Source organism: Macrobrachium rosenbergii, chromosome 36 (genome assembly GCF_040412425.1).
Source record: "Macrobrachium rosenbergii isolate ZJJX-2024 chromosome 36, ASM4041242v1, whole genome shotgun sequence".
NCBI lineage: Eukaryota > Metazoa > Arthropoda > Malacostraca > Decapoda > Palaemonidae > Macrobrachium > Macrobrachium rosenbergii.
This window is the reverse complement of record NC_089776.1, coordinates 992,227-1,136,405: the sequence shown is the minus strand read 5'-3', so window position 1 is coordinate 1,136,405 and position 144,179 is coordinate 992,227. Positions and strand designations below refer to the sequence as shown.

General features: G+C 42.2%; 4 protein-coding genes across 4 annotated transcripts; 1 reads left to right on the top strand and 3 right to left on the bottom strand.

The window, feature by feature from the left end:
• The first annotated feature begins 3,148 nt into the window (after positions 1-3,148).
• On the top strand, positions 3,149-5,346 carry LOC136856547 (gastrula zinc finger protein XlCGF57.1-like). The gene is made up of 2 exons (XM_067134386.1): positions 3,149-5,053; positions 5,312-5,346. The coding sequence occupies exon 1, from the start codon at positions 3,588-3,590 to the stop codon at positions 4,932-4,934; it is 1,347 nt and encodes a 448-aa protein (XP_066990487.1). The 5' UTR covers positions 3,149-3,587; the 3' UTR covers positions 4,935-5,053; positions 5,312-5,346.
• Positions 5,347-42,361: 37,015 nt separating this feature from the next.
• Positions 42,362-46,404, bottom strand: LOC136856494 (uncharacterized). Its single transcript, XM_067134356.1, has 5 exons — positions 46,317-46,404; positions 45,535-46,086; positions 45,101-45,373; positions 44,206-44,978; positions 42,362-44,098 (listed from the first exon to the last, which is right to left on the bottom strand). Exons 1-5 carry the CDS (start codon positions 46,402-46,404, stop codon positions 42,362-42,364), a joined length of 3,423 nt encoding a protein of 1,140 aa, XP_066990457.1.
• Positions 46,405-50,039: 3,635 nt separating this feature from the next.
• LOC136856493 (general transcription factor II-I repeat domain-containing protein 2A-like) lies at positions 50,040-52,249 on the bottom strand. The gene is made up of 4 exons (XM_067134355.1): positions 51,832-52,249; positions 51,495-51,606; positions 50,955-51,327; positions 50,040-50,192 (listed from the first exon to the last, which is right to left on the bottom strand). The coding sequence occupies exons 1-4, from the start codon at positions 52,247-52,249 to the stop codon at positions 50,040-50,042; spliced, it is 1,056 nt and encodes a 351-aa protein (XP_066990456.1).
• A 12,803-nt stretch (positions 52,250-65,052) lies between these two features.
• LOC136856545 (uncharacterized) lies at positions 65,053-122,777 on the bottom strand. The gene is made up of 4 exons (XM_067134385.1): positions 122,178-122,777; positions 108,467-109,282; positions 80,471-80,720; positions 65,053-65,971 (listed from the first exon to the last, which is right to left on the bottom strand). The coding sequence occupies exons 1-4, from the start codon at positions 122,217-122,219 to the stop codon at positions 65,124-65,126; spliced, it is 1,956 nt and encodes a 651-aa protein (XP_066990486.1). The 5' UTR covers positions 122,220-122,777; the 3' UTR covers positions 65,053-65,123.
• Between the last annotated feature and the right edge of the window lie 21,402 nt (positions 122,778-144,179).

Genomic DNA, 144,179 nt, shown 5'->3' with positions numbered 1-144,179 from the left:
TATATATATATATATATATATATATATATATATATATATATATATATATATATATATATATATATATATATATATATATATATATATATTTGGGTCTTTTGGGTAAGCAAAAATCTAATATTCTGGTGATATTCAATCATTTACCTTCATTTTGCAACAAGCGGAAAGTCTCTTGCACAATATTTCGATTTATGGTGAATTTTTGAAAAAAACTTTTTCCTTCCATCCACGCGCGGGAAATCCACTGAAAATGTCAGCATTTCTTGAGTCACATTGTCGTAATTTTCGCGCCGTTTTATATTATTCGTTACATAAAGTATTATACATCAAAATGTGTGCAATTTCATTTAGAATACAACAAAAAATAAATCATTCTTTTAGCTTTTAACAGTTTTGAAATATTTTCATTTAAATCACGATAACTGACAAAATTTTAACCTTCAGTCAAATTTGACTCAACCGAAATGGTCGAAAAACGCAATTTTAAGCCAAAATTCTTACATTCTAGTAACAATCAATCATTTACCTTCATTTGGCAACAAACAGAAAGTCTCTAGCACAATATTTCGATTTATGGTGAATTTTTGAAAAAAACTTTTTCCTTCCATCCGCGCGCAGGAAATCCACTGAAAATGTCAGCATTTCTTGAGTCACCTTGTCGTAATTTTCGCGCCGTTTTATATTATTCGTTACATAAAGTATTATACATCAAAATGTGCGCAATTTCATTTAGAATACAACAAAAAATAAATCATTCTTTTAGCTTTTAACAGTTTTGAAATATTTTCATTTAAATCACGATAACTGACAAAATTTTAACCTTCGGTCAAATTTGACTCGACCGAAATGGTCGAAAAACGCAATTTTAAGCCAAAATTCTTACATTAGTAACAATCAATCAATTACCTTCATTTTGCAACAAACGGAAAGTCTCTAGCACAATATTTCATTTTATGGTGAATTTTTGAAAAAAAACTTTTTCCTTCCATCCGCGCGCGGGAAATCCACTGAAAATGTCAGCATTTCTTGAGTCACCTTGTTGTAATTTTCGCGCCGTTTTATATTATTCGTTACATAAAGTGTTATACATCAAAATGTGTGCAATTTCATGTAAAATACAACAAGAAATAAATCATTCTTTTAGCTTTTAACAGCTTTGAAATATTTTTATATAAATCATAACTGACAAAATTTTAACCTTCGGTCAAATTTGACTCGACCGAAATGGTCGAAAAACGCAATTTTAAGCCAAAATTCTTACATTCTAGTAACAATCAATCATTTAACTTCATTTTGCAACAAACGGAAAGTCTCTAGCACAATATTTCAATTTATGGTGAATTTTTGAAAAAAACTTTTTCCTTCCATCCGCGCGCGGGAAATCTACTGAAAATGTCAGCATTTCTTGAGTCACCTTGTTGTAATTTTCGCGCCGTTTTATATTATTCGTTACATAAAGTGTTATACATCAAAATGTGCGCAATTTCATGTAGAATACAAAAAAAATCATTCTTTTAGCTTTTAACAGTTTTGAAATATTTCATTTAAATCACGATAACTGACAAAATTTTAACATTCGGTCAACTTTGACCCGACCGAAATGCTCGAAAAACGCAATCGTAAGCCAAAATTCTTACATTCTAGCAACAATCAATCATTTACCTTTATTCTGCAACAAACGGAAAGTCTCTAGCACAATATTTCGATTTATGGTGAATTTTTGAAAAAAACTTTTTCCTTCGCTCCGCGCGCGCGAACTCCGCTGAAAATCCTAGCATTTCTTGAGTCACCTTGTCATAATTTTTTCGCCGTCTTATATTATTCGTTACATAAAGTGTTATACATCAAAATGTGCGCAATTTCATGTAGAATACAACAAGAAATAAGTCATTCTTTTAGCTTGTAACAGCTTTGAAATATTTTTATATAAATCATAACTGACAAAATTTTAACCTTCGGTCAAATTTGACTCGACTGAAATGGTTGAAAAACGCAATTTTAAGCCAAAATTCTTACATTCTAGTAACAATCAATCATTTACCTTCATTTTGCAACAAACGGAAAGTCTCTAGCACAATATTTCAATTTATGGTGAATTTTTGAAAAAACTTTTTCCTTCCATCCGCGCTCGCGAACTCCGCTGAAAATGTCAGCATTTCTTGAGTCACCTTGTCGTAATTTTTTCGCCGTTTTATGTTATTCGTTACATAAAGTGTTATACATCAAAATGTGCGCAATTTCATGTAGAATACAACAAAAAATAAGTCATGCTTTTAGCTTTTACCATTTTTGAAATATTTTCATATAAATAACGATAAATAGAAAAAAATCAACCTTCGGTCAACTTTAACTCGATCGAAATGGTAAAAAATGCAATTGAAGCTAAAAAAAACTTTTAGTCTAGTAATATTCAATCAATTTCCTTCATTTTGAAACAATTGGAAAGTCTCTAGCACAATATTTCGATTTATGGTGAATTTTTAAAAAAACTTTTTTTATGTCTTATGCTATTTAATTCATGCATCATTTTGTGATAATATTTTCTCTGTGTTGCTTTAATCGTTTTACAATCTGTTATATACCAAAATCATCGCAATTTAGTGTACAATACAACCAAAAAAAAGTAACTCATTAGCTTTAACTGTTTTGCTTACAGCGCGATTTGTATACAATTATATGAGTTTTTTTTCGCTGTCATATATTCCAATATTTATATATGATAATGATATTTTTTTCTTTTCTGATGGTTGCATACTAAACTTCAGGCAATGAGAAAAAAAGGAGCCAAAAATGAACTCTTAATCTTGAAAACTAAGCGTGCTGTGATTTTTTGAAAAAAACTTTTTTTTCTGCTTCGGCGCTAGCTCCCGAACGCCGCCGGCATACGGGAGACGTTTTTGTAAATAGAGGCTCGGCGTTTAAGGGTTAATATAATCACAATTTAAACTAACATAAGAGTGAAGTAACTTGGGTGTCGTAGCATAAGACTTAGGCTACGATTTGGGTCAGTACGTTTCAGATCGTTTAGGCCATACGGCAACACTAACGATTTGAAATGCTATACTTATTCTGAGTGAGTTGGAATAGCTTGTGAGACTCACAACAGAATGAGTGAAGTAGTTCTAATGAACTGTTCGTTTACAGACACTTACTGTATGTTTGGACAACTGTTCTTCATCTGGAAGACTTGGGAATCAGAATGTCTGTGGAAATAATGACTGCTATATGAGCTGAGTATGATTGATGGGTTTGTTGTGAACAATAAATTAAAAGCTTCATTTTTATGTAAAGTTTTCTAATAATCTTTTACCTTCTCATATTTCAGAGTTTCTGCCCTCGAACAAGAAGTTGTCGTGTCGGTTTGTGGCATCAAGGTTTTGGAAATGAAGTTCAGCAATGAATAAAGTGCAAATATCTGTGAGGTGTTGAATAAGTCCATAAAATAGGAAATATAACACTCTAGATATCAGATTTGTGCATCGGTGACAGGAGAAATTGGAGGAAATAAGATAATGAATAAATAAAAGTGATGGAAGCACAGAATAATAATAGAAGAAAGTGAAAAAAGTTGGCGTTTCCATAAATAAATGAACAAGGTCAAAGGACCAAAGGCTAAAATGAGCATCCTGGAATATCCTTTGAAAAGCAAGACTGAGGATCCAGTAGTGAAGTCTCTTGTCAAGCATGAAAATACAGGTTTAGCAGCCAGTGATGCCCCAGCCAGCTCTGCCTCTCTATCTTTGGATCCATTGATGGAAATGAAGATGGAGGTGGAGGTCTGTTATGAGTCTGATGACAGCGTGAAACATGGTTCTGAGGATTTGTTGTCAGCGATCAGAGATGAAGACGATTTGCCACCCGTCAGAAAGGAAGTCGTTAAGGAGAAGCCCTTCGTGTGCAAGGACTGTGGGAAGTCGTTCTCCAAGAAATCGAATCTCAAGGACCACGTGACGATCCACATAGGGGTGAGGCCATTCGTGTGCAATGACTGTGGGAAGTTGTTCTCTTGGAAATCGTTTCTCGAGCGCCACATGATAATCCACACAAGGGAGAAGCCCTTCATGTGCAAGGACTGTGGGAAGTCGTTTTCTCAGTCAGCGAATCTCAAGGTCCACATGGTGATCCACACGTGGGAGAGACCCTTTGTGTGCAGGGACTGTGGGAAGTCATTCTCCCAGAAATCAAGTCTCAAGACCCACGTGCCGATCCACACGGGAGAGAAGCCCTGTATGTGTGAGGACTGTGGGAGGTCATTCTGCCATAAATCAAATCTCAAGCATCACGTGGTGATCCACACTGGGGAGAGGCCCTTCCTGTGCAAGAACTGTGGGAAGTCATTCTCCCGGAAATCAAGTCTCAAGGACCACATGGCGATCCACACTGGGGAGAGGCCCTTCCTATGCAAGGACTGCGGGAATTCGTTCTCCCAGAAATCACATTTCAAGACTCGCATGGCGATCCACGCGGGAGAGAAGCCCATTATGTGTAAGGACTGCGGGAAGTCATTCTGGCGTAAATCAAGTCTGAAGGGTCACATGGCAATCCACACAGGGGAGAGGCCCTTCCTGTGCAGTGACTGTGGGAAGTCGTTCTCCCAGAAATCGCCTCTCATGAACCACATGGTGATCCACGCAGGGGAGAGGCCCTTCCTGTGCAAGAACTGTGGGAAGTCATTCTCCCGGAAATCAAGTCTCAAGGACCACATGGCGATCCACACTGGGGAGAGGCCCTTCCTGTGCAAGAACTGTGGGAAGTCATTCTCCCGGAAATCAAGTCTCAAGGACCACATGGCGATCCACACAGGGGAGAGGCCCTTCCTGTGCAGTGACTGTGGGAAGTCGTTCTCCCAGAAATCGCCTCTCATGAACCACATGGCGATCCACGCAGGGGAGAGGCCCTTCATGTGCAATGACTGGAAAGTCGTTCCGCCGTAAATCGAATCTCAAGACCCATGTGGGGATCCATCTTGGGGAGAAGTCATTTGCTTGCGATGAGTGTGGGAAAACATTTTCCCGGAGACACAGCCTGAAACTACATTTCTTAATTCACACTGGTGAGAAGCCCTTCAGCTGCACTGACTGTGGGAATTTGTTCTTACAGAAGTCACATCTGAAGGTCCACATTACTTACATTACTTACAATGCTGCTTACAGTTGGAACGAAAACATTCAGAGATTTGCTCAAAAAATGCTTCTTCAAAGTGACATAGCTTCTGATATTTAATTCTAGTTTGTTCCTCATTCTTCACATAGGATTTGTAATATTTAATTCTAATAATTCTAATATTTAATTAATTTTATTCATTTTCCAGCTGTGGAGCAGTGCCCTTACCAGGCAGCAAGGGAAGCCTTCAGGTGAAGAAGTCCTGTAGGAACTTCATGAGTCGGAGGGCCTACACTTACGAGGAATACATCGGCCTCATCATGGAGAAGAGACAGGTATTTTGCTTAGGCCTGTGGATTCATCGAGGGTTAAAATTGCAGGTTTGTTCTGACACGATATACAAACCATTGGTCCTTTACATTAGGAATTACTTTCAGCGAAGCTGGAAATGGCCGTTGAAGTTTCAAACAAGGTGGTTAGGCAGTTAACTACCATCCAGGAGGTGGGAGTCCCACCTGCCTGCATGTAAACATTCCAATTTGCTTTCGAATGTCGTGCAATGCAGACTTGTTTCTTGCTCTCTGCCCCGACTACTGTTGAGCTGTTTTCCCAGTGGGATCTTTTCTATATGCTTTGTTTTGATTGCTTTGTGTGTATGTCATTATGCAAGCTCATGAAGGAAATAAACCTCGTAAGCCTGCCACCCCCCAGCTCGTGTGCCTTGGGGTTGGCAGGAAGAAGTGTAGTAGCTTCAGGTCAAATATTGATATAGACCCGCACGCCCTTTGCTCCTCTTGCAGGGGGCATGTGTGTTCAGGAGTATCTACTTGTGCAGTGTGTTGCTTCTGGTCGGCTGAGCAGTGAAGTTTGAGGGGAGGAAACAGTACCGGAGGAAGCCTTCCAAGGCGTTGTCTGAGGGTTTTATGCCCCCGATGACTCCCTTGGTGGCTAACCCTTCGGGACTGTTTCTCACAGCAAACTTCCCCTTCTGGCTGCCTCTCCTTCGCCTTCTTCGCTCGCTTCATCGGGCGTGATACCGTGGGTGGTTGGGGGAAAAAGGACGACCTCTTCTCGGGGACCTCTCCTTCCCAAATTCCCCGGAGTGAGTGGAGACTCCCCCCATTGATCCGACTTTTTCGTCAGGTTTGGCGGTAGAGGCTTCTCTCGGGGGGAAGGCTATGGAACTGAATTCAATCTGGCTCCATCTGGGTCTTCCTGGCGTTCCATCACTGGAAGGTCTCCTCGCTCATCTGACTGGTGCTCTGATGGTAACTCACGCCGTGGCTACCGCTACCACCAGCACTGTGACCATGACAGCTTTCGCCAAGATGCCGGTGACTGGCTCGTCTCACCTGGGGACCCAGGTGACTGCCATGCCAGCATCTCAGCATGCAGTACCTCTGCCTCCTGGCTCCTCCATGGCCCTGCTGTTCCAGCCAGGGCCCTCCATGATGGTGACCTCTTCCATGCCTCATGTTATGGTTCCTGTTCCTGCTGTTCCTGGCTTTGCTGGCTCCCAGGCTATCCTGGCTGCTCCACCTGCCCCGGCTATCCCAGTCACCCTGGTCATGGCTCCTGGCTTCCTTGGCTGTTGGCCAGTCCTGGCTCCTCCGCCTGCCTAGGCTGTTCCAGTTGCCTCAGTTGCTGCTCCTGGCTTCCCTGGCTCCCATGCTGTACTGGCTGCCCCAGCTGCCCCAGTCACTGCTGTTGATGAATCTGCTGCCCGGGTCGCTCCTGCTACCCTGGCCACCTCGGCTGCTCCTGTGACATCTGCTGCTCCCTCCTGGATGGGGGACTTGACCTCCATCCTGAAGAAGATGATGAAGAAGTTAAAGAAGAGGTCTAGGAAGGTGTTGTCCTCTTCGTCTTCACTGTCTTCATCTTCGTTGTCGTCGTCTTACCTCCTCCCCTTCTTCTGGGGCTCATTAGTTGAAGAAGAAGAAAGCTGTCTCCCCCCCTTCTAAGAAATCCCGTTCTGGGACTTCTAAGGGACTGCCTCCCTCCACAGGGGAAGCAGTGGGATCCCTTGTCGGCTCTTCTTGTCCGTCAGGTCAGCAAACCGAATTGTTGACCCCTGGGTCTAGCGTTTCAGGAGCTGTTGGAGTGCAAACCTCGGTCTGCACACCTGTTCCTGTGCCTAAGAAGTCCACTTCTAAGGCTGGCACTGTGTCGGGTGCTCGTTGATGAGCCAATCCAAGTACCCAGGACTCTAAGGAGACTCGGGTATTCAGAACCAGTACTGGAGAGTCTGCTCACCGTACCAGTTTAGGCACAAGATGGGAGAATGAGCCAAGACATGCAGGTGTCTCGGCTCTGCCTGCTGGCACTGCCTCTAGTGCCAAGCCAGGTTCCCAGGTAGGTGCTTTGGTCTCTTGAGTCCGAGCATCTGGTGAGACAGAGAGGAGGTTCCCTGTACAGTCTTCTCGTGAGGTTCCGGCCTTGAAGAAGACTGGGGCCCGTCAAGAAGACAGCGCAAGTTCTCACCAGCCAGCTGCAGCCTGGCTCGGTCAAGTTGAGCACTGGGCTCGGCTCGCGTGAACCACTACGCTCTAATCAGGACAGCACTTCTCCAAGGCAATGGCGCTCTCCTGGACCCCGGATGCCATCATCACCGCGGGTTGATGACTGCTCTGGGCCCTCTCCTCCTGCTGGTTTCGCCAGCAGGACCAATGAGGGTGCCCGATCCTCCTTGGCTGTCCCCTCAACCTCCTGGGTTTTCCCTGGGAAGGGCGAGTCGGACAGGAGGAACTCTGGAGACTCCTCACTCCAGAATTCGACTACAAAGGAATACGTTCCTGGGTCGGTCCTTGGATTGACTAGGTCGTACACCCGCGTAGTGCAGGTAGAATCCAAGGGGTCTGTCAAGGTTCTCCCTCCTGCCAGGAGACTAGATCAGGAGGACCGCACCCTGGAAAGACTCGAGGGTTCTCTCCCCCAGGATGCTGAAACCCCTGAAAGACAGAGGGCTATTGCATAGGTCATAGCGCTGATCCATCAGCACAGAAGGGAACATGGCCTCATATGTGGATTGTCCCTCGTGCCTCAAATCCTTCTGGGGTCTGAAAAAGGAATCCAAGGTTTCGGTGGGGCTGCTATGGTCCACGCTTGCCAAGGGAGTTCTCGATCAGGTGAATAATCTTGTTTCTGGGCAAGATAATTCACTTCGTTCAAACCATTCGGATAAGCTGCTTTCTCCTCCTCTGCCTCGACAGATGCATTTCTATACGCCCTTGGAGAGGGCGTTGCTGACCAAGGAGGTTGACCTGGACTTGGTGCATCTAGGCCCGGGTCTCTCGCTGCAACAGCTTACTGCGGAAGGAATCCCCCTCTCACAGCAAGCAGCAGAAACCCTGGAAGCCACCGCTATGGCAGCTCTCCAGGCAGTCTCCTGGCTGGATCTGTGGTCATTCACAGTACCCAAAGTTGCTGCCTCCTCGGGCACTATTGTGGCCTGGGGAGGACTCTGCTTTCAGGAGGCTGTGCCAGTCTGGAGGTAGAGCCATCTCTTACCTCGCCCACCAGGCAGCAAACCTGTGGGCGAACTTGTTGTTAAAGAGAAGAGATGCTGTCCTTTCTCGTTTTGCCAGGTCTGTAGATCCCGAGTCGGCAATGACCTTCTGAAACAGACTGTTGCTGGGTTCTGCCTCTCTGTTCCCTAGAGAGCTGGTAGATGCTGCGGTGGACAAGTGTCAGGCTGAAGACAGCAACTTCCCTGTCCACCAGGCAGTGGCCAAGACCTCGAGGTCTTTGTGCTCCACTGCGGCTTGGCCTTCAGGCCAAGCAAGCACTTCCTTGGCTCCCAAGAAATCCCAGACTTTGAAGGGTTCCTGTGGGAACATCCGGCCTTCTTCTTCCACCGGAAAGGGTGGCAGTCGCACCCCTTTCAGCCCTCTTTACAGTCCAGTAAAGGGGGCACAGTGAAGAAGGGGGAAACGCTAGGAGTGGCGCTCCCCTCCAGCTGCTGCCAGTGGTTGGGGGTTGCCTATCAAGCCAGGGGGGCAACATGGAAGCGATACAGAGCCGAGACCTTGGTAGTGGGTGTCCTTCAGGAGGGATGTCTACTCCCCTTCGAGTCTCGGCCACCCCTCACCAACTCTGCGGTCTTTCTCTGTACCTACTTTCCTGGTTCAATGAAGGATCTCGCACTCACGTAAGAGGTGCAAGCCATGCTGAGCAAGGGTGCTGTAGAAGTCATGTTGGATCGGTCCCCAGGGTTTTACAGCCGTGTCTTTCTGGTGGAGAAAGCTTCGGGTGGCTGGAGACCAGTCATAGACCTCTCTCCCCTGAACTGATTCGTTCACCAGACTCGGTTCACAATGGAGACGGCTTGTTCCATGCTTGCCTCCATCAGGGAGAATGACTTCATGCTTATGGTGGACTTGAAGGATCCGTATTTCCAAATACCCATCCATCCTCCTGCAAGTACCTTCTCTTTATCCTCGGGGAGAGGGTGTTCCAATTCAGGGCACTCTGTTTTGGGCTCTCGACCGCTCCCCAGGTGTTCACGCGAGTGTTCACCCCAGTGTCAGCTTGGGCCCATTCGCAAAGGATACATCCGTTGAGGTATCTCGACGATTAGCTGGTCCTGGCGAGCTCCCGCTTGCAGTTACTTCAGGAAGGGATCAGCTCCTTGAGTTTTGCCGCTATCTAGGGATCGTAGAAAATTTCGAGAAGTCACATCTCACCCCCCCCAAGCGGAGGATAAAGTACCTGGGCATGCTGATAGATATGGTAGCAGCAAGAGTGTTCCCCTCTTACTCTTGTATCAGCAGATTGAGAAAGGCAGCACAGCTGTTCCTGTCTAGACAGGAGCAGCCAGCTTGGCAATGCCAAATCGTCATCGGTCACCTGTCGTCCTTGGAGAAGCTGGTCCTTCATGGGCGTGTACATCTTAGGTCCCTGCAGTGGCGACTAAAGATTACTGGTCCTAGTCTTAAGTCCCCCAGTCCTTTCTCATCCCTCTTTTGGAGGAGGTGAGAGAGGACCTAGACTGGTGGATGGACGATGGGAACCTCTTAATAGAGTATGCCTACATACTCCCCCTCCGGACATGCTCCCGTTCTCGGATGCATTGACCGAGGGATGGGGTGCACACCTGGAGGAGTTGCTGACTTCGGGAGTGTGGCACCGGGACAAGCACCTTCACATCAACATCCTGGAACTCACGGCATGCTTCTTGGCTCTCAGTTCAGGATTGAGTGATGGGACACTCCGTGTTGTTGATGAGCGACAACACATGTTAGTGGCATACGTCAGCAAGCAAGGGGCCTGATGTCCAGCATAGATCTGTTTACCACCCGGCACAACAGAAAACTTCAGATCTGCTCAAGTCGTGCTGGACCCATGGTCCACTGTAGAGGATGCATTCCAACACCCATGGGACAACCTTGATGTTTATTCCTTTCCTCCATTTTGTCTGATTCGCAGGGTGATCAGCCAAGTGATGATCACCCCAAATCTCAGGATGATTCTGGTGGCTCTCAAATGGCCTCAGGCTGTTTATTATTCCGACCTGGTAGCTCTTCTTTCCGAGACACTGAGAGAGATTCTCCCCTGGCCCAACTTGCTGTGTCAACCCCACATAGAGCGGTACCACCTAGCAGTGCAGTTCCTGTGTCTTCACGGCTGGCTGTTATCCAGGGTCTCCTGCGATCAAGAGGCTTTTTGCGCAGTATACCAGGGAAAGTTGGCCGTCTTCTGTGGTTGGTGTCATGGACTGGGTTTCTCTCAGTCGGAGCTGCTGTTCACCAGGTTGCAGACTTCCTTGTCTTTCTTCGCCAAGAGAAGCTTCTCTCCGTTTCAACCGTAAAAGGCTACAGAGCTGCACTCGGTCTGGTCTTCTGGCTGAAATGGCTAGATATCTCCTCTTCTTTCGAGATTTCTCTTTTGCTGAGAAGCTTCGAGAGATCTTACCCACCCATGGACCTGAGGCCCCCTGCATGGGATGTGACTCTCGTTCTATGGCACCTGACTCGTGCACCGTACAAAGCTTTGCGAGAGTCATCAGGGAGCTGACCCTCAAGACCGTCTTCCTGCTTGCCCTGGCATCAGTGAACACAGTAGGAAAACTTTGCAGACTTTCCTTTGATGTTAAACACTTGAGGGGATGGGGATCAGTTACGCTCGATTTCGTCCCGGACTTCTTAGCGAAGACTCGGAATCTATTGTCCCTGACACTAGGTTCGAGTCGTTCATGATCCCTTCCCTAGAGGACTTCGTAGGTAATGACCCAGACAAGATGCTACTGTGTCCTGTTAGAGTGCTGCCACACTATCTGAAGAGAACTCGCGATCTCCAGCCTCAGTGTTGATGACTCTATGTTAGCATTGGCTCAACCAAGAAAGAGGTGTCCATGAACACTATTTCTTTCTGGCTTTGTGAGACGATAAGAAGAGCGTATTCTGTTGCTGGAGAAGATGACACTGGTACCTTCCGTCCGAGAGCTCACAAAATCCAGAGCATTGGTCCGTTCCTCGCATTCTGGAAGAACCTGTCGGTTCCTCAGGTATTGAAAGCAGGGATGTGGTCTCAACAGACCACCTTCACTTCTTTCTACTGTCGGGATATTGCCCACAAGTCCTTGGATACCTCTTTCTTGGGACCTGTGTTGGCTGCTCAACAAGTTGTGTAGGTTACCCAGCTCCTCTAACAGGACAGGGTTGCATCTCGCCTAAGATGTGCGGTTGTGGGTGCAAGAACGAGTGTGAGAGTGACTGGCCTCTCCTTTTTCTCTTCATCCTGGCTCTCTTTTTGTGGGCAGAGAGCGGATGTGCTGTTACATTCTGGATCTGGCGGTCGATGCAGGTAAGCATACACTTCGAGCTTCCGTTCTATTTCCTTTCAGGATCATAGAAGCAAACCTGCTTCTTCCTCTAGCAAGGGGAGGAAGGAGATCATGACAAAAAGACTAACCCAATACTTGTATTTGCCTTACTGTCGCCAACTTCTCAAGGTTCAGCCTAGCCTGTTTTTGTGTGAAATGATGTCTCCCTCATTCATACGAAAAAGCCCAGAAGTCTGACAATTGATCTCGCGTTTCCTACAACCCAATCACTTTGTCAGAGGCAGGTTTTCCCTTCCTCGCTCTTTCGACCAGGCAGGGAACTCAAGGTGCAGCGAACTCCAGTCAGTTCATTCACAGTTTTTTAAAGTAAATTGTATTTTTGCTAACTATACAAACCTAAGGTTCTTTACATTACATTTTCAGACCCACCTCATGCCACCCCTCAATCTGACGCCTGGGCCGAAAGGCAAATTGGGATGTTTACATCCAGGCAGGCGGGACTCCCACCTTCCGGATGGTAGGTAACTGCCTAACCACCTTGTTTGAAAGTTCAACGGCCATTTCCAACTTCACTGAAAGTAATTCCTAATGTAAAGGACCTCAGGTTTGTATAATTAGGAAAAATACAATTTTCTTTAAAAAATTGAGTTTTCTTTATGCAGAAAAGGAAAATTGTTCCTACACAGTATACAAACCATCAGTCCTTTACATAAGGAATTACTTCCAGTGAAGCTGGAACGGGTGTTAAACTTTTGAACAAGGTGGTTAGGCAGTAACTACCATCTGGTAGGCGGGAGTCCTGCCTGCCCTGATGTAAACATTCCAGTTTACTTTTGGCTGTCATGCTGTGCAGACGTGTTTTCGGAACTCTCTGCCTGATTGCCATTAAGCTCTTCTTTCATGGTGGGATTTTTTGTGTTGTTTTGTGGATATATTGTGTGTTTTTGATATTTAATATACAAACCCACGATTTTGAAAGCCTTGCGGTAAGGCCGTCTTTACCCAGCGAGTGTTTCTTGGGGTCGGCGGCCAGGGTATAATAATTTCGCTCCCCCATCATTTGGACTTCACGCCCTCTGCTCCTTGTTCAGGGCGTGACTGTAACCTTTTCTGCCTTGTGCAAGTGTTACTCTTTGCACCTGTGCTGTGGTGGTTTTGCCGGGAGGAACCTTATCATTGGCGGGGTGGGTTGCCAGGTGTCATTGGAAGGTTATTCTCCTCCGACGGCACCCTTGGTGACTGCCCCTCCGTTCCTTCTGATAGCTTCCCTCCTGTCTGTGTCTCCTTCATCCTCTTCGCTCACTCATCGAGCAAAGATTGGCGGGGTGGGGGCAGTCAGGAGACCTCTTTTCAGGGGCCTCCTCTTGCTTCATAGGGCAATTCCCTTCGGAGCGAGAGGAGTCTTTCTCTACCAATCTTTTTTGCTTTTTTCTCCAGGTTGACAGACAGCGAGCATCGTAGGCTCATCAAAAGTTTCCCTGTGGCAGGAAGGCTGCCCTCATGCGGTTGATATTTTGGCGACAACCACTGTGACTCTAATGGCTAGATCCCCATGTCGGTGTCAACACTGTACCCTGACAAGGCGACCAACTGCTGATCATTCTCTGGCACTCCTGTATGCTGTGCCACTGCCTCCTGTCGTACCTGTGGTCCCATCTGCTCCTACTGCGCATCCCGTCTTTCCGCTCCTGTTGCTGTGGCAGCCGGCCACCAGGCTGCTCCTGCTGTGCCTCCTACCCCAGCTGCCTGGTTGCTCCTGTCGCTGCTGTTGACATTCTTGAAGCTTCTGTCGTGCCTCCTGCCTCGGCTGCCCAGGTTGCTCCTGTTGCTTCTCCTGGTGTTCCTGTCACCTGGGCTGCTCCTGTTGCACTTCCTGGCAGTTCCTGTGCTTCCTGACCATCATCCTGTAGAAGATGTCGGAGAAGAGATCGAGGAAGAAGTCTTGAGAGATGTAGTCATCATCGTCAACTTTATCTTCGACTTCGTATTCCTCTGCCTTCTCCCCTTCTTCTTCTGAGGCTCGTCGACCGAAGAAGAGGAAGGCTGCCTCTCCCTCCCCTAAGAAGTCCCACCATGGTGCTTCTAAGGGGCTGCCTCCCTTCACGGGGAGGCAATGGGATCTCTCATTGCCTCTTCCCAGCCTTTGGGCTCAGGAACCGAATCGCTTACCCCAGGGTTGTGTGTTTTGGGAGTGGCAGGCGCGCAGACTTTGGTTTGCACTCCTGTTGCCATCCATTCTAAGGATTCCACTTCTAGACTGGTACTGTGTTGGGTGTTCGACTTTGTTGAGTCACACCGAGTGCCCGAGAATCTTCAGTCTCTCGTACTGTCCCGGTTCAGGCACAGGGCGAGATAAAGAACCAAGACATGCAAGTGCCTCAGTTCTTCCTGCTATTTCTGAGTTTTGAGTGCTCGGTCAGTTCTGAAGCAGTGCTTGGGTTGGTTCCCAGGTTGGTGTCTCTGTCCCAAGGGTTCGAGCGCCTGGAGAGGCAAGGAGGAGGTTCCCTTCAGAGGTCCTGTAGGACTTCTGAGGGGCTACCTCACTTTGGAGAGGCAGTCCATTTTCTCCCAGTTCTTGCAAGTCCATGAACTCCAGTCAGTTCAGAGGCTCACTCAGATTCCTCCCTCCAACAAGTGAGTCTTTCTAATGTAAGGCTTTGACCGATGGTATGTATATCATGTAGGAACACATCACAATATTTTAAGTAAATCGTATTTGTGTCAACATGATATGCAAACTATTGGTCCTTTACATTAGGAATTACTTTCAGGCGTAGGCTGGAAATGGCCGTTAAACTCTTGAGCAAGGTGGTTAGGCAGTAACCACCACCAGGTAGGTGGGAATACCCTCCTGCCCGGATGTAAAAATTCCAGTTTGCTTTTGGCCGATATGCATTGCAGACGTGTTTTCGGTTCTCTCTGCCTGACTGTCATTAAGTAGAGGCGACCCTTCGCTTTACCGCCACGCCACTACAGGTTAAGTTGAGCGACAACCAGTTGCAGTTTTTTACTGCAGGCTCTCTTAACTGATAAGGAACGACAAGTATTATATTCAGTGCTAGCAACTTTTCTATTTCAAATTCATTACATGATTTGATGTTTTGGAGTAGTATACTATGTTCATGGATCCCACTTCCTGTAATGTGGGATTCAGCAATGTAATTACTTAGTAAGTTACTTATATAAAAATGAAATTTTTTTAGTAAAAGTTTTACACACACTTAGCAAGTGATTACAGAATCGGAGCCCACCCTCCTCCCCTCTAGTGGACATTAGCATGAAACAAATGAGAATTGTCTGCTGGGTCGTTCCAGTATTCCGTTAGTGGGACAGGCTGATCACCTAAACAAACTATATTGAAGTGCTACCAGCGGAATTTTAATCTTAAGCTGCCGTTCAAGTGGAAACAATAGCTATGTGATTACTTGGTAAGTATATATAAAACTTTATTTTGTTATAAAAATATTTTTGTCTTTGACATTTTTGAAATGCTGGGTGAACCTCCAATAAATTCCATGGTTTGGCACACCTAAGACCAAGCATATATTTTGATTTGTCGCCCTTAGTTTGTGCATCCGCCAACAATGCAGCACTGTTAGAAGCTCTAAACTACCAAAATCTGAAACTGCTTTGATGATAGAGTCTTGTTATTTTCATATATTTGGCTTTATTTTAGCCCTCCACAATGTCATCCAAACAACCTGCAGGTGCAGTAAGTGGTTCTAATGCTAAAAAGTGTAATCAAATGCTGAAAAGCATAAACATAATACATTATTTACTTGTGAATTGGTAGAGTTGCTGAAAATCCAGAGGAAAGAACTTGGGTGAGGCGTTAGTCTGAGTATTAAGGGGTCATCAGCAACAGCAGCAGATTTTCCAGTGTTTTGCGGAGAGTGGCAGAAATGTTTAGATTTAGAAAATGCCAGGAGTGCTGGCTTACCCATCAACATTACTATTTTTGCTATGGTTTTCATTGACAAACTTTCAGTGTTGCTTCTTATTTGCATATTTCTACCTAAAACAAAAAATTTTCAAGCAAGACATATAAGGGCAACTCCTCTTTTGAGTAGCATACTGATATCATCATAGGGGATCTCCTCTTAAGAGTCTCCTCTGTTGACGATGCACATACTAGGACATCTCTGTCGACAGTGCGAAGTCCGTTGAGAGTAGAGTACTTAGCACGTTTCTACACAGAACATCTTATCGTAGGACATCCCCTGGGTTATCCTATCATCTCTATATACATTGCTGATGAATGGGGTTGCAGTAGCATGCTCATCACAGACATCAGTCAGACACATTCCAGGATGAGGGATGTATGTCAGACAAGTTCCGTCACTGGAGTCTATACCCGCGCACGGGTACAGGAGCTCCACTTCTTTGGCAAAGTGAAGTGATTGAGCGTGCCTACTTTCCCTTATCCGTTTCTTCTACCAGATTGGTTTTAATACCAGTAAAGTAGTATATACAAGAACTTTTATGTCCATGGAATTTTGAACAGTTTTCACTTCCTGTATCAGGGAGTCCTGACATGTCAGTTCTGCAACAGTGGTGTTACTCGGACAGACAGAAGTACTTTTGGTACGATGACCAACAAGGAATGAAAAGCGAGATGGTACTTTTTCGATGAAATCAAGGGCTACGACGGTTGATCTTGACTTCCGGTTCTCCCTCAACCTCGAAAGGAGATTAATCATATTCGTTCTTTTGATTTCCTGTTGTTGGCTCTGTTCTGATCTGCTTATTCTACATATTCGAAGGTGATCAGTTAGATTGATCATTTTCTTTGGTGGTCCTGTGGCAACAAAAAGACAGTATGGCTTCTGTGTTACCCCCATAGTCTAGACCTCCCACTCATAGCTAGTGACTACAGTAGTTTGTTAGCTTCGAGCTGCCCGAGAAATGATGGCAAAGGAATCCTTTCTCTAGCTAGGGAACTGATCAACTGAGCTTACCATGAAACTTCCTATTGGTCATCAGTATGTTTAGGGTAAGATCTCTACAAGGCGTAGTCATCCACATGTCTGTCACATTCAGAAAGGACATGTAGTTCAGGTACTGGGATAGAATGTATTTGTGAAGTTCACGTGCATATCATCTTACCTTGGAGTGTTGACCATAGGCAAAGGGATCATTTCTCTGCCTAGGGGAATGACCTGAATGTATCCTGCAATTTTCTGATGGTCATCAGTACATTTGAGGCAACATCTCTAGGGACCACAGTCACCCAGATGATCTATGGCATTCAGGAAGAACCTGTCGATCTGGTACTAGTATTGAATGTAATTGTGCAGTTCACATTCTAATCCTTTTACCTTGGGTTATTGCCCTTGGGTCCTTGGACTCCTTTTCCTTGGATCCTTGGTGGGTGCTCAATAGGTCATGTAGTTTACCCAGCTCTTAGGACAGTTTGCGTCTCACCTAAGGTGTGTGGCTACAGCTTCGCCGAAAGTTGTCCGTATGTAAAGACCTCAGGTTTGTATGTTAGGAAAAATACAACTTAATTCAAAATTTGTCATTTTGTCATGTGTGTCCATTATCAAATGCTTAACGCATAGAAAAAAATTGAAGAAAAAATTGAAGTGCAGTATCATAGGCAAACACCAAATATACGTTTGGGATATGTTGACCAACTGCTGATGTCACAAAGTGCATCGATAGGGGACTGGCAATTCTCTTATATTATGGTTTCATATTATTGAGTGTGCTCTGAACAGTTGAAGGGTGAAAGTATCATTTGGCTACAGTCTTGGTAGGATGTCAAGTGGCAGATTTTTTTCTAATGAATATTTTGTATTGGTGAAATTTAATGAGTAGAATTGTTCTCCCATTAGACAAGGGAATATAGAGCTCCAGACTCTCTATGAAATCTAAATTTGCAAGTACTGTACTGTACAGTACTCTTGAGTAGCTTCATATTCATTGAAAAGAGCTTGCTACATATTTAATTGCAGTGCCAAGTACTGTTGTGTATCACATTGTTTTATAGTACTGTACATGGTGTTGCTGCTGTCTGAGATGATATTTTCATCTCTTAATCTGGCTCATGGCAGATATACATAGTTATGATTTGAATATTTTAAATTAATAAGACCACTTGAGTTGCTAGATTCTCATATGAGCTGCTAAAGAATTAGTGTTAGAGTATAAGTTGGAAATGGGAGCTTGGGCTGAAGGATATTGCAGTAAATGTAAGACAAAGCTCTCAGTTGTTTATCATTTTATGTTAAATCAGAGATTTTGCAAGTATTCACATTTCTAAAGTGCTACACACGCTTTAGTGACATCACTTGTCTGGTTAAACTACCTGATGTTATAAGCATCACTGGTAGTCCCATCTACAGTGTGCCATGGAAGGCTTACAGTTAATGGTAACTCCCCTACAAGCCCCTTTTACATGGGTCAAGTAGAGAGGCAAGTCAAGAGTGCAAGTAACTTGCTTCAAGTAACCTGACATGTGTAAACATTACACTTGATCAGTATTTTGTGCAAGTCAAGTAAGAAGCAAGTTGAGAGTCGAGCAGAAGAGCAAGTCAAGTGAATAGACACGAGGTCTATTTTGAGGCAAGTTGCTTCCCCTCCATTCACCACTGGCAAGCTACTGACTTGCTACCTACTTGACTCGTGTGAACATGCACTTGAATTTTAGATCAGTTGCAGGACAGACGTTGTGCCGAGTAGTACCGGAATTTTATTTTACGCATTGTTTTGTTTTATATATTCAGAAATGCCCTCAAAGTGGACTGAAGATGCAACATACAAGTTTGTACTCTTGTATATGGAGCATGAGTGTTTGTGGAACATGCATACCGAAACAAGTGCTCTCATGGACATATGCAAGAAAATGGAAATTGAAACCTATACAATTAATGATGTAAAACAGAAAATTAAAAGTTTAAGGACAACATTTAAGCAAGAACAAAGTAAAGTAGAACAGTCAGAAAGATCTGGTGCTGGTATTCAAGATGTGTATAAGCCTGCAATTAAATGGTTTCCACTATTGAAAGACATAATGAAACAAGGAACACTAAAATGAACATCACAAAGTAATTTGGTGAGTACATTTATTAATCAAAAAGTTAGGCTACATTAGGCTATATATGTGCTTTAATTTGTGGCTGAACACTGCACATCCCTAGGCCTAACCTAATAAGCCGTACTAATCTTTTCTAGACATATTTTGATATAAAAATTCAGTGACACTGTTTTTAGTCTTTAATGAATCATTCTGTCCTGCCATGATAATTTACCATCTGCCATTTCAAGCCTCAGTGAGTTTGGCAATGGTATAATGTAGATCTAGTGCTCTGGTTTTTTTTTTCTTTCTTTTTTTATTAAACTTCATTACTTTAGTAAATTGTGAAATAAGTAAATATTTTCACTTATTTTACAGGAATTACTATAATTATTTTTTTTCTTTTTAATGCTAAGGAGCAGATTTTTATTTTTTTAAGAACAAATTTTACAGCAAGTGTTTATACATATTTCAAATAAAGCCATTCTGATTCTTGGAAAGAGGAGAAACTTATTTTTGTAACAATTACTTTGTAACATGATTATTTATGTCCCAGAGTAGAAATGCATTTTGCAACAAGTTAATAACAATTTTATACTGAAGCATAAATGTTTATAGTACTATTTCTTTTTTATTTTTTCAAGTAAAAATCTATTTTGTTACAGAAAATATATTTTTCATTTTTGTACTAGAAAAGTAATTTATTTTTCAAAAATAAGATAGAGCAAATCTTGATACAAACAAGATGCAAAAAAAGGCTATCATAAAACTTAAATTGTCATTTTGTGTATCTTACCTTCATATATTCATGCAGCTTGTTGTACACAGTATTGTGTCACAAACTTCTGGGATAATCTTCGAAATTGAAGCAACTGAAACCCGAAAGTGGTACTGCAGATTCCTGAATGAGTATCCAGTTGCTAGATATGTGAGGGTTAACTCTAATTTGATTTTAGCTGGTAATGCATCTCTCATCAAGGTATCATTTTTCTGTATCTCTGGGCCAACTGCATTAAGTAGCTTATCAAAACTCTTGGGGACATCCTTAAGCAGGATCTATATTCACTGGGATCTTCACAATACAGCTCTCTTAAAAGAGTTGCTGAAGCCCCATGTTCATTTCTCCTTTTTATCCACTCCCTCCCTTACCCAAATTCGCTTTTCTTGAGTAACCTCCTCCTCCTCAATTATATCTAACATCTCACTATACATTAACTTGGACACATTTTTAATTACAGTCTTCGTAAGATCCATTGTAAAACAAAGAACGTATATGGATGCCCCAAATGCACAGCACAAACGGAGAGGCTAGTTGCCTGATTCACTTGCTTTGTGTATACAAGCACTTGCCCTATGCTACTTCCTTTCAAAAGAGAAGCAGTCCACTTTCTCACTTGACTTGCCTCTCTACTTGACCCGTGTAAAAGGGGCTATAGGGACAGCTGTATGACAGTAGAACTGTATTGCATTCTGCCTCGGGGAGAGAGATAGGTAAATTGACAATTACAGTTCTTCAGTAGGTGATGATCAAATATTCTCATTTGCCACAGCCAAAGGATAGATACTTCTTAGATATTTGTATACATGTTTCCAAAAAGCTTTTACATCCCAAAGAGAAGAGTACTGAGACTACACTTGAAGTGAAATTTGCCTCGCGTCACAAAGTACACTGTTTTTCATACTTGCAGATTCCTTAAATACTTCTAAGTATTTTTTTTAGGAACATTCTTGATATTACCTTTGTCCCATCATGGTTTTGAGTCAAGAGCTTGCATGACTTGTTTTGCATGGTTTCTTAATCTTTGGCAGTTTCCAGCTTTTGTGATGATAGGGTTCCAAGCCTGAAGTTGTCAGGTGAACAGTTGGTTTTATGGGGAAGAAAAGTAATGTTAGTCATGTCCAAAAGATGGTGTGGATTCATTTTAGCTTTAATTTGCCTGATAGTTGAATGTTCATTTCTGTCATATGTAGAGACTGGGAAATAAGTGCCACTAATGCTTATATTTCATTTTTAATGGTTTTTTCACTGAATATCTTTTACTCTCAAAGTATTGTCTGCTAAATAGTTATAAAGTATGCTCTAATATGTCTACTAAAAATCATGATTTGCTTGGAAAGGGAGTGGAAAGAGAACTTTCAAACAGACGTAATTGCTGATAGTGTTATAAACAGTGAAAATTTTATATGTATTTTTCATGGTGGAAAAAGTGTCAATGTAAATATCCAGATGTTTGTGATCTCAGTTTTTGAGCCAAAAAACTCACACTAGTTTTGAGTGATATGCTTAAGGTTTATAGGGAGAATTTTATTTTGGCAAAGCCTGTTGATGTTTCTTGTTGCTGGAATGTACTTTTTCATTGTGTAATGTAGTGCCAGGCACCATCAATAGTTATTTGAACCATTTCTATGCATATGCTTCCTGCTGGCTTGATGTCAGTTTCAACTTCTCTGAAAGCTGTAATCTCATTGTTAAAATTGATCTGCTTGAAACTTTACAGAACGGATGACTCTAATGATCCTGTTCACTTGGAGCATCTTTCAACATTGAATTTCTTTCAAGTAGAAGATTTAGGAGCATTCGTGCCGACAGGAGAGAGATCTCTTGATTACACTTTGGAGGACTGTCAGTCAGTGAGTGGTACTATTCGTGGTTGCCACACACCAGCCATCAGCAGCAAGACAAATTGACAACATATCAGGTAATTGATGGGCTAGTTAGACCTAATTCTTATAATAATCATCGTCATTGTTTTGTATAATGATTAATGTTACTTGTGGTAATGAATATTATTACTGTTTAAGTACAGCAAGACTAGAGTCAGATTACATGCCTCTAGGGCTGACCTCAATGGTTTGTTACTTGAGGAGGAGCAGAAATTGGAGCATGAAAAAAAAGCTGGAGTGGGAAGACCAAGGGAGTGAATGAAAAGGACAGAGAGAGATGCAAGAAAGGTGAAGAAGAAACACTGCAAAGAACTTTCAGTGGTGGCATTGGATTTTACTGCTGGAATTACTACTGAAACCATCAAAATCATATACAGTTTCAGATGTTGCACGTGTGCATTTTGTCAGGAGATTATTTGCTTTCAAGATTTTTTTTTATTTTAATTACAAAGATTATTATAGTTCTACTTAAACAGACCCCTATCTGGTTTTCCATAAAATACAGTCTCCGAGTGTGGATAATGTTGCAATGCACACCAATTTTTCTCTCTGAATTGCAAATGACTATAGTACAGTTCTGTGCAGAATTCTTCCTTGTGTCTTCTTGATTTCTTTTCCTATTTTTCTTGTGCTCGAGTATTTTTTGTGTGTTGTGTTTGAGCGAGTGTGGTATGGGAGTGGGGTTTGGAACTTTTCAAGTATCAACCAATTTTTGTTCTTTGCCTCTAGGCAGTTCTTTTATTCTTATTGAAATTTGAGAACTGGAGCTAGTTTTGTTGGTTATTGATCATTTTTATTTAATGTTGGTAATGCCAAGTCATTTGCATTGTTTTTTCAGAATCATGTTTATGTAAAACTGATTCAAAGTACTTCTGTTGAGTTATTGCTTCTGTGGAACTAACTTTAACTTCCTTTGACAGCAATTACACTCAGGAGCTAACAAAGAGAATGATAGCCTTTGGAAAGGATGTAACTGTAAAACGATTAGATAACAGCTGGATTGCTTTGGAAATTATTCCTAATGAGGAATTGGTGAGAGTTGTTTTGTTTAGTCATATGAATAGACTTAGATTCAAAGATTTAGACGTTTTGATTCTGTCATATGGAATGAGGAGGATCATTTAGAAAGTACAGTACAGTATTATAATATATCTGGATGTAACTGGAAGACCAGTAGAAGGCCATACACGAAGACCTCTCAAATGGAAAGCTGAGGTAAAATTATTATAGTATTTATAATGATCAGTGGTTACATTGTGAATGGCTAAAAATAGGTTAGGCTAGGATGAGCTGTTTATTTTGTTAAAAAGCAAAGAAAGCCATATTTTGCAGTCTTTCAGTACAATATTGCATGATCAGTTTGTTAGAACTTTATAAGAATTTAGGTTCAAACCAGGCTGTTTGAAAAAGAACTAGCCAATGCTTTATATCTTTGTATGTCCAGATGTTAGATTTTTGGACTGGGGTTTTCTCCATTTAGCAAGGAATGATTAGCTTCCACTGTGGATAGAAAGGTAAAGCAAAAATGAAGTGCTTATTGTAAGAAAAAATTGCTAACATTAAGAAAAACTGCTCTTAGAAGAACATGGCTTAATACTGAGTGGTTGTGTTCATTTGACCCCATAGGTGACAGCAGACTTTCATCCTTATGTCTATTTGAAATAAAAAAAAAAAAAAGCAAATGGTGAAGCAGTGGGAGGTGTAAGCTGTGACAGCTGCTGTGGATTTGTTGTATATTACATAAATGAGGTCCCTCTTATATCTTGTTTGTTTTTGTTAGTGGCTAGAAATATAAATTATTTGTATAGTAATGGGAATCCTCTGTATACAGTATAATGTGCTTCATTATATAAGAAAGGTAGTGTTCAGGTGTACTCTTCATTTGACAGTACTGTAACATTTAAAAATGGCAAGAGAGATTATCAGTGTTTTAGACTGGACAGAGGCAAGGATTCCCAGTTTTATGTTCGCTAATGCCGGTGAATTTTAGATGTTTTAAATGAGGCTGCATTGCTTTATAGTGTCCTTCATACACGTTTGTGTAATCTCTTTACTGCTCGTGCTTTGTAGGTTAGAATCTGTTATGCAGATAACACCAGTGAGATGTATGTTCTGTGGCCCTGATGCCCCTGAAGAAAATCCGGGACCTTTGAAATTCACACAACCATTTTTCGACTGGCAGATCCGACAAGTGGTCTGTTCCTGCCATCCCTCCTTTTGGTAAGATAGACTGGTCTGTGTTGTTTGAAAATGTCATTTTCATAATAAAATAAAATTTTACACATACTTACCTGATAGTCATAATAGCTGTCGTCTCTGACGTCTTCGGCAGAAATTCAAAAATTCGCGGCAGCGTCGATAGTTAGGTCACGTGATAACCCCCTTCCCCTGGCCCCCTACAGGGAGTGAGTGGAACTACCCACCAATACAGCCAGATGTTTTATGCCACCCTTGCCCATGATTGGGGAGGAGGGTGGGTTTTGTATGACTATCAGGTAAGTATGTGTAAAATTTTATTTTATTATGAAAATTACATTTTTACACATATGACTTACCTGATAGTCATAATAGCTGATTGGCACATTATAGGCGGTGAGTTCATGGCAGGCAACACACTAAACAATGTAAATATATGTCAAGATTCAAAAAGAATCCCGGTAGTTCCTTACCTTCTGAGGTAGCTGAAGTCATTGGTACTGCCTTTTTTCATTGCTATCCTCAGTCGCACCGACAAGGTATATAGACCTGATTTGCCGAGTGCATGAGAGCTTACATGTAGTCGAGGGCGAACCGTGGACTATCATGCATTATAGATACTAAAAGTGCCCCTGCTCTGGGCTTTAGCATCGTCAACAACCTTCACCATAAGGGTATCACCGCTAAATACATAAACCCAATTCACCCTAAATATAAGTGTAGGGCACTTCCAGACACACGTAGTGCCCCCAGACTTCCCAAAACCAACAAACCCATCTCAAGGCGAAAATTTTATAGGTTTCATTAGGAAGGAAAGACTTCCTATACCCCTTCCCTCAAAATCGTGCCAGTCACCATAAACGGGCCCAACGTTGAGCAATTTTCAAAAACTGTTTCAATTTCTCTTAAGTAATGCATGGCGAACACTGAGTTACACCTCCAAAAGGTAGCCTGCAAAATATTGTCTAATGACAAATTTTTCCGGTATGCCAAAGACGTAGCCACCGCTCTAACCTCATGGGCTTTCACTTTAAGCACTTTACAACGATCGGGATCCAATTCAGAGTGTGATTCCATAATAATTTTTCTGAGAAAGAAAGCTAATGCATTCTTAGACATGGGCCGATTCGGATCCTTTACCGAACACCACAAATTTTGCATTGGACCTCTAATGTCTTTCGTCCTCTCGAGATAAAACTTTAAAGCCCTCACTGGACATAAAGTTCTTTCTAATTCTTCAGAATCGAGTAACTCTGATAGGCTTTTTAATTCGAAAGAACGCGGCCACGGTCTTGCAGGGCGCTCATTCTTAGCCAAAAAACCAACCATAGAGGAGCAAACCGCTTTCCGTCTGGAAAAGCCGACTTTTATCCAGAGCATGAATCTCACTAATTCTTTTCGCAGATGCGAGTGCAACTAAAAAAAAAAAAATTATCTTCATTGTTAAATCTCTTAATGAAATATCTTACATAGGTTCGAATTTACTTGACATAAGCCAATGAAGAACTACGTCGAGATTCCAGGAAACTACTTTCTGTACATTTTGCTTAGTAGTATCTAACGACTTAATTAAATTTGTTAAGTCCTTATTAGAAGAAATGTCTACACCCCTATGTCTAAAGACGAAGATAACATGGCTCTGTAGCCTTTAATGGTCGAGGACGAGAACTTCTTAATCCTATTCAGGAATAACAAAAATTCTGCTATCTCCAAAACAGAGGTTTTTGTAGAAGAGATTCCATTCTGCTTGCACCAATCTCTAAAAATAGACCACTTGGACTGATACAATTTTTCTGAAGAGACTCTCCTTGGTCTTGCAATTGCCTCAGCAACCTTTCGCGAAAATCCTTTCTGTCTAAGGATTCGCTCGACAGTCTGAATCCTGTCAGATGTAGAACAGACAGATTCTTGTGGATCACCTTCGAATTTGGCTGTTTGAGTAGATCTATCCTCTCTGGCAATATTCTTGGAAAATCCATCAGTAGATCTAAAAGGTCCGGAAACCAATCCCTCACCGGCCAGAAGGGTGCTATTAGTGTCATTCTGCAATTTACTTGTTCCCTGAACTTTGTCAACACTTGCCCTAAAATCTTGAATGGGGGAAATGCGTAAACCTCCAGATGAGACCAGCTCATTAACATTGCATCTATTCCCCAGGCTCTTTCGTCCGGCACTGGAGAGCAGAATACGGGAAGACGGTGATTTTCGGCCGTCACAAACAGCTCTATCCATGGTTCTCCCCAAATCGCCCAAAGCCTCGGACAAATTTGGGCGTTCAGCGTCCACTCCGTAGGAAGTACTTGGTTCCTCCTGCTCAATCCATCCGCCCTGACATTCAGCTTCCCTTGAATGAAGCGAGTCAATATGTCTACCTTCCTTTCTTCCGTCCATAACCACAGATCCTTTGCTTTCTCGTAAAGGGAGAAAGAATGCGTTCCTCCTTGCTTTCTTATGTAAGACAGTGCAGTCGTATTGTCCGAATGAACAATCACTGTCTTGTCCCTTACTATTGACTCGAATGCTCGAAGCCCTGAAAATATTGCTTCCAATTCTTTCAGATTTATATGCCAACTCTTCTGAATGCTTGTCCACTGACCTGAAGCCTTTTTCTGTCCCAATGTTGCTCCCCAACCTAGGTCTGACGCGTCGGAGAACAACATCAGGCCTGGGCTCTTCTCGTGTAGAGACAGACCTTCTTTTAGTCTCTCTACTGAATTCCACCAACTCAGATCCTCCTTGATCTCTTTTGAAATTGGAAACACAAACGAGTCTGGGAAGAGTTTCCGATCCCAACTTCCTTTTAGGTAAAACTGAAGAGGCCTCATGTGAAGTCTTCCCAACTTCACAAACTTCTCCAACGAAGCCAACGTTCCGAGGAGGCTCATCCACTCGTTTGCCGAACATTTCTCTTTCAACAAAAACTCCTGAATTCTCATCAATGCCTTCTCTATTCTCTTCTCTGACGGAGAAGCCCGAAAAGTCGCTGAGTTCATTGTTACTCCCAAATAAGTAATGGACTGCGATGGTGTTAGCTGCGACTTCTGAAAGTTTACAATAATCCCCAGCTCTTTCGCCAGAGACAGAGTTCTCTCTAAATCCTCCACACACTTCTCTCTCGTCTCTGCTTTTAACAGCCAGTCGTCCAGATAAAAAACTATCCTTATCCCTTCCAAATGGAGCCATTTTGCGACTGGAGTTAGGATTCTCGTAAAGACTTGAGGAGCCGTTGAAAGGCCGAAACAAAGGGCTCTGAACTGAAAAACTTTGTTCCCAAACACAAACCTTAGGAACTTCCTTGAATCCCCGTGGATTGGAACATGGAAGTAAGCATCTTTCATATCTATCGAGGCCATCCAATCTCCCTCACTTGTTGTCTAGGAGTAACAGACCCCGCTTGTCTAGGCCTCCTGGTCGACTGGGTTAGAAGATCCTGCGTAGTCTTCTGTTGAAGAGAAGCCGCCACTTCGGAAATTAAATTCTGAGGGAATAGAAAACTTTTGTCCAGAGGCGCAAATAACAATGCAGATCTCTGTGCCCTAGACACTCCTTTAGCCAAAAAAGAGCAACACAACTCCCTCTTTTTTAACAACATAAACAGAAGGGAAGTGGAGAGTTCTGCTGCCCCATCCCTTACAGCTTTGTCAATACATGACATTACTCCAGAAAGGTCTTCAAATTGGTCTTGAACTAAATCCAGTTCATTCAGTTTTCTACCCAACGCACCAAAAGCCCAATCCAGGAAACTAATAACCTCAAAGCTCTTGAATACACCATTAAAGAGCCTGTCCAGTTCCGAAGAGGCGAAAAATACCTTAGCAGCATTAAGAGCAGACCTCCTCGCCGAGTCAACAATTCCAGAAAAATCTCCTTGTGAGGAAGCTGACACTCCCAAGGAAAAACACTCACCAGTATTGTACCAGTTCCTCCTTCCTGAAAGAAGCTTAGAAGGAGGGATACAAAACTGCATCTTTCCAAGTTGCCTCTTCTCCTCCAACCACTCTTCAATCCCCTTCAAAGTCTTTCTTGAGGAGATTGATAAAACCAACTTGGTTATTAGAGACGGACGACTACTCGTGTCCCTAGCATACTGGGATTCCGGCGAAACTGGTACTGCTCGAGAGAAGAAATCTGCAAAATTCTGCACAAAAAATCTCAAAAGTTGCTTATAAGCAGAAGGACTCTCCTTTTCTACTGCCTCCTCCTCCTCCTCTTCTTCCCTTATTGGCAAATCTTCCTTAGAAGAAACTGGAGAAACCGCCACAGACCTCACTGCAGGCTCAACTTCTAAAACTTCCACTTGATCCTGATTCTCTCCTACATTATCAGTTGAATGATTAAAATATTTAAGAATACTCTCCATCTTCTTTTCTAAAGAAGATAACACCTCCTGTTGTCTCTCAACTTTCTCAGTTAACAAGTCTTGATTCGAGGAAGACTCCGCAGGTGGCTGCAAGGCATGAACATGTACAGCAGCCGCATTAATTGCGCTATTAGATTCCGAAGCCGAAAGCGCATGACGGGCTGGCACCACAGGCAGGAGTACAGGACAGTTGGGCTCCATTGAACGCGGCTCATGGCGGTCTGGCGCCACTGGCAATGCCCGATGCAGCGCATGGCGATCTAGCGCCTCCTGATGCGGCGCCTGGCGGTTTGCTGCTCCAGAAAGCGGCGAAAAACGCTTATCAGGCGAAGAAAACAGCTCCTGGCGGTCTGGAGCCACAGAAAACGATGCCTGGTTGTCAGGAGCCACTGGATGCGGCGTATGGCGGTCTGGCGCCATCGAAAAAGACGAACGCTGATCTGGAATCCCCGAATGCTTCGCATGACGGTCTTGAAAGTGAGAAATCGACGTACGACGGTCTGGATCTAAAGAACGAGGCGCTTGCAAACTAGAAACCTGTTTCTCCTCTGCTTGAAAGTTTCTTTCAATCTTTCTACCTTTTTCCACTGATCTTTTCACTTTACTTTTATTAACTTCTGGGGAAGAGAAACTCTCCGGAGAGTCCCAATAACTACACCCGGGCTCTGGATCCTCTTGCAACACTCTCTTCTTCAGAACCTCCCCAGGAGACACCTCTAGACCTTTTCAGCGGTCTACTTCGATCTTTAAGGCGCCAATCTCTCTTACGAGACCTCTCTTCGCTAGACTCACTCGAAGAGAGACACTTCCTCTGAACACCTTTCCTATGGCATTCCATGACATCCTGGGAGCGTTCTACAGGACTGTCTGAGGGGGCGACTGCTCGGGAGCAAGACCCCCGCGCCTCCCTTGGACTTTCGACTTGTCTCCTCCCAGATACAGGGGAGTATGACAGAGGTCTCGGTCTAGGAGAGCGACGGGGCCGAACAGCCACCTCCTCCACTGCACAAACACTTTTCACTTTATCACTGGCAATTACTTCCAAAGCAGCACCCAACTTTCCAATTGCCGACATCACAGTAGAGAAACGATTCTCTAACTCTACCTTAAGACTGGCAACAGTTTCGGGTTCCGGGATAATAGGGTCTGGGTTAGGAACGGGTTCATTAGTCGGACATATGTTAGAAACAGACAAAGAAAATTCTGCATTACTACTTCTAGAAATGACAGACGAAGCCCTAATAGCGGCTTTGCGCTTCTTATCCTTGTCTAATTTCCTGAGATAGCTAGCTAAATCCTTCCACTGCTTCTCAGTCATACTATTACATTCTACACATGTTAGAGATGAAGTACAGACTTGCCCTCTACAAATAACACATACAGAATGCGGGTCCAGTCTAGCTGTTACTAGTCTAGTTTTACAGCCTTTGCTGCAATACCTAGCCTGACTCGAACCCGTGTCCGACATCCTAGACTGAATATCCCAAAAAATAGCTAAATTATCAAAAACTATTTATAATTAACAACTATCAAAAACAACTGCTCAACTGAGTACATCACCAAGATTCCAAAGCAAACCGATGACTTCCTCAGAAAACGAATTCCTACCGGAGCAAAATTCAACCGTGTTACCGGTTAAATCGGCAGAAAACATCTGGCTGTATTGGTGGGTAGTTCCACTCACTCCCTGTAGGGGGCCAGGGGAAGGGGGTATCACGTGACCTAACTATCGACGCTGCCACGAATTTTTGAATTTCTGCCGAAGACGTCAGACGACAGCTATTATGACTATCAGGTAAGTCATATGTGTAAAATTATTCTTTACCAGGTTTCTAAATCAAGAATTTTATATAAGCTTCTTACCAAGTATTTACATAGCTATTAGTTTCTATTAACCGGCAGCTAGAATTTTGAAATTCGTGGTAGCGCTACTTTTGTTTTGGCTAGGCGAGTGACCCTGCCCACTTTCAGGGTAAGAGAGGAACCAGGTTAGCAAACAAGCTCAATATGTTTCTGCCGGCTGATGGCTCTGGTTACAGTGATTGGCAGTAGTGGTTTTTTGGAATTTCTTTTCTTTTTTGATCTTGAATCATTGGTGAAGTATTCGCTTTATGGCAGCGTTTTCGGCACAATTAGTTAGTGCTAGGTTTTCACTGAAGACCAGTATTACATATTTGACAATTATTTGGATTTTTCTTTGACTCGACTTGTTAGCATGTCCGACTCGAGCTCTCAAAGTGCTAGGTATTGCAGTAAAGGCTGCAATATGAGACTGACTAAAGCCTGCTATGACCCTCATACTCTTTGTACTTCTTGCAGGGGTCAAATATGTTCCCCTGATTTGACCTGTAATGAATGTGTTTCTTGGGATCCTAAAATGTGGAAGACTTTGAATAGTCATGTGATGAAATTAGATAGGGATAAAAAGAGGAAAGCAGCAGCTAGAAGACTTTAGCTAGTCAGATGTCTGCAAAATCTTTGTCTGATAATTCTGATTCTTTATCCTTTGCTCCTCCTGATCCCACGTCTCAATCTGTACCAATTACTCCGCACCCTGGCTCCCTTACTCCCAATCCTGACCTCATTACCAGCCTTGAGTCGAGAATTAACCTTAAGTTTGGTTTACTTGTTGATATAGTGGAGAAAATTGGTGCTTCTGATAAAGTCCTAATGGACAAAGTGAATGTGAAAGGTGATAATGAAGTGTTAGTGGAGGAGGTGGCTGTCTGTCCCACTGATTCTCCTAGGCCAAGGTCCCTGTCAAACTCCCCTAAACCTGGGAGGAGCCAAACTGGCAGCCCAAAGGAGATCGGCGGGGTCTGCCCACAGGCAGTGTCCTACCTGTTTCTGATTCCCTGGTTACGACAGAGCACTGCTGGAAAGGAGTCTCTATAGAAGTGGATCATCTTTCATCTAGTATTTCCAGCAGTGGCTCCAGTCTTAGGTGCCAATGGCAAGGTGAAACTGGTCCCCTGAAGAGACGTGCCTCTGGTGCTTCCCAACCTTCTGCAGTTCCTATTAAGAAGGTTAAAGAAACTTCTCCAGAACGTCTTCCTTCCTGTAGCTTCTGGGACAGTCCTGAATGTTTCTCCCAGGATCATCCAGTGTTAGTAGGACAAGTTCAGCCTTCTAAGCGCGCTACTTCTCAGAAGTGCTCTTCTGCATCGAGAACTTCGTCTTTTCAGCGCCCATCTTTTGCTTCGGAGAACTTGCCTAGACAGATAGTGATGTCGGAATGCTCTCCAGTGCCCATGCACCCAACTCTTGTTCTTGTAGCGCCTGTACAATCTGCTTTACCTGAATCTTCGTTGGCGGAGAAGTTGTCTTTGGCGCCAATGTGCCCAGTGGCACCAGAACTTCCTTCTCCAGTGGATTGTGGTGCTCTTTCTGGTGTGGCTATCTCCGGGCGCCCTTCATCTTTTGTGCGGCCATCGTCTCCTGAGCACCTCTTTGCTGAGCACACCTTGGCTCCGGAGCAGCCACTGGCTCACATGGGCCCATCGGCTCCTGAGCTCTCATTGGCTCCATAGCGCCCATCTGCTCCCAAGCGCCCATTGGTGCCCGTTCCCCTCTTGCAGCAAGATGTTTTGTTGATGCCCAAGGCTAATTCCACTTCCGAGCGCCCGATTTTGTCCATTTCTTCGGCAGCGCCCATGTCGACTTCTATTCTACCTTCTCCTACTCCGGCAGTTGCACCCTGTGTTTTGGGTCCTTCTGCTCAGTCGATCCAGCGCAAATTGGATAATATCCTGGGCTTAATTCAGAAAGCCCCATCGGCCCCCCAGCCTATTGCGGATCTGTCGCCAATTTCTTTGGGAGAGGAGGAAGAAGCGAACCCTGTTACCCCTCCTTCGGCATGTGCCTCATTACTCAGATTTCTGCTGGTAACTTTTCCTGATTACTTCTCCCCTGCAGCTCTGGCTTCTCCAGCTTTGACGTACATGATGGATAATCAGAGAACTTCTTTAAGACTTCCTAAAATGGTGCTGTCCTCTTCAGCTAAGAAAGTGCCCCATGAGGCGGAAAACTGGTTCTCAAGCAAGAGGGAGCAGGAAGAGCCTCTTTATCTTGTCCTCCATCTAGGTTGTCGCAGAGAAGATACCTTTCGTATGCGACTGGAGAGGCTTCATCCATGGGAGCTCTTGCCTCCTCCCAGGGAGACTTCTCTGGTTTAGTCGACCCCTCCAGACGGTCGGCATTCAATTCAGCCAAGATTTTGTTCTCGTCCTCGGAATTGGACCATCTGATCAAGCACTTATTCAAAGTCTTGGAAGTTCTCAGCTTTCTCGATAGGGCAGTAGGAGCTCTTGCTTGTAAATTGAAGACTTTTCTTCAGATTTTTTGGGAGTCATCTCTTGCCTGGATAAGGGTATTAGAGACGGCTTGTGTGAATTATTCTCGCTTTTTGCGATGGGAATCCTCAAGAAAAGGGAGCTTTGGTGTTCATACACCACAAAGGGGTTACTCCTTCCCAGAAGTCTGCGCTCCTCTTCTTGCCTCTGGACAAGAAGCACCTTTTCCCTTAAATGGCTGTGCTGCAGATTGCGTCTGATCTGCAGCAGAAGTCTACGCAGGACCTCCTCACACAATCAACGAGACGTCCTAGAGAGTCTCCGGCCTTCCCTTGTAGGACAGTTTCTCCTGTTCAACCCCAGCCCTTTTGGAGTAGAGGCAGACAAAGAAGCTTCCCCTGACCTCATGGAAATGCCTGTTTCACCCCCAGAGCAATCAAGAAGTCCTCCAACAAACCACCTGCACGTAAGTGAGGATCAGATCCTCCACACACTTGTGGCAGCAAGACTCTTCCATTTTTGGGAGCGGTGGGAAGCAAGAAGAGCGGAGAGTTGGATTGTTCAAGTACTAAGAGAAGGCTATTCAATCTCATTTCTGAAGAAACCTCACTTGAACGACAAGCCTGTTTTATTGATGACCTACTCGTCAAGCTCCGAGAAGTTTTCAGCCGTCTCCCAAGAAGTGACAGCTCTCCTCGAAAAAGAAGCAGTCGAACTAGTCGAGGACACCTCCTCTCCAGGGTTCTACAATCAGCTGTTTGTAGTCCCCAAAGCCTCGGGGGCCTGGAGGCCAGTTCTGGATATAAGTGCCCTGAACTTGTATGTGCAGAAAACAAAATTCAAGATGGAGACGCCCCAGTCCGTCCTTGCATCCATTCGTCTGGAAGATTGGATGATCTCGGTAGACGTGAAAGACGCCTACTTCAATATCCCAATTCATTGGGACTCAAAGTTTTTAAGGTTTGTGTTTGAGCACAAAGTGTACCAGTTCAGAGCCCTTTGCTTCAGTGTGTCGACGGCCCTACAGGTATTCACGCGTGTTCTAGCCCCAATGGCAAAATGGTTACATCTGGTGGGGGTCAACATTTCGTTGTATCTCGACCATTGGCTTAGTCGCTCCCAGTCAAAGGGAAAATGTGGGGAGGACCTTCACAAGACCCTTCTTCTCACCCAGGATTTGGGCCTCTTGTTAAATTTCCAAAAATCTCAACTGACTCCTTCTCAGGAGATAGTTTATTTGGGAATGAGAATAAACTCTCAGAGTTTTCAGGTTTTTCCCTCCCCCCAAAGGATAAACTCCTGCCTTCAGAAGATAAACAAATTTCTCGCCCTTCAGTCCTGTTCTGCGAACATTTGGATGAACCTGTTGGGGACTCTCTCGTCCATGGAGCAGTTCGTGTCCACAGGAAGGCTTCACATGAGAAGCTTACAGTTCTTTCTGAAAGTCAACTGGAACAAGAAGAAACACCGGGATTCTTTCATTTTTCTAATAACAAAGGAAATAAAAGATCTGGCTTGGTGGAATTCAAGAGACAAGCTCTTTCAAGGGAAGTTGCTTCTCCCTCTGAACCCGAACCTAGTGTTTTATTCAGACATGTCAGACCTAGGTTGTGGAGCCTTCCTGGGAAACAAAGAAGTTTCAGGCCTGTGGACTTCAGAACAGATGAAGTGGCACATCAGCGTGAAGGAATTGACGGCAATTCATTGGGGATTGCAAGCGTTTGCATCGGAGGTGTCCAGGAAGACAGTGTCTGTCCATTTGTACAACACCATGGCTCTACCTTATATATGAAAACAAGGGGGAATTCATTCTTTCTCCCTTTGCCAAGCAGCAAGAGCCCTTCTCAATTGGGCGGATCAGAATTGAACCCAGATCCTAACCAGATTCATTCAAGGGAAATGCAGCATTTTAGCAGACGAACTCAGCCGTCGAAAACAAGTTCTCCCCACGGAGTGGACTCTAGACCCTCTAGTTTGCATAGAGTTGTGGAAGGTGTTGGGAATGCCGATTCTAGATCTGTTTGTGACTGCAAAAAATCATCGTCTCACCCTGTATTGTTCACCAGCACCAGATCCACAAGCTTGGGCGACAGATGTGATGCTTTTGGATTGGTCGAACATGGATCTTTATGCCTTTCCCCATTCAAGATGGTGAAAGAAGTATTAAACAAGATCCGAAATCATCGAAATGTAAAGATAACATTAGTAGCCCCATTCTGGCCAGCCCGAGAATGGTTCCCGGACTTGCTGGAGCTTCTTCTAGATTTTCCAAGACTATTACCTCAAAAACCCAGTCTACTCAGATAACCACATTTCAGAAGGTTCCATCAAGGACTGTCCACTCTGGCTCTGACCACATTCAGACTTTCTACAGGTTGGTGCGAGCGAAAGGATTTTCAAACACAGTTGCAGACGCTATTGTTCATTTTAGACAACTTTCCTCGAGCAAAGTTTACCAAACCAAGTGGACAGTCTTTCGTGACTGGTGCAGGAGAAACAACATCTCGTCTTCTAAGACGTCTATCGTGGAAATCGGTGATTTCCTTCTATGTTTGAATTCTACCAGGAACCTTTTCACCTCAACCATTAAAAGCTACAAAGCAATGTGCAATGTTGAGCTCTGTTTTTAGACATAGGGGTTTAGATCTCTCCTCTAATAAGGACCTTTCTGATCCTAAGTCGTTTGATACGACCAAGCAAAAAGAAGATAGATTAGTAGCCTGGAATTTGGACGTGGTACCGAAGTGGCTGTTGCAACCACGTTTTGAACCTTCTCTTTCTTTAACCTGTTAAGCGTCCCCCCCCCCCAGACGACCTTGCTGCTAACCTACCGTCACGCTTTTTTTGTAGTTAGCGGTCATTTCACTGATGATAGTTTTTCAAAGTTAATATTCATTTTTATGCTTTTAATTCATACTTGTAGTTAAATGTAAGAAGATTTATTAAATGATGGAATAACAAACAATTAATATTACTATTATTTTATTTCGAAAGACTACATAATACTGAATGAAAAATGTTATGCATGAATTATCACACTTATAAGCAATGCCCTGTAAAATAAGTAGACCTATAAAGACTCATTTCGCTTGCAGAAGTGTCAAACCATCTATGTACTTGTGATTGTGGTGACAAACATTCTACATTCTCATCTAGAAAGTGATTTGCAAATCTGTTTGTTTCTTTCGCGAGATAATCAATGATTTCATCATGAAAGTATTTCTCAAAATATTCTAATGGGTTCTCGTATCTTCTTCGTCTTCTTCTTCTTTTAACGTGCTTTTTTTCCCATTTTTGTATGGGGTAAGCACGATGCCTTCTTTTGAAGGACTTTTTGATTTGGCTTTGGGGTAGACCGTAGTCTCGATCGGCTGCCCTGCCTGACATCGCTTAGACCCCGGTAGCGTATGGTACATGTATCATACCAGACCCAATGCCCTTTCTCCCAGCAGCGAGAAGTTGTTGCGCGGGTAGGTCGAGAGTTCGAGACGTGAGATGTTTGTTATGTTTTTAGAAGATGTTGGAGTGGCTTTGTTTTGTGTGTGTATTTAGTCTGTAACACCCATTTGCTTTTTAAGCAAACCTATCCGTTGATTACATACATAACCCCGGGGTGTCTACATGGATAGCAGTGTCCGCCTCTCTGATCAGTCGGCTGTGGATTTGAAAATGGCTTCTCTTATCCTCAGCCGTAAATTTCACACCGGGATCAGCAACAAAAGCAAAGGGATCTCTCTCTCTCCCTCTCGTCGTCCAGACACTCGGCAATGAAAAGTCGTCTTCACTCCCGCTATCGGAAGAAAAGATTTTTCCTTTGGTATCCTCATCACTGGAGGATTCAGAACAAGAGCTCTCATCATCAAAAAGGTCATCAATATCAGACTCCTCATCTAGTATTTGCTTGATCTCACCTGAAGAAATACACCACCTCTTTAGGACATTCATTGTGAAAGAAGCAAAAAACCAACTTATCTCGATAAACTCCCACAGCGTGCTGAAAGAAAACCAGCTTTCTATCATCAAGCGACCACCAGAAAAACATTGCCAGACAGCAAATAAGTCCCATTTACAGCTTACATGTGCTGAGAGTGTTACCAAATGATGTTCCTACACTTTCTATACAAGTAAACGTATTTTGTTCTGACACGATATACAAACCCTCGGTCCTTTACATTAGGAATTACTTTCAGCGTAGGCTGGAAACGGCTGTTAAACTCTTGAGCAAGGTGGTTAGGCAGTGACTACCGCCAGGTAGGCGGGAATACCCGCCTGCCCGTATGTAAACATTCCAGTTTGCTTTTGGCCGTCATGCATTGCAGATGTGGTTTCGGATCTCCTTGCCTGACTGTCGTTAAGCTCTTATTATCCCGGTGGGATCTTAATATATTTTTGTGTATATATTACGTATGTTTGATATTTATTATTACAAACCCACAATTTGTGATAACCTTGCATAGCTGTCATCCCCCTGCACTATGTCTTGGGTTGACGGCCAAAGGCGTATTAAAGGAGCGTAACCAAGTGGTAATGCTTCTCTCTAGTAACCCTTTATTTAGATACTGAAGGTATTCCCCAGTACAATCAGAAATATTAGGTTGGGACGTAATATCTTCGCTCCCATACATTGATCGGGATGTAAGAGTTCGCTTCCCTTCTAAGGCTTCCGCCCTCCGTGTACAAGGGCATGACTACTTCCTTCCTACGTGTGCTGAGTGTTGTTTTCGCCACCTGCGCTTAGAGAGTTGCGGGGCAGGTGGGAGGTTGCGGTCGTCATCTGTAAGTTATGCTTCCACGGCTCCCTTGGTGGCCTCTCCTCCGTCCTTTTCTCTCCATGTAGGTTCTTCCTTTCTCTCCTCCGGTAGAGACCTCTCTCCTTAGCCCTCTTTGCTCGCTCTTTGGGCGAAGACCGCGAGGGGGTGGCGGGGGCGCCTGGCGACCTCTTCTTGGGTACCTCCTCTCGCTGCGTAGGGCAATTCCCCTCATAGCGAGAGTTTCCCTCTCTATTCATCTTTGTTTTTTCCTTCAGGTTGACATTGAGTATTGCAGACACAGCAGTAGTTGGCTGGATATCTCAGGGGATATCTCGCATGAAGGAGTCTCGACGTTCATTAGTGTTGCTTCGGGATCGACCACAATACCTGGCTGGATGACATAATACCATGTCGGGATCATTCCGACTCTGTTCCCGCCGATGTGGATCGATCGGTGTCATTGCTGGCCTTCATGTATGCTGTGGCAATGTCTCTGGCATATCTGTGGTTCATCTCCTCCTGCCGTTCCCTGTGTTACGCTCCTGTTAACTCGACGACAGTCTCTGGGCGGCTCTTCCTGGTCTCATGCCGCAGCCGTCCTGATCGTTCCTGTCTGCTGGTGACTTTAATGTGATGTTCTTGGCCGTTGCAGTAGCTCCTGCCTTCCAAACCACTTCCATAGCTCCTGCATCAGCTGTCCTGATCATGCCCACTGCTTCTCCTGGTGGTCGTGCCGTGGGCCGCTTCCGTTGTGTTCCTGCCAGCTGCCCTGGAGGTTACGATGTCCGCCATCCTGTAGAAGATGTCGGCGTAAAGGTGAAGGAAGTTGCCTTGTGGAAGTGACGTTCCTGGCCGTTGCAGTAGCTCCTTGCTTCTGAACCGCTGCCGTAGCTCCTGCATCGGCTGTCCTGATCATGCCTGCCACGTCTCATGGTGGTTGTGCCCGGGGCCGCTTCCGTTGTGTTCCTGCCAGCTGCCCCAGAGGTTACGATGTCCGGGATCCTGTAGAAGATGTCGGCGTGAAGATGAACGAAGTCGCCCTGTGGAAAGTGACGTTCCTGGCCATTGCAGTACCTCATGCCTTCTGAACCACTGCTGTAGCTCCTGCATCAGCTGTCCTGATCATGCCTGCTGCTTCTTCTGGTGGTGGTGTCCTGGGCCGCTTCTGTTGTGTTCCTGCCTGACTGCCCTGGAGGTTACGATGTTTCGTGTCCACCATCCTGTAGAAGATGTCGGAGTGGAGGTGAAGGAAGCCGCCCTGTGGAAGTAGCCGCTGTCTTCTTCATCTTATCTTCGATTTCGTCTTCTGCTGTGTCTTCCCTTCCTCTCCCAAGGTCCAAGGGGGTCCCGGGAATCGGACAGACCTCCGTCGGCTGAAGGAGAGGAAGGCTGCTTCTTCCCCTTGATGCCCTTGGACGTCTAGGGACTGCCTCCTTCCAGGGAGGCAGTGGGTCTCTTGTTGGCTCTTCCCAACCTTTGGGTTAGGAAACCGATTCGCATAGCCCTAGGTTTCGTGTTTCGGGAGCCGTGGGCGCGCAGACCTCAGTCTGTGATCCCGTTCCCAGTCCTAGAGGTTCCGCCTCTAAGATGGGGTCTGCTCTGGGCACTCGTTCACGAGCCGCTCTGAGTGCTCGAGATTCTATGGAATATCAAGTATCCTGATCTGGTCTGGAGAATAATTCCTCGGCCCAGTTCGGGAGCAGTGCGAGAAAAAGGGCCAAGGCACCCAGGTGTCTCAGCCCTTCCCACCAGCACCACAAGCACTCCGAGTGCTTGCCAGTGCTCGGTCGGGTTCCCAGCCTGGTGTCTCGATCCTGTCAGTTCGAACACCAAAAGAAGCAGGGAAGAGATTCCCTTCGGGAGCCCTGCGGGACTTCTAAGGGACTGACTCTCTTCTGTGAGACAGTTTCTCTAGTTGGCTCTTCCCGCCCTCGGGAGGGAACCAATTTGCATTCTCCTGTGGGGTCTGGCAGTTTGGGGGACGCGAGGCCGCGCCCTCGTTGCCAGCCTTGGAAGTCTGCGTCTAAGACTGGTTCTGTGCCTGGCTCTTTCAATCTCTTCATCTCTTAGGAAACTGAAAGCAGGCACTCCCAATTTTTGGGAGCCTTGTGGGTAGTTCGAATTCTATGAGTCACAAGCACTCTCCTGACGAGAGACACAGGACGAGAGAAAGTGCCGAGACACCCAGGTGTCTGGGTGCCGAGACGCCAGGTGTCTCGATACTGCCCACCAGCTGCTTCAGTTGCTCGGCTGGGTTTCATTCCTGTGTCTTGAACCTTAGGGTTTGAGCATGCAGGATAGCAGACACAGAATTCCCCTTTGAACCTTCTTCTCGAGGGGCCTCAGCCTTGGAGTTTTAGAGTTCAGGTAACTAGCAATAGTTCACGGCAGACGAGTGTCACAAGTACTATTCACTAATTAATATATATTAAACACAAGCTATGCAATAGCACTTGAAGGTTCTTTTAGTCTTTTAAGGGGAGCGTTTGATAAAATCGTTTTTCGCTAATAACTCCCGTGTTTTTTAATGAATCAGTTTCAAATTTTGTGCCTGGGTTTATTTTTGTATAGGGCAAAGGACTGTAACCATAATTTTCGTCTTCCTTCCCCCATTAGCTGGTAACCCCACCCCCCAAAAAATTTTTCAAAATGCATCTCCTCCATAACTTCTGCAAACTAAGAGCTCAAATTTACGTGGTAGACAGATATTATATATTAGAACAAAGTAAGAGAGCATTTTTTTTTTATTTTTTTTTTATTTTTTTTTAATGAATATTTTTCGTTTTTTGAAAAAACTTTGATTTTTTGGAAAAAAATTCCCCAAAAATTTTCGAGGGACAAAATGAAAAAAAACTCTCTCTTTGTTTGTAGACAATTTATTTAGCTTTCATTTGCTTTTTGTTTCATTGAGATCGGTGCATTCGTTATGGAGGAGATGCAGTTTGAATGTCGATAACTTTAGTTTTGAGATATTCAAAGTTTTATAACGATATGAGGAGCGTTTGATAAAATCGTTTTTCGCTAATAACTCCCGTGTTTTTTAATGAATCAGTTTCAAATTTTGTGCCTGGGTTTATTTTTGTATAGGGCAAAGGACTGTAACCATAATTTTCGTCTTCCGCCCCCCCATTAGCTGGTAACCCCACCCCAAAAATTTTTCAAAATGCATCTCCTCCATAACTTTTGCAAACTAAGAGCTCAAATTTACGTGGTAGACAGATATTATATATTAGAACAAAGTAAGGGAGCGTTTTTTTCAATTTTATTTTTTCTTTTTTTTTATGAATATTTTTCGTTTTTGAAAAAATCTTGATTGATTTTTTGGAAAAAATTCCCCAAAAATTTTCGAGGGACAAAATGAAAAAAACTCTCTATTTGTTTGTAGACAATTTATTTAGCTTTCGTTTGCTTTTTGTTTCATTGAGATCGGTGCATTCGTTATGGAGGAGATGCAGTTTGAATGTCGATAACTTTAGTTTTGAGATATTGATATTTTTGCTTCTCTGTGTATTTATTTGCTTGCTGTTACACAGTTTGATGTTTTATGACATATTTGAAACCCAAAATATATAACAATAGACTTGCAAAGTAGTATAACTCAAGATCGCTAAATGAAGCTAGATTGAGAAGATAAGATGTATAAAATATCTCAGAAAATTTTGATTTTTTGGTGATAAAAAACAAGTATATGGGTATGGGTTTTTTAAAGTTTTAATTATAACATTTAGCAAAAGATATCTAAAAAAGATATCTAATAATATGGAAATTGATAATAAAACAAACAAAATGATAATAAAAGTGAATAATATGGAACAGTCAGGTGAATATAATAAATGACAAACAAATATCAATAAGTAAAAACGGCCTTCATTTCATCAATAATGACTTTCACAACTTTCATAACACAAGTACCAATAAATTTACGAACGTAACGAAAATAGAAAAATGATTGCAATCTGATTTTACAATTATTATATATATATAAGCAATAGGTATCTTATTTAATATACAGGCGGTCCCCAGGTTTCTGATATATATCGTAATCAGAAAATCGAAAATCGTCAAAAATCATAAGAAAACCTTACTTTTAATGCTCTGGGTGCATTGAAAACGATATATGCATTATTATTGAGTTTTATATCAAAAAACCTTCAAATTATGATTATTCTGCCGTTTTGGGGCCATATTTCTTCCGTCGGATCGGCGACGACGCCGTCAGAACCCCGGAACATAGAAATAATTTCTGATGAATATATTTTTAATAATCGAAGCGGAATATATGAAACCGGGACTGCCTGTGTATAATAGCAATAGGTATCTTATTTAATAATAACCAAAATACAAGGAAAGATACCGAGTACACTCGCGGATACTGTCGTGCGGACGGTCACTTATCCCTTTTGCATAAGGCCACAACCTCAAACATGCTTTCGTGCCTTCGACCGGCCAATAAACACTTCCTCTCGATCATAGCGATCAGTGCACATCATCATTTAACTCAAAACACCAAACACCAATACTTCGGTGCCGATAAACAACCAACACCGACGAAGAGCACTTTCAAGTAGGGCTGATGTATAAAATCCAAGGTGGCAGGGATCTCGAGCTCTTCCGCAAAACAGCACCACGAATGAACTGCCGAGTTATTTCTGCTGATTCCTGTTTCACCTTGGAAGAGAGACAACCAGTATTTAAACAACTGTCTAAAACAAGTTAAAACAACCAATCTTCATTACTGTAACAAGAATTCGTTGGTAATTACAGTTGGGTCTTTAACTCGGAAATCGCTATATACATACAAACATTACTTATTATGATGTAAATATAGTAATAACATAAATACTAAACAAATATATAAACACACTGTGACAATACCACCCCTTAAAAAAAGAAAATAACAATTTTCTGTACTTAACTTATATATCAGTTTCACATCTGCTCAAATAATCAGCTCCAACATTCTCTGAACCCTTTATAACTCTTATATTGAAGTGATATGGTTGTAAACTCAATGACCATCTCATTAATCTTGGATTTAATTCTCGAGCAGTCTGAAGATAAGCCAAGGGCTTGTGATCAGTCTCCAGAACGAAGGATCTTCCATACAAATAGACTGCGAACTTCTGAATCCCCAGACTATGGGCAAGGCACTTCTCCACGGCAGCATACTTAGTTTCCCTCAGTAGCAATTTTCTACTTGCATAAGCAATTGGACGCTTCACTCCATCCACTTCTTGCAGAAGTATGGCACCCAATCCAGAGTTCTGAAGCATCTGTACGTAATACGAATTCAGCCTGCAAATCTGGAAGTAAAAGAATAGGTTCGGCAGCAATTTTGTTCTTAAGAGAAACAAAAGCCCGGTCATGCATTTCATTCCACAAAAGGTCATTAGGCTGATTTTTCTTGGTGAGATCTGTAAGACCGGATGCGATGGTAGAGTAATTTGGAATGAATTTATGATAATAACCGCACAATCCCAAGAATGAACGTAATTCCTTCTTGGTCCTCGGATGTTTTGCACCAACTATTTTCTCCACTTTATCTTTAGTAGGCCACATTTTATTCTCGCCTACAACGTGTCCCAAATATTCAATTGAATACATGCCAAAGAAACATTTAGTAGGTTTAGCTGTTAGTCCAGATTTTTTTAGTCTCCTCAAAACTTCTTCTACAAGATACAAATGCTCCTCCCAAGTTTTGGAATGAACTATCAGATCATCCAGAAAAAAACTCACACCCTCTAAACCTGCAAATAAACTTCTCATCATCTTATTGAAAGTGGCTGGGGCATTCACAAGTCCAAATGGGAGCACTTTAAACTGGTACAGTCCTAAATCTGTTTGAAATGCAGTATACTGTTTACTATCCTCATCCAGAGGAATTTGCCAATATCCACGGGATAAATCCATCTTAGAGAAATATATACTTCCACTTAAGCTGGCAAATATCTGCTCTGGGTCACACATAGGTTCACTATCAAAAATAGTTAAGGCGTTCAGTCTTCTAAAGTCTAGACAAATTCGCTTTGAGTTATCAGGTTTCGAAACCACTACCATAGGGGCTGAATATGGAGAACTTGAAGGCTCAATAATATCCAAAGCCTTCATAGATTCTATTTCTGAATTCACATCCTTGCGTAAAGCATAGGGAATTTTGTAGGGTTTTACTTTAACAATTTCTTCTCTTACCAACCTGATTTGGTGTTTGATCACGTGAGTACGCCCGGGAATGTCCGACATTACCTCTCTGTAGTGGCTAAGGAGAGCCTCCAGATTCTGCTTCTGGTTTTCCTGCAATTCCTTATTCAGATTGGTTTGTTCCCAAGTAGGTGAAGGTCCAGCATCAGGCACTAGTAGGGGTGAGAAATCCTCCTGTGGATCCTCCTCGATCACTGCAATTGTACCTCCACTTTCTAGAACTTCTACAGAACTTTTATTTCTAGGAATGTAAGCTTTAAGCATGTTAGCATGATAAAGTTTCCTTTTCCCATTTATTTGAATTTCATAATCCATCTTCCCCCTCACACCAACAACAGGAAAAGGACCCTTCCACTGAAGTAACAATTTATTATTAGCCTTTGGTAATAGTAAGAGAACTTCACTGCCAATTTTAAATGTTCTATTTTTAGCCTTTTTATCATAAAAGAATTTATATTTACCTTGCGACTTCTTCAATTCTTCTTGGGCCAACTTACAAGTTTCTTCTAATCTTTCTCGGAGGTTGAATACATAATCGTAAGTAGTTCTTACCTCTTCCTCATTTCTCTCCTTGTCCCACAAATCTCTCAGAATAGCTAAAGGGCCACGCACCGTTCTCCCATATAATAATTCAAAAGGGGAAAACCCCATGCTTGCTTGTGGAGACTCTCGGTATGCAAAGAGAACTGCCGGCAGGTATCTATCCCAAGTAGTAGGTTGTTCAGCGCACATCTTTTAATCATAGATTTCAAAGTTCCATTGAACTTTTCAACTAGACCATTCGCCATCGCATGATAAGGGGTCGTAGGAAGATGCTTGATTGACAAAAGACCTCTAACTTCGTCCATCATCTGCGATGTAAATTGACTGCCTCTATCAGTCACCATTTCCTCAGGAACCCCGACTCTGGAAAAGAAACTCAACAAGGCACCAGCTACACGCTCCGTTTCGATAGATGGTAAGGCTATGGCTTCAGGATATCTGGTTGCATAATCAACCATGGTCAGTATATATTTGTTACCAGAACTACTTCTTGGCAAAATAGGTCCTATCAAGTCAACAGCTACACGTTTAAAAGGAGTGTCAATGAGCGGTACCTCTCCCAAAGGTACCTTCCCAACTTTTCCTCTAGGATAAGTTTTCTGACAAATGTCACACGACAGACAGAATCTCTTTACTGCTGCCCCAATACCGGGCCAGTAAAATTCCTGCCTTATTCTACCTAAGGTCTTCTCAGCACCCAAATGACCTCCAAGTATTCCTTCATGTGCCATGCTCATCATGCCCTCTCGAAGCTTAAACGGCAATACTAGTTGCTTGTGTTCAATACCTCGGTCTGAATATATTCTGAACAACAATCCTCTCTCAAAAACTGCCTTACCTTTTCCATCTCTAGTAATAGCTTTACCAGTTCTTGCATCATCTCGCAGAGCTCTTAAGCTTGGATCCTCTTCTTGCTCTTTCTTGATTTCCTTTGAATCCATGTCCCAAGAAATCTTAGAGTCTGACGCTTTCAGCTTTTGGAATGTAGATTTGGATTTCTGTGCTCCAGCTCTCGTTAATACAGCGCCGGATATGGGTTCCTCCAACCTTGTTGTTCCAGGGATGTTGCCTATAATGAGATCATAAAGAGGGTCATCCATGCACACACAGTAAAAAATGGTGATTGAATGTAAATTTCAGCCAAAGGATAAGTTTCTACTATATTCTTATTCATAATCCTACAGCTCTTACCAGTAAAACATTCAACAGGCACCAAGTCTTTTCTGGCTACGACAGTTGTACAACCAGTGTCCCTCAAAACTTTTACTGGGTTTCCGTATAAAATACCCTCCTCAACAGGCATATCAGAAGCAACACTTACCAACTCAGTGTGATCATTTTTAAACACTTTATTATTTATATCCGCAACAGGATCTTTAAAATTTCCTTTATGGCCCTTTCTGGTCCAATAAACAACTTCTCCTGCTGCAGCATGACCATTCTTCTTGGATCCTTTTGCATGTACTAGACAATTAGAAGCCTTATGACCCACTTGTCCACATTTATAACACTTAATAGAGGGTGGATATCTAATGGGTTTAGCCGTCTGCTCAGGAACCGCTTCCCAGATAAGTCAACTCTGTCACTACGTACTGTAGAAAAATATTTAGAATTATGAAATAAACCTCCATGAGCTTGAACATAACTTTCTGCTAATTCAATCACTTTGTTAAGCGATAATGGTAATCGCTCTCTCAAATGTACCCGCAACTGCCTGCCACAACTCTGCAAAAATTGCTCCATAAGAAATAAATCAGTTAAGCCTTCGCATGTCATTTCACACTTTGACATTTCAATCCACCTCTTTAAGAGATGTCTCAATCTAGATACAAACTGTTCAACTAGCTCATTCTTCTGAGGTTTAACTGACCGAAACTTTACTCTGAAACCTTCCTCAGTACAATCAAATCTTTTCATAAGTGATTCAGAAACTTTATTATAATCCAAAGCATCCTCAGGTGGAAGTCTAACGTAAACTTCCAAAGCTGCACCCTTTAAATGTGAACTTAGAATTATAGCCCAATCCTCTTTAAGCCACTTGGCTGCACTAGCAAGAACTTCAAACCTCCTAAGATATGCGTCAATATCATCTTTGTTTTCATCAAAATCAGGAATAGAAGGACCTTTAACTTTTACTCTTACCTGGTTACCTTCAGTGTCGGAACCTCCGGTATTAACTGGCGAGTCATTGATTTCTTTTGCAGTTTCAATTTCTCAATCTCCTGTTTTTGCAAAGATTCTTGTATATTATACAAATGAAGCTCATGAGCTCTATATCTCTCTCACTTTTTCACGGTCATATTCACGCTCTTTTCTCTTTCCTCACGTTCCTTTCTCTTTCCTCACGAGCAGCTTCTAGTTTTTCACGTTCTAATACTCGTTCCTTATCTCTAATATCTTAAAGCACTTTGTTCATCACTTACAAATCTTCTAAGTTCTTCGCCTTCATAACCAAGCTCTTTGCCGAGAGCTGTTAATTCCGCGATGGAAGACATAATTACCGACTGATTTTCAGATTACTCAATTTTAACACAATTTATCTTTTTAAACCACTGTCTACATCCTGACAAGGTCGCCAGATGTCACAAGTACTATTCACTAATTAATATATATTAAACACAAGCTATGTAATAGCACTTGAAGGTTCTTTTAGTCTTTTAAAAGATGTAGACGAAGTGGTGGTAAACAAGTATATGGGTTTTTTTTAAGTTTTAATTATAACATTTAGCAAAAAGATATCTAACATATAATTGATAATAAAAGTGAATAATATGGAACAGTCAAGTGAATATAATAAATGACAAACAAATATCAATAAGTAAAAACGGCCTTCATTTCATCAATAATGACTTTCACAACTTTCATAACACAAGTACCAATAAATTTACATACGTAACGAAAATAGAAAAATGCTTGCAATCTGATTTTACAATTATTATATATATATAAGCAATAGGTATCTTATTTAATAATATATATAATAGCAATAGGTATCTTATTTAATAATAACCAAAGTACAAGGAAAGCGGATACTGTCGTGCGGACGGTCACTTATCCCTTTTGCATAAGGCCACAACCCTCAAACATGCTTTCGTGCCTTCGACCGGCCAATAAACACTTCCTCTCGATCATAGCGATCAGTGCACATCATTTAACTCAAAACACCAAACACCAATACTTCGGTGCCGATAAACAACCAACACCGACGAAGAGCACTTTCAAGTAGGGCTGATGTATAAAATCCAAGGTGGCAGGGATCTCGAGCTCTTCCGCAAAACAGCACCACAAATGAACTGCCGAGTTATTTCTGCTGATTCCTGTTTCACCTTGGAAGAGAGACAACCTAAAGGAAGGATATTCTATCCCTTCCTCAAAGGCCCCCGTATTTAAACAACTGTCTAAAACAAGTTAAAACAACCAATCTTCATTACTGTAACAAGAATTCGTTGGTAATTACAGTTGGGTCTTTAACTCGGAAATCGCTATATACATACAAACATTACTTATTATGATGTAAATATAGTAACAACATAAATACTAAACAAATATATAAACACACTGTGACAACGAGTTGCCCCTGTCCAGTTCCGATTGTGTTCACGAAGCGATCAACCTCCAGGCTCAACCCCTGGTCTTGTTACAAGACTGGCTCAGCTTGAGACCAGTCCCGCCCCAGCCCTTGGTCACACTTGCAAGACTGGCTCAGCTTGGCTTGGCTCGCCCCGCCTGCCTCCCATCCACCGCATACCTCCCATTCTGGACTGCATTTGCACGATCGGCTTGGCTCGGCCCCACTTGGTTTTTTCTGAATCAGGTTCTCGGCTCTGTTTGAGTGAACTTTTTTGCCCTTCCCAGGAAAGCGCTTTGCCACGGCACAAGCACTCTTCTTTCCTCGCATAGCAGTAATCTCCTTCGGTTGATTATCGCTCATGGTCTGCCTCTCCTGCTGGTTTTACTGTTAGGACAGGTTGGGGTACTCTTTCTCCTCACTTGTTCTCTTTTCCTCTCAGTTGTTCTGAGAGGCACGAGATGGACAGAGAGAGCTCTTCGGAGTTCGGCTTTCTGGTGGTGCGTTGGGTGTTTGTCCCCCGATTGTCTCGTAGTACAACCAGGTAGCCGAGGAGGGTTTCATGGGATCTGTCAAGGCTTCATCCAAGGGCAGAGGCACAGGAGTTTCACGCTTTGGAAGCAGCGAGGGTCTTTCAAGTTGCGATCACCCTCGTTTTTCGGAGAACTTTGTGCCAATTCGTCAGCGCAAGGATCCCCGGGACAGGACCGCGACTCCCCCAATGAATAATAATCTTTACTTGCAACCCTTGCAGTTCCCGAGGGGCCGAGAGTGTCAGGGGCTGCCCTGTCCTTGCTTCCGAGAGCGTTCTCGCTTGGATGAACTCTTCTTCGGAGAAGGAGTTCATCCAGGTCGAGACACCAAGCTTCTCCCCTGCCTTGACAGAATATGAATTCTTCTTTCCTCGAAGAGTCTGGCCAACTGCAGTTCTGTGGACAATTCTGGTGCTAAGAAGGACTTTGTCCCAATTTGGATCTCCGGTTTCATAAGTCCTGAGTTGGCTCAACCCTTAGGAACGAACATTACTTGGTTCTGCCCCTCTCTTGCAGAGATTTGCCAGATACCTCGGTAATCAAGGTTCGTACCAGGGCACTGCCTTGTCCTCTGGACAGTGGCCAAGACCTTCGGGTCTTAGTCATCTCGACTCGACCTTGAATTAAAGCCACCCCCCTCTCAACTCCTATGAAGTGGCTTCAATAGAAGATTGAGGAACATAGCCTCTCCAACACTTCAGGATGAGTTTGATAACCATCTCTTCCCACCCTCTTTCCATATTGGGAGGAAGAGAGATCTCTTGAAAGAAGTATCGACCAGGAAGAAGTTCTCCTGACACTGCAGATTCCTGGATGAAATAAACTTATCAAGTCTCTGGAGCTGGCAGCGACATTGCTGAGACTTGGGAATGGTTTTTCAGGAGAAGGCTCAATTTCCCTTAGGTCTAGCAATTCTTTTCATCCCACTTCCTCTCCCGTGTCGATTCAGGAAATGCCAAGCTAGAGCTAATTGTCTCAGTATCCTGTCATCTTCCAGAAGCTTCCCCATGGGGAGAATGGAAGTCTTCTTCCATTCCTCCATCCTTCTTTCCTCTTAAAGTATGAGGAAGGATGTTAGGCTAATGCTTGATTGAAGGAATCTTGAATATCTCTTACATATTCCCTCACATCTTGTGTCTACTTATGATTCACGACGGGAATAGGCACACACCTGTAAGACTTTGTCTTAAAGGTGTGGGAAGACAATGTAGTACCTTCTCATCACCATCCTTGGCTCAAGAGCAGCCTTTGGCCTTCTGGGATTTCAGGATGAGTTTTGTGATATTCTTTGGTTCATTGAACAACAAACCACAATAGTGGCATCCACAAACAAGATAAGATCTTTTTTCCTCCTGTTCCATCTGTCGACATATGCAGGCAACTTTAGTGTTCTAAACTGTTTTTCGACATCTCAATTAGCCAGATGCATCCCTGGTGGGGATGCTTTTTGAGATTGGCCGTGGGTTTGAGTTATTGGGACGGAATGTGTGGGACAGAATGTGCTGCTCACTCGAAGATTGACAAATTATTGCTTGACTGAGAAATCCCTAGGGTCTCTCTGATTGCCTACCTGCACAAGTCGGTCAGGAGTTTTTTCGCTCCTTCATCCAGACCCAGGGCCTTTTTATTAGAGGCATGCCGTCTTTCTGGGAAACTTGATAGAATGCTTTTCCCTCTGTATTTGTCTATTTCGCTAGAGGTTCTCAAGCATTGCTCACCCTGAGTTACAGCCAAATGCCGGAAGACTTCGCCTCCCACCCGACCTGATAGCTGAGGCATTGACTGGCCTTGGCACAGAAGATGGAAGAAGAAGAGTTCTGCTTGACCCAACCTCCTGTAGCAGCTAGTGTTTGAAGTGCAGTTCTTTGGGCTTTGTTACATCCCAGTGTGTTTGGGACTGGGAGACCTTCCAGCTTCCCTTGCAAGCATACTTTTTTTGGAGTGTGAGCAGTTTTAGCTGGATATCTCTTGAAGTCCTCTGCAGCACTCCCAGGGACTGGAGCCGTCCACAGATGGTGGGTTTTGATGGTTATGAACTTTTCTTTGGGTCAGAGTCACTCTTGTAATTCTGGACTTCCTCATCTTCTCTGCTGAGGGTTACTTCTTTTCCTTTCATTTGTGAAGAACTAGGTGACTTGCAACCCAGTCTTCTATCTGAAGTTGCCTTCTCATTCAAGATTTGCTACGGATGAGCAGGTTACTGAGTCTTAACTGTGGAACTGTTACCTGGGCAGGTGAGTGAACTAAGAAATTTTCTACATTCCATGCTTAATGTTTCCAACAAGTCTTTTAGCTGAGATTGCCCCCACCTCCTAAAGGGACAATCCCTCATCTTAACAGGCCTTGGCCTAGAAGATGGAATTTTATAGGTAAAGGGGGATCAACACCTCGACTCCTCGGATGTAGTTAGGTCAGGTGGCAAACTTTTCAGTGTAAAGGGCCACATTAAAAAATAATTTTACTGGGCATGTTAGTATATTTTCCAGTATAATTGATATCTAAAATAGCCAAAATATATGGTTTTCAAAGCGGTTAAAATGCAATAAATTTTCATTTTTAGCATTGTAAAGACTAAAGACTATATGTAACATGAAAGGTAATTTATTTAGAAAAAAATTATTTTAGAATAAAATGTAACTTTTTAAGAAATAGAAAAATATATTTTTATTAATCAATAATTTAGAGTAGAACTTCAAGATAAACATATAAATTAACTAAAAAAAAATATATTTTATATATTTAGGGAGAAACTTCACATGAAGCATATTTGTTTGAAAACAAAGTAACTCAATTTAAAGACAAGAAATATTTTTATTGATATTTTAAAGCAGTAACTTCACATGAAACATAAATATTTATTAGACAAACAAAGTAGCTCAGCAACTGAGCAACAGAAGGATCAAATGACTCAGTGAGAATGATGCAACTGACTGCAATCATTTACCAGTTTGTTGAAATTAGGTGTCAAGTTGCTTGTACTGATTCTTAACACTGACTGAAGATTCGAGTCTGTGAGAAGTGACCTGTTCTTTGACTTGTTAACTTTCAATATAGAAAAAGTCTGCTCACATATGTAAGTTGATGCAAATATCACAAACATCTTTCTTGCAAAATTTTTCAGATTTTTAAACTTTTCTGAGTGCAGAGATGCATAAAACTCGACCAGTGGTTTATTTTCAAAGAGCCTCTTTAAAGAGTTGTCGGCTTGCAAATCAATCAGTTCTACCTGCAGTTCTTCAGCAGCTGTTTCAACGTCACAGGCAAAAGGTGAGCTGAGCAAATCAAACTGCCCTTCAATTGCCTTGAAATCAGCAAATCTTCTGATAAATTCATCTCTTAGAGCCATCAACTGGGAACTGTATTTGTCTGATAGTGCTTGTGTAACAGTTCGTGTTTTCAACAGAGGAAAATGAAAAAGTTTTGCTCTTTAAGCTGCTTGGCAAAAAGTTGAAGTTTCGATTGAAACGCTTTCACTTCCACATACAATTCATGTGCAAATAAACCTTTGCCTTGTAGTTTTGTGTTTAACTCATTCAGCTTTTGCATAATGTCTACAGCAAATGCAAAATCACAAACCCATTCGTCACACTCGTTTCCTTGAAAAGTCACAAGAAATGTCTTTCATATTAAAAAACATGACAACCTCTTCTTTAACGTCCCACATCCTCTTCAGTACTTTCCCCATACTTAACCATCGGATATTTGTGTGGTACAGCACATCAGTAAAATCAGCCTCGATGTCTTCCAAGAAGCTTCGGAATTGCCTGTGATTCAGTCCCGTGCTCTTATTAAGTTCACTGCACGCACCACTGGATCCATACCGTGTTTGAGTTTAAAAGATGATCTACAGAGGCTTTCTTGATGTATGATGCAGTGAAAAGACAACACACTGTGCGATGGAAAATCTTCTTTGATTTTATCATTCATCAAGGTCACAAGGCCACAGTGTTTGCCTATGAGTGAAGGAGCACCATCAGTTGTAATACTTGCCAATTTATCCAGGCTTAATCTAGACCTGATTAGACTGTTAATGACACTATTGTATAAATCTTTTCCAGTAACAGTGTCTTTGAGAGACTCCATAGATAACAATTCCTCTGTAATTTGAAGTTTTTCGTCAATTCCTCTGATATAAATGAGTACCTGGGCAGTATCCTGAATGTCATTACTCTCATCTAAAGCAATAGAAAACCACTGAAAACTAACACTGGCTGTTAACACCTGTTCTTGAATATTCATTGCAATTGCATCTGTGCGACGAACAATAGTTCTTCGTGACAGAGATATGGCTTCCACTTTGATATGACTTCAGGACACACAACACTGACAGCATCAACCATGCAATCTTTAATAAATTTGCTTCTGCAAATGACTTATTTTGCTTTGCAAATTTATTTGCCAATACAAAACTTGCCTTTGTCGCATTCCTTTGTAAAGATGAAGTTTTTTCAAACACATTTTGTTGTTGCTTCAAACTTTTCATCAGATCAGTTGCCTTCTTTTGCAGTTCTTGCTTTGATAAATTGCTTCCAAAGTTGGTGTGCTTGGTTTGAAAGTGCCGTTTCAAATTGTATTCCTTGAAAACAGCAACTGTATCATGACCAATCAAACATACAGCTTTAACTCCGACATCAGTAAAGAAATACCTTTCAGTCCACTCTTTGTTAAATACTCTGCATTCGTCTTCAATTTTTTCGCTTTTAGATGGCTTCGAATCACTCATTTTGGGTAAAGTTTGAAAGATAATAAAAGCTGTGCTGAAATAAAATGTCCAGCGTCTTCTCTCTCTGGAATCTGCCAGGACACTGAAATGATTGAATATAAGGCAATAAAATCGTTGGCGCAGTAACAAAGTTACAACGTGACTAAAACGCGTTTTGTACCACGATTGAGATTTAATCCCACTGGCCACTGGTAGCAAACGTGTCCGATACACGCTCCACTCACGCATACGCCCATCCCAGATGCCGAGCTGCATCTTTATTCAACGATGGCCAAATTATAGATTAAAAAATGAATAAATAAATAAATAGAATAAGAAAATTAAAATCATGAAAAAATCTATTTCCGTCTGGTAAAAAAAAAATGAGTGAGAAAGGATGCAAATAAAATAGAGAAAAAATGCAAGATAGAGAGACAGAGAGATAAAGAAGCAGAGAGAAAGAGATAAAGAAGAGGTCAGGCAAGAGAATAGCCATTTTGTCCGTAAGAAAAGGGCAGGGAAAGAAATAGAGTGAGTGAGAACAATTTTCCGATTACTCACATTCCGATTTTAAAATACTGGTTATAAAATCCTTTTGGACATTCAATATTCAATATTTGGAGGGCCGCATGAATTCCATTGGAGGGCCGCATGCGGCCCACGGGCTGTAGTTTGCCCACCCCTGTCGTAGGTGGACTCCGAATCCTTCGGCATCTGTTGTCGGGTTCGAGTCCTTCTTGTTCGCCTCCTCCTTGGGCTTTGTATCGATGATCCAGATCATTTGTTGCTTTGTCCTTTTGGCAGTTATGGTACTTTCCGAAAAGGCTCAACACTCCTAACCTGGTTGTCATTGACATTTTTGCTAGTACTCTCTCTTCCAAGGAAGAAGTGCCTAAGGACACATCTTCCTCCTGTCTTCATGAAGTGATCGAAGGAGGTACTCGGCAGCTAACGACGACGATACCAGTACCCTTCACCTGAGAGCTCATGAAGCCGATGGCTTGGTCCATTCCTTGCATTGCGGAACTTTCTGTCAGGCTGGAAGCAAGAGGTGATCTCATAGACGACACTTGCCTTCCTATGGTCTTGCCCACAGGCCCTTGGCACCTTTTTTCCTTGGCCCTGTGGTGGCTGCTCAGCAAGTTGTGTTTTCTTACCCGGCTCCTTGAAGAGGACGAGTAGCATCTCGCCTAAGGTGTTGGTTCTGGAAGTGAGAAGGATACCGAGAGTGACTGGCCTCTCTTCCTCCTCCTTCCCCGTCCTTTTACTTCTCCTTCGGGATGAGAATAGGACTCGAACCAATAGCTGCTGGAACTGGCACTGATGCGGTAAGACTACACATCGAGCACCCATTTTATTTTTCTCCTAGAATCATAGAAGCAATTCCACTCCTTCCTCTAGCAAGGGGAGGAAGGAGATTCTGGCAATAAGAGAAACCCTATCTCAGCTTTTCCTTACTATCTTCGACTATAAGATTCTTCCAGCCTATTTCATGAGAGTCATGTTTTCTCACTCACGCAAAAAGGTCCAGTATCTGACATTTGATCTTGCAGTTCCTACACTCCGATCAGTATGTCAGAGGCTTGGGTACTCCTCCTCGTTCTTTTGACTAAGAGGAGTAGCCCAGGTGTGCAGAACTCCAGTCAGTTCAGGAGTCTCACCCAGATTCCTCCCTCCAACCAGTGAGTCTTCCTAATGTAAAGGACCGAGGGTTTGTATATCGTGTTGGAACAAATCACAATTTTTGAAAGTAAATTGTATTTTTCTAACTATACAAACCTGAGGTCCTTTACATTACATATGCCCACCTCATGCCACCCCTCAATCTGAACCTGGACCGAAAGGCAAACTGGAATGTTCACATGCGGGCAGGCGGGTATTCCTGTCTACCTGGCGGTAGTTACTGCCTAACCACCTTGCTCAAGAGTTTAACGGCTGTTTCCAGCCTACGCTGAAAATAATTCCTAAAGTAAAGGACCTCAGGTTTGTATAGTTAGGAAAAATACAATTTACTTTCAAAAATTGTGATATTACGGGACTGACGGCTTGACATGTGCATTTAAAATCCTGAACATAATATCCCATTGAAGGCAGTACTGAGTAGATCACAGTAAACATATTACTATGTGGGTGACGCTTAAGAGGCTAAGGGACCTTACTAGGAAAACTCTGTTCCTAGTAGCGTGAGCGACTGCCAAGAGAGTCAGTGAGCTTCAAGCTTTGCCTACAAAGGTTGGATTCTCTCAAGGTAATGCAATCTGCTCATTTACCTTAGGATTCTTAGCTAAAAATGAGTCCCCTGCCAACCCCAGGCCTCTCTCATTCGTTACTAAAAGTCTAATAGATATCTTAGGTCCGGACGAAGAAGAAAGAGCCCTTTGCCCAGTAAGGGCATTAAGATACTACTTACTGAGAACGGAAAAGATCTGTGGGCCATCAAGCAACCTTTGGAGTTCAGTTAAGGATCCTCCTCGCCTCTCTTGATAAATGCCTTGGTGTTTTTCATTAAGGATTTATTTCTAGAAGCACACTCACAAATTAATGAAGATACATTGCCCATAGTGAAAGTCAGAGCGCATGAAGTGAGGGCAGTTGCCACGTCCCTGGCTTAGAGGCATAATTTGTCTATTGCCCCTATCATACAAACAACATTTTGGAAATGCAAATTGGTGTTTGCAGCTCATTATTTGCATGACATTGAAACTGTCTATGAAAATTACAGTACCTTGGGTCTTTATTTCGATTACTGGTGCCCAGGGCAGGGGAGACTTGAATATTCTTTGTATGCAATCTGACACTCCTTTGCAACAAAGGAATCCTGCTATGTAGCAGGCGACTCCTGGCTACACTGCCACACTGCTATGCGTTGAGATGAGTGCCATCCAGTGGCAGTACTTTCCTGTAGCAGCTCCCTCGACAGGTAAGGATCCAGCAAGCATTTTAACTAATGCTAGCAATAATTCTATTTCTTTACATTACTAATTTTAATGTATTAGGATAGATAACCCGTGCATCCCACCTCCTATAATGTGGGATTCAGCTATGTAATTACTTGGTAAGTAGCTTATACAGGTAGTGCTCGAGTTACGATAATTCGCCTTACGATATTTCGAGTTTACGATGGGGTTAGCAGTTAATACCGACATAACAATATTTAGAAAATATTTAGGTTTCTCACGGGTGCAGGCAGCAGCGTACAATCAGGCAGCGAGAGAGACCAACTTACCATCTCTTTATTCCATTTTCTAGTTAAAAAAGTAAAAGAGAATGATAAAGGTATTGTTAGTAACATTATACTCCTTTGTAAATGTGTACAGCCATAAACAACTGAACTAGAAACTGTTGTTTTGCTAATAATCGAATCGGATAACAACTGTTTTGCTTGTATTTCAACCACTGTACGGTTAAACAATTACTGTAGTTATGTTACAAATGACATTAAGTACAATAGGACTGATATATTTTTTACACTATACCCTTATTCGCTTTGGAGAAAAGATCGGCAAGGAAATATACTGCTACAGTAACTTTTAGCTGCAAGTTGTAGCTGCAGCTGAGAAAACAATGTTCAAGCTGCTAATGACTAAATTATCTTGCATCAGCAACATGGATGAAACTCGACCGTAAATGAAGTTGGAGGATAAAAAGATAAATCACGTAAAGCTAGGATTATGATGAAATCAAGAGAAAATAGCGAACAGAATCTTGACTTTTTTTTACACAACAAACATGCCCCCAAAACGGGCAGCTGCGATTCCTACGAACATCATCCATTAACAAAAAAATAGAAAAATAATTTCACAACGAGACATATTTAAGTTATATTTCAATTTAAAAACACTTTGTATAATGAAAAATATCCTTGTTCCAAATAAATAAAGTATCTATATTCATTTATGCTAACTAGAAGCAAGAAAAGCGCTCTGAACTGAGTTAAATGCGGTGAAGTAAACACTGCGTCATCGATTCCCAAAACAAAACATTGATCGCATTTTATAATACAAAAGCAATATGAGAATATACACAATTGGATACAGAGTAGTAAAGCATAACCTTTTAAAAGATCCATGGAAAAGATGCACATTCGTTATGTTGATGTTTGTATAATACTGTGTTAATATGTGACTAGAGAGTTCAGTATAATGTAGGCTAGGCTACCATATATGTAGCGTATACGATATACCATAGTGTAGGCTAAGCCTTGTTTGTTATTGAATTTCTCTTTATACTGAATTATCATAAGTCAATCTGCATTGAACCTGCAGAATTAGCTGACACTAATAATTACTATACCTGGTTATGTACAGAGTATACTGTTTAGTGTAGGCTAGGCTACCATATATGTACAGATGATACTTATTACCCTAGTGTAGGCTAGGCCTAACATAAACAAGACATAAACATAAACAAAAACATTAAAAAGGCTGTATATACCCAAGTCTGCGACTGGCTGGAACCAGACCATGGTAACAGTCTTCAGTTTTGCCCTATATTGCTGACTAGGCTGGGCTAGGCTATCTCATTATATCCTAGGTAGTCACTCGGGCTACACACCCCAATTCATCCTCTTTCTACTAGGATAGGCTATTAACTTCACATCTGCAATTCCAATTCTGCTCTATACATACTCCATTGTAATCATACCTCACTTGGCATTCTTGTAGGGCCTGACGGGCTATCTGACCTAGCCTAGATGAGGTCCGGCCCTATGATAGACTTAAGTTACAAACTTGCCGGCCCCGGCAATTTGATGACGAGATGTATGCAGTATCGAAATGAATAGTGCAGGTGGCAACATAATTCTTGTAATGGTGGATTAAAGTAGACTACCCCGTTTACCCTTGGGAGGGATATTTAGGCTACCTTAACTGACTACCGTGGGATTTAGGGTACTCGATCTGCACCAATACCTACATTAGAATCGTTAGCTTCATTTAGCTTCTACTATTTTGAAATTATGTACAGGTCTGGTCATTTCTGTCCTTATCTCACAGCTTACAGCAATGTCATGACGGCCACAGAAGATACTGATGTTTTTGAAAACTATTCGGACAGTGCAATATCAATGTTGACTATACATTCACAACTGCAGACGAGAGCATTGTTTACCTGCGTAGTGGCGCAGAAAATAAAGTTGACGCTCGGAGAGCGTATTGATTGTTCGAAAAACATCTCTTTAAACACTGTAATTTTCGTAAATATGGCAAAAAAGAAAAAGTGCAAAAGAAGCTTAGTGCTTTTGATATTTCTTATTCTGTGTTAAGCAGAGTGGTAGCAGACACAAATACTCTACCAAAAAATTTAGTCGTTAAAAACATAAACTTTCTTTCTTTTAAATATACTATGTGTAATTCAAGAATGGTGTTGGCTTATGCCAACACGCAGTCCTGCATTTCACAGTAGCTCATATAATTGGATACAGTGACAATTTAGATGTTCCTTGTGAGATAGTCAGCTTATCACAAGGACATTCAATCAGTGCATAATTTGAATCTCGAAACATTTTTTCCTCTTCGCGTTTTCATTTTTCAGATATCAAATTAATTTTTGAAAGCCTTGTCCACCTTCTCCTGGTCCATCAGGCGGGCTGCTTTCTGTATGTCAATTATGGCTCATAGTTTTCTTGTTTCTTTACTTTCTAAGGCACGGATGCTTTAGAATGCTCTTTATTTTGGATTGGCAAAACCTGTTATTTGTTTGTTGTACTGTACTGCCTGTTTTTCTATATAAGCTTTTTTTTCAACTATTATTTTTTTCTTTTGCATTACAGAATTGCTACTTCACCATTATGCTATGTTTAGTATATAGCCATTAAAATATGACGATTTGTCATATCCTCAGTGAGCTATTGTTCTGGTACTACCTACAATAGTTCTTAAACCACACCTAGTAGAATTTCGACAAACATTATTTAAATCACTTGATCCACGAGGTTACGATTATTTTTAATAATATTAACTATAACCTGTATCTATTGCGTAATATAGAATCCGTGCAAAGGACGTGGGTATGACTTACCACACTTAGTAGACACCTTTGGGAAATGTCTCGTGCTGACACAAAGCCAGCATATATAGCAACCATCTAGCTAGGACATAGAATTTCAGACTTGGAGGTTTCGTAGGAATCGAATAAGTGAGTGAGGTTGGTGACACATTTGTGGATGACTTTTGGCTCCTATTGACACCTTGATAAAGATCTGAGATGGTATTTAGAGTCAGTAAAGTATGCATGTAAAACTTTCCTCCATTTGCATCTCATAATTTTATTTTAGATTCATGGTGTTTCTGTACCTTGCAATAATTAAATTCTTAGTCAAATTTAGATAATTGTGTTTTATTCACTCTACTACTTTTTTGTATATTTACATACACATTATATATATATATATATATATATATATATATATATATATATATATATATATCTATCTATCTATCTATCTATCTATCTATCTATCTGTCTATCTATCTATCTATCTATCTATCTATCTATCTATCTATCTATCTATCTATATATATATATATATATATATATATATATATATATATATATATATATATATATATATATATATATATATATATATATATATATATATATATATATATATATATATATATGAACATTAATTCCTTCTCGACAGTGCCAAACTCAAGTGGTCTGATAATGTATATTCTGTACAAACCATTTACTCCTGTCCGATATGAAAGTCATTTCCAAAGTAATCACTTTTTTGTGTATGAGAGAGAGAGAGAGAGAGTATTTAGTGAAGTGCAGAAGGGGCATGGCCTTATCCTGATGTATTTATTTGTTATTAATTTGGCTGCTTTATTTAATCAAGCCTTGCAACTTCTTCAGATAATATTTTGCCAGACCATCATGACCGTAACAGTAGTCTAGTGATTACATCTGTTGTAAGCATTTTTATTTATCCATGATTATTTACTTAAGAAGGGTCAGATTCTTAGGTAATTTCGTTTATCGTACTACGATTGGAATTTGATGTCATATTTAGATGTTCATCAAATATCAGTCATTTTTCCCCCACTTTGTTATCTATTTGTACTTTTGAGTTTTCCCGACTGTTTTAGAATAAAACTTTTTTGGGTTTCTTTGTGGTCCTATTAATATACACTGTTTCATATCCATTTAGTTTCGAACTGTTTCTGTTCACCTAACTCTATATCATTTTTCCCGTTCCCTTTAATGATCATAGCTCGTGGATGGTTATTGAATGGTGTGCATTGGTTCAGTTTCCATTGTCGTCGATGAAACGTTTGAACACCATTGTCCCTCCGTTATCTCAGCCTAGGCAAAGGCGCTTTTAAAACAACCTCACCGGCATGAGAAATCTCTTTCCGTGTTTCGTGATGCCACTGTCATGGGTGCTGTGCGCCTCAAGAGCTAGGTACAGAGCATTAAAATATTATAACTGATTATAATGACTTCCGTATTTAACTCATATCATTTAGAGATGATGACTACAACAATTGTTACTTGTTCATTTACATCATAAGCTGGTGTTTTCCTTTTTCTCCAGTTTTCAATTCTAGTTGATTTTACATATCACCATAGTCGACATGCTGTATATATAAATCTAGCAGTTTCCTGTTAGCAAGATTTTTTGTGTTTACTATCATGCATTAAGTACTTTTTTAAACATATTTAGTGGTCCCATAACCCAGTCTAATTAGGTTCCATGAAGACTGGGTTAATCCCTAGTCAAGATTAACACTTTTATAGGGTGCCATGTCTCTCTACCTTTGACTGCCAGAGGTAACCACGCAAATATATGTTGGTCCCTAAGGTCAATCCTTTAATTGCTTTGGGTTCTCGTGTATGAAGAAATGTCTGGTACCTGTCTCTTCATTTCTGCACAAATATTACCACTTATTCATATAGTCATGAACTCTTAATTACTGGCTTGTGCCACTTCATTCCGTTAATTAGTTTCTCAGTTGTCTTTTTCACCTTCCAAGGCGTTTTGTTTCTAAAGCCATTTTTCCTTTACCTCTATTTTCAGTGTTTTCGTGTGATAATTCCTCAATTATTTTTTTCATTATATTTATTGCATCAATACTTTATCTCCCCGAGATTGTCTTATGTGGTCTGCTTTTAAATCTCCCACAGCATGAATTCTAAATAAAAATTACCATCTTAAAAACCCTTATATGTTTAAACTTTGTTATTGTTGATCATGGCGGCTGCAATGTACCAGTAAATGTTCTTCCTGTAACCCCAATCTGCTATTCAAACATTTTCCTGACTCGCCTTTTTCAATAGATAGCCATGCAAGATAGACATGAGGGCGTAGGAATCAGAATAAAAAACAAACAAATACAGCCACACATATATATATATATATATATATATATATATATATATATATATATATATATATATATATATATATATATATATATATATATATATATATATATATATATATATATATATATATATATATATATATATATATATAGAGAGAGAGAGAGAGAGAGAGAGAGAGAGAGAGAGAGAGAGAGAGAGAGAGAGAGAGAGAACTAGGGCTAATATACCAACTAACATTACCTTTGGAGTAATAATTTCCCAGTTCAACTGAAATACTGTAGAATGTATGAAAGGATATAACTTTATATTTAACTGCCAGCTTTTTGTTATAAAACTGCCACATAATGGCTTCCCCTCTTTGCTTACAATGAAATTACTAAAATTTAGTTGTGCAAAAACTAAGCCTATTTACAATCATAATTTTGATAAAAACTTGTCATAAATTCTGGCAAGGATTTGCATGAAGGAATACTAATTTTGAAAATACTGATTTATTAATGATGTAACTTTCACCTTCAGATACTTTAATGGTTGTATGAAGGAACTATGATCTGTTAACTACCATGTGGTCATTTTTAATGCTCTCCTTTGATCATTTTTCCTTTATTAATTGTTCACTCTACTAATCTGTCTGACTTGTTAATTAGCTTAGATTTATATTTCAAACTTTTGCAACTGTTCACTGCAGTTTCTATTTTCTTTCCACTGAAGGGGAAAATGAAGTAAATCACAAATATTGGGCAAGCTATGTAATCTTTGTAAGGATTTTCATAAGATACTTAAAATGACAGACTACTAAGAAAAAGATTGGCATTAAAAAGGCAAAGGGTACCAGAGTGACACTGTGATCAAATGATGATTTTCTCCTTATAATACAAGATCTAAAATGAAAATAATGGCAGGCTCATCTGTATTCAAGACAAATAATTGCATCTTTCAAGGAAAACATTGGGCCCTATCTTGTTTATTATAATAAAAAATAAAAGAGGACAGTACAGTACAAAGGATGGTAGAAATCGAGCATAAAAGCTACAGTAAGCAGATGATCTAGTGTTACCAGCAAAACAAAAGTTTAAAAGGTGGAACAGTAGAATAGAGTAGAGAGGACTGAAAATTGATGAAGCACAACTAATCTTATGTGCTGTAGATGAAGTAAGGAAGAAAGTTCAGCTAAGAAAGTGGCTGTGTGGATGCTGTGAGGGGTATGGAGGTGAATGCAATATTATGCATCAAATGTAACTTATGGTGTCACAGGAACTACCCAGGTTTGCAAAACTGTTAAACGGAAATGATTTTTGATGTTTGAAATGTATTAGAAAAGTTGACATTTAAACAAGGAAAATATTACCATATTACAGTGTAAAGAAAGGACTTAGAGAAGCTAGAACAACACACTGCATTGTGAAGCCAGTAGTGAAATGACAATATATTAGTGAAGATACTGTACAAGGAATATTCTGGCCAAATTGGAAGGCAACTGTGGGACCATTGGTAAATAAGCCCATCCTATTAGCGATTAGAACAAAACTCTACATGTACAATGCTTGTACCTATATCCTAGTCAGACCCTGGAGACCCTGGTGGTATTTTGAAGGGGGGAACTATTGCTGAGATTATGAACAGAGTAGTCTGGATAAAACATATTACAAATGAAAAGTTGATGAAACGTGCAATGTCCATGGGCTGAAAAATGAACTGAAATCAAAGACTAAGGTGATTTGGGCATACAGTGAGAAAAGATGAGGAAAAGTCAGTATAAGATATAAAAGCAGGACAAAACCTAATAAGAGAGTCCTTAATATTAAGGTGAAAGACACACAAGACCTTGGCCAGATGGGAGTTCAGGTTGACAGGGCAAAAGGCATTGGTGGAGAGAAATCACTACACATCTAAACTTATAATGGAATAAGTTAACGATGGTGATGAAGATGTTGTTAAGTACTATACTGTATTGTTAAATCTCACTTCATCATCCCAAATAAAAGTTGTGAATATGCACTGATCAGGAGGCATATATTTGTTATGCAAAATCTCAGTTGCAAACATTTCTACCACCTATATTATTTGTTTAGTGGACTTCACAAATGGGGTTGAATTTATTGTTACTTCTACCTCTGGTCAAGTGATCCTTTCTTACATGCTTCAAGATTGTTTTCATTTATTTTCCTTGACATCATTTCCTTTATGTATTAGGTTTTCCAAACAGAAAGGTACTGAGAGCTAAACATGCATTTCAAATTATAACATCTTTTGATGTCTCTCTTGTTAAGCTGCTCTCTTAACATTTATTTCTTACTTGTTCAATGTTGCTATTATTGACTTTTTCCAGTTTTTTAACATAAGTTTCTTGGAAGGAGAACTTGAACCTAATACTGTAATTTCTAATTTAATTCCTTCAAGGTCATGCCTGTTCTTTTGTCATCAATATTGTATTGCAAGTATAAATTAGACATTCTTTCAGTATAGTATGGTGGTTTGAATCATATTTGATATATTTTGTTGAGGCAGATCCATGCAACATAGCTTCACACTATTTCTACACTATTGGGACTTTGGTAAGGTTTCGATCTCTGCTACAATTTGTGAGGCTTCTTTTTATTCAAGGGTGTAATTTTTGTTGTTGTCAAACTTCTTGTCAAGGGAATCAATCATCATAATTCTACATCTGTTAATTGGATCTTCTACATCTTATCTTTGTATAACATTACTGTTGCCTGTACATTATGCATTTAATTTTGCTTCCAAACTCTCATATCTGTGTTATCAATTTTTCCACTGATAGCCAGTTTTCTTATTAGTTGATTGGCTTTGTATCCACACTTACATTTTACATCTTCGGAACATTTCCCTATATGACTACCTTGACAATATACTTCAACTTTAGTGATAATATTTTCTATGTAAATTTCAATTCAGTATTGATTTGCTCTGGATTTTAAGACATTCACTTAAATTTGATATTTAGTCTCATAATACTCTATTTGTTTATTTAAGGCTTAATTCAAGGAGAAACCTCATTGGAACAATCCAAATTCAAGCAAAACCCACACTGTGTGACGTAAACAGAACATTAATATAAACAGTTTCCCAGTCTGTCATACTGGGTAAACATTCTTACAGAAAAGATGAACAATTCCTTTTAAAGCTGTGTTAGGGATTGTACCTGTATCTAAATATACTCCAGTTGATGTTTCTGGCTGCTTACTGAATATGAAATTTCTTGTAAAAAATCTAAAAACTGGAAAATCACAGTATCAATATTCTGTAAAAAAAAAAATGGCCAAATATCAAGCACCATTTGTTTACTTGAGGGATCCTGACTATCATATCAACTGGAGTAAATCAAGGTCTTTAGTTCACTGAACAACACAGTTAAAAGGAATGTCACTGAAGTAAAAAATTTATAGTTTTTTATACCTAAGCCTTGGACTGTTTAAACTTAGGGCTTTTACAGTGAAAAAAAAATTGTTCATAAATATAAACAAGGAAATTAGTATTTAGTTTTATGTTTGAATGATTACTCTTCAGTTATTAAGTTTTGTTCTAGTTTGTGACCAGATTATCCAAGATTATCTCTTTCCTGACTAATCTTTGACAATATACCCTGTTCTAAAATGTCTTATTTGTGCCCTGATGATGTGTTAATAAATGTTGAAGTGCTTAGTATTGAACTTCTGCAGGTTATTTTCCAATGGCATCTGCTTTTGGTAAAATCTTGTGTATCATGATTTTTTTAACACGTATTCAATGTACTTAACACCTTATTGGCAGTGCATCTCTCAAGGCTGGACCCAGCACCATGAGCAGAGCTTGGTACCCTGTCCCAACCTTACTGTCCTACTTCTAAACAGAAGGCCATTAAAATGACGATAATATTCACAATTACCTGTCATCAAAAATCTATCACAACAATTAAAGAAAAAAAAGGTTAACTAGGAGATGCAAAAACAGTTCTTAATATATCAAAATTATAAATGGTATAGTAAAACACTGGGACTAGCCCCTGTTCTTATAAAAATATCAACATATATTTAAATACACATCTTTCTTCATATACAAAACAATGTGATTTTGTGTTTAAAAATCTCCGAATAATGAATCTTCATCAATATTCTCTAACAAATCATTAACCTCCTTTTCTTCCTGTTGACTACGAAATATATTGCTACTCATCTGAGAACTACTTACAACTTGTGAAGGCTGTGTCACAGGACCAGATACTTTAGAGCACCTTTGAAAAGAAAAGCCTGATGTAGATGGTTGCAAAGGAGTTGGAAATCTCTGCGGCCTTACAATACCAATGGCATTTAGAGCCCTAGGAGATTGATTAGCTATGCCATTTCTTGGAGCAAACCTTGCACGGCACTCTACTGAGATGGGTCTTGCCTCATTTCCTTGGTAACTGTGAGGTCTAGGATTATTATTCAGAGGAGAGTTGAAAACAAATTTCTGCTTTTGGTGAGGAGGTCCACTTACAGGAGTATTTAAATGTGGTCTTGGACCTCTGAAATTTATATTTTCATGACCAAGCTGTGAAGACGTATTACCGTAATTACTTACGTGTGAAAATAGCTGCTGTTTTTGGTCAGGAAGCTCTTCCATCATTTCTTCCTCCTCTTCTTCTACAATAGCTCGAGGGGCTGATGCTACTTTTAGGGCTGAAGCTTCCTGCAATAGTTCTTTTATATTAACACCGCTAACAGTTGTCGTAATAACATCACCTGACTCCTCAGATGAATAGATAGTGTGAATAGTGTTGAGGGTTATGTTCAAATAATGATGTCGTACAACCTCTCCCCCAACAGATGATTTAAGGCTTACTGGAGAAAGGAGTGTTACATTCCTCAACAACAATACACATCCAGGAGTAATGGCTCCGGCATATTCTTCCAAAACTGAGTTTGAAATAGTACCATTCATTTCACCTAAACACAAAAAATAGAATCATTATGTGAACATTTTTATTGATGAATATCAAAATTTCAAAGCAATACTATGTGGTAAAATATTATTTGTTCACTCAACAAGGGTCATATGTAAAAAAAATCCTTGTAGTAGTTACCAATTGCAATGAGCTTTGTGTTACCATTATAATCACGGCTTATACAAAAAATCCTTTTAGTAATTACCAATGACAATGAGCTTTGTGTTACCATTATAATCAAATACTTAAACCAGACAACTGGGTCAAAAATGAAGTTTTCATAATAAAACTAATATTGTAATACTTACCTGAACACCTGAATTAGCCCTGGTTACCTACCAGCCGAACTATATCCTCAACTCATTACCCACAAAGTGGGTAATTAACTGTCAGCGTTACCAACGCCACAGGAAAATCTTGTCAAATGAGTTACCTAGCGCACCGTTGGCAACGCTGCTGCAAGTCCCGGCTGTGTATGGCGAGATCCCCAATGCGTTATTCATTAATCAGATTGAAGTGGGGAGGAGGGTGGGAATCATTCAGGTGTTCAGGTAAGTATTACAATATTAGTTTTATTATGAAAACTTCATATTGCAATACACTCCTGAACACCTGAATTAGCCCAATTAACAAAATTTAGTGGAGGTGGGTTCAATTAAGTCAGACCGACCTACCAACAAGTAAAGCAGGTAACTCATTATCGTTTACTATGCATATAAAAAGCAAACCTCACCTGGTTGTCTACTCGGCAGGTGGGGATGCCTGAAAGGAGAGAGTACCCTTAACGTCAGTCTCGAGTCACGGTACTGTCTGGGTCGAGCTACTTCCCATGTGGTATTCAAAGAAAACCTCCCACGGAAGAAGGGAAACTAACTCCCATGTGGCTAATCAAAGCCTCGCATGTAGCGGAGCCTGGCGAACCTCCCATGTGGCTATTGGTAGCCTCTCATGTATGGAGGGGAACAACGAGCCTCCCATGTGGCTATTGTAGCCTCTCATGTACGGAGGATAAGTTGAGTGTGCAGTCGGAGCTTCCGAATCATTGCCGTCCGTTGCCGTCGATGCTGTGCCGAATGGGTGAATAAATCGAGCTGAGAACCACCTGGATATACCTAACCTCATTTATTTGTAAAATCTTGTGTTCCGTAAATGAATTCCGATTCACTGACAGTTCTACTCACCTTTCTTATGCTGTCTAACCTTGCCCCTACTCTCCCCACCCCCACCCTTAGTTTACCCTTTACTAAAGAATTGAATTGGCCGCCACAAAAGGACCCAGCGAGTAACCATTTTCCGACGAAAATTGAATGTCCTTAAGGTAGAAAGAAGTGAAAACTGATACTGATTTCCAAGTTGCTGCTTCTAATATTGCCGACACCGAGAAATTCTTGAGAAATGCCGACGATGTCGCCACCCCTCTAATACTATGAGCTCTTGGGCACTCAGAGGAGTTCGATGGTTCCGAAAGAGTTGAAGAATTTGCCGACGCTTGTTGTATCACCTCTCTTAAGAGAAAACTAATAGCATTCTTCGAGATCGAGCGCGAAGGACATCTGGGAGAAACGAATAGCATTCTTGGGCGAGGCAACATCTTTTCTGTGCGTAATAAATAAGCCTTCAGCGCCCTGACCGGACATAATAGCATTTCTGAAGCGTCACCTCCTACGAAATCTTCTAAAAGACATTACTCTAAACGCTCTGGGTAAAGGATTCAATTCCGATTCCGATTTAGCTACAAATTCCGGCAAATATGACAGAAAAATATCTTTTCCTGAGAAAGATACTGTTCTTGAAACAGCCCCAATCTCTCCTACTCTTCTAGCTGTGGCCAGTGCAACTAGAAATAATACCTTCTTCATTAACTGTCTTAATGACAGTGCTTCTAATGGCTCGTATTCTGACGACCTAAGGAGAGTTAATACCGCCACTAAATCCCACGATGGTGCCCGAAGAGGAAGAACTGGACGTTCTATCTTAAAAGACCTTAAGAGATCGTGAAGTATTCTACTGGTCGCCAATTCCGGAAGATGGAAACGGAATGTACTACTAAGCATTGATCTGTAACCGGTGATCGTAGAGTACGATAATTTCTTTTCTTTCCTAAGAAAAAGTAGAAAGTCCGCTACTTTCGCTACCGTTGGAAGTGAAATACGATGACCTTGGTTCCGGCACCAACTGCGGTAAACCGCCCACTTGGCCTGATATAGTTTTCTGGTTGATCTTCTCAGACAGAAAGACAGTTGGCGAGCCACTGCCTTAGAGAGTCCGGCATGACGTGCTGCTCGCTGGACAGTCTCCACGCAGCTAGCTTCAGCACGCGGAGGTTCCAGTGGAAGTGATGGAAGTGCGGCTGTCTGAGAAGATCTTTCCTCTCTGGAAGGAAAACCGGAACATCTGTCAGTAAATCGAGAAGGTCCGGGAACCAAGGTCTTTGAGGCCAGAAAGGGCAAATCAACGTCATTTCGGTGTTGTTGGAGTTCCTGAGTTTCATCAACACTTGTTGAATCATTCCGAATGGAGGGAATGCATATGTTTGCATGTCGTTCCAAGAGTGCAACATGGCGTCCGTCCCGAACGACATGGGATCTTCTACTGGGGAGAAGTATACTGGGAGGCGAAAGTTTAGTCTTGTAGCAAACAGGTCTATGGTTGCTGGCCATTTCTTCAATAGAAGTTGAACTTCCTCCTGCACTAGCGTCCATTCCCCCCCTAGAACCTCTTGCGATCGGCTTAGGGCGTCTGCCAAAACGTTGAGTTTTCCCGACACGAATTGAGGAACGAGAGTAGTCCTGTGGCACTCGCACCAGCGGAGAATTCTCTGGGCGACTTGATTCAAAATTTGCGATTTTGTCCCCTCCTCCTTCTTGAGGTATGACACTGCAGTTACGTTGTTGCAAAAGAGCGCTACCGTCCTGTTGCTTATCTGATCTGCGAAGCAACCTAGAGCCTCTTCTACTGCTCTTAGTTCCCTGTGGTTGATGGACTCCCTCCGATCCAGATTCGTCCAAAGGCCCCTGGCCTGACATTCCTCCAGGGTTGCTCCCCAACCCTGATCCGAGGCATCTGTGTACAGATGGAAATCTGGAATGGGGGAGTCCAATCTTACGCCGATGGTCAGATGATATTCTTCTGACCACCACCGAAGATCCTTCAGGCAAGAATCGTCCCAGACTATGAACGCGTTCTCTTCCCAAAAGTCCCAGCGATTCCTGAGACATGCCTGAAGAGAACGCATCCGGAGACGAGACCCTGGAATTAGGAGTGAGAGGGAGGCCATCCTGCCCAGCAAGCTCTTCCATAGGCTCACAGGTTGAGCTCTGTTCGATCTGAATGTTTCTAGTTGGCTCAGAATTGCCAAAACTCGTTCCTCCGTCGGGAAAGCCCTCAAAAGACGCGTCTGAATCGTTATTCCTAAATACGTTTTTGTCTGAGCTGGAATCAAAGAACTCTTTTCCAAGTTGATGCATATTCCCAACTTTTGACACAAGTTTAGTAAGAAGTCCCTCGCCTGCAAAACTTCCTCTACTGACGAAGCCTGAAATAACCAATCGTCGAGGTAGCGCCTCATCCTGAAACCCCGACGATGCATTATCTCTGAAATAGGAGACATCACCCTCGTAAAGACTTGAGGTGCTGTGGTCAGACCGAAGCAGAGGACTCTGAACTGAAATGTTCCAGTTGGACCCGAGAATCGAAGGAACTTCTGAGATTCCGGATGGACCGGAATCTGGAGATAAGCGTCCTTGAGGTCCACTGAAATCATCCAGTCGTCTCTCCGGACCGACCGCAGCACCGACTGAGAAGTTTCCATATGGAACTTCGGGGAGATGATGAACTGGTTGAGACTCGAGAGATCTATGATGGGTCTCCAAGATCCTCCCGACTTTGGAGCCACAAAAATCCGACTGTAAAAACCTGGGGAAGAAGGTTCGGGTTCTAATGCTTCCCTTTTCCCAGGAAGGGGACTTCTGCTGCAAACGCTATTCCCCTGATGGAGGAAGGGGAATAACTGGGAAGATGAACCAACAAGTGAGCTGGATAGCTCTGACTAAAGACTCACTCCAAAAGACATATTCCACAGACAGACAGGGAACGAAAAGGGACTCTGTTGGGAACCCTTCCTTAACACCTCCACTACCCAACTCTCCTTAACACCTCCATACCCCTTCCACTCCTTCCAGATTTCCCAGAATGGAGCTAGGCAACCTCCTACCGGTGCAGACGAGGGAAGTGTCTCCTATTTCCGAAAACCCTTCTTAAGGACAGAAGGTTTCGGATCTGAAGCAGAAGCTGAAGACTTGGATGAGAAGCGGACTTTCTTAGGGGACCTAGTTGGTGATTTGGAACGCGTCCGCTTAGCTGGTGATGTCATCCTGGAACCTCTCGGTGATCTGGCGGTCTGTGCTGCCACCTGAATCATTGCTTGCTGTGACTCAACAGCTGAAGAAGAGGAAACGAAATTTACCATCGACGCTACATCTTCCTCCCTGAAAAGACTGTTGCTGAGCGCCAATGGTGCTCTCAACAGAGCCCTTTTGTGAATGTCCGGATAATGCGGAGGTAGATGGTTCAGAAAGAAATCCCTCCTTTTCTTACTGAAGAATGTTGTGCATCCGGCCGAAATGTTTGCCTGATAGGCCAGTCCCATTGACACTGAAGTGATGAGGTTGTCGAACAAAGCCGGGTCTGAGGGAGAATAACCGTCCTGTTTAAGGAACCCCATTAAACCAGATAACATCCACATCGAATGGGATAGTGCCTCCGACTGAGTACGAAAAGTGTCTTCCAAAATACCCGCCTCTCTTGCCGTGACAGAAATCAAACGATTCGAAGAAGGGACCCTAGACAGAAGAGCTTCCACTGATTCATTAAGAGGGACCCTAACACCCGCAGAAGGGTTACCCGCAACCTTGTAAAAACCCTTACGAGAAGGAAGCAAGGTGGAATCCTGCCTACCCGACCCAATTAATGCCGCTAACCTACCGTCCGCCTCCCTCAATGCCTGCTCGACACGGCCAAACCAAACTAGATTCTTTGGTGCATGCGCCACCACTGGTTTTGTCGCAAACAGTGACTCAAACATCGCCTGATTAGGTTGAAAAGGTTCTTCCGGAGCCTTGGACTGTGGATAAAGAGCATGAATGAAGTCCACCATCCGCTTGTACTCATTCTCGTTCGCTGAAGGAGAACAGGCTTCTGGTACCGGATCCTCTTCCTCGCAAGAGAAATCCTTATCGGAAAGATCCGACCGAGTCGAGACAGGAACAGAGACAGGCTGACCCCTAGAAAACGCTGGATCAGTTAACCCGGAACACGAAATACCTGAGTGCGCAAGACGAACACCTGAGGGATCAGTCGCAATCATGTTGTGGGCAGCCGAGAAGGGTTGCGCAAAACCCGCACTCTCCAACAACGGTGGAGCTACGCTTGAGCCAGACACACCTGGGCGAACCACGCCCACCTCAGAAAACGGAGAAGCTGCAACACTCGCCAACCCCGAACTAGGCTGAATAACAGTAGCATGCGGATGAGGAACCGCAGCAGCAGACACTCCGCTATTTGTGGAAGAAGAACAAGGGGGGAAAAACCCCTGCTGACCCGCAACCGAACCCGAACCTACAAAAACCATCCTAACCGGAGGAACAGAGAAACCTGTTGGAAAGGTAGAGAAGGAAGGTACAGAAGGAGGAAGAGAGAAGAAGAAGCCACACGGAAACCACCGGAGACCCTGCCGATGACGTCATACAGGTGGAGAACGTACCAGACGGGCCGGAGCTCACAGGAGTTTCGCATGGGAAACTGCGGGGTACCGAACCCGAAGCGATTGTGGATGATAGGTTACCAGTAAACCTAGCTACCGGAGTGATTGTTGAGACTACCGGGCGAAACATTGAACACGGGAACAGTCGCACTGCCAGATGTCGCAGCAACAGCTCCGGAGGATGAGAAGTCATATGATTTGTGGAAGATTGTCCCGAAGGCAAGTCCGTTAATGGTAGAGAGCTCGGATGAGCGAGAGAAGAAACCGAAAGTCTCCCCGAAGAATGACCCGAAACGGAAGGTTGAGAAAAAGCCATAGAAGAATATGAAACCATATGGTAAGAGATGTCCGTAGATACAGAAGAGGCCGTAGATTTTAAGGAAAGAAAATAGACCGATTCTGTTCCCCCCTGATAATCTTGTAAAGCATCATTTGTGAATTCCGGGAGATTTTTCAAAACATGCTCAAAAATGTTGGAAAAACCAATATTAAAACAATTTCTAACCAAAGATCTGTAGCCTTTAGAGAGTCCCAACAGATCAGCATTATAATCTGCAATGTTCAGCAATTCATCTACCGAATTAGACTCTGAAAGGGACGAAGGTTTGTCCCGAGGAGGAAACAGAAACTTTGAAGAAGAGGAAGGGATACTTTCCAACCTATCCAAACCAGAAGAGCTAGGAACCAAAATTGAATCATCCTCTACCAATTTTGCAACCTTTTGTTGCAGAGAGCCTACTGCAGGAAAAAGAACCGCTGTTGGATCCAACAAGGGAGCCGCAACCTTAATGACACCTGACTCCGACTGCACCTTCAACCTATCTTCCTGATTCTCTACTACCGTCCTATCCCTAACTGTCTGTGTCAATCCTAAATTTGATTTTACCTTAGGACTTACGTTACCAGGGTGAAAGGGGAAATCTGCTGCTGACACTGCCTGCTCCGCGCCGGGGGGCCGGTAGATCCTACCTTTGAGGTTTGCGGTTCTCCATGACCCCTGGCACCCGTTAGGGCTGATTCTGGAACAGGCAGGGGAGCTGAAAAAGAGTGATTAGGTTCTGTGTCCCTATTACCTTTTTCCTGATCTTTTATTTCTGTTAGTTTTGACATGAAACTTGAAAACAAACTAGACATGCTGGCTGACAATTTGTCTTCTAATTTCCTAAATAATTCTGACTCTAAAGCCTCTTTGTCAAAACCCTGAGTCTCTACCGCTGAATCTTACGTTTACTCTTAGAAGCTAATGATTTCCTATACTTGAGATAATCTTCCATCTGTGCTATCGACCATGACCTACATTCGTCACATCGCAATGTGACGTTACATTGTACCTTCCTGCAATTTATGCACAACGAATGTCTGTCGTTTTTAAGGGTACTCATCCTTTGCTTGCAGGCGGTGCACGAACGATGGGCTGCAGTTTCTCCTGCAGTAGTGATCTCCGTCGTCACGGCAGAAGCAGATGTGGAAGCCGAGGTGTTGTCCAAGGGTGGTGTCTTATCCATTTTATCCATTTCAAAATCCAAAGCCAGGCCAAGTTAAAACAGGAGAGAAGGTCCAAAAATCCAGAGAAAAGAACAATCCAGGAGAGAAGGGGGCGATCAAAACCAGTCCAAGTCGTTATCCAATCCAAAAAACGAAAATATGGGGGTCGGGCTTAGAACCAAAAATTTGCCTGATGTAGGACAAGTCCTAGCAGCACAGTGAACAAAAAGCAACTGGGGATCTCAGCCATACACAGCCAGGACTTGCAGCAGCGTTGCCAACGGTACGCTAGGTAACTCATTTGACAAGATTTTCCTGTAAGCGTTGGTAACGCTGACAGTTAATTACCCACTTAGTGGTTAATGAGTTGGGGATATAGTTCAGGCTGGTAGGTAACCAGGGCTAATTCAGGTGTTCAGGGAGTGTATTGCAATTTCTTGACTCTCACTGAGCTGGCCCTGTCTTGTGTGACACAATGTGAATGACGCCAAAGATATGTTGCTTTCAGTCTTTTACTTTTCATTTGTCCTTTTCAATCTTTGTACTAAGTTGTTAAACTTCTTTAACTTTACCTTACTCCAATTTTCAACTCCCATTTACAAACAAATCCTTTGGGAGAACCCTTTGAAAGTTGATATATGTGACTCAGTGATATTAAACTAATTCATAACTAGTTAAATGATACCACTGGAAAGGAAGCAAAGAGGAGCTGGTGAAAGTTCAGCATTAAGTATTAAATGTGACGGATGACACAACAGATGCCCAGGATAGCAAATATGGAGAAGAGAGGGAGAAGGAGACCCAGAATAGGTAAAAAATTTCAATTACCTTTGGGACATACTGGGCTATGAGACTTGTGTGTGAGGGCAGTAACAGCATGACTGAAGTGGAAAGAGATTGCATAACTAAAGGTAAATTAAAGTACTGCATCCCATTATTAAACAATATAAATTCATGATGCAAGTATCAGACACATGACCACAAAAAGTTAGAACTTTTACACAGAGTTTGTCTGAAGTTTCCATTGCAAAAGATATGTGGTGAGGTGAAGAGTCCAGAAGGTAAAGAGTAGATTCAGATTTCAAAGGCACATGGTTTCATCCTGCAGTGACAGGAAATGAAGGGCAATTAGTTAAAACCGCAGCAGATACGAAGGGAGAAGACGAAGACCTGTAGTAAGATCTACATGGAGGAGGATGAAGACCTGTAGGAAGGCCTACACAATCATACAAAAAGGTCATGCAACAAGAACCCAGGCAGAAATTGCACAACACAGAGCAGGAGAGAGACCACATCCTACACCTAACCCTGTAAGGAGAAAATCTGACAAAAAACATCAGTGACTATTACCGTGATTGTAACATAATTATTGTTATAAGGTAGTTAAACAGATCATTTAGTCACATTTTAGGCTCATGGGGCTTACCTAAAAATTTCTGTAAATGAGAAGTGAAAATCAGAATGCAGTAAAGCTGGCCAGTTCAGTAAGAACACAATAAACAGAGGGGTTGAGTACTGAATCTTCAAATATATACCAAATCTTCAAATACCTAGTTTTACTGGTGAAACTATATTACACTTAAAAATAAAATTAATATACAAAGGGATTCCAAAAGTTGTAGTGTGGAAAAATCCTTTCATTCCAACATTCACCTACAAACAGCTGCATTAAAAGCATAAAGCAGACTTCTATACATATGCTTTTTAAGAAAGCCAACACATGAGTGATGATGATTTGTAAGTTCCAAATTTCAAGACAGCCAATGGATATTGGCTCTTTTTTTTTTGTGTAAACAATAATTTCATAGCAATTCGTAAAAACCCTTCAAGCAACCACATAAAATAGTAAATAATAAGCTGTACAGGCAAAAAATTGGACTCCAATATATGGAAGTAAAAAAAAATCCTATAATTTTTCATGTATCACTCAAACCTCAATAAAAAATAATTCTATAATACAAGGTCAAACACCATAACAGGAAACATTTTATTTCCGATTTACCCTCCTGCTACAAATACTTTCAATAACTTTAACTAGTCTCCACGTTTTCTCTTCCTTATCGCCACTCCAATAAATAATGTATCATCTGCAAACAGTAACCATTCCACTAAATGGCCCATTTATTCACACCACAACTTTCCATCTATATCTAATTTCCTTTCCTTGTTTCTAGTGCTCTTTTAATCTCTTCTTTGGAGGGTTAACAACAAAATAAGTTGGACCTTCAAGGCTGCTTCAGCTTTAAGACAGAATCTCATCTCTAAGCTTTCTCTTTAAGAAACTTGCAGTTAAGTGGAACCAGAAATATCTGGAGGGTCCAGAAATAATATCTCATTGACAAGCCCTAAATGTTGAAGCCTTTCTCAGTGACAGGCCAAAACAGTTAATGGCCCTTCCTCTCCTTATGAAGATCAAATTCAAGTTACTGATACCACTGATATGACAACTGCATAACTTGGACCGACCCTATAAAACACTCTAGTTATTGATGCCACTCAAGTTATTCTTTACAGTCCATCATTATTTAACTGTCTTCTTCACTTATAGTGTTCCAAGAAGTGATGCTCTAAGTTTTGTTGATCCAGTTCTCCAGCACTCCTAAGATCTTATTCACTGTACTAGTTATTGATATTAACTCTTTGGCTTCCTGATAACGGATGTAGATGCCATCCAAAAAAATGAAGTAATAAATTAAAATAAAATACTTTTCACGCTATGCGTGTCATAATAACACTTTTTACACAAGGCACACACCTTGTGTAATTGTGTTGAACATGTCAAAAATTTGTGATCCATTTTTTTTTCACTAATTATTCTTTTATCATTGCAGACACAAGTGAACATGTCAAAAATTACAAGTGCAATGGGCAAGAGCCCTGAAAGTTAGTGTAATCTAGGGGAAGAAGACTAGTCTTGAAGATACAAATCCCAATTGAAAAAGAACATTCAATGAGACATCCAGAAGAAAAGTTTTTTTTGGAGAGATGTGTAAGGAGGCATAATAAGACTCTTCAAAATGAGTGACCTGTAATAAATCCTGTATCAGAGGTTTGAGTTATTCACAAGAACCTTCCTTCTAAAAATATTGAACAATAATCTTTAAGTAAATGGAAAACCTGCATCAAGCCCATCAAGTACAAAGGCCTGTGAAAGTGTGGATTTATATCCAATGATGCTAAGACATCTTCACAAGTAGAAATGAAAACAGAAAATCAACAGCGATGGATATATAGGAACTGAATGAACCAACACCCTATTCACTTTAACAATCTTCTGCAAGGTCTTGTGATGGCTTCCTCTATTACTGAGGCCTTGCTGGATAACCTCCAAGCATGAATATTGTCCTCAACCATGGATATCACATCCATGAATCACTCTTGCTGAAGCCAAAGGGGCCATTAAAGTCATCCTTGTGTTGAATGGAGCATGAAGAGTTCTCTCGTACCTTCCTGATAAGACTGAATAAGAGAGAGGCATAGCTATTACGAATACCTGAAGGATGAATGATTGCTTCTGGCCTCTAGGCTCCTGCATCTGGCTGGGCCAAGCCATACACTGGTTAGCTTGTGATCCACAGAAGTCTCAGACCTTGCTGAATATACTGACAGTAGGACCTACTTTACTCTGCTGAGACTGTTAGCTTTAATGTTTCATAGAGATGAACTTTGGAACTATGCTGACCTTATTTGCCTCTGTTGACATGAAAATTTCAAATGCCAGTCCATGAAAATTTCAAATGCCAGTCTGAATATCTTTGAGCAATCTTGAGTCCACGGGTAAACCAGCAATGCAGTTGGTGTGCAGTTCTCACCAACTGCTGAGCAAATGCTGGGAGAACTTAGAAGTCAGCCTTTCTTTTGAGAAAGTTAACGTGTTGGCCCCTCTCTTTGAGGTCAACAGCACTCTCACTTGCAGATCCCCGACTAAAAGCACCTGCACACATCAGTATCTCTGCGCTGGGAGAAACCCATGAGACTTGATGGTGTTCCTCGTTGGGCGAGCGGGTTCCGTTCTCAGCTACCACTCTGTTGGCCGCGAGTTCAAATCTCCGACCGGCCAATGAAGAATAGGAGGAATTTATTTCTGGTGACAGAAATTCATTTCTCGCTATAATGTGGTTCAGATTCCACAATAAGCTGTAGGTCCCGTTGCTAGGTAACCAATTGGTTCTTAGCCACCTAAAATAAATCTAATCCTTCGGGCCAGCCCTAGGAGAGCTGTTAATCAGCTCAGTGGTCTGGTTAAACTAAAATATACTTAATTTAACTTACACCAGGTGATCAGGGTCCTGCCACCAAGATTTACTCTGGTGCTACTAATGGGTTGTCTTCTGGTTGAATTGCCAATGAAGAAAACTTCTAGAGCTATTGTTTGAGTGATCTCAACCCAAACCACCTGTGAGGATCTAGTTTTTACAGCAACACAAGGTGCCTCATCAGGGATTGCCTTAACTTTACTGAAGGATGTGGATTCACTCTATCAAGACTGCCAGATCAAGGACGACTCTATCTTGATCCTCTCCTCCATCAATTGAACTAGCTCCTCACTTTTCGAAGGCTCTAAATCCCACTTCTTATAATTTACATGAAATCTAAGTTCTTTGAAGAACTGATGCAAGAGTCAAATTTTCCCTTAACTCTGGCAACTAAGATAACTCAGCTACTGTAAATAGCTATATACATTCAATTAAATAATCAAATGAAAGGAGAAATGTTAAGCACCTTTCACTACAGTGTATCCAAATTCCTGGTACATTTGACCTGCATGATCTGACATTTTAGAAAGCAGAATAAGAGCCCATGTGTAGAACAGATAGAAAAGGTTCTAGTATAAACACTGAGAAATATTATAATCCAAAACTATGAATTACGAAGTGAACTGAATAGAAAATGCTAACCCCTCTACAAAGAAGAGTCAGTTTGCAAAAACTGACTCATTACCTACTGGTGAGCAAGGAACTCCACTGGACTGGGCAATTCCCTGACATCCAAGAGACCAATGTATGGAACTACAGTTTCTTCCCTATGCCAAAACTTAAAATGTCAAGATGATCAGTTTCCAGCCTACAGGTTCCCTATAGGGATATCACATGGCATGTCAAACAGAAAGGCTTGCTATCCGTGACTGTAAATTCCAGTTACTAACCTACGTGGCAAATACAATTTGTAGAGCTATAAACCATTAGTGCTAACACAGCAACATATGAACATAAAATTTAGGCCAAAGGCCAAGCACTGGGACTTATGAGGTCATTTAGAGCTGAAAATGCTGAAATAATTGTTAGGAGAGGTTGGGAAGATGGAAGAAAAAGAATGTGAACGGAGGTATGGTAAAGAGAGTGAAGGTGGTTGAAGGAACACTGCAAGGAACCTTAAGTAATGCCTGCAGTGCACCGTGGGAGGTGCACTGATGGCATTATGTCCCCACAGGGCTATTAACCCTTAAACGCCTACTGGACGTATCATACGTCGACTAAAATTGTCTGTTGGGTGCCAAGTGGACGTACCGTACGTCGACTACAAAAAATTTCAACCTTCGTTCAACTTTGACTCGACTGAAATGGTCGAAAAACGCAATTGTAAGCTAAAACTCTTACATTCTAGTAATATTCAATCATTTACCTTCATTTTGCAACAAACTGAAGTCTCTAGCACAATATTTCGATTTATGGTGAATTTTTGAAAAAAGGTTGGCCGAAAGTTTCAGAAAATTCTTTTCGTCATTTTGTCGTAATTTTTGCACTGTTTATATTAGTCGTTACATAAAGTTTTATATATGAAAATGTGCGCAATTTCATGTAAAATACAACAGAAATACAACTCATGGTTGTAGCTTTTATCAGTTTTGAAATATTTTCATATAAATCTCGATAACTGCCAAAATTTCAACCTTCGGTCAATTTTAACTCGACCAAAATGGTCAAAAACGTAATTATAAGCTAAAACTCTTACATTATAGTAATATTCAATCATTTACCTTCATTTTGCAACAAATTGGAAGTCTCTAGCACAATATTTCGATTTATGATGAATTTCGAAAAAAAAAAAACTTTTTCCTTACGTCGTGGTAAGAAATTCTTTTGTCACGTTGTCGTAATGTTTGCAACCGTTTTATATTAGTCGTTACATAAACTTTTATATATGAAAATGTGTGCAATTTCATGTAGAATACAACAGAAAATAACTCATGGTTGTAGCTTTTATCAGTTTTGAAATATTTTCATATAAATCACGATAACTGCCAAAATTTCAACCTTCGGTCAACTTTAACTCGACCAAAATGGTAAAAAATGCAATTATAAGCTAAAACTCTTACATTCTAGTAATATTCAATCATTTACCTTCATTTTACAACAAACTGGAAGTCTCTAGCACAATATTTCGATTTATGGTGAATTTTGAAAAAACATTTTCCTTAGAAGAGTAACTCGGCCGAACATCTCAGAAATTCTTTCGTCACATTGTCGTAATGTTTGCATCGTTTTACATTAGTCGTTACATAAACTTTTATATATGAAAATGTGCGCAATTTCATGTAGAATACAACAGAATATAATTCATGGTTGTAGCTTTTATCACTTTTGAAATATTTTCACATAAATCACGAGAACTGCCAAAATTTCAACCTTCGGTCAACTTTAACTCGACCGAAATGGTCGAAAAACGCAATTGTAAGCTAAAACTCTTACATTATAGTAATATTCAATCATTTACCTTTATTTTGCAATAAATTGGAAGTCTCTAGCACAATATTTCGATTTATGGTGAATTTTTGAAAAAAAACATTTTTTTACGTCCGCGCATTACCGATTCATGCATCATATTGTGATAATATTTTCTCTGTGTTGCTTCGATCGTTTTACAATTTGTTATATACCAAAATCATCGCAATTTAGTGTATAATACAAAGAAAAAAAATAATCCGTTAGCTTTAACTGTTTTGCTCACAGCGCGATTTGTATAAAATTATATATGAACATTTTTTTTGCGCTGTCATATATTTCAATATTTATATATGATAATGATTTTTTCATTTCTGATGGTTGCATACTAAACTTCAGGCAATGACAAAAAGGAGCCAAAATGAACTCTTAATCTTAAAAACTAAGCGTGCTGTGATTTTTGAAAAAAACTTTTTTCCGCTGGCGCTAACTCCTAACGCGCCGGCATACGGAGACGTTTTTGTAAATAGAGGCTCGGCGTTTAAGGGTTAATGCTAGCAAGGTACCAAAAAACTAATTTCTCCATTGTTACCTGTTTTATCTCTTAACAGCACAGTTGCATCAGAGAGAGAAGCATCAACGCTGCGCACCATGACAGCTAGAAAGGGTATCTTGCGGACACCAGCATATCCCCTCAGAGCAGCCCTTCTCAAGATCCATTTAATGTTGAAGACTGTTAAGGGAGATGCTTGATTTGGCTGATTTAGTTCCAGGTCATCTATCATTTGTTGCCATGGTCCACATAAGAACTCATCAGCAGAGCTTTGAGAGCACACAATATCCTAAAATAAATTTGTTACATAATTTTGTAAAATATTGTTACCATCCTCTAATGTAAACAAATTCCATTACAGTAATCCCATATGAAAAGTGGCTGGACACTCATGTGAGCAGTTCTAAAACCCTGGAATTAACACAAATGATAAAGCTTGGAATGTAATAAAAAGCCTTGCTTTTATATAAGACTTAACTACTACAATACAAAACTGGGAAAGGCTGTAACTGACATAAAAATGTTCTTGGGTAGCACTTCTCATCCCTCACACTGATGTAGTGCAATATGTTAAGAGTACAGAATCGCTCTCCTTACTGATGGTTAGCTAAGTTATCTTCTCCTTGCACTCTGATGATTACAGTCTTATGCAATGAGGGCACTGATAATGTCTATTTTTCATACTGATTATGTGAGCCCTGGACCAAAAGAGCAACAATGAGTGATCTCAGCTGGGAATCTATGCAACTTGCTACTGTTGCAAAGCACATATATGTGAGAGATAAGGTGTTACATGAATTAGATCCTCACGATACATAGGTCTAAATTCTAATAAGTACACTGGTAGGGTGAATCTATAATCTTGAATCAGCACCAAGAACGCAATCTATCATTGATAAACTGTATGTGACTAAGATGTTACTGTACATTACTTCACACCCAAGCAAAGAAGACCCTGTCTGCCTTAAGAACTGCTAAAAATCTTCATGGCTATAGATAATAATAGAATCCCCCAAAAGTGGTTACAGTGAAGATTCAGCCATGGAAGCCTTTGATAGGATGGATGAAAATGCTAGTATTATAGATAATCAATCATACCTTGTCAAACAGTAATCTCATAAGGTTAAATGGAGGTACATATAAGTTTGCAAACTTTCCTAATACTGTGCAGGATCTTGGTATTTCCTGCTCTCAGAAATTCAGTGAGGAAGTTGTGAAGAGAGCCACTAAACGGTTTATGTTCGGTTTGAGGACACTTGATATTCCCCTATTCTTTTTAACCTAACAGGCAAATCCCAGTATTTATGGAAAAGCATTTCATCTCATGGCAATGAACTCAAGCTCCAATCTCCATGTTAATGAACCGCTGAACTTTTAACCAAGGCATGGCCTGAATATGATACAAAAATAAGGTTTCATGGTAATAAGAACTACAAAATAAAAAAAAATAAAAAAAGCCAAGGCACATTGCCTACAGGTCAGCCACCTATGACAGCAAAATTAATTATTAATGAACTTTTGCTAGAACTGGATCCTACAGAGTATCTGAATTTGAAAAACTGTAATTAAAATTGGAACTTACCCTCAACAAAAAGATAATCCAAATTTGAATTCATACTTCCCAAGTTAAAAACTAAATCTGAATATGAGTCCATTGCAGCAGCAAGAACTATATCTCTATCTAATAAGGTTCTGGATCACCAAAGGGTATAAGCTTTAGACCATACATGAAGTTGCAATATGAGTATCCAGTATGATTATTGTTGTTCCTGACCTAGCATTCTTTCCAAAGAAACTCTGCAAAATAACTGGCCTTTGTGTACTGAAATGCTGCTGATCATAAGCCTCTTTCATCCATAGGGAAAAATTTAGCTATGCATCCCTGTGTAGGTTTTCTGACTGCTCACAGAGGATAAGTATGAAGTAATGTTTATGTCAGCTTCTTAAACCTTAATGGACGGATCCCCTCATGAGAAGATCTAAAACAGGCTTTGGGTGGTGGACGGATCCCCTTTGAGGAGTATTAATATTATGCGCCATATGATTTGGCTGTATCGAGTGGGAAAGAGTTTCCATCACTTCAATGGACCATAAATGAATAGTGGCAACTAAAGAATTCAGCTCAGCTCAATCGTGGACGCCTCAGGCAGAATAGTATTGTTCTTGACTTGATGGGGGAATGTCTTGCTCCTCTCTCTCCCTTGATGTCTTTTTATTTATTTGCTCATAAATATACCCAGGGATTGCTGTTGGTTTTAGTTCTTATTTTTTATGATATGCGAGTTATAATTGTAATTTTGCAAATAAATATTAGAAAAAAAAACATGTATACCTCCAAAAAAGTTACGGTATCTCCCAATCCCAGTACCGTGACGTAGTCGCATGGCTCCAGCATAGAATATTCTTTCTCATGCTGTAGATTTGCGACGGGCAAGGGGGCTCTCGAACGAGGGGAAGTCATTCCCCCTGTTTGACTCTAAATGTCTCTCTCTGTCCTCTTTTTCTTCTACTCCTTTTTTACTTCTTCCTCCAGCTTATTTTTCAAGTTCTCTTCCATCTTCCTATCCACCCGCATATGACTACCGCTTCTATATACAGTATGTATGTGTATATATGTGTATATGTATATGTATGTGTATGTATATATGTATATATATGTATATTTTCCAACTCTTTGGCTTACATAGTGTGGATATTTCCACCTTCATTAAATTTCCTGTCTGTGTGAAAGGAAAGGGCATCATACCTTGGATTGGGGTTCATGTTCGAAGCTAAATGTGGGAACTCTGATTGGGAGCGCCACCCAATCCGATGATGTTTGGACCAGAAGGGTGTTAGTATGATGTCATATTGACACCCTGAAGGCGGAACTATCCCTGAGATCAGCCCGTGGATTCCAGGGGTGGGCTGTTATTAGGGGTAGGACTCCCAGCATATTTTCAGGTATGCCCACCAACATAGTCAGAGTGGGGATGATTGTATTCTAGTAATAGTCTCGGTCCCAACAAGCGGGTTAGGCTTACACTTGTGCCTCTCTGGTATGTTGGTGCTATCCCTTTTTGGGTAGGGTAAGGGGTGGACATCTGGGAGTCAGTTCCTACTGGTGTCGTCAGCTGAGAAAAGGGCCCCATGAAAAGTCAATGGTGCCTCTTCAGTGTTCACCAGCAGTTTTTTTTTTTTTTTTTTTTTTTTTAACCAATTTTTTCATGGAAGGTCCCCATGCTGAAATTAGTACCCCTGGGCCAAATAACAATCAGACACGGTTGACGACCCAATGCCAGGCAAGAAGGAATACAGCCAGGAATCCCCAACAAAAAGCATCTGGTTCCAGTATTGTCACACTGGAACCATTTGCAATAAAGAAAAGCAAGAAGTATGAAATAGTTCCTGGGGTCTTTGTACCCAACTCATATGAAAAATATTTAAATTTGAAGCTCAATGGTGACAATATTGATATTTTTGAGGTAAACGGGGAAATTGTAAAATGTTGTGGCAGACAACCGAAAATATCCCCTCAGAACAGTAATATGCTCCTGGTAGAGAGTGTCTCCCCAGAGGAAAGCATGAAGTTGATGAGTTTGTCGGCCCTTGCGGGAGTTATGGTGGAGTGCACTCCCCACTCCAGCTTGAACTGCAGCAAGGGTTTGATTTATGCCCCTCAGCTAATGGGTTTCTCGGAGGAGAAACTTTCAAATGAATTGAAAGATCAGGGTGTAATTAAGGTGAACAGGATCACAAAGAAGGTGGATAGAGATCGGATACCTCAACCTACCTTGATATTGACACTCAATACGTTAAGACTCCCAGAGTATGTCTCTGCAGCCTGGCATAGATACAAAATAAAACAGTACATCCCGAGGCCCAGAAGGTGTTTCCACTGCCAACGTTTCGGACACACCCTTCAGACATGCCGGTCAAAAATACAAGAAAATCCTGCGGTTTGTGTCAACTGTGGAGATGATGAGCATGGTATTGCACAAGGGAACCTAAATGTGTTCACTGTGGTGAGGGACATGCATCATCATCTCAACAGTGTGATATATATTTATTTGAAAAAGAAATTCAGGCATTAAGAGTGATGGAAAGGATAACTTTTAAGGAAGCAAGAGAGAGAGCAAAAGCTAAGATTGTAAGACCTGGTCTAAGTTTTGCCTCAGTAGTAGCAAAACTTAGAAACCAACAGAAAGAGACAAATAAAGTAACCAAAATAAGAAGCACAAAGGTAGAGTCAAAAAAAGAATCGCTGAAAAAGACGCCTAACAGATTCATCAGAATCTATTGATGATGGTAATGCGAAGACAAGGTTCAGTAGAACCAACAAGGAAGACATCAACATAAAGCTAAGAAAAATTAAAGTGTCAGCTGAGACACACCCTCCACCATCTGCCTCTTTGGAGTCGGGGCCAGCACTCGCTGGCCCGGTGCCAGCTTCTGTTGGTGCCAACTCCTCTTTGGAGGACAAACCAGCAGATGCTGGTCCCCCAGCGCCAGTCCTTGCTGGTGCTTCTGCCTCTTTAAAGGCAGAGCTGGCAAGACAGATGAGGAAGTCTCTTTAGAGAACACCTCTGCTCTCTCCGTCTCGATTGAGACGGAGAGAGAAGAAACTAAAAAAACCCCTCGGTGTCAAAGACACTGAAGGAAAGGATGTTGGCTCTTTCAAGAAGCCAACAAAACTGCCCATTAAATTGCCCTCCCCAAGTAGAAAAAAGAACCCTCCCAACCTTGTAAAAAGGAACCATACTGATGGTCCCAGACAGAAATAAATTCACTTCCATAATTCAGTGGAACTGTCAGGGACTCCGAGCAAAGTATGAGGAAGTGAAGCTTTTGCTCTATGAGCATTCTCCTGTTGGGGTATGTTTGCAAGAGACCATGCTAGGTGAATATACCCCTTGTCCTAGGGAATATGTTCACTTTAGAACTGAATTTGATTTGGAAGTGGGAAATCACGGTGGATCCCTCATCTACATCCGTCGAGATACTCCACACTACAAAGTAAAACTAAACACTCCACTTCAAGCTGTGGCTGTACGGATTAATTTCAGAAGGCAATATACTACAGTATATGTTCCCTTTACATTCCACCCAATAGTCACAGTCATGTCTCCCGAGAGGACTTAATATCCTTAATGTGGCAGCTACCAGAGCCACTTCTTCTTCTTGGTGACTTCAACAGCAGACATCCATTGTGGGGAGATGTAACATCAAACCAAAAAGGGAATATGATGGCATCTATCGTAGAAAATGAAGATATAGGCCTTCTTAATACTGGAGAACCTACTCATTATCACATTCAAACTGGTACTGTCTCCTGCATTGACCTTTCAATTTGTAGCTCTAATTGCAGTGTTGATTTTAGTTGGAGAACAAGTGATGACTGGCATACCAGTGACCATTCTCCAATTATAATCAGCACCAATGATGGTCCACCTATCCCAAGATCACCACGATGGTGCTTAGAGAAAGCAAACTGGAAAAAATTCAAAGATTTGAGCGAGTTGGAAGGGGATGCCAAAGATTTCCCAAGATGACGCCATCGATCTACTCAATGGAACTTTCCATACTGCAGGCTTACATTCAATTCCTCGAAGTAAAGGACTTTTCAGGAGACGGCCAGTTCCATGGTGGTCAAAAGAATTAAGGCTGCTGCATCGAGCTACAAGGTCATCACTGACCAGGTGCCGTAGACATCGCACTGTTGATAATGTCATCACTTATAAACAGTGTAGGGCACGATTTCGAAAAGCTATGAAAGCTGCCAGAAGACAATCATGGGCAGGATATGTATCCTCTATTAACAGCAGAACACCAGTCAGCAGCATTTGGAAGAAAATAAGAACAATTCAGGGTAAATTTACACCCAATCCTCCTCCAGTCCTTAAAGTAAATAATAATCATGTCACTGATGCCACAAAAGTTAGTAATATATTTTCTGAACACTTTGCTCGAGTCTCTGAAAAATCAGATAGTTGCCCAGGACATCATTTCAGAATGGTGGAAGAACAACAGGTACTTGACTTTTCATCAAACAAAAGTGAATCTTACAATACGCCTTTTCTGAAGGAACACAAAAATCTTTATAATCAGCATTATCAATAGAATATGGGATGAAAGCAGCTACCCTAGCATATGGGAATTGGCAACCATGTTACCATTTCTTAAGCCTGGAAAAGATCCTCTCTATGCAGCAAGTTACCACCCCATTGCGTTAATTTGCTGTTTGTGTAAATTAATGGAAAAAATGGTAAATGTAAGGCTGATGTGGTATTTAGAGCACAACAACATTTTAACACTAAGTGTGGCTTTCGAAAAATGCACTCCACACTGGATATCTTACTGCAACTTGAAACCTCTGTCTGTGAAGCATTTGCCTCCAAACAACACCACGTGACAGTGTTTTTTGATATAGAAAAGGCATATGACACTGCTTGGAGACATGGAATTCTCAAGACAATGCATAATAGTGGTCTACGAGGAAAATTATAAATTACCTTTATTTGTCAGATCATTTTTACATCGTAGGTATTTTAAAGTTAAAGTTGGCAGTACTTTATCAGAAAGAAGGTGTTCCCCAGGGCAGTGTTCTCAGTGTAACACTTTTTGCTCTGGCCATAAACAGTGTTACATCTGTTATTCCAAAAGAGGTCTTAAAGACATTATTTGTGGATGACCTGTCAATATCTTTTGCTGCCACCCGGATGACTGTAGCCGAAAGAAAGTTACAATTAACGATAAATAAAATAACAAGTTGGGTTGAGAAACAGGGTTTTCAAATCTCTGTAAGCAAGACTACTGCTGTCCACTTCTGCCGGATTAGGGGAGTACATCCTGATCCAGACCTCTATTTGTATGGCCATAGAATTCCATGTGTAGAACAAGCGCATTTCTTAGGCCTAATTTTTGACAGCAGAATGACTTGGGTCCCCCATATCAAACATATCAAAGCAAAGTGCCTAGAAGCTCTACACATCTTGAAGGTGTTGTCTCATACCAGTTGGGGAGCTAGTAGAAATCTTATACTAAGGCTTCATAAAACCTTAATCTTATCAAAGCTGTCATACGGTTGTGAAGTATATTCTTCAGCCTCTTCATCTAACTTAAAAATTTTAGATTCTGTTCATCATTCAGGTATTCGTATAGCCACAGGAGCTTTTCGTTCATCACCAATATCTAGTTTGCTAGTTGATGCAGGAGAAAAGGGATTTTGACAGGGATTTTGACAAAGGAAAAATCTATTTCTGGGTGAGGACCTGTGTCGCCCAGTGAAATGTCCCATATAGCACACATTTCTAGGTATAAATATTTGCTAGATATACCAGAGAAAAAAGCTATACAGCTAATAGGATGCCAGAGTTACTACCTCTGGAGCGATCATCCTTATAGGATGTCGGTATGTCATCTAGGAGTGAGTGGAAGCCACTACCACAGATGCTTAACCCAAATAGATCTCTCCTCTCCCAAAACCCCTCTACCTAAGGGGTGCCGATACAGCGGTCCTTCTCCGCTCGCTACTACTACTTCTACCCAGAACCTCCATCCTGAAATAGCACCCAAGCTTTGGCCAGCCTAGGGTGGGAAAAAAGAGGGAAGGGTTCACTGGGCAACACAGGTCCTCACCCAGAAATAGATTTTTCCTTTGTCAAAATCCCTTTTCTGGGATCGACCTGTGTCGCCGAGTGAAATAGTAGCAGAGAATTGGCCATAAAAGCTTGTAAACATAAAAAGGTTAAATGTCAAAATCTAAAATTTTACGAAGGAAAAATAAAATTAATTAATTTTGAATATGCTTTTTACTTATCCAAATAGAATAATCAAATATATAAAATTGCACAAGATAAGTTTTTACTATCCTAAACAATACAAAACAATGTAGCTACAGGAATAGCTTAACAATTTAACTAGAAAACCATCACCTAAAATAACAAAATTTGGTGAAAAATTTAAAACAAGGATGGTATATACAAAGACAGGAGTGGTTTGTGAAGCAACCCAAACCCAGTCAACAAGGTAGAAAGGACGGGAATACAAGCGAGGCAGGTAGGTGAGAGGTATACCAATTGGTAGGGCAAGCAAAATAAAAATACAATTACAATTACAAATTACAAAATAACATAATATTAGGCTGACTATGGGGAAACAATGTTCCCTGCAGCGACAGCAGAAAATTTAAGAGCCTCCAAGGACTTAAGGTAGTGACGTTTAAAGACTCTAGGGGATTTCCAGCCCGTATATTTCTTAATTTCATCAAAATTCATATGTTGGAAGTAATTAACTGAGGTGGCTACAGCCTGGATATCATGGACCTGGGGGATTGAATCCGGGTTGGCTTGTTTAATAAAATAAAGGATTTGTTGTCTAATACCATTCAAGGAGATGGTTCCACCATTCTCTCTAACAAAAAGTGGACCTGAAGACCTTTGAGAAGTCCTTTCAAGGTAAGCTTTTAAGGTAACCACCGGACATAAGGACGGATCTTCCGGAAGAGGTATAATCTTCCAGGGAGACCACCTAATTAGAGGGTCTTCATTCTTGGCTAAAAACATTTGGTCCGGAGAAAGTAGAACCTCTCCTGATGGGAGGAAATCCACATGATTCGACTCTCTAGAAAGGGCTGAAAGTTCAGAGATTCTAGCTCCTGAGGCCAGGCTAATTAAAAACAATGTTTTCCTAAGAAGAGTCGAATAAGAGCAAGATTCATTATTTGAGTCTGAAGCTAGTCTTAGAACGTCATTTAAAAACCAAGAAACCGTTTTAGGACAGGTTGTTGGTCTAAGACAAGCACAAGCTTTAGGAATAGAGGAAAAATACGAATCTGTTAAGTCAATGTTAAATCCCAACTGAAATAAATATCTTCTTTAAGGCGGATTTAGTCGTAGTAATGGTACTAGCAGCCAGGCCTTTATCAAAAAGGGCCTTAAAAAATGAGATTGTGAGATTCGTGGTCATAGTATGAACGTCTGATTCTTTCAGGAAGTTGGCAAGTTTCCTTACTGCCGAATCATACTGACAAAGAGTAGATTCTCTCTTATCTGATTCTAGAAACATTGTGTTCAGAGGATCAACATTAGCATTTTTCTGTGCCGTAAATTTCATGAAATCCATAAAGTTAGGGCATTCAGCATTCCTGAGGAAGCTGACACAGTCTGAGTTTGTACTACTTGGGTTAATTTTGGATGAGGAATCTGAATGGCTCCGAGTTTCAACTCTAACAGAAGAGGAAACCAGTTGCTCTTCGGCCAGTTGGGGGCTACTAGAGCTATCCGACCTTTGAATGACCTGAGTTTGTGTAGAACTTTCCACAGAAGATTTACTGGAGGGAATAGGTAGACTTTCTGCCATTTGTTCCAGTCTACTGACATTGCGTCTGTGGCGTAAGCCCGAGGGTCCAGGTTCGGAGCTATATAGCATGGAAGTTTGCGATTCGATTCCATGGCAAACAGGTCCACCTGTAGTCCCGGAATCTGTCGGCAAATCCAGTTGAATGAGTTCTTGTCCAGAGACCATTCTGACTCCAAAGGAGTCGTTCTTGACAGAGAGTCTGCAATCACGTTCCTTACTCCTGCCAGATGCGTGGCGGACAAGTGCCAATGATTTTTCATTGCTAATGAAAAGATTGCTATCATTGCATGATTTATGTGACTTGTTTTGGAACCTCCCCTGTTCAGACAATGAACTATTATTGCACTGTCCAGGACTAATCTGATATGTATGTTCCTGGCTGGGCGTAAGCGTTTTAGAGTCAGGAAAACTGCCATTGCCTCCAGAATATTGATATGGAAGTGACGAAAAAAATTTGACCAGGTTCCTTGAACCTTCCTGTATTGTGAGTAACCTCCCCACCCGGTGAGAGATGCGTCCGTATGGATGATCAGAGCTGGTGAGGGAATTGTAGAGGAATTGATTTGGAAAGACTTTTTGGCCGTTGTCCAAGGTCGAAGTCTTTTCTTTAAGATTGAGGTATGAGGAGACTTTGTCCCTGAATTTGTAATTGGCTCGTCTCCGCCATACTCGAGTTATGTCTTTCAGTTTTGCTTTGAGAAGTAGGTCTGTTACTGATGCAAACTGAAGAGAGCCTAAGATTCTTTCTTGAGTGCGACGAGAGGCTCGTTTGCACCTGAGAAACTGTCTTGTTGCTTTGGCTATCTCTTTGCATTTTGCTGGAGGAATTGAAAGTTTGTGGGTGTTTAAATCCCACTGGATACCTAGCCACTGAAATCGGGATGCCGGAATCAGACAAGATTTCTTTGTATTTATGTGAAATCCTAGATACTCTAGAAACTGAATGACCTTTTTGGTCGCCTTCCGGCACTCGGTGTCGTTGGGAGCCCAGATTAGCCAGTCGTCTAGATACGCCACAAGTCTGATGCCTTGAGACCTCAGTTCCTGTACCACAGCTTCTCCTAGTTTGGTGAAGATCCTGGGTGCTATGTTGAGCCCGAAAGGCATTACTCTGAAGGAGTAAGCCTGTTTGCCTAGTCTGAACCCTAGATAGGGAGAGAAGTTTCTCGCTATCGGGACATGATAGTAAGCGTCTGTAAGATCTATAGAGGTGGTGACGGCCCCACGGGGAAGTAAGGTCCGCACCTGAGAGACGGTCAACATGTGGAACTTGTCGCATTGAATATAAGAATTCAGAGTTGATAGGTCCAATATTACTCTTCTTTTGTCCGAGTCTTTCTTTGGCACGCTGAACAAGCGTCCTTGAAATTTTAGATGTCTGACTCTCTTTATTGCCTTCTTTAAAAGAAGGTCTTTTGCATATTCTAACAGATCCGGTGTTGGGGTCTGATAGAATCTGACTGTAGGAGGAGGCCCCTCTATCCAGCTCCACCCTAGACCCTTTGAAACAATACTGTGGGCCCATGGACTGAAAGTCCAATGGTCCCTGTAGAGGCGTAATCTCCCACCTACCTGAGGAGGCTCATTTGTTAGAGGGCTTATTGTCTCTGCCTCCTCTTGAACCTCTGCCTCTAGACTGGAGTCTGGATCCGGTCCTAAATCGAAAACCTCCTCGACCTCTAAGGCCTCTAGTCTGGCGGTAGCCTTGAAAGGACCCCTGAGACTCATAGGCGGGGTTGAAGGCTGGAGAGGTTACATAAGTTGCTGAACCAGCAGGGTGGTGAGTCGGCTGGTTCAGCAAAACATATTGGGGATGTCCCTTGGAGGTGGAAGGCTGTGAAATCTGAGTGACTGGAACTGCCTGGACGACTGTCTGGGTCTGGGGTGCCTTGTATGGGTGGTACCTCCTTGTCCTCTTTCTACCTTTAGGCTGAGGGCCCGAAAACTCAGAAGACTTCCTCTTGAAAGGAAGTCCCCAACGAATTCTAAGGTTTTGATTGGCCCTGGAGGCCTCACTGATGACGGAATTAACCGCGCCCTCAGGAAAGAGGTTAATACCCCAGACAGAAGATTTAATGAGCTTATTCGGCTCGTGTCGGATGGTAGCATCAGCCAGCAGATGTTTCCGGCAGTTCCGTCTTGCCATCACGAAATCATATAAATCACTCTGGAACGAGGCCAGAAGTGACTTAGTTAGGATCCTGAACAGAGGTTCATCCTTGTAGACAGCAGATGTCAACTCCACCGAGGTGACGGAGTTGATGGACCTGCTGAGACGGCACCTAGCATCATACTCTGCTTTAATCAGACTCCGGAATCCTGGGCAATTGCTCGCTGAAAAGATCCGAAGCGCACTCCGGATCCAGCCTACCTACAGTGAATGTTTCAGGAGCCCCAACCCAGCAATCCAGGTCTCCCGGAAAGAGAAGAGATGTAGGGTCCGTCTCACGAAGCTGTGGCATCGGCTTATCCTCTGTTCCGGCCTGAAGGGTCAGTTCTGCAATCTTGGATGTACAAGGGGTGGGGATGTCTTCGTGGACCACGAACATCATATACCTCCCCTTGTGTGGAGTCAACTTAGTGTTAGCGCACTCCCAGTCAGAAGGGATTCTGACCCATGCTGCCGACTGCGCTTGATCCCTGGGGAAGATCACCATCTCCTTGGGGATCTTGTCCTCCCTCACCAGGGCTTCCTCCGATAAACGGGCGTATCCCGGGAAAGGAAAAACAAGACCCGCCGGGAAGAACTCGTAGTCTTCCACAGGGCGGGTGCCACAACCTTCAATGGTTAGCTTACCATTCGCAAAGGGGGCATTAAAGGCGAGACGCCAAGGGTTACAATCCTCATAAGCGGGCAACTTCGAGGCATCAGGGATGGCGTAACCTTGCTGCTGTACCGGACCGGAACTAACTAGTCCGGCAAGCGACTCCTCCTGAGTCTTCAGTCTCTCTGCCAAAGACTGGACGTACTTGCCTGATGTCTCAAGACTCGAGGCGAGATCTCGAGACATCGTCTCAAATTGGGTGATGACCTGTTCAGACAGCTTTTTCATCAGAGCTTCCGCAAAGGCCTCAGGGTCAAAATCAGGTTTCTTAGACCTGCTTGCCTTGGATCTCAACCCCTTAGAAGGGGGAGTAGCCTTCTGGGAGGAAGTCGAAGGTTTAGGGGCCAACAGCGACCTGGCGGAACTCGGCATGGTTGGGATTTTCGGGGGTTTTGACACTTTAGGTAAAGTCTTCGTCTTCATTAAGGACTTCACCTTGGGGATCACCGACCCCGAACGGGCCCCCAGGGTGGAGCCCTTAGAGAAACCCTGGAAGGATGAAGATGAAGACGCAGGAGAACTAAGAGACATTGAATTTTTAAATTTACCTGCCTCACTTACATCCCTACCTTTCTCCTCCGGGTCGATGGCCATCGGTTCAATGTTGAGATTGATGTTGGCCACTTCCCCGCACAGTTCTTGATGTTCTTCCGGCGGGACCTGGGTCTCGAGCCTAATCCTGTTGATCAGGGGCTCCGCCACTTCAGGGGCTACTGCTGCAGAGGACCTGGCCATAGGGTAGAGGATGTTGCAAATGTCCTCTGCCAGAACATAGGGGCGTCCCTGACCAACGTTGCGACCGAAGCCGCCGACCCAGATCTTCAAGGTAGCCAGAAATGAGGCTTGACGGGACCGAGGGACCTGCAACCAGATATAATGTCAATATAAGGAATTGACAAATAGATTCTTTCGTTAAATCAGGTATACTTCGAAGCTGCTTGAAATATTCATGTGTGAATGTCAAAAGGTAAACGTACCAAATCATCAATCACATCTAGATAAAGGGCGTAGCATACATCACAGCCATCTGGATGCCAGACGAGATGATCGTCCACCTCGACTGCGCAGCTGGCATGCGACCTGCATGCTACGTGGCCACAGGGTTGCTGAAGATAGGCATTACAGCCTGGCTCCTGACAATGAACCACCTGTAAAAGGAATTGATACATGAATATCAAGGAGATAGCACCGGAACAGCTTCACGGCTGTGGTAAAAAACTAAACTAATAAAACTTAAAGTAATAATATTCCCCTCCACGCCGGAGTTGAGAACTGGGGTTACGGCGGAACGTTCCAATACAATCTGAACAGGTAGGCCAAACCTGAAGCGATAACACCGGAAAGCAATTCCGATGACGCCGGAGCGTCTCGTAAAATAACCACACAGAAATCAACAACCGGGGGGAGCTAGTCGCCGGAGCGAAGGTTCCGGGACTGATTTCCCAGAACACCGCTCACGGAAACTACATAATAATTAACATTGAAAATAGCATTCAGCCCGGCATCTCTACAATTCCGCTGTAAACAGAAGGCAACGACGCTCAAGCTATTGTTCCTACTAGGAACTAAACAGCGAGCTAACGATAGCCGCTGGAACGGATCCGGATGGCGGAACGGCGGAGAAGCAGGGACAGAAAAAACATGGCGACTGCAACAGGTCAGGTGCCTAAGCACCCTCCACGAAGCGTCATCTCAACCGAAAGGGGCAAATGAGCGTTGCTCTAAAATGCCCCAAAGGGAGAGCCAGGTAGACCACATCTGATAAAATGGGAGTGAGAAATACAGGAAGGCGAAATAGATAACAATAATATCTATGGCCTAGCCTAACCTTCCGAAGTAAACACCTGGTCATGGAGGCTAGGACACGCCAGAGAGACGAACGAGAAAGGGGCGCTAGCACCAAACCACACCTTCCGAGATTTGATGAATCAAACTGGTCAGGGAGGACGGGCATGCACCCAAAACTCGAACGAAGGCCACCCAAGAAAACCTACCTTACCTGGGCCTAGAAGCCAGGGTAGGGAGAAAAACTGGGGCCAACTTAGCCTACCTTCCGAGATTCGACAGAGCCAAATTGGTCAGGTAGGCTAACATAAAACACTACCCAAAATCAGACGAAAGGATATTGATACATAATCACATTGAAATGATATAATAACAAATTAATTTTTAAAAATGCACCTACACAGAACATGAAGGAAAGGCTAGGCTAGGCCTCACTTTCCACTATTCTAAAATATAATAACAGTCGAGCGCGTCAGAACGAGCGAAAATTGGAACTATCATTATAAAATAGGAGCATAAATAAGTAATCTTCAAACGTCCAAGATGACAGAAGATATGAGAGCATGATGAGGCTGGGGACTACAGCCACGAACGAACATGAAAATGGCGGCGCCGAGCAGACCAGGCGTAAGTAAATAAACGGGACATAATTAGTCCAACCGAGTCCCAAAACAACAAATTTGAATACTCAACTTAGATGAAGATACGTCCTGATCCATCGAAGCCATAGCGAAAAACCAGAAAGCCAAAATAATGCAAAAGGAAGCAAAAATAACACGAGCAAAAACGACGTGTGTGAACGTGGAAGCGTGCTATGAAGGGATGGAGGTTCTGGGTAGAAGTAGTAGTAGCGAGCGGAGAAGGACCGCTGTATCGGCACCCCTTAGGTAGAGGGGTTTTGGGAGAGGAGAGATCTATTTGGGTTAAGCATCTGTGGTAGTGGCTTCCACTCGCTCCTAGATGACATACCGACATCCTATAAGGATGATCGCTCCAGAGGTAGTAACTCTGGCATCCTATTAGCTGTATAGCTTTTTTCTCTGGTATATCTAGCAAATATTTATACCTAGAAATGTGTGCTATATGGGACATTTCACTCTGCGACACAGGTCGATCCCAGAAATACCCCCTTGAACTCTATCGTCAGTCATCATTACTTCGATACTGGTTTAGAGTGCAAAGACTTCCCAAATCTCTGGCATTTGCTGTGGCAAACAGAAATATTTTTAACAGTTTTTATGAAAATCATCCAAGGTATCCTACTCCTTTAAGCTATAGAATTAAAAAGATTTTAGAGGATACAAATATTGGAAAAATCCCCATACTTCCTTTTGTGTATCCCATTACTCCTGTCTGGAAGTTACCTGCTGTGAAATTCTGCAGGTACTTCAGTGGAGCAAAGAGGGATAAATCTGATGAGGAAATGAGGGCAATATTTTTAGAGCATGCTTCAGAGCATATGGATACAAGATTTATATTTACCGATGGTTCCAAATCCAATGCTGGCCTTGGTTATGGAGTTTTTAGTGAATCTTTTAACCGAAGAGGTGCGCTTCCTTCAGTTGCTTCAAACTTTACAGCTGAGCTGTATGGCATCTTAGTAGCACTGGAACATATTGCAACACTCCCAGTGTCTAGCTACACAATATTTTGTGACTCTAAAAGTGCCTGAGAGTCCCTGGAAGTCTTCAATACTGATCATCCCTTAGTGTTGAAGATCTTGCAGTGGATCTTCTTGCACCATTGTAGAGGAAGCGTTGTTTCTTTTTGTTGGGTTCCTGCCCATGTGAACATATCAGGAAATGAAAAGGCAGACCAGCTAGCCAAATTAGCAGCACAAATTCTGATACCCAGAAAATGTCCTGTTCCATATCGTGATGCATTCCATATATGGAAATCCATCCAGCAATTATGGGCACTTCAGTGGGACAGAGTAGGCCCCAATAAAATGAAAGAAATCACTAGTCAGACACACCTTTGGAAATATGACCTAATGCCAAGGAAGTGGGAGGTTGTATTGTGTAGATTACATATTGGCCACACACGTTTAACTCACGGCTTTGTGATGAATGGGGAGAATGAGCCCTTCTGTGACGATTGCTTGGTTCCACTGACTGTTAGGCATTTGCTGGTTGAGTGTCCCAGTCTGGTGGAACTTAGGAATCTGTTTTTATCAAATAGCAGTGAAGCAGGTGGTAATTATAACATGGCAAAACTGTTGGGAGAGAGTATATGTATTAATAATGTTATCTCTTTTATCAAAGAAGCTGGTCTTCTCAAATATATTTGACAGCTGTGCTGTGTTAGTATATATATATATATTTTTTTTTTTTCTTAAGTTATACTGCTTATCAGATCAAATTTATTAATAGTTCTTTTTAGCAGAATTTTATATATTTATTTATTTATTTATTTTAGTTAGTTTTCTTTTTTGTTTTTTCTTTTTAATAAAATTTATATGTAGTTCTGTTTAGCAGAATTTTAATTTTAATTTTTATAACATACTATAAAAGTGAAAAGATCACATTTAGTATTCGGCGTCAGTGACCCTGGTAGTTGTCACACCAGATAACCCACAATTAATCAATCAATCCCAATCTCAGTAAATTTACGTAAATATTTTACAACAACTAGGAGTTAATTCAGTGTTAAAATATCCAGTTTCTTGATGTGAAATCATCATCATCATCAGCTACAAAGATGTGTAGTGCAAAGGGCCCAGTGAAATTCTGTCATGCATGTTTTTCCCGTGGTTTATCTTCCATAAAACTACTTATCTCCAACTTCCCTTCTCACAGTTCTCATCCACATAAGTCTGGGTCTTCCAACTCTTCTGAGACCCACAAGAGCCCAACTATCACTACCATGTGCTAGAGTGGTGCACTATCATGTACTAGAGGAGTGGTGCTAAGGAAATGTCCAAGCCACTAACATCTCCCCTTCATCATTATCTCGTCTTAAGTCTCAAGGCTAAAACATGATTCACAAAAATCAAATTTATAACATATAAAAAAGGGAAAAAAATTGAATTTTGAATTTTTGCTGGTTACTTTTAAAATACACTGACAAAGCATTTAGGAATAGATTTAGTACATTACGCATAGTCTTATATTGTTAACATTAAACTTTACATCAGAGCAAACTTGCTTCAAGAAAAGACCTCACACACAGTCACATCTCTTCAGTAACATATTTTTCCATAAATTTACAGATTGGTGAGAAAGGAAATTTAACAACTTTCCTCTTGACATCTGCAACCTCCCAAAAATCATCCTGTCCTTGTCCACGGCCACATCTGTAACTCTGAAGTCTGTTGACATGTTTAGATAAAAGTAGAGCCCAATAGCAGCCTGAAGGAAAACAAGTGGCCAACTCCATGGCTACTGAACCAGAGTAAGAGAAAGTTTTCTTTTGCCCAAAGGTGCTCCACTGGGATGTTGTTTATCAGCCTACAGACTGACAAATCAGCCTGTCAGAAGGTGACCTTATAGAAACTCTGATGATGCATCAAGAGAGAGGAGGAGTCTTTGCAATCTAATGATAAAATTGTGATCTTGCTCCATCACTCCTCTAGTAAGCTGCATCAAGGGCAACCTGAACAATGGTCTTGCTTTATTATGTGTGCACTCAATGATGCATCCAATCAGTCAGACTTGGTCTAACAGGGCTGTAGTGGGTTACTGCCCTCAAGAATGGGTCCAATGAGCTAAAAATAGCTCTCAAACTCTACTTGCAAATGGTGAAAGACCTTCTGATCCTAATGAATTCCCTACATGCTGAGAGGGCCCCACTACCCCCTCAAAAAGGGGGTAGAGAGGTATCAACTCAGCCCACTGACTGCCTACAGGGTCATAGTAATGAGTAACTGGCACCAATGGAATCAAACACTGAACCATAATCAGAGACGTCAGTACACAGAACTTGACGTGGCATTGACATGGCAGAGGAGGAGGAAGACGACACCAACTGGTCACCTGTCTCACCATGAGAGGAAAGAAGGGAAGAGTTTCCTCCAGCTTAAATGTTCCCACAGAAGCCTGAGAAGAACAGGCCAGAACAGATCCCACAGGAAAAGCAGGGGACCAAGACTGAAAATTACTAAAAAACAAAAAGGGGCCTGAGTTAAAATTAAGGATGGTGTACTATAATTTAACAATGCTGGCAACTACTTTTGGCCTTCTTGTGTCTGGTTCCATTCCAGACTTCTCCTACTGTGATGGACACCATCAATAAGTAAAGTCTGAAAAAAAAAAAAAACTGTGGCTCTTGGAAAAAAATAAAAGAATCCAACGGTGAGGGACAGCAAAGTATTCGTACATTCCCCTCTAACCTGGGCATGGTGCTAGGACCGTTCGTTACTGGACCGTTCGTCCCCGGACACTTCGTTACCGGACATTTTGCTACAGGACAGTTCGTTACTAGGACCCTTCACTACCAGGCCATTACGCTACCAAGAGCTTTTTTTTTTTTTAGATTTGTTGTGAGCTCATATTTTTTAATTGGATAATAATAATAATAATAATAATAATAATAATAATAATAATAATAGTTTGTCATTTTTGTTATATATAATAATACAATAGTAATTCTATATATTTATTATAAAATTGAAATATTAAAAATATTTACTGTACTAGTTTGGTCATATATTAGTTTAGTCATGTATTATAAAATAAAAAGAAAGTTTTTATTAATATAGCTTCAAATTATGAGCAATAGCTCGAAGAAAATCCATTTTACATTCGGGGTTGTAGCGACTAATAACATTAAGAACCCTCTGCTCAGAGTTCTTATACTTTCTTTTCTTTGAAGGTAGATTGCCGCAATTTACTTGTATGATTTTTGTTCTCGCTAGTCCTTCTTCGTTTTTCAAGGCATCAATCAATTTCCATATATTTGGATGTGAGCTTGTAACTGAAGTTCTAAGAGAGCTATGAAAACCCTCTAAGTTGTTATTTGTCCTGGGCATTTCATTGACTGTCCTCTGATACACATTCCACAACTGTATAGGAAACAGGGGTTCTAGTCGTCTTCTCCTTGATCCCCGGCCTCGTTCACCACCAAAAAGAACGTCATTTGGCAGTAAAAATGCCAGTGCTGGGAAACAGCGCACTTTTAAACTAAATTCGTCGTCTTGATGATATCGTTCCTTGTACCCTGCTTGAACTGTTGAACTGTATGTTTGTAAACATTCTGAGATAAATGAAATAAACAACAGCTAACTTCTGTTTCTTGAAAAACAGCCTTCAGTGAATTAATGACAGCCTTTTCAAAATCAACCACAATGCGATCTGGCTCATGATTTTGTACGAGGTCTTTAATTACAGAAAAAAGGCGCTTGTAAGTGGCTTCGGTTTTATCAGGTAGTAGTGCAAAAAGTCGGGGAATACTTATGTCTTTAGTTTGCATATGCAACGTATATAACTGATAGTATATAATTGGACAACATTTGAATGTTCCATCACCTGCCCATACTTTAAACTTTTTCAAATCACTTAATCCATCTGCAGATGCAAATACCAAAATCCTTTCGAGATCGTCTTCGCCACTGTCGTATTGCAGAAATAATGACCCAGTACTCAGTTTGGCGTAGTCTTCAGGAATCAGATAACCATGCCTTACTTGTGGAACTGGAGGAGATTTATTTTCCTTTTGCCTCCATCGGCGTATATTACGACTTATATTTGATGGACAAGGAAGTTCAGCTATGGCACATTCATGTAAATTCTTTAATTCAGTCGCAATCAAAGTACGTGAAGAGTCCTGGGTTCCAAGAGCTTTATCTTTGATTTGATTGCTTGCACATTTTGCACTTACAGAAGAAGCTGTGGTAGTATGATTGTGTTCACCGACTTCCTTTATTATTACATAATTATCCTCATCAACGTTTGTGTGCACTCTTGCTTTACACGTCCGATTTTCACACATCCAATATTGTTTTGTCCCATCACTATTTTCCTTCTGCTTACAGTATATGTAATTCAAATCACCCACCAACTTGATTTGTTTTCTTCTGGATTCAATCGTCCTGGGCATCTTGACTAAGGGTTCAGTCACTTTTAAAAAAGAGATACTTAGCAAATTAAATACGTTGGTTTAGTTACAGTAACAAAGTAAAATGTATAATAGTATCCAGTATTTAAGTACCAAGGTAAGATGTATAATAGTAATTATGTTAACAACTATTCAGTATTTCAAGTTAGGAACTACTTTAACAAGGTGATCAACATTTAATTACAAAAATAATAGTAGACAAAACTTTGACCTTTTGGTAGCGTAATGGCCTGGTAGCGAAGGGTCCTAGTAACGAACTGTCCCGTAGCGTAATGTCCGGTAACGAAATGTCCGGGTACAAACGGTCCAGTAACGAACGGTCCGGACACCCCTGGGCATCTATGCTGGGATAGCCTTCCATCATTATCTCTATAACACCAATCACAATGAAAATCAAACAAGAGGCCACAGCATAATCAAAGCTCATCCAACAATCACAGATAATTTAAATGCCATATTAAAAAAAAAGACCTACAGCAGCAGATATGTGTTCCCTATAGCAGGTGAGGGAAAAGCAGATAAGATAGTTGGTGGGGGGGGTAACCACCCCCATCACCTACCTCCCAATAATAACGTACCTTGTTAACAAGCTTTCAATGACAGATTCCAGCTCCTGCCATACAATTCATCCCATATGAAAGATGAGGCTTTGGGCTGTCAGGGAAACAAATTAAGGTTAATCCCTTGAGCAGAGGAGTTTATACATTTGTGGAACTTCAAATTATCATGGAATACACAAAAATCAACAACAGAAATCACAAGAAAATAGTGTTCTTAGCAAGTTACACAGATCTGGAAGGGTTTCATGGAGCCAATGGAAGAGTAATCCCTCCCAAGGTGACAGGCAAATATTTCCTAACCTTCTTCCCCCTACTAAACTTCTCTCACTAGGAGGGAGACCAACCAATGCACCCCTTACAAGGGGAGAGGAATACAAATATCTGTGCAGATCATTACCCACAGGTGACATGAAGCATCCAACCAAACAGCCCTTTGCCTCACAATGCCTTTATGCTCATCTTTTCCCCATACTGAAAAAGCAAACGTAAACAACTAAACAACAACAAAGAAATACTCAAGCTCAACTGACAGGGAGAGCAAAGTATAATATCTGCACAAGGTGATAACCACCAGTTAACTACCTTACTATTAAGTTCAATGACCATCTTCTGCCCACACTGAAGGATATTTCTACATAAAAGGTTATGATTTTTATTTCCATAGAAACAATTTGCTAGAAAATAATATGTATAGTATATTAAACAGTTCAAGTGACTCTTGCAATAAATATACACAGTATAGTACTATTACATGAAATGTAAGCATGGATCAAGTAGCTTTTGCAATTAATATAAAAGTAATAAATATGATATTTTTATGATAAAATAAAGTTTTGTACATACTTACCCGACAGATATATACTTAGCTATAGTCTCCGACGTTCCCGACAGAAATTCAAATTTCACGGCACACGCGACAGGTAGGTCAGGTGATCTACCATACCCGCCGCTGGGTGGCGGGAATAGGAACCATTCCCGTTTTCTAATCAGATTTTCTCTTCCACCTGTCTCCTGAGGGGAGGCTGGGAGGGCCATTAATCGTATATATCTGCCGGGTAAGTATGTACAAAACTTTATTTTATCATAAAAATATCATTTTTGTACATGCAACTTACCTGTCAGATATATACTTAGCTGATTGGCACCCTTGGAGGAGGGCAAGAGACAGCTAATAACTAAAAAATGGGAAACAACATATGTTGTAGGAAAAACAAAAACCATGGTTCTTACCTGATTGGGCAGAAGACTTCATGGATACTGTCTATGAGTCTGCATGCCTCAAGAGCTTCAGCGAGGAAGTGACCTATGACTGACAGCCCTTCTGGATCATATCAATGGGGAAAGACCCACTTACATGACAGAGCCTGTTATGGATCGTGTCAATGGGGATTAACCCACTTACAAGACAGAGCCCTCTACCTGAATCATATCAATGGGGGCTATCCCTCTTACATGACAGAGCTAGGTAATAAAAACTACAAGGAGCTAACAACCAAACCCGACCACCTGACCAAGCCTAACCTTGTTAGTGATACGAGATGAAAGAGAGAGTCCCTCAACACTCTCTTCCAGCCGACCATAAAAAACACAACAAATCATTAAAAGCAACAACCAAAAAACTAGACTAAAAAGGATTAGCTTCAGCTCCTTGACCCAGCACCGAATCCGCGGATACGTAAGCTCCTAGAGAGAAGCACTTCTCATACGTAACACGAACATCTCTCAAATAATGAGAAGCAAACACTGAGTTACATCTCCAGTACGTAGAGTCCATAATAGACTGGAGGGACAAGACTTGTGGAAAGCCAGAGAAGTAGCAATGGCTCTCACCTCATGAGCATTCACTCTTAGGAGCTGTAAATGTTCATCTTTGCAGGAAAGATGAGCCTCCTTGATAACATCCTTAATGAAGAAAGCCTGGGCGCATTCTTAGAAATTGCTCTTGAAGGATCCCTGACAGAGCACCAAAGACTTTCAGTGTTACCTCCGAGCTGTTTCTTTTTCTCCAGATAATATCTAAGGCTTCTTACTGGACAGAGAGTGTGCTCCAGCTCCTGTCCTGAAATAGCGGAGAGTCCCTTGACCTCAAAACTCCTAGGCCAAGGTTTTGAAGGGTTCTCGTTCTTTGCTAAGAAGAAGGCTGAAAGGAGCAGATTGCAGAGTCCTTCTTAAAACCAACAGAACCTTCCAAAGCCTGTAATTCACTCAATCTTTTGGCAGAAGCAAGAGCAAAAGAAACAACGATTTCCTGGTTAAATCCCTGAAAGAAGCAGATGAGGAGGCTCAAATTTATCAGACATTAAGAATTTTAAGACCACGTCCAAATTCCAGCTGGGAGGTCTAGGGACTTGTTTTTAGAAGTCTCAAAAGACCTTATAAGGTCGTGAAGGTCTTTATTATCGGAGATGTTAAGACCTCTGTGTCTAAAAACTGAGGACAGCATGCTCCTATATCCCTTGATGGTGGAAACCGCCAGGTTACACTGCTCCCTTAGATAAAGAAAGAAATCCAATATTCCATTACAGAGGTACTGGAAGAGGACACTTTCTTAGTTCGACACCATCTCTAAAGACTTCCCACTTCGACTGGTAGAGGCGCAAGGTAGAAGATCTTCTGGCTCTGGCGATAGCCCTCGCAGCCTTGCGCGAAAAACCCTTCGCTCTAACCAGTCCTTCGACAGTCTGAAGGCAGTTAGGTTTAGAGCGGGAAGGTTCTTGTGATATCTGTTGAAGTGGGGCTGTTTGAGAAGATCGCTCCTGAGAGGGCAGCGACCTGGAAAAATCTATCATCCATTCCAGTACCTCTGTGAACCAGTCCCTTGGGATGGCCAAAAGGGAGCGATCAGGGTGAGCTTGGTGCCCTTTGAAGAAACGAACTTTCTTATCACCTCTCCTAGAATCTTGAATGGGGAAAAGCATAGCCGTCTAACCCTCCCAATCTAGGAGAAGGCCGTCTATTGCTACTGCTCTGGGGTCCGAGATTGGGGAGCAGTAGTTCTCCAATCTCTTGTTCCAATGGGTGGCAAGAGGTCGATATGAGGTCTCCCCACAGGAACCACAGCCTTTCGCAAACCTCTTGATGAAGAGACCATTCCGTGGGAAGAACCTGGTCTTTCCTGCTGAGCAGATCCGCTCTCACATTCCTTTCTCCCTGAACAAATCTGGTGATGAGAACGATGTTTCTCTCCCCCGCCCATAACAGAAGGCTCCTTGCTGCGACGTACAGGGAGAAGGAATGAGTCCCTCCTTGCTTCCTGATATAAGCCAGGGCTGTGGTGTTGTCTGAATTGACAAGAACTACTGACCCCTTGACCAGAAGTTCGAATCGGGCGAGCGCTAGATGAATGGCTACTAGCTGCTCCATGTTGATGTGCCAGGACCTCTGATCTGTCCCAGGTGCCTGACACTTCTTCCGAGCCTAGTGTTGCTCCCCAACCCGACTCCGACGCGTCTGAGAACAACACTAGGCGAGGGTTCGGCGGTTGCAGAGAATTCCTAGACCCAGTTTCTGGGGTCTAACCACCAAGTTGAGATGTTCCTTTACTTGATATGAGATCTGAAAGGAGTCCGACAAGTCTTGGGACTTCCGATCCCAAGATTCTTTCAGGAAGAACTGTAGAGGTCTTAGGTGAAGTTTTCCTAGAGAAACGAACTGTTCCAGCGAGGAAATGGTCCCCAGCAGACTCATCCATTCCTCGCCGAACATCTGTCTTTCTCTAGAAAGTCTGTCACCTTTTGAAGGCAGCGTTCCCTTCTTTCCAGGGATGGAAACGCTAGAAAACCCCGAGAATCCATCCGAATCCCCAGGTAGACAATTTCCTGCTGAGGAATCATCTGAGACTTCTCGAGGTTCACAAGAAGTCCTAGAGACTGGACCAGATTTAAAGTGATCGAGAAAGGTCCTCCAGACAACGGTTTTCCGATTGGACCGAATTAGCCAGTCGTCGAGATACAATGAAATCCTCACCCCCCTCCAAATGCAACCAGTGAGCTACATTCCTGAGAATGGTCGTGAACACTTGGGGAGCTGTGGAAAGTCCGAAGCACAGAGCCCTGAACTGAAAAAGTTCTGCCGCCTACCATGAACCTTAGGAACTTCCTGGAGGAGGGATGGATGGGAACGTGGAAGTAAGCATCCTGAAGGTCCAGGGACACCATCCAATCTCCTTGACGAAGTGACGACAGAACCGAGGACGCGTCAGTCTCCATAGAGAACTTTTTCTTGATGATGAACGAGTTCAGGGAGCTCACATCCAAGACCGGTCTCCACCCTCCCGAAGATTTTGGCACTAGAAAAGCCGGTTGTAAAATCCCGGGAAGTGAAGATCTTGAACCGGTTCTATGGCAGCCTTTTCTAGCATTTGTTCCACGGCTAGCAGAAGGGCTTGGTTCTTGATGGGATCCTTGTATCTGGCCGATAACTCCCTCGGAGTTGTTGTCAAGGAGGTTTCGAGATGAAGGGAATGAGGTAACCCTTCCTCAAGATGGAGAGGGACCATTCGTCCGCCCCCTTCTGTGCCCAGGCTCGGCGAACTTGTAGAAGTCTGGCACCCACTGGAGTCTGGAGGACTTGCTTCTCATTTGGACTTCCTGGTAGGGAGTCCTGAAGGTCTAGATCTTCTTTCAGGCCTTTTGCTCCTGATAGACCTGGATCCTCGAAAGGGCTCCTGAAAGGGGCCTTCTCCTTCTTAGCAAAGGGAGCAGTAGGTCTCATCCTCTTAGACGACTGGGCCAGCAGATCCTGAGAAGCTTTCTCAGACAAAGAACGAGAGACCTCCTTCACATTTTGAGGAAAAGATGGCTAGACAGAGGAGCAAATAAGAGGGAAGACCTCTGGAGAGGAGAAACAGATTTGGAGAGGAAAGACTGAAGACTGACCTCTTCTTCAGCAGGCCAGTGCCGAACAGGCAGCGATCTCCATAGAGCCGTCCTAACAGCTTTGTCCAAGCAAGACAAAACACTGCTGAGGTCCTCCATACTGACTGAGTCCTCTTCAAGACTCCTCTTAGCTAAGGCCCCTAGAGACCAGTCCATAAAGTTAAAAACTTCCAGCACTCTAAAAAGGCCCTTGAGGAAATGATCCAATTCACAAAGTCCCCAAGAAGCATTGGCCGAATTAAGGGAGAGTCTTCTGGAAGAATCCACCAGAAGAGAAGTCTGAGCCAGCCGATGATGGGGAGGGCTAACCCCATCGGTTCCTTGGTCTCATACCACATTCCTGCTCTGCCCGAAAGCCTCAGAGGGAGGCAAGGAGAAGACAGTCTTGCGGCATCCTTCTTAGAAGAGAGCCACTCTCCGAAGCCTTTAAAGGCGCTTTCTTCATCGAGATCGAGGACGCATTTTAACCAAAGAGGAAGAGGGTCTAGAGGCCTTGGTGCTGTCAAAGCATGGAACCAGGAGAAGGAGGAGAGGCAGGCAAAGGGAATCTCCAAACTCCTGAACCAGTAAAGCTGTCAACCTCTTGTAATCAGAAACGGTGATATCCTTGGGAGATTCGTCCTCCGATAACGCCTCCAGGCCAGAAGGAGGAGGAGAACGTCTGGAAGTAGAAGGGCACTTGCCAGAAGAAGAGCGCCTAGAAGGAGAGGAGCCTTTGTCCACTGGAGAACGACGATCCGGAGAGAAGCGCCTGCTAAATGACTGGCGCCTGACAGGAGAAGAGGCTCGAACGGAAGAGGAGCCCTTGCTGGGAGAGGGGCGCCTAACAGAAGAGAGGGAGGCTGGAGAGGAACTTCTACGAGGCGAAGAACGAGACTGACGAGCAGAGCGTTTGACTGGGGAGAAAGCATCTCCAACAGGAGAAGACCGACGGCGGCGAGGGCGCGGCGCCCTGGTGGAGAGGCGCTATCCGCCGACGAAGAGCGCCTAGGAGAGAAGCGCCAAGGAGAGGAGCGCCTACCAGAGAGCGGGCGCCTAACAGGAGAGGAGCGCCTACAAGGAGAGGAGCGCCTACCAGGAGAGGAGCGCCTGGAAGGAGAGGAGCGCCTACCAGGAGAGGAGAGCCTGGAAGGAGAGGAGCGCCTGCTGCTGGAGGGGCGCTTAACAGGAGAAGAACGCTTCACAGAAGACGACTTGCTGGGAGAAGAGTGTCTCTTGGAGGACTTGATCGGAAGAGAGGCATCCTTCCGACGAGAAGAGCTCTTTGATAAAGAGCCAGCAAGAGCAGCGAGCTGAGTCTGGAGGCCCACCAGGATCTGCTTGGTGGACTCCTGACCACCAGAAGAAGAGGAGGAGATCTTCGAGTTCTCTTCTTTGCCACAGGAGAACCTTCAGGAAGCGCTCAGGGCTAGAGTCCAATGCGTCTCCTCTAGGAGCCTTCCAAGTCCTCTTCAAAGGGCGCGACTCCTCAGCCGAACTCCAACCACGCTTAGGTGAAGAAGAAGCAGAAGAGAAACACTTCTTCAAGATCCCTTTTCACGGCGATCTAAGGCAGCCTGGGGCGCGTCAACAGGCGCTGCCGAAGGGACGCCTGACCGTTGGGAGCGCTCTTCATCCCCCTTGCGGCTGTCGACATTCCTCCTCCACTGGGTCTGGGAGTTTGGAAGAGGTCTAGGCCTAGGAGCGATGCGGAGCCGGTCAGACGCCCCCTCCACTACACTGGGGACACTACACACATCACTATCACTTCTCACTTTCTTTTCCTCCAAAGCACGCATCTGCAACTGCATCTTGCGGATCGTAGCCTTCATTGCAGCCATCTCCGACGACGAATCCACAGGTTCGACGAAGGATGAAGGAGCTGAAACAACTGGAGTGACAGGCGAATCTGGAAGAGTGTTAGGTTCTAATTCTACCTCCTTAGAAAGAGACCTACTTGAGCTTCTAGAAGAAGCCTTCCTAACTCTATCCTTCTCCAACTTGCGTACATAAGAGTTCAAAGCCTTCCATTCCAGATCAGTGAGATTCTCACATTCAACACAAGTGTTCTCAATAGAGCAATCATTCCCCCTACACCTCGAACACACAGTATGAGGATCTACCGAAGCTTTCGGTAGTCTCACCTTACAATCAGACCTAACACACACACGAAACACAGGTGCAACACTCTGATCAGACATTCTTACAGAAAATACCAAAGCCAAAATCAAAATCAATCCACAAAAGCGTATGCCAAGCCAAAGATCCAATACGTCACTAAAGGTCAGTCCAAAATAATCCCCAGCAAGCGAAAAATGAAAGTCTAAGCAGAAGGAACCAACAACAGATGTTGCCGGAACCAGCGACAGAGAAAATCTGATTAGAAAATGGGAATGGTTCCTATTCCCGCAACCCAGCGGCGGGTATGGTAGATCACCTGACCTACCTGTCGCGTGTGCCGCGAAATTTGAATTTCTGTCGGGAACGTCGGAGACTATAGCTAAGTATATATCTGATGGGTAAGTTGCATGTACAAAAATACAGTACAGTACAATTAAATTAAATGTAGGCACAGAGATAAAACTAAGCTTGCAATAACAGAAATCTCAAACTTACACCAACCACCTGAGGTAAAAGACCTGCAGGTCCAGGGAATTTTCTCCTCTGTATAACTGGACCCCCTGGAGATACAGATTTTTTCATAGATGTTTGTCCTGATTTTAAAGGAGTCAAGAACGAACAATTATCCCTAACATTTTTCTCTGATTCTGAGCCCTTGGTCTCACTAACCAGTGAAGTTACTTTTCTTTTAATGACACCATTAAAATTCTCAGCACTTGAATCATCTGGGTATGTTCTTTTTCTGTTTTCTGTACCTGAAGCACTAGCTGGTTCTAATTCCACATTTCTTGCTAAAGATTGCTTGGAACCACTTTCACTATTTTTTGATTTACTAAGTTGCTTATGCACTTGTAAACTTTGTAAAATTCTCACTCCAAAATCTCCAGATGATGATGATGACTCCCCATTATATTTTTCTTTGCATTGCTCTAGATTATCTAGCTGCTGTTTGGAAATTCTAGCAAATTCTGAATCAGGAGGAGTATTCTGAAGGGATTCCACACAAAAATCATTATCTGTGTCAATGTTGTCAAAAAAGTCATCTAATTCAAAATTACTGTTCAAGCCAGCTTCATCAGTTTTTTGCTCTTTGACAGTAGATTCATCTCTCTCAATATCTTTTCCTTTATCATCGCTGAAGAATTTACCACAATTATTTAATCTTTCGTTTGAAGTATCAGAAGATTTAGAAGGAGAAGGAATTATATCTACATTAACTAAGGTGTTCTGATGGATGACTTTCAGAGCTTCTCTGTTTTTTGAAGATGCTTTCCTTGGACTTGTAGGTTGAAGCGCATCTTTCAAAAATTCCTGATAAAAATAAATATACTTATCAGTTAATGTACAATATTTCACAAAAGACATCACCAGTAATTATTAGAACTAACCTTACAACTAATCTAGTTAATGCATGATTAACATTTTGCAAAGATATACCATTACAGGTAATTCTTAAAACTACTCTTACAACTAATAGAACTGCAGGAAAACATACTAAAGAGACCTCTCCTGATTATACCCCAATTATCATGAGAAACTTTTACCAAAGCAAATTCAAAATGTTACGTAAATTATTTCTATGCTGCACAATCTACTCCACAGAATTAGCATTCTACCAAATTTTTAAATTCATATAGTATTTTTTCTAAGTATACAAACCATTTCCTCAGCACAAGCTGGTATCATAGTTAACTGGTGGTAAGAGGGGAGAGTAGCAGAATCCCCACCTCACTCTCTTACCATCACCTAGAACTTTTTCCTTTGTTATCAGGGACTAGTGGGTGGGCTGAAGTGGGATTATGATACGATGCTCTCGTTTGTGTACCTAAGAAATTACTTTAAAAGTATTTTATTTATTCCTCTGAAAATACAACCCACTGTCTTTAATGTGCTGTCACATTCCCAGTCATAAGGTAAGCAAGGAAATGATAACTCTTTAAACCTACTATTTGATTTGGAATGTGGGTGACAGATCGACAGGGCCTTGGCCTGAGTGAGAAGTGCCTGGAATCTGGCTGAATAAAGGAAAATTCTTGGAGAATTAAGTGTGACCCTACATGGGGTGACATATAACCAAAGGTAGGTCAATCTAGTCAACAAGAGTAATGGATTACGTAACAGTTTTTCCACTGGCACTTCCTTGTTAAAGGGGAGCTCAGAGAGAGTCACATCTTAACAGCTGAAGCTCTAAGACTTAATTCTTGATTATGTAGCATACCTGCATCTGTACTTGGCTTGAGCTACTGCCTTGCAGAGGGAGAAATAAGGAAGGAAGAAAAACAGTCTCTCCATCATTCACTCAAGCACTCACCAAGAACTTGGGTGAGATACTTTTCTATCCAAAAGGAGCTTGAATGGCTACACTTGCTGAGTAACCACCACAGATTTCTAGGAGAAGGTGTCAAGGGACTTGTGGGCAACTTCCTTCAGCCTGAATGGGGTAAAGGTAGTCCTCAATACCACATACAGTCCCATGGTCCTAACTTTATGAGCTTTCCCCTGAACTATAAACAGCTATCAACCTCACTTGAGGAGCCATAAGCTCATTCGATCACTCAAGAAAGCTAGAAACAAATGGTGTTCCTGGAAACCTTTTTATGCTTGTAAGTATGAACAAAAAGTAATTGGCGCTGGTTCTATTTAGATAATTCCTTAAGGCTTGCTCAATGCACAAAAAGTTCTGAAGAGAGGGAATCAAGAAACTCTCATATCTCTTGTCACAAACTGACAGGTTCTGAGCTGTCATACGTTCACAGACAAACAAGAACAACCAACTCACAACCCTCTGAGTACCAGAGTAGATACAACAAGCCTACCACCCCCAAGGGCTCACACAGTGCCTGAATTAGGCTGCGGACAATGAGAGTCACATGCCATTTAGGAGGACACATATCCAAAAGCGATTAAGACTGTTCAAAGTTCCTCATGAACACGGATAACTCTGCAAAGATATAGAGATCCATATCCTTTAGTCTCAAGACCTGGTTAAAGGCTAAGTAACAGCTTTTCATCACTGAGACATAGAGGAATGTGTCTTGACCAAGGTAGATGAGGAAATCTGCCACCTGCTGAACAGAAGCTCTTACTGGAGAAAGAAGCTTTTTACAACACCAACCACAGAAGATGGCCCACTTTCCTTGGTACAAGTTAGTTGAGGATTGTTTGAGGTACCCTGACTCTGCACAGTCCTGCAAGAAAAACCTCTTGCATAACTTCCAAGTATACAGCTTGAGGGATTGTACTGTTTAATGATATCTCTGCACATATGGCTGACAAGAGGGGGAGACACAGTAGAATCTCTCTTGGGGCCTCAGCCAAGAGTGCTAGTAGATCAGGAAACCACTCGGCACAGAGCCAACAAGGCACCACTAGGGTCATTTTGAATCCTATTGTGATCATCATTCAAATGATCACTTGGCAAAACTGACTGAAAGGGTTTATAAGTCCAGGTTGTTGGAAGGCATCTTTCACCACAACCTTGGGATCTGGTAAGGGAGAACAGAGCCCCAGGAGCTTCCTGTTTAGCTGTGTGAAAAACTGGTTGATCACTGGTGTTCCCCATATCTCAAACCACCTTTCCACCACACAAGGGTGTGCTACCCCTCAACTCTATCGGCTGAGCAGATCTGCCACCACATTCCTCCTTCCTTTGAAGATACCTGGCTGACAGCTCAATACTGTGGCAAATTGCCATTTTTGGCATCTGACTTGTCAACTGACAGGCAAAGAGAAACTGTTTCCCCCCTGCTCATTGACACATGCCACCAATGCCGTGTTGTTGTTCATCAGAGCTACCACGTGACCCAACAAACATCTTTGGAATGGTCGCAAGGCTAAATGCCTCTTGCATTTCTGAAGCCTTGATGTGCAGATGAAGTTTGCCCTCTGCCAACCCTACCTACCGCAGACATACCACTGACAGGTGAGTCTCATCACTACCACAAACCCTTGGAGAAAGTGCTCACTCAGTCTTATGGGCTTTCTCAAGCTGTGGCGGGATTTCACAACCACACACTCACACTAACAAAAAAAACAGCACATACACTCAACTAGGCTAGGCCTACGAATTCACCAAAGCAGAAGGAGGTCAAGTCACCACAAGTCCACGATAATGCCAACGAAAACAACAACAGTCCACAACCAAGAAAACAACAAACCAACCAGTACACAAACACGACCCAAAACAAGACTCAAAAACACTCAACCACGAAGACTCAAACTCAACTCACTCGGAACACAGCAGAAAAAACAACCAGGCTATCACACGACACCGATCACGCAACCAACACAGCACAAAACCCAAAACACGCCCAAGTACAAACACTCCAACCACAAAGCCTCCAAATGCCAAATCACACAAACTGAACAAAAAAAAAAAAAAAGCAACCAAAACTCCGATCAACTACCGGAAAAACCGTCCTTCCAGCACAATATCTCTGTCAAGACTCCCGCTATCCGGTCACGATCATCCGAAAAAAAACACAGTTCCGCGCACTCCCAAAACAACGAAACACGAAACCTCACGGACAATCAAAACGTAAACAAAAGAAAAACCTAACATAATTCTCTAACGACATAATTCATTCTCAATTACTCTCTCGCTCGTTGTTCGTTCTCTCTCTCTCTCTCTCTCTCTCTCTCTCTCTCTCACAAGACGTCGTCAAATGCAATAACCTCATTCCTCCATATTACTCCCCACTACATAAAGAAGAACAAGCATTACACACACTAGGAGAGATTTTATATCCAGGAAGAAACACTGAAAAGATCTGGCAGTGTCACAAGTGGAGTATTCCCCCACAAATAAACTAACAACTGCATTCTCTTCCAAACTCTTCCTTCTCAAAGGGAACAAACTTCATCAACCCTCAGTCCACCCCATTCCAGAACAAACAAAAGGGGTGGGGATCCATCCAGCTGAAGCATCTCACCCACCTACATTCATCTTCACACCTCTGTTGATAATTTTTTTCTCTCCAAATTCAAAACCAGAAACCCATTCAACTATTCAAAAGTAAGAGTCCAGAAGTTTCTTCAATCAACTCATCCATAGTGCAATCACATGCCTGTTGTCCACCACATCCTTCACACCACGTTGATAATTTTTGTCTACATCCATGGCAAAAACAAGAAACATATATCAAATGTACAAATGTAGGGGAAGAAGTTTCTTCAATCAACTCAAGTATTGCTGAGTGCATCAATCTGTTGTCCACCACATCCAAAGAAAAAGTATTATTACACAAGTTAAGTGGGGACTCCTTCCTGTTCATTTCACTTCCTTTAACAACTTCCCTCCAGCTTGCACTGAGGAATACACCACATAAACACCAATGGTTTGTCCTCCAGTACAAAACTGATTAAACCAACTGCTATGCATAAATATATTAAGTTTCAGAAGAAATTTGTATTTTCCCGAACATATGTAAGCCAGAGCCTCCATCATGGGAAACTAGACAAAATGCACCATTGCCTGAATGCACCAGACCAATGCAGTTTTACCTAAAACATAACACAACCAGCCTGGTCTAAATCCAAAATCTTAGTCTGGCACCATTTTCAAATAGTCTGAATGCACTCATCTGCATAAAAATGTGCTTGTTGTCTGGCTGATTCTCAATATCATCAAATTTTTGTAATTTAAACAATAAATCTTTCTTATTTCTTTACTAAACCTTTTATATCATTCATCCTTTTTATTATACCCAATTTGATATCAATATTTATTTTATGCACCCCAGCTCAAAGTCTAACACTATGAATTTTTCTGAAGGAGAAACCTTAAAGTGTCTTGTTGGTTTTGTAATACATTCTGTTTGCATTCAGAAACAGGTAAACATTTAAATTAAGATTTAGCTACATTAGCAAAAGGTAGTAAAGTTTTAAACTTCTCCTTATAACATAATGTGTTTGTTGGTTTTGTAATATATGAAGTTTTCATAATAAAACTAATACTGCCTCAACATTACTCAACCTGAACACCCCACAAACTCAGGCCCATTGTCCCACTCAGCCCAACAACTCTCACAGGCCTACCCATCCCACTATAGTGCAATTTTAACAGCCAGCGTTACTACCATTCAGGTAAAATCTTGTCACTCCTTTTATCCTTGATAACAAACGGTTGGCAAACTGACACTCATGTGATCCACCATCACAATTTTCCCACATGCTTTATTGGTCAAAATTGATGTGGGAATGACACGCAATCAATTCAACCATCTCAGGTAATATTTCATCTTAGTTTAAGACTGAAAACTTCATATTACACTCTGATATTTCCCAATACACTCCCTGACAATCTTCACACGTGACAGCAACATTTAGACAAATCTTGATCAACCCAGGCACATACAATCTCTCTCTTTGACAACCACAAGATGGTAGCTCACCAATGCTCCAAAACGATCATTTACCAACAGACACATATCAATCAATGGTTTCAGTGAAAACACCTGTTGGATACACCTTCATCGAGTCAGGTCAGTACTCTGATGCAAGGATACCATCTAGTTAAACACACCTTATCAATTGTTGCTTTTGATGATGAGACATGATGGCCAAGTACTTTGATCGCCTGTCAGGTCCAATACTGTCTCAGTCCGTCGAACCTCCCATACTGTTCTTCAGAACCACTCTGATCCTGCATTTGGTCAACCTCCATGTCCTCATTCAAGCAAATCATTATGGACCCCAGAAATCAATCAGTGTCCGACCGCTGATCCTCCGGATAAGGTCCAACGATCGTCACGAGCTGAAATCCTATCTTATTTCCGACTACCCCCTTCCTAAGAACCCCCTTGACATCTCATCAGGGAAACTATCAGAAAATCTACCCCAACAAAAAAACAAGTTAAACCTAAGTTCTTGTGATTATATTATCACTGTTGCCTAACCATTTCTAAACCCCTAACTTGATCTTTAATTCCTCTATCTGGTTAACCTAAGAATTTCTTCCCAAACGAAAACACTTCATCAGCTAAATAAACGCCCTCACAAATGCAGACTGCTTTAACACGGCCTAAGAGAATAACCCTCCCACAAGCGAATACCACCAGCTAAATGAACTCACCTAAGATAAAGACTTCGCCACCCCACATCAACCAAGCCACATCTCACCATCATTCAGTAGCTACTGTTGTTACTGCTACAACTATAAACTGAAGTTTGATGTTGCACACGCGTTCTCACATTCATTTGGCCACTTGTGGACAATGAATCTTCACCCACAAAGTCAGGCTCAAACAGACTTTCTTCAAACCGTTCGGCCAGCCCAATGTGTTTGACAGCCAAATACCCCATTCACATGTTCGGACATCACTTCAAACACAGGTCACACTCCAAAGCGAACCGTTTGACCCGTAAACCCCCTCCTCCAGAATAACCCTCCAAGCGTTAATATCCCCTCAGCTAAATGAACTCACCCTACAAAACCCCATGCTCACTGCCCACATTTAACCCCTTTATACATCAACTGGTAAAATGAGTAAACACTAAGACGGACTTTCAAGTAGCTGACTCCAAACAAATTCCTGGGAAAAGGAAGACAATTGGACATACCAAATTCTGTGCGGTCGGGAAAATACAGAGCTTCCTCCTCGAAGAACAACCCTGAGAAACCCTCCGAAAGTAACTAATCACATTCTCTGACGGTCAGGAAGGACCCGAGGAGACACAAACCCCTATTTTCCAGCGGAAGGAGTTTCGCAACCCTTGATAAATAGACTTTAATGCAAACCCTGGACATAAAGGTATCTCCGCTGGATCACCAGTAATGAACACTTGCAGATAAAGAACTTTAAGGTCCCAGTCAAGCAGAGTTTTAAGCCCAGACTCATTCGTCACCGCAAATTGAAGACAGACAAATCACATTATCAGCCCCGTATATAGGAACCAAACTAGAAAATCAAGCTCACCTCAACCCTTTAGCTGAAGCTAAAGCCTAAGAAAAGGCAACTTTTCAGTGTCTTAATCGTTATAGTTTCAATAGGTTAAGGCAGGGGAAAGCAAGATAAATATTGAAATACTTCCAATCAAAGTCCTTAACACAAAACCTTATTGCCCTAGTTCTTTCTCAAAAACAGAATACGTTCAATCTTACAAGAATTAAAAGATTATCCTACTACCTGCAAACTTCAGGAACTGAAACTAAATTTACCCTGCTCATCGTTGTGTTAGTCAGCAATGGCCGAATATGAAAGACTCTTGATTTTTCCGAAAAATCCGCTATTTGGCAATGGAAGGTCAAGAGATGGAATGACCTTCCTTTCGACACTAAATTCTATACCATTTCTAGCTGAACCTGGTAAGGCTTTGGGCTGACTTAATCTAAAAGAAAACTATTTAGGCACAGTTTTCAGAGTCCGGACTGTTTAGCAGTCTCTACAGTTGCCTTGCAACTAGGTCCAGCACACAAGGGTTTGGAAAATAATAGAAAGAATGGGTCGTCTGAGTAGTTTCGCATTGGTAGGGACAATGGAACTTCCATAGAGAGCTCTAGGAGTTCACGAATGCCCAAGAGTGTTATGGCGAGCTATTAGAGTCCAGGTCGTCTTGACACTCCCTGTGATTTCCTCCATTACTTGATTAATGAGACCGGATGGAGGAAAGGCAACACTTGCAAGTGATTCCAACTTGTAAAGTCACCTTGGTGACTATTGAAATGGGGATACCATTAGAGAAATAATCCGAAGACGATGGTTTAATCACCGCAAAATAAGTCGACAGTTGCTGGTCACTTCCGGAGAACCTGACTATTACTTCCAGAGTCAAAGTCCACTCTCCCCCAAATACCTGAATGAGAGTGACCCCAGCTAATCTGCCCGTACTTTGAGACTCCCGATATAAATTGGGGAAGAAGAGACACTAACTGTTCTTCGCACCCTCTCAGGACTATGTGCTATAGTATAGTATTGAGTTCTGTGAGCCTGTTCCCCCTCCGAGTTCTTCAGACACGACACGGCACATTACGCTGTCGCTAAACATAGCCACTACTCTGTCAGCTCATTAAGACTGAGAACAACTGAGGGCTTCCTTTACAGCATTGATTTTCCCGAAGATTTATTGGGGCTCGTTCTGAGGCCTGGATTCCTCAAAGGTTGATTCCCAACCTTGATCTGAGGCATCTGTGGACAGATGAACGTCAGGAAGAGGGGAGTTGATAGAATTTTTTGTCAGATGCATTTCTGACTACCAAAATCCGATCCAACAGGCAAGAATCAACGCCTCCCGATTATAACAGCGTTCTCGTTTTGAAGTCCCAGCAATTCCTGAGACATACCTGAAGAGACATTTTCTCGGACACTGCAGACCCTGGAATTAAAAGAGAGAGAGAGAGAGAGAGAGAGAGAGAGAGAGAGAGAGAGAGAGAGAGAGAGAGAGAGACAAGAGAGACATTCTCCTAAGAAGCTTCTCCAAGCTGGTAATGGCCGTTCCTTGTTGGACGGAACCCTTCTATCTGTGAAGGACCGATTGGACTCTCTCTAGGGTTGTGAAAACCCTCAGAGGAAGAGAGAGAATCCACTTACCTGAATATGTTAAGAATTCCATAGAGTTCCTCGCTCTTAAAGCTCCTCTGGAGAGGAGGCCAGTTAAACGATCGTCTAGATACTTCAACACTCTGGATCGTCCAGATACTTCAACACTGTATCCTCGACGATGCATAATTATCGACATCGGAGACATGAGTTAGAAGAAACCATGTTCGTCATACTGGCTACGTCATCATCCTTGAACAAGAATTAGCTAAGGCTAATGGTGTTCTAAGCAATCCCTCTTATGAACGTCCGGATACTGAGGGGAAGATGACCAAGATAGAAATTTTGACTTTCCTGCTCCAAACATCGTGAGACGAAGCAAAGCCCCGCCTGGTGAGCCAAACCCCTCAAGATAAATTTATTAGGCTGCCAACAGCCACGGATCCGAAGGGACATAGCCGTCACTCTTTAGAACCCTCATTATAATAACTTGAACCGCATCCGGAAAGAATGCGCAAGAGCCTCAGTCTGATTGCGCAACACATACCCCCAAGCACCTGCTTCCCTAAGAGAAGTCCCTACGAGCTGAAACGACGCCGGAGACAAACAGGAATGCCTCAACCGATTCGTTGAGGGGCAACCTGACACCTGCCGAAGGATTACCTCGAATTTTTAAATCGTCCTACTCGGAGAGAGAAGAGAAGAGTGCTGTCTATTAGAAACAACTACCGATGCTAAGCGAACATCCCCTTCTTCCAAAGCCTGGCTAACCCGATCGAACCAAACTAGCCAACACGAAAAAGAGGCAGGAGCTGGTTTAGTGTCATAAAAACCTCAAAATCGGAAGGTCTGGAGCTCTTGCTTGAGGGTACGATGAAGTAACACACTCAAGCCCGTGTCCGTAATCGTACTGCTGGCAAGAGGACATTCTAAGTCCGCCAGAATCTCCGGCACCTATGGATAAGAATCCTGTTCCGCAATGTCCGAACGGTCTAAGACCGACATAGGAGGAGGCACTGGACGAAGCCCCGCACAATGATTAAGAGTCCTGCAATCGGACCAGCCTAACCAGAATGCTGCGCACCCACACCTAATCGGGTACCCGGAGCTCAATCCGTATTGTTGGACCCATCGGGAAGAGAAGGCTAAACCGATAAAACCCGGAGCCGATTCCCCATTATTACCAAGGGGAAGACGAGTGAGAGTAGCCAAACCAACATTGTTAAATCTTGGGGGAGGATGCGCAAACGAAACCGCTGTAGAGGGACGGAAGAAGATGAAGGAGAGAGAATGAAAGAGGTAGAAGCTAGCCTGAGTTACCGCCACGGAAAATGCAGGCGATGAAAGCCGCGGACCGCTTGAAGAAGGTACCGCACGCTCTGCCAAAACTGCGGAGCGCAAACCCGAACTGGAATCGACGGGAAAACCCTGTGAAATACCTGATGCTATTGGGACAGCCGCATGAAGCGGAAGCAAGGGGTTGCGTCATACCGAAGGATGGAACAAGAGACCCCTGCAGCCAAAATCTGTCGAAACAGGGTTTCGCCTGTCCAGAAGCTCCTCCTACCAGAGAAGACTGTACTAAGGAAGGAAAAGGCGGGAGGCATAGGAATAGCACTCATAAAAAAGTTACCTCAAAACCAAAATCGAAGGAAGAGGGAAAACGGAAGATGCGGAAGCCGCCGGAAAGACCGGAGCAGAAGAAAGGGCCGAAGAGGAGACTGAAAAGGGAGTACCAGAATGTGGGAGCAGAAGATGAAGCAACAGATAATGAAGAAAACTTAGAACAAAAAAAGGAAAAAGGTACACCGAATCTGGCCCCCCTCAATAATCCTGAAAACATATCCGAAATGAATTCTGGACACTACAGTGTCACATACTCTCTAATGTTAGAGAAAACATTCAAGAAAAAAAATATAACCTCTTGCCAAAGGTCTATACCCATCGAAAAAAAAACCCGCCATCCGTCTTATAACCCGTCACAGCCAATTGCAGGTCCCGCAAATTACTTTAGAAGCTGAAAGGACGCACCATAATCCGCCTTACTAGATGGAGGAGTAGAAAAATACAGGGAAGGGGGAAACTACAGTAGGAGATTTAGAAAACAGTAGGAAGTGAGTTAGAAGCGAAAGCAGAAGGATTCTGCCCCACCGTAACTGAAACATTGACTTGAGACTGAGCCAGATCGAAAGAAGAAATAGAAAAACTCTTGTCAGAGCACAAAAATCACTGAACATCCGAAACCAGAACCTGTTCAGGAGAACTTCGTTCTCCTGCACAGGTTCTTAAAACCTTCTCCTCTCACTACCAAACCCAAACCTATCCTCTTTTATCACACCTGGATCTTGATCCTAACATTATCAACATTAAATTTATCAATATTATACAAAGGGGTTGGGGAATCCTTCACTGCCTGCTCCAAGACCCGGGGGGCCGGCAGACCTACCCACTTGGAGGCTTGCGGTTCTGCCATTACCCTCAGCACCCGTTAGGGCTGGTTCTGGAACAGGCAGGGGAGCTGAAAAGGAAGAAGAATTAGACATCCTAATACTACTATTATCCCTATCTGAGAAATGTTGAAGACTAGCTATTGAATTTTCCTTACTAATTGCAATCCTATCCTCTATCTGTTTGACTACCACTGAACTCGCTAAATCCATCAACTGATCTGTAGCAGAAGTCTGAAACACTTGAGGCAACGAGAATCTGACCGACGTCTGCCGCCGTTACTAGCCCAAAGACTTGCGATGACGAATGTAATCATCCCTCTCTTGTGTCTTCCAATGGGAACATTCCTCGTAATGAGTCTGGACATCACAATTAACCTTCCTACATACCTGACGGAATGTCTATCGTGTCTCAAGGTACTCATCCGTCTTTGCAGGAAGAAGAAGCGATGAGTGCCAGAGTCCGTCGTTCATAGGCAGTCGAGGCTGATGTCGAAGCCGATGGCACGGTAGAGAAGGTGAAAAGTCCGTGACGCACGATCGGGACCGGGAACCATCGAGTCCAAATCCAAAAGACGTTCCACATCGAAGATATCCAGAAAATCCAGGAGAAAAACTGTTAAATCCAATCCAGGTCTTCACCACAAGTCCAAAATACAAAGAGAAGTCGGGCAATAGGATTAAAACCTCGCACTGCAGAAGGAAACAACCTTGTTATGGTAGCTCAAGTGACAAGATTTTACCTGCAGCATTGGTAACGCTGGCTGTTAAAATTCCCACTATAGTGGGATGGGTAGTTGAGAGTTGTTCGGGCTAGTGGGATTAAGGGCTAATTCAGGTGTTCAGGGAGTGTATTGCAATTCTAATTTTATTTTGACTTTTTAAAAGTAATTTACTTTATCAAAAAAATAAGCCTGCAAAGTGAATATATATATATATATATATATATAGTTACCTATATAGTCACCCAAAGAACAGGTGTTAAGTGAATTAAGTTGGTGCTCTGGGACCATAAGGAATAATCCATTTTAATTGGTAGGTTTTAATCTTCTTCTAATAGCATAATGCATTTGTTGGTTTTCTAATATTCTTACTGTATTCAGACTTTGTAAATGATTTACTATATATCAAAGAAAATAATCCTTTAAAGTGAATATAGATACCTATATAGTTCCCCAAAGAGCAGGTGTTATGTGAATTAAGTTAGTGCATTGGGACCACAAGGAAAGATGCACCTGAATTACTAAGTGATGCATTGGGATCAGATGCTCGGTGCATTTGGACCATGATACATGGTGCATTCAGGCTAGTGCTGGTGCATTGAGGCAATGGTGCATTTAGTCCATAAACCCTCTCATGCAAGAGTATTCCCCAGAGTGAGCTGGAAATGGTTGTTGAAACTTAGTGACAAGGCTGTTCATTCGTGGCAGGCTGGTGAGATGCCAACAATAACATTCTGCGGAGGAAGACTCAAACAGCCGACCCTGAGGGAAGATGGGATTAGGTAAGGTTGTAAAAAAAAAAAAATGGATGAGGAGAGTCCCCCACTTTTCTCTTCAAAATCAAAGGCTACGTACTGTTTGATATGAATAAAATACATAGGCTGATTATATGCAGAATAGGATACACTGGACCAGGTACAAGGGCATTTACAGCAATCTCTAGGTTAAATCTTATTTTAATTTGCATAATATAATCTGCATAATGCAATCAAGGAGCAACTGCAGACCACAGGATATAAATTTGTCAAAATGACTAATATAGCCTAAACTAACCATACCTTACCTGGGACACCGTGCCCTGACCTGGTGGGTTCCACCATCGTGTTGTGGCCTATGAAGAATTTGGGTATTTTTGGCCATTTTTGTGATAGGGCTAATCTATATCCCCCAGTATGAAGTCAACCCCATAACCCAACCTGGCATATCTGTCTCATCGACCTGTTGTTTAGCAAACCTTGTCCTAGTCTGTCACTAGGACAGGTTTGAAGACATTCAACACTCAGGCCAGCCTACAGCCGCCTTACACAAAAGGACACATACATTTATTTGAGAAGAATCAGCTACCTGCATTACACCCGGTAAGTTCTTAGCTCGTACAGAGTTACAGGTTGATCAATTATGCAACCCAAAACGGGTTGGGCAAACCTTTGACAGGTCATGTTAAGCCTTGTGAAAATTTGGAAGTAGGCCTTCTCAAGACTTACTACGTCTGCTTAAGCGCCTAAGACACTTTAATAATCACAAACACTCTAGCATTTTGTACACTGGTGTACAGCATTACCTCGTCAAGGAAGCTGAAGTCGTCATTGTCTTGATCAAACATGGTATACGTAAAATATGGATCAATTTAAATAGATGACAGGGTTCCTTAGAACTTCAAAGTTCCTGAAGTCAGCGCCAACGCTGCACAGTGTTCAGTGTCAGTGTACGAACGGCCCAGTGTTAAATAGGTTTGTTTCTTTCAAATAATTCCAACAATAATGTCAGCAAAGGTATTTTGGCATTGGTGCGTGAAATTTTTAAATCACATTCAGTGAACATTTTTAAAGATCTTCAATCCTAAACCATCGGGATGATTATCAGATATTATAATGGTACAAAGGTTGCAGTGAACGTTTCCTGGGGCTTCCAAGAAAATCTACATAAATATTAATCTCCTTTCATTTACACATTTTTCATAAATATTGGATGGCTACTTTGAAATTTCCACTTAAATGCGCCAGTTTCTAGCAAGGTTCTTATAATCGAAGAAAGTGCCACCGTGAGAAGTGTTTTGAGCGAAACCTTAATAACCTCCTGCAGGAAATGCCAGCCCGGTTAGAGGTAATTGTCTCGGCACCCCGTCATCTTGCAGAAGCTTCGCCCATGCGCTTACGAGACTGGCTCGGCTTGGCTTAGCCGAGTAGTAGTACGAGTGTTGCCAAACGTACGATAATTATCGTACATGTACGATAAAAACGGCCTGGGTACGATGTACGATAGCATTTTCCATTATCGTACGGTTTGTACGATAATTCTAAGGTGTTGAAAAGTATATAATTACAAATGTAAGTGATCGGTGAACTCCTCCATGAGTTCTTCCAAAGTTTACCGAGTTCAACAAATTTTTCCAGTCAGATAAAGTAGTAATAACAGTTCTCCATGATAAAGTGTCCATGCAGTTCAGAGACCTCCTTCTCTCATTTATGGACAGGACCTATGTAATGAAAACTGATCTAAATACTGTAAATCCTGAAAGACATGACAGGCATCTTAGTGACAGCCAAATGTACCTAGGAGTTAAAGTTATGCAGGGATTAAAAAAACCCTCCATACAGGAAGGAAAACAAAGCTCAACAGCAGGAGTTTTTTCAGAGGTGTAGAAGTTTCCTTGTAGTGGCATGCACAGAAATAAAGAAGAGGTATAATTTCAATGATGGTGTCCTGTCAAAGTTAAACTGTCTCTGTCCAAAAAATGCTCTCTCATCAGAATTCAGAGAAAGAATCCCTTCCTTATTCCCTCTTGCATCTGAGCTTCCTCTGATTGTACCCCCAGATGACCACTCACTACTTCAAAAGCTGGATGATCAATGGAGAATGTTTCCCATATTGCAACATGAACTTAAACATCTCGTTAATGGTCACATGACAAGTTCTGGGGAGAAGTGTCCCAAAAAGAGTCTAGTTTTTCAGACCTAGCCAATTTTGCTCTAACTGCTCTTTGCTTGCCGCACTCTAATGCTGAATGCGAACGAGTGTTCAGTAAAGTTAACCTCTTTAAAACTAAACAAAGAAACAGACTGAAAACAAGGACAGTTAATGGGGCTCTTCTCTCTACTAGTTGCATCATAGGTTCAGGAGGGTCATGTGTTCATTTTACTGCTACAAATGATATGTTTTCCAAAATAAATAATCATGCACAGTTATTCCAGAACATCAGAGAACATGAATTTGATTTGGAAGAAGATTCTTAAAATGTACTTTACAATTATTATTGTTATTAATTTCTTTATCATGGGATAAGTATCAGTACCAGTCATGTTTAATTATATATATTTATTTTAAATTACTACTCAGTGATGCTATTTTGATTTTCGATGTTTTGGGGTGTTTAAAGATATGTATGAGTGGGCCTATCAACTCACATATCTTCGTGTTAATTCGTTATCAGTTTAGTTTACATTATGGAAAGAAGTGACGTTCTAAGTTGTATACTTTTTTACCACAGTGTTAATACAATATAGTAATAATTTGTTCATAACAATTGTTCATAACATTCACTAATTATTCATATTTCCATTTTTTCATTTTTGTAGAGAGAAATGTTTCATTTGTATTTTTTCTTAATTATGTAAATTGCAAGATATTAATGATTACAAAGAAATCATACATATATTCATTATTTTGTCAAATTATAAAAATGTGTTAAATATCAGAAACAGTGTAAGATAATAATTACGATAAAATCTACAATTTTGTACGATATTTTTACTGAAAAACCCATGATTTTGAGGAGCCAGTACGATAATTCCAATCCGAGAGTGTGGCAACACTGCTTGGCTCGCCCTGCCTTTTCGTCAGGAAAGTGGTAGGGTTTTGAGGACTCAACAGCGACTACCAAAAATAGGTTTTTCCTACGTCAAACCCTGTTTTTTGATAGCGTAGTCGCTGTTGAGTCCTCAAAGGAGTTACCTTCCACGGTCTACCAGAGCTCCATGGTGACCAAACTAATATCAAAGAATTCTCTTCTAATTTAGTTGGTCTTTTGGCCAGGTATTGTGTCGTAATGATTAACATTATAACACATGATGGAGTATATAAAGGACTCAAAGATAAGAGGGCACTTTCCTTTATCTTCAGCGAAGCTGAACCCAGTTTTTCCAACGTCAATTAACCTGCAAGAAAGAGAAGTGACTATTGCGCACGCGCATCAGCCCTCTTGTTTACAACCGGGCCGTTAAAAGACCAAGGTCAAGGAGCCCTTAGTAGTAGGTACCTCTGTTTGGGACTCCAAAGCGAACGGTTCGCGTCGTTACCAGCGCTCCGAAAAAATTCGACTTCTTTTTCCATTTTAGTATCGAGGATTATGGAAACCTCAAAAACAGCAAGATAAGTGCTCAATATTAACAAACAGTTGAAAGTTTCAGTTTTAAACTTTTAGAATTTATATAATTTGTGTGTTAAAGCCGGGATCTGGCTCGTTGATCGCTACCCTACCTACCCTTTCAAAGCGTTGATTGTTACCTACTGTGGTTTCGTAAAACGAAAATTGTTTTAAGTTCTAAGTAAATGTTTTAACTAAAAGAAATGTTCCACAGCTTACTATTAATATTAATATGGAAAATCCTTTCAGATTATACGATGTCTACAATAATCTAGGCAGTAAGTGGGAATAATTCAGACTAGATTAATAGTGGATGTTGTCTGTAGCCTATGTACATCCTTGGATTACGTATCCTAAGTGGCCAAGCTTAGACCGAGGACCCTGCTACGATCAGATAATAACAATATCTGGGGAAAAGTAAATCGATAACCTAACAATGAGGCTACTTATTAATACAAATTTTTCCCATTTTATATAAGTTAAGTGCACTTTAGCATGAGCTAAATCGACGACTAGAAATCATAATCTTAGGCATTACCTTATATCAAGTTGTTTTGTTTGGCAAATAACTTTTTCATGAAACATCCCATTTTTAGACTAAATTGTTAGCCTAGACCGAATTTGCAATTAGGATTAGATGAAATCATAATCTGTGCTACCTAAGGTGAGATGTAACCTAGCCTTAAGGCTACAGTAAACCCCTAAAAATACTAAGGTAGGCTAATTGTGTTTTGTTTATGCAACCTTAAGTCGTGTAGTACACTTAAGTGTGAATAAAATAATCTAGATTAGGCAGTAGCCTAGGTTAGAGTAAGTTATAACCTGGTCATAAGGTTACACAATAGTGATTACTGTTTTATATAGTAAACCAAATAGCCTAGGATTGGATATAAACAACAAACTGGGTTAGACAAAGTTGAATAATTATATATAAGGTTATAATAATCTGCATTAGACAATACCCTATACCAGGTTAAGAGAGAACAAATAAGCCTAGGTTTATACATAAACAGTATCCTAGCCTAAATAAAATAACCTGGTTTGTTATGACTCAGTAACATATCTGTAAGGTTACATGCTAGCCCTTAACCGCCGAGCTTCTATTTACAAAAGTGTCTGTAGTATGACGGCAGCGTTCGGGAGTTAGCGCCGAAGCGGAAAAAAAGTTTTTTTCAAAAATTCACAGCACGCTTTGTTTTTAAGATTAAGAGTTCATTTTTGGCTCCTTTTTTTGTCATTGCCTGAAGTTTAGTATGCAACCATCAGAAATGAAAAAAAATATCATTATCATATATGAATATTGAAATATATAACAGCGCAAAACAATTTTTATATATAATTTTATACAAATTGCGCTGTGAGCAAAACGGTTAAAGCTAACGGATTATTTTTTTTCTTTCTATTGTACACTAAATTGCGATGATTTTGATATATAACAAATTGTAAAACGATCAAAGCAACACAGAGAAAATATTATCACAATATGATGCATGAATCGGTAACGCGCGGACGTAAAAAAATTTATTTTTTTTTTTTTTTTTCAAAAATTCACCATAAATCGAATTATTGTGCTAGAGACTTCCAATTTGTTGCAAAATAAAGGTAAATGATTGAATATTACTAGAATGTAAGAGTTTTAGCTTACAATTGCGTTTTTCGATCATTTCAGTCGAGTCAAAGTTGACCGAAGGTTGAAATTTTTTGTAGTCGGATGTACGGTACGTCCATTGGCACCCAACAGACAATTTTAGTCATCGTATGATACGTCCAGTAGGCGTTTAAGGGCTAGTAGGGTCTTGTGTAGCCTATATCCTTAAAGTTGATATAAATCCAGAACAGGCAGTAGCCTAACCATATTAAGTAGGAACCCCTTATAAGGAATATCTTACTATTAGCCTAAAACAGTGATGGCCGAATATCAGATAAAAAGGTAGTCTCGGCCACATAAAACAGAAAAAACATATAATAGAATTATTTTCTGTCAAGTTTATATCTTTTAAGTTATGAATAAGCCTTCTGAGAAATCCTCTATTTTTAGCTTAATGTATATTAAACTAGAATCATTGCCCCAAGCTATACAAAACAGTAGTTTGGGTTATTCAAACAAATTAGTTCATAGCAGTTAGTCTGAATGGCATGACAATTGGAATTAAAAATTTCGCTTGGTCATTGCAAAAGGACTAGCAGTGTATAAGTAATACAGCCATGTACAGGTATCAGAACTAACCTAAACCCTAGAAGGTTTAACATAGTTATTTAATTAAATGTATTAAAACTGCACAATTGTAATCAAATTAACCTGTAATATGAAAGCTATACGAGGAACTACAGCTGTGTCCCTCTTTTAAAAACAGTTATACTAACTAGCTTCTGAAAACAACTTGCTTTATATCACTACAGGTCCGCCATTAGGCAGGATCCTCAGTTCAATATGCTCCTGGCAGCAAGTTTTAAGGACGAAACAGCTCCTTTTAAGCTGTCTCAGTGGGGCCTAGGGCTCAGTAGGGGTGAGGAAGGGGGAGATTATCTTCCCGGCAGAACTCCGGCAGCAGGTATTTAACCCTTCCTCTGATCATCATCAATGTGTGGGCCAAAACCCATCAACATCAGTCGCCAATACCTCCCAGGTTAACCCTGTGGAGAAAATAGAGGAATCTTTACATGGAGTTCACATTCTTATTTTAAAAAATATGGAGAGAACATTGCCATTGAAATGGCCCTGCTGAACCCAGAAGGCTCAGGGACATAAGTTTAAGCTAGCCATGGAAGAAACCTCACAGAAGGAATTCTGTTCCCCATGCAGCTATCATTACTGAATAGGATCTTTTCCCCAAAAGGGATACTGGGATCCACCTAACTCAGACTGAAATGTCTACTTTTTTTTGGAAAGGTGTAGTAACTTGCCCAGAACCTCTTCCCCTTCATTAACAGGCAGTTACAGTTTAGTTGCTGAAGCTCAGATTGCACAAGCTTCCCCAAAAGGGAAACACAGTTTATGTCAAGCTCCCCAAAAGGGATACAGTTTATGGCAAGCTCCCCTAAATGGGGTACATTTTGTGGTGAGCTCCCCCCAAAAAAGGGATACATAGTTTGCACCATTTGATCAGTTCTGTAAGAAAATTGAGTTTTTATTGACCTGTACCCCCAAAAGGGATACACAGTTTGCGACAAGCTCCCCCAAAAGGGATACACAGTTTGTGCCATTTGATCAGTTCTGTAAGAAAATTTTGTTTTTATTGACCTGTACCCCCAAAAGGGATACACAGTTTGCAGCAAGCTCCCAAAAAAGGGATACATAGTTTGCACCATTTGATCAGTTCTGTAAGAAAATTGAGTTTTTAATGACCTGTACCCCCAAAAGGGATACACAGTTTGCGACAAGCTCCCCCAAAAGGGATACACAGTTTGCGCCATTTGATCAGTTCTGTAAGAAAATTCTGTTTTTAAATATCTAACTTCCCTGGTAGTTACATATATATAGTTACATATATATAGTTACATATATATAGCTTTATCCCCCGATTAAATGTCGCATACGGCAGAAATTCAAAATTCGCGGCAATCGCGATAGATGGTCAGGTGGCCATACCTGAGCGCCCTCTACCAGGTACTTAGAACCATTCCCAATTGTCCTCAGAAATTCCCTGCCGTCGTTCTATCAACACGTTGAAATTCGCTCTACTTTGGTTTGCTTTACTACAATTGGTGAAGTACCCATTACTTGTTTGGTTTTCGTTGATGGCTTTCGCTGATTTTGGATTTTCCTGGATTTTTCTTTTCTCATTGTTAGCCCATTTGGTCGGTTTCTGACTGTAACAATTGTTCTTTGTACTTGCTTTTCAAGATGGCTGACCCTGTTGTTAGAATGTGTGTTAGGGGATGCAGAACCGGCTTCCCAAGGCTGCTCTTGATCCCCACACAGTTTGTAAGAAATGCAGAGATCATGTGTGTGCATTTGATGATAGATGCAATGAGTGTGAAAGTTTGTCCGAGAAAGAGTGGAGAGAGTATGATCGCTATGTGAGGCGATTGGAAAAGGACAGAATTAGGAGAGCTAGATCTTCCAGTGTCCTTTCAGCTAGGTCTTCTGATAGTCAAGTCCTTTCTAACTTGTCTGATACTAATTTTCCTGATCCTAACCCTAAGGTTATAGTACCCGATCCTCCTGCGGAGTCGGGAGTAAGTAATCCGTCTTTAAAGGATATAATGGCTGCTATTTCGGCCATAGGAGTTTCTGTGCAATCCCTTTCTTCGGATAGGGAAGTGATGTGGGGGGCAGTGCATAGTTTGCAACAAAAGTTCGGTGACAGTGTTAGTGCAGTGGAGGGTGCGTCCGTTCATGTCTGTCACGCTCCTAGCCCTAGACCTCTTCCATGCTCCCCAACCCCTGGGAGAAGGAACGTCGACAGGCTAAGGGAGGTGAGAGACGTTGAACAACGAGCGGACGTCCCCTCGGCGATCCTGTTGACGCATCCCAGGACGCTCCCCTACGCCGCAGGAAAGGCGAGATGAGGACATGTTCGTCTTCCTCGGATGACACAAGACCCAGACGTGGTTGGCGTCAATCACAAGAATCTAGACCTATCAAGAGACGCAGGTCCCCCTTCCCGCTCCAACAACCCTCTTGCAGCAAATGGAGCTCTCCAGAGAGATTCCTGTCGGAAGAAGACGGTGTTTCTGCGCCTAAACAGAGGCGTAAGACGCATATCTCGTCGGAGGAAGAAGACGTATACATTACTTCAGTTCACGCTTCTCCCCCGCCCCCAGAATGGGACGTGTCGCAAGCTGCGTCACCACCTCTTCATCAAAAGATCCCAGCTAGAGTCTCCGAAGTTGTGGAAGCTTGTGCAGTGCCATCTCCAGTTGTTTCCCAGCAGCAAGTGGCACCTCAAGTAAAGTTCTTGTCGGAAGTCCAGCAGTCCCTTGCGTCTCTTTTTGACTCTTACAAGTCACAAGGACTAAGAGAAGAAACACACAAGAAGGAATCTAAGGACGTCAACAGACCCAAGAAGAGGGTAAGGCAAGAATCAGAACAACAAAACGCTAACAGCCAGCAAGCGCAAACTTCGCGGCAAGTTGCAGCGCTCATAGACGCTTCCCCAACAAGCCGCATTTAGTGACGGAGGGGACAAGGATCGTGAAGCTCCCTCGCAGCAAGTTGGACGCATGCGTGACGCACGCAAGCAGCACGATACACACGTTTCCCCCACTCGTTCGACATCGGAAATAGCGGATCCTTTGGAAGAGATCTCGGAAGAGGAAACTCAAGAAACTCTTCATGCCGCTGATCTGAAAAGACTTCTTACTCTTTTGGCGGACTTATTTCCTAACGATTTTCAACAGGCTGTACCTCGGAGTCCTCCCTCGCAATATTTGATGGGTAGACCCCAGAAGTCTTCCTCATTCAAGAAGACAGTGTTGGCCAAATCAGTGAAGAGAGCCTTTTCGACACTGAATGATTGGATTTTGAAGAAGAAGGAACAAGGAAAGACAACTTTTTCCTTTCCCCGACAAGATTGGCTTCTAGATCCAGCGTGTGGTACGAGACTGGGAAGCTCTCGGTTTGGGAGTTCCTGTCTCCTCCCAAGGGGACTTCTCCAGACTCGTTGACTCTTCACGGAGAACAGCCATGACAAAAGCCAAGGTTCTGTGGTCCACTTGGAGTTGGATCATTTGCTGAAAGGCGTCTTCAGAACTATTGAAGTCTTCAGCTTGATGGACTGGACTCTTGCAGCTCTTGCAGAGGTTTCAGATCAGAAGAATGACACGCAAATGCACCTTATTGCCTGTCTCGATAAAGCTGTGAGGGACGGGTCGGTCAAACTTTCTGCCCTTTTCACAGCAGGTGTTATCAAGAAACGAGCTATGCTGTGTTCGTTCGTGTCTTCTGGAGTGACTATAGCTCAGAAATCTGAACTGTTGTATGCTCCCTTATCTAAACAGCTCTTCCCTTCAGAGCTGGTTAAGGATTTATCAGCAGCCCTTGCGCAACAATCAGCGCAAGATCTGATCACAAGGACTGCTAGGAAAGTTCTTCCGGCAAACTTTTTAGCCAGGAAGGACAAGGAAGCTCCTCCTACGCGTCAGCCCTTTCGTGGGAGAGCCCTTTCGAGAGGAAGTCAGAGAATGGCTGCTGGAGGACAACTTCGTAAGAACCCCAAGCAGCAACCCAAATCCAAGAAATGATCACAACAACCTCCAGACACAAGTGGGAGCCAGGTTATCCCACTTTTGGCAAGAGTGGAGCCAAAGGGGAGCGGACGTATGGACAGTCGAAGTTTTGAAGGAAGGATACAAGATTCCCTTCCTAAGGAAGCCCCCTCTTTCACAAGAACCGTTAGAGTTGACAGCTACTTACTTGGGGAGCAAAGCAGCAGCTCTTCAAGAACAGGTGACCCAGATGCTATCAAAAGCAGCAATAGAAGAGGTAAAGGACCTCTCGTCAGAGGGTTTTTACAACAGACTTTTTCTGGTACCCAAGAACTCGGGGGGTTGGAGACCAGTTCTGGACGTAAGTCCACTGAACAAGTTCCGTAAGCAAAGTCAAGTTTGCCATGGAGACATCTGCGTCAGTCCTAGCAGGCACCAGACAGGAAGACTGGATGGTTTGATAGACCTACAGGACGCGTATTTTCACGTACCAATTCACCCGAACTACAAAAAATATCTGAGGTTTGTGCATCTTGGGACAACCTATCAGTTCAGAGCACTTTGTTTTGGACTAAGCACAGCTCCTTACGTTTTCTCTCGAGTGGCATCGAACGTAGCTCACTGGTTACATCTAAAGGGATATGGATTTCGATGTACCTGGACGATTGGCTAATCAGAGCCAGATCGCAAGCAAAGTGTCTGGAGGATCTACAAGTTACAATGAATTTGACGCAACAGTTAGGTCTGGTAGTAAATCTAGCCAAATCACAGCTAACGCCTTCACAGGACATCATCTACCTGGGGATGAGGATTCAGTCAGTGGTTTTTCGGGCTTTTCCAGCCCCGAAACGCATTCTAGATTGCTTAGAAAAGGTGAAGCTCTTTCTAGGGAGATGGACCTGTTCGGCGAGGGAGTGGATGAGTCTGCTGGGGACCCTCTCCTCGATCGAACAATTTGTCTCCCTGGGAAGACTACATCTACGTCCACTTCAGTTCCATCTGTCAAGCTATTGGAAAAGAGGCCAAGATCTGGAGACGTGGATTCCGATCCCTCTGGGAATCAAAAATCATTTGAGTTGGTGGAACGACCCCAAAAAACTTCAATTAGGCCTCGAACTTCAACAAAAGAACCCCGACCTAGTGTTGTATTCAGACGCATCGGACATGGGATGGGGTGCAACGCTGGGGAAGGGCGAGATCTCAGGTCTATGGGAAAACCATCAGAAGAAATGGCATATAAATGTCAAGGAACTGGTGGCCATTCATCTTGCACTAGTCCACTTTCAGGAGAAGGTCCAGAACAAGATTGTACAGGTCAACGCAGACAACACCACAGCGTTGGCCTACATCAGGAAACAGGGTGGCACTCATTCGGATTCCCTTTACGAGGCAGCAAAAGATCTCCTGCTGTGGGCAGAAACGAACAACTTAACTCTGATCACCCGCTTCATAGAGGGAGAGAAGAACGTCAGAGCGGATCTTCTCAGCAGAGGAAGACAGGTTCTCACGACAGAATGGACCTTACATCACGATGTGTGCAACAGGCTTTGGAATCTGTGGGGAGAACCGTCAATAGACCTCTTTGCGACACAGAGAACGAAGAGGTTACCAGTCTACTGCTCTCAGTCCCAGACCAGGAAGCAGTGGCAGTGGACGCCTTCCTCATGAATTGGGAGGGACTAGACATGTGACGCTTTTCCTCCATTCAAGATCCTAGACAGAGTCATGAAGAAGTTCAGAGAGTCGAACGACGCCCGCATGACCCTGATAGCTCCATTTTGGCCCATGAGACCATGGATCACGGAGGTGATGGAGTGGCTAGTAGACACCCCCAGATCGTTACCTTGTCGGAACGATCTACTCAGACAGCCACATATAGAGAGATACCATCAAAATCTCCTCGCTCTCAACCTAACTGCCTTTCGACTATCGAAAAACTGGCAAGAGCGAAGGGCTTTTCAAGGAAGCTGCAAGAGCCATCGCGAGAGCGAGGAGAGAACGTCCACACTCAAGGTGTACCAATCAAAGTGGGACGTATTCAGGGAATGGCGCAGGAAAATAACATTTCCTCTTCCAGTACCTCTCTAACTCAACTGGCAGATTTTCTTCTGCATTTGAAAACCCAAGGAAACCTAGCAGTATCTACCATCAAGGGATACCGCAGCATGCTTGCTTCCGTCTTCCGTCACAGAAATATTGACGTGTCGGAGACAAGGACCTCACTGATCTCATAAGGTCTTTTGAGACAGTTAAGAGGAAGGACAACCCGACCTCCTCTTGGAATTTGGACGTAGTCCTAAAATTTTTAACCTCGAATAGGTTTGAACCTCTCGACAAGGCTTCATGGAAGGATCTCACTAAGAAGACCCTTTTCCTGGTCGCTTTGGCTACAGCCAAGAGGGTAGGAGAACTACAAGCCTTTAGCAAGAAAGTAGGCTTCAATGGGGAAAATGCAGTCTGCTCACTTCAACTTGGTTTTCTCGCTAAAAACAGAACCCTTCTCAACCATGGCCCAGATCTTTTTCCATACCAGGGCTGTCTCATTTAGTAGGACAGGAAAAAGAGAGAGGCCTTTGTCCAGTTAGGGCCCTAAAATTTTATCTACAGAGGACCAGAAACATGAGAGGTCAGACAGATCACCTCTGGTGCTCAGTGAAGAAACCTTCGTTACCCTTATCAAAGAATGCACTGGCGTTCTTTATCAAGGACTTAATAAGGGAAGCTCACCAAGAATGTGACGAGAAAAAGCTTCCCAATCCTCAAAGTCAAAGCGCCTGAAGTAAGAGCTGTGGCGACTTCGATGGCTTATAGACAAAACAGGTCTATGAAATCGATTTTGGAAGCGACTTTTTGTGAAGCAAATCTATCTTCGCAGATTGTTACCTGAAAGAAGTACAGACCCAATATGAGGATTGCTGTTCCCTGGGTCCGTACGTTGCCTCCCGGCGCCGTAGTTGAGAGGGTACTACTGCCTCTACCCTATAACCTTTTTTTTTTTTGTATTATACCCTTGCCTTTTTTCTTGATTTGAACTCACAGGTTGTCTGTGAAGGTTGTTGCAACCTTCCACAGTCTGGGGTTGCAAGTCTAAGTTAGGTGTTATGGAGTGTGTTATTTAGTGATTTTAGTGGGTCAGGTGGTCAGCTCTTCGTCCATGGCTATGCCAGGATAGCAAGGGTGGTGGTCTAGTCATGTTAAGGTTGAGGACCGTGTGACAGCCCCATAGAGACTTTCTACAGCCCCCTGGATGGGTTGCTGGGTATCTCAAGGAATGCAGGCGAATGAGGCAGGATAATTATGAAGCCAGCTTCCTTATCAGGTAAGAACCAGAGTATGTTTACAGCTAATATTTAGTGTTTAGTAATTATACGAATTCCCAACGGTGTTTTGGTTCTCTAACCCACCACCAATGGTGTCAATCAGCTATATATATGTAACTACCAGGGAAGTTAGATATTTAAAAATGGTATTTTCATTATAAAATAAGTTTTTAAATATACTTACCTGGTAGTTACATATATAAAAGGTCCCTCCCTCCTCCCCTCTGAGAACAGGGGCATGGAATTTCTGAGGACAATTGGGAATGGTTCTAAGTACCTGGTAGAGGGCGCTCAGGTATGGCCACCTGACCATCTATCGGCGATTGCCGCGAATTTTGAATTTCTGCCGTGCGCGCGACGAATTGGCGGGATAAAGCTATATATATGTAACTATATATATGTAACTACCAGGTAAGTATATTTAAAAACTTATTTTATAATGAAAATACCATTTTTATTGACCTGTACCGCCAAAAGGGATACGCAGTTTGCAGCAAGCTCCCCCAAAAGGGATACACAGTTTGCAACATTTGATCACTTCTGTAAGGAAATTAAATTTTTATTAACCTGTACTACTAAAGGGATACACAGTTTGCGGCAAGCTCCCTCAAAAGGGATACACTGTTTGCAACAATTTCCCCCAAAAGGTATATACAGTTTGCGCCATTTGGTCAATTTCGTAAGGAAATTTAGTACCATCAAAGATGCCCTTGCCACAGAATGGTAATATACAAGGGACATGAAGCATGATTCTGAAAAGTAAAGTCAGTCAGTCAGTCATGTACACACCAGAGTGTAAGAGTACTACATCCTGTAACCGAAAAGTGAGTGTAGATACAAATGCCGCCCAAACAAGGTCTGATTTTAGAATTCCGACTAGAAACAACAATGGGTCAGTTTGGAATATAGAACTTCAGATCAAAACATAATAGGGGCTCCAATACTCACCCTGATGATACTGATAATCCTTGGTGAGACACCTCAGTGTGATACCTCAGTATGCACTTTCTCTCCCAATGGCAAGTAGGTAATTAATGAGAGAAAAACTATGATCGAAGTTGTAAATGTAGAATTTTAAACATCTAACTTACCTGGTAGTTATATATATAGCTTAAGTCCCTGACGTTGGCAGAATTTCAAAAACTCGCGGCAATCGCCGATCGGTTCAGGTGAACCACTAATGTGCCCTCTACCCAGGTACCTGGAACCATTCCAACTATTCTTCAGATCTTCCCTGCCGCTGTGTGCTTACCAAGTAACATCGATGGAATTTCGCTCGTAGCCTGTGTTTTTCGCAACTTATTTTGGTGAAGTACACTTTGGCTTGGCTTTGTTGATTTTTTTGCTTTTGGATTTTCTTATAACATATCTGACTTCATCGAGTGTGAAAATGTGTGTGTGGGGATGCAAGCGGCTTGCTAAAGTCTCCTTGGATCCCCTTTAGTATGTCTGAAGAATTAAAGGGAATGAAAGACCGGCTCAGAAGAGCCAAGAGTACTGTTTCTCACTCTTCCAGATATTCCCAGGAATAGTTAATTCTTTTCCCTTGATAACTATCCTATTGATCCTTCTCCTGTAGTGGTAGTCTCTGAACCCCTACTGAAACAGGTAAGGACCCAATACTTAATGATTTGTTGGCTGCCATTCAGACCCTGGCCCAACAGGTAAAATCCCTCTCAGAAGACAGGGATAATATGTGATCGATAATAAGAGATCTAAAAAATACAAGTGTTAATATGTTGTTAGTGCAAGTGCAGTGGAGGGTGCGACCGCTCGGTCCTGTTGTGCTCCTAGTCCTAGACCTCTTCCAAGCTCACCAACCCCTGTGAGAAGGAAAGTCGACAGACGAAGGGAGGCAAGAGGCTTTAGCTACCGAGCAGTCGTCCCCTCGAGCGTACCTGTTGACGTTTCCCAGGACGCTCACCCTCGCCATAGGAAAGGCGAGGTTAAAGTGTTTTTTCGTCCATTGGTTGCTGTACGTCAACCGGAGGAAGCTTTGACCGATGTCAAACAGGCGGCCAGTTCTCAAGTAACCTCTAGGTTTGACGGGACAGCGAAAGTTAAAGTATGGACGCCCAGGGCGTCGAGAATCTGTCGCCAGGACGAAGCTGGACGCCTGGACAGGACGTCGAGCGTCGAGCTGGACGCCAGGCTTCAGCTCGAAGCTGGACGCCAGGACATCGGAAGCTGGACGCCTGGACGTCAAGTGTCGGTGAAGTTAGACGCCAGGCGTCATGAAGCTGGACGCCAAGACATTAAGCTTCAAGAAAATGGACGCCAACACGCCAGGCGTCAGAGACTGGGCGCCAGGGCGCCAGGCGTCAAGATGATATTTTGAAAGACGTCGCTACTTCCGTCTTCGGAAAATCGGAAGAAGAGAATGATAATATCTCGCATTCTCCTGTGAATCCTATTGTAGAAATTTCTGACGAAGACAATATAAAAGGCCATCAGCTTTTATCAGACTTGAAAAGGCTTATGAAGATATTTTCGAAATTTTTCCCAGAGAAATTTATCCTGACTGCTCCTCGTTCCCGCCTTCAGAATTTACTCTTGTGAAGGCGTCTAAGAGGGCAGCATTTACGAAGAATGGATACTTTCAAAGGAGAAACAATGAAAGACAGCCTTTGTTTTTCCTCACCAAATATCTGATGTCGTGTATGGATAATCAGGACTGGAGGAGTTCCTTGGGAATCAACTGCACCTTTCTCAGCGGGACTCCTGAAGAAAAGGGCCCATCTTTGATATCTTTCCTGGCTAAATTTGGGGTTAGGAAGGAAGATGGAATCAATCAAAATCAGAATTGATTTATACCTCTTTTCCTCTCACCCCTTCTCTCAAGGTTTGGTCTCAAAGAGGCCTTTTCATCTTTGGCCCAGAAAACCACGTAAGATTTAAGATCTAAAACAGCAAGAAAAGTCCTACCTACGACTTTCATCGCTAAAAGAGTAAGGCTGAGGTTCCTGTGTTTCAGGTATTTCAGCTCTTTCATGGTCACCCTCTCTGATAGAGGTTCCTCTAGGGCGGGTAGATGAATGGCAAAGAGAAGAGGCTCTACACAGGGAAGAAGAAGGACCTGCCTTTCTTCTCCTGCAGACTGCGGTAGGAGCCAGACTGTCCAGCCTGAGTAGGCCCCTCTGGTAACAAGACAATTCGACCTTTCTGCCAGATGCAACGACAGAACCAAGGCAAAGGTTTTACAGCAACAAGTGTCTATGATGTTGCAAAGGAGACCAGACAGAGAGTTCAGGATCCGAATTCCCAGGATTCTACATTTGGTTATTCCTGATCCCCAAATGCTTGGGGTTAGAGACGGTGCTAGACGGGATTGCACTCAATTTTTTTGTGCAATAAACAAAGGTCGCTATAGAAACGACAAAATTGGTTCTAGCAGCGGTCAGACAGCATGACTGGATGGCCTCACTGGACCTCCAGGATGCGTATTTTCACATCCCCATGCACCTGAACTCCAAGAATTTTCTGAAGTTCGTCCACGGGAAAGGTTTTATAGTTTCGGTCTCTCTTTTTCGGCCTAAACAGACGGGTTGACGTCTGGCTCTGGAGCCGAGACCTCTCAAGAGCAAGTTACCCAATATTGAGGGACGTCATGATAAGACTTCATAGACTACAGATTGTAGCCACTGCAGCAGCCGGAGCTCTTCCCTTCCAGCCCCAAGGGTAGCTCTCCTACTAAGAACAAACATAGACAGTTCTGTTCAGTCAGGATACCAGGCTGCAAGAGCGTGGCGGACACTGTGCTGCCTTCCGATACATCCTCCTCTTCCTCCTTCGGATTGGTACTCGTCTGCTGGAATACCCTCCTCGGTCCATTATTGACGATGAGGAGGAAATAATTGCCGTAGTTGAGGCTTCCCCAGCCTGTCCCCAGCAGCAGGAAGCCCCGCATATAGCTTCAAATATAAAATATGCAGCAGACTTTGTCTTCCCTGCTGCAAGCGTGACAACCAGGCAAAGAGAAGAAGGATAATAGACGTCCAACTAAAGCTTCTAGACGTCCAGAAGTTTAAGACGCTGAACGTAGTGAATGAAACTCTAGGACGCTGGATGCAGTGGCGTCAAGCATCTAGGAGTGAAACACCATGATGACAAGCGTCAATGAACCCAAGGCGTCAAGCGTCAAGGCATTGGACGTCAGGGCGTCAGGCTTCAAGATATTGGAAGCCAAGACGTGGAGTTAGCTCAGGACGCAAGATGCACTGGCATCAAGCGTCTAACAAAGAATTAGGTCTACTGATAAACAGATAGAAATCTCAGCTGATCCCATCCCAAGAGGTTCTATGCCTTAGGATGAAGATTCAGAGTCAGGATTTTCGGGCTTTTCCGTTTTATGCAAAGACAGGACAAGCCTCAAGAAAATTTCAGAACTTTATAAAGAGACAGTCATGCTTGGCAAAGGAATGGATGAGTCTGCTGGGAACCCTTTCCTCGCTGGAACGGTTTGTCTCCTTTGAGAGGTTAATTCTATGCCCGTTACAGTTTCATCTAAATCGGAACTGGGACAAGGAAATAGAACTGGAGACCAAGTGCATCCCCATTTCGGAACCAATAAGACCGTATTTGTAGTGGTGGAACGTCCCCGTCAAGCTCCAGGAGGTCCCTTCTCTATATTAGAGGAACCCAGACCTAGTGTTGTTATCCGACGCGTCGGACTCAGTATGGGGAGCAACACGAGGGAAATAAAAGTCTCGGGCTCCTGGACCAGAGAGCAGGAGGATTTAAACATCAATTAGAAGGAATAAACTGCAATCCTTCTAGCTCTCAGGAGTTCGAACACAGTGGGGAACAAAGAGGTGCAGGTCAACACCGACAACACGGCAGCGTTGGCCTACATCAGCAAACAAGGGGGCACTCACTCCAGGTCTCTATACGAGACAATAAGAGAATCTCTTCTTTGGGCAAAGGAGGAGAATGTAAAACTAGTAACCCACTTTATCCAAGGGGAGAAAAAATGTGAGGGCGGACATTCTGAGCAGGAAATAAAGTCCTCTCAACAGAATGAACGCTACATCAGGACTTTGGGGATGTCCTTGCATAGATCTCTTCGCCACAGCGCAAACGAAGAGGTTGGACACTTACTGCTCTCCAGTACCAGATCCCGGGGCTATATACATAGACGCGTTCCTGGTGGACTGGTCCAACTTGGACGTGTATGCATTTCCCTATTTCAAGATAATACACAGGGTACTGAAAAAATTTGTGTCACATGAGAGGACCGGAATGACCCTTGTGGCCCCTTACTAAACGACAAGAGATTGGTTCCCAGAGGTACTGGATTGGATGGTGGACATCCCGAGTAGCCTACCTCAGAGAGTAGATCTACTCAAACAACCCCACTTGGAAAGATATTACCAAAACCTACAAGCGCTACTAGTAACTGCTTTCGGACTATCGGAAAACTCACAAGAGCCAGAAGTTTTTCGAAGGAGGCAGCTGGCGCTATCGCAAATCAAGGAGGTTATCCACCATTAAGGTATACCAATCCAAGTGGGAGGTATTTAGAGGATGGTGCAAGGACAACCATGTGTCCTCTTCCAATATTTCTGTAACCCAAATTTGTATATAGAGAACTCACCAGCATGGAACCTAGACGTGGTCCTGAGGTTCCTCATGGGGAGTAGGTTCGATCCCTTGCAGAGGGCATCTTTAAAGGACCTCACCATGAAAACTCTTTTTTTCTTGTCAGTTTGGCCAGCAGCGAAAAGAGTTAGTGAGATACATGCTCTCAGCAAGAATATAGATTTTATAAAAGGCAAGGCAATCTGCTCACTGCAACTAGGCTTCCTTGCAAAAAAAAATGAATACTCATCACAACCCTAGCCCAGAACGTTCGAGATTCAACCTAACGGACATAACAGGAGGAGAGAGAGAGAGTCCTATTCGGTAAGGGTTCTAAGGCTCTACCTGGATAGGACAAAGGACTTTAGAAGGAATTCAGAAGGGCTTTGGTGCTCAGTCAAAAAGCTCTCTGTATAGATGTCGAAGAATGCTCTGTTTTATTTTATCAGACAGTTGATAAAAAGAAGCACATATGGAATGTAGAGAGATAGACTACAAGATTCTGAAAGTAAAGACGCATGAGGTCAGGGCAGTAGCAACCTCTGTAGCTCTTAAACAGAACAGGTCCCTGCAGAGTATCTTGGACACGACCTTCTGGAGAAGCAAGTTAGTATTTGCCTCTCACTATCTAAAACAAGTCCAGACATTATGCGAAGATTGCTATACGCTGTGCCCGTTTATAGCATCTAATTCAGTAATGGGAGAGGGGAATACCCCTACAATCCCATAAACCAATACCCTTTTTCTTACCTTGGAATTGAGAATTTTTATGGTTGTTTGTGAAGACTGGACGCAGTCTTCCGCAATCATTGGGATGAAAGTTCCTTGGTAGAGCCCGGAACAAGGGTATTGAGAGGAGGTCTAGTCACATAGAGGTTATACACCGGTTGACAGCCCCTAGAGATTTTCAGCCCCCTGGGTGGATCGCTGGATCTCTTAAGGAATGCAGACATAATGAGAGGGAGTTCATTGAAGTCAGCTTCCTTAATCCAATGGTTTATAAAACAATACCCTTTGTTCTTGCCTTGGAATGGTTGAAATTTGATGGTTGTTTGTGAAGATTGAACGCAGTCTTCCACAATCATTGATTTTAGTCAGATGATCATTTTGTTCCTTGGTGACGCCCGGAACAAGGGTATTATAGGTTGTCTGTCACATAGAGGTTGGTACACTGGTTGGCAGCTCCTAGAGGTCTTCAGCCCCCTGAGTGGATCGCTGGACCTCTTAAGGAATGCAGACATAATGAGGCGGAGTTTATTGAACTCAGCTTCCTTAATCCAATTCCGTAAAACAATACCCTTTGTTCTTACCTTGGAATGGTTGAAATTTTATGGTTGTTTGTGAAGATTGAATGCAGTCTTCCACAATCATTGATTTTAGTCAGATGATCATTTTGTTCCTTGGTGGCGCCCGGAACAGGGGTATTATAGGTTGTCTGTCACATAGAGGTTGGTACACCGGTTGGCAGCTCCTAGAGGTCTTCAGCCCCTGAGTGGATCGCTGGACCTCTTAAGGAAAGCAGACAAAATGAGGGAGTTCATTGAAGTCAGCTTCCTTAATCCAGGTAAGGACCTTAAGTTGGTTTATTAACCCTTAAGCAAATTCCAACGATGTTGGTTGTCTCTGACCCTCCACCAAAGGTGTCAATCAGCTATATATATAACTACCAGGTAAGTTAGATGTTTAAAAATGATATTTTCATAATAAAATAAATTTTTGAACATACTTTTTTAGGGTAGTTATATATAATTAAATTCCCACCCTCCTCCCCTCTAGGGACTAGGGGCATGGAAGATCTGAGGAATAGTTGGAATGGTTCCAGGTACCTGGGTAGAGGCGCACAGGTGGTTCACCTGACTACTGATCGGCGATTGCTGACATGATAGTTTTGAAATTCTGCCGTGACGTCAGGGACTTAAGCTATATATATAACTACCAGGTAAGTATGTTCAAAAATTTATTTTATTATGAAAATATCATTTTACAAACAGCACATTCCTTAATACAGTTTTGGCACTGTGTGTGTCCATCCAAAACCAGACTTTATTGAAACCACTAACAGAAATACATTTTCTTACCTGTGCATTATAGTTTTTAAAATTTTAATGAAATCACAAGTTCCAGGTACATCAGTTGAAAAATGGATCTCACTGTTTTTTTGAATTGCAGACCCAAGTTTTGCTCAAGGAAGTAGCCTCGGAAGAAGATATTTTTCCTGAAGGTCGACTAATCAACATTATAACCTCTAACCACCTTGCTGGAAGTTGCCATCTTAAAGCTGTATTTCCAGAACATCCCAGGATAATTTTTGCTGTTGATGGGCCAAAGGTTGAGAACCCATGGAAAGCACTCTTTGACTTCCTAGAATGGCACATAAAATTCAGAATGGAAGCATTGTCAGCTCCATCAAATCACTCTCCAGTGTCACTGCATTTTACATTCTAACCCCTTCTGTAAGGACTTTGGCTGTTGGAGGAATCTGTTGTGTTTTGATTTTGGTTTTGAGCATGCCTATCAACAAGATGTCTGGATTAGTTCTGCTAGTTTTGCTCTGTGGGTGAAGAGGAATTCAAGAAACAAAGAACCCAAAGTTTCCTTAACCCATCCCCAAAAAGGCATGTCTTTGTTCAAAAATCATATAAGGAGTTCAGTCGTTGCCCCAAAATTTTCCTCAAAAACAGTTAGGTGGTCAGAAGGGACAATTCCTGCAAAGGGACAACAGCAACTTCAAGGCCATAATTTTTCCTGTTAGGTCCAAAAACCATCCCTTTCCGGAAAAGAGGGATAAACAACACCTGGAATGTCTATCAAAGTTGAAGGCAGAGGAGGAGGCAGAACCAAGAGGAATTATATTGGAGTCTTGGGGTTGGCTGATGACATCAGTGACAATGAAGTTCCCCTGTGGAGGGGACAGAAATCGGCCCTATAATGCCTCTAGGCCAAGACAGTATGTCTCTTCAGTGTCCTCAAATGGGACTCGAAAAAGAAGAGTGATCCTGGGGACCCCCAATCGACATTGAACAAGCCCATTGTTGGCTGCCAAGGAAGTTTTGGATGATTACCGTTGCTAAGTCATTGAATCATTTCAAAAAGGGGTCGGGCAGTTTCTGTGGATCTGAAAGATGCACACTGGCTTCATCCCTATAGCCGTTCCTTTCACCCCTTCCTAAGGTCCGAATAAGGAAAGACCAGGACAGATTCAAAGTCATGTCGTTTTGGCTAAACATTGCCTAAAGAGAATATTTGTCAAAGGAGGAACGGTATTCTTTCGAGAACTCAAACAAAAAAGATTTGAGGGGCCCACAAGAAAAGAATGCTTGAAAAACCTAAGAGCAATGCTTCAACAGACTAAGGAGTACAGTCAAAAGGATTTTTATTATAAATTAAAAAAACAAAAGGCCTCATGCCCAGCAGACACTTTCAGTGGCTGGGACTGTGTTTGAGATACTCTTCACGGCCTGTTGTCTCTCCCCATCATGCTCAAAACAGAATAAGGCAAGTCCTCAAAAGGTTCCTTGCACAGCCCAGAGAGTTTCAGATGGCAATCAGAACGCTCATGATGGGCCTCCTCCTGCTTTCTCGTCAGTTTTGAGATCCAATACATAGATTGCAGCCAAAAGTGTGAACAAATTCTGGCTATCGATACAAGAAAAAAGATGCAAGACAGACCTCATCAGAGGATAAAAGAGTTGGGGAGATACTTCGGCCTTAAATTTGGAAGGAATCTCTGGTGAAACAGGTCACCCTGACTCCTCCATCTGTAAGCAGGAGTGACAAACTCACAGATGCCTCGTTCACAGGTTGGGAGGACATTGGGAGGATTGTCAGGTGGCAGGGAGGTGATCAGCTTTCAGGAATTGTTATATCAAGTTCTTGGAGTTGATGGCTGTCTTTTTGTCTCTCAAAAACTCAAACCTCCAGCTCCTGAGAGAACATAACCACAATATCCAGGACATCAAGAGGTCTGGATCACATTCACCCCCTCTCAATATGGTAATGTTAGCCATCCTTCAAATAGCATGCTTAAAGCTTTTCTGATAAATTTCACATGTCTGCAGTTCACCTCACAGGGGCCCCATTGTAATTGCAGACTCTCTATCAAGGTGAAAACGACAGCTTCAACAAGTGGATGTTGGACAACCACTCTTTTTCA

Excerpts from the sequence above, each read along its gene's own strand:
- LOC136856547 (XM_067134386.1), top strand. The coding sequence starts at position 3,588 with ATGAACAAGGTCAAAGGACCAAAGGCTAAAATGAGCATCCTGGAATAT.
- LOC136856494 (XM_067134356.1), bottom strand. The coding sequence starts at position 46,404 with ATGTCTTCCATCGCGGAATTAACAGCTCTCGGCAAAGAGCTTGGTTAT. Across the intron at positions 46,087-46,316 it reads ATTTGTAAGTGATGAACAAA|TTAATACCGGAGGTTCCGAC; the intron begins GTGCTTTAAGAT and ends ATGACTCGCCAG. Across the intron at positions 44,099-44,205 it reads CATCGCAGATGATGGACGAA|ATGTGCGCTGAACAACCTAC; the intron begins GTTAGAGGTCTT and ends TATGATTAAAAG.
- LOC136856493 (XM_067134355.1), bottom strand. The coding sequence starts at position 52,249 with ATGAATATTCAAGAACAGGTGTTAACAGCCAGTGTTAGTTTTCAGTGG. Across the intron at positions 51,607-51,831 it reads ATCTTTTAAACTCAAACACG|GAAACGAGTGTGACGAATGG; the intron begins GTATGGATCCAG and ends TGACTTTTCAAG. Across the intron at positions 51,328-51,494 it reads GGTTTATTTGCACATGAATT|ATTTGCTGATTTCAAGGCAA; the intron begins GTATGTGGAAGT and ends ATTTATCAGAAG.
- LOC136856545 (XM_067134385.1), bottom strand. The coding sequence starts at position 122,219 with ATGTTTGATCAAGACAATGACGACTTCAGCTTCCTTGACGAG. Across the intron at positions 109,283-122,177 it reads ACTTCAGCTTCCTTGACGAG|GAATTTTTGAAAGATGCGCT; the intron begins GTAATGCTGTAC and ends TATTTTTATCAG. Across the intron at positions 65,972-80,470 it reads GCTGTTAAGAGATAAAACAG|GTGAAATGAATGGTACTATT; the intron begins GTAACAATGGAG and ends TTTTGTGTTTAG.